Source organism: Megalops cyprinoides, chromosome 3 (assembly GCF_013368585.1).
Source record: "Megalops cyprinoides isolate fMegCyp1 chromosome 3, fMegCyp1.pri, whole genome shotgun sequence".
Classification (NCBI taxonomy): Eukaryota; Metazoa; Chordata; class Actinopteri; order Elopiformes; family Megalopidae; genus Megalops; species Megalops cyprinoides.
The window spans coordinates 22450951-22566351 of record NC_050585.1 but is presented as its reverse complement, the minus strand read 5'-3'; the positions used below and the strand labels follow the sequence as shown (position 1 = coordinate 22566351).

At 45.6% G+C, this 115401-nt stretch overlaps 7 protein-coding genes, 1 long non-coding RNA gene and 14 other non-coding genes across 22 annotated transcripts in view; 11 read left to right on the top strand and 11 right to left on the bottom strand.

Annotated features, from left to right (window-relative positions):
- Positions 1-10868, top strand: part of LOC118774704 (lysine-specific demethylase 6B-like) — a 42107-nt gene extending 31239 nt beyond the window's left edge. Inside the window, exons 5-25 of the mRNA XM_036524144.1 lie at positions 1-76; positions 294-389; positions 495-708; positions 807-881; positions 1041-1208; positions 1503-1694; positions 1930-2271; positions 2828-4511; positions 4593-5433; positions 5579-5705; positions 5880-5985; positions 6269-6474; positions 6563-6672; positions 6888-6956; positions 7221-7369; positions 7647-7761; positions 8141-8328; positions 8637-8778; positions 8901-9027; positions 9452-9622; positions 10085-10868. The exon at positions 1-76 is cut by the window's left edge and continues 48 nt beyond it. Coding sequence (XP_036380037.1) covers positions 1-76; positions 294-389; positions 495-708; positions 807-881; positions 1041-1208; positions 1503-1694; positions 1930-2271; positions 2828-4511; positions 4593-5433; positions 5579-5705; positions 5880-5985; positions 6269-6474; positions 6563-6672; positions 6888-6956; positions 7221-7369; positions 7647-7761; positions 8141-8328; positions 8637-8778; positions 8901-9027; positions 9452-9622; positions 10085-10108 — 5222 coding nt within the window. The 3' untranslated portion in view covers positions 10109-10868. The remainder of the gene's footprint in view (positions 77-293; positions 390-494; positions 709-806; positions 882-1040; positions 1209-1502; positions 1695-1929; positions 2272-2827; positions 4512-4592; positions 5434-5578; positions 5706-5879; positions 5986-6268; positions 6475-6562; positions 6673-6887; positions 6957-7220; positions 7370-7646; positions 7762-8140; positions 8329-8636; positions 8779-8900; positions 9028-9451; positions 9623-10084) is intronic.
- A 3460-nt stretch (positions 10869-14328) lies between these two features.
- On the top strand, positions 14329-17577 carry LOC118775619 (transmembrane protein 88-like). The gene is made up of 3 exons (XM_036525625.1): positions 14329-14749; positions 16391-16834; positions 17296-17577. The coding sequence occupies exons 2-3, from the start codon at positions 16397-16399 to the stop codon at positions 17575-17577; spliced, it is 720 nt and encodes a 239-aa protein (XP_036381518.1). The 5' UTR covers positions 14329-14749; positions 16391-16396.
- A 934-nt stretch (positions 17578-18511) lies between these two features.
- Positions 18512-21027, top strand: LOC118774419 (probable tubulin polyglutamylase TTLL9). Its single transcript, XM_036523765.1, has 2 exons — positions 18512-18526; positions 19732-21027. Exons 1-2 carry the CDS (start codon positions 18512-18514, stop codon positions 21025-21027), a joined length of 1311 nt encoding a protein of 436 aa, XP_036379658.1.
- Positions 21028-25246: 4219 nt separating this feature from the next.
- On the top strand, positions 25247-25328 carry trnas-gcu. The gene has a single exon. It is a non-coding gene; the product is annotated as a tRNA-Ser (tRNA).
- Positions 25329-28048: 2720 nt separating this feature from the next.
- Positions 28049-30348, bottom strand: LOC118774418 (free fatty acid receptor 3-like). Its single transcript, XM_036523764.1, has 2 exons — positions 29656-30348; positions 28049-28060 (listed from the first exon to the last, which is right to left on the bottom strand). The coding sequence occupies exons 1-2, from the start codon at positions 30346-30348 to the stop codon at positions 28049-28051; spliced, it is 705 nt and encodes a 234-aa protein (XP_036379657.1).
- Positions 30349-34016: 3668 nt separating this feature from the next.
- On the top strand, positions 34017-34098 carry trnas-gcu. The gene has a single exon. It is a non-coding gene; the product is annotated as a tRNA-Ser (tRNA).
- Positions 34099-37155: 3057 nt separating this feature from the next.
- trnas-gcu lies at positions 37156-37237 on the top strand. The gene has a single exon. It is a non-coding gene; the product is annotated as a tRNA-Ser (tRNA).
- Positions 37238-37836: 599 nt separating this feature from the next.
- Positions 37837-38022, bottom strand: LOC118775794. Its single transcript, XR_005004860.1, has one exon. It is a non-coding gene; the product is annotated as a U2 spliceosomal RNA (small nuclear RNA).
- Positions 38023-39188: 1166 nt separating this feature from the next.
- LOC118775792 lies at positions 39189-39379 on the bottom strand. Its single transcript, XR_005004858.1, has one exon. It is a non-coding gene; the product is annotated as a U2 spliceosomal RNA (small nuclear RNA).
- A 2787-nt stretch (positions 39380-42166) lies between these two features.
- Positions 42167-42248, top strand: trnas-gcu. Its single transcript has one exon. It is a non-coding gene; the product is annotated as a tRNA-Ser (tRNA).
- Positions 42249-45959: 3711 nt separating this feature from the next.
- On the top strand, positions 45960-46041 carry trnas-gcu. Its single transcript has one exon. It is a non-coding gene; the product is annotated as a tRNA-Ser (tRNA).
- Positions 46042-46628: 587 nt separating this feature from the next.
- On the bottom strand, positions 46629-46819 carry LOC118775793. The gene has a single exon (XR_005004859.1). It is a non-coding gene; the product is annotated as a U2 spliceosomal RNA (small nuclear RNA).
- Positions 46820-48647: 1828 nt separating this feature from the next.
- LOC118774417 (F-box only protein 24-like) lies at positions 48648-54368 on the bottom strand. The gene is made up of 11 exons (XM_036523763.1): positions 54294-54368; positions 54071-54154; positions 53344-53527; positions 52765-53018; positions 51889-52156; positions 51331-51489; positions 50744-50865; positions 50477-50608; positions 49957-50127; positions 49558-49866; positions 48648-48692 (listed from the first exon to the last, which is right to left on the bottom strand). Exons 1-11 carry the CDS (start codon positions 54366-54368, stop codon positions 48648-48650), a joined length of 1803 nt encoding a protein of 600 aa, XP_036379656.1.
- A 960-nt stretch (positions 54369-55328) lies between these two features.
- On the bottom strand, positions 55329-59301 carry LOC118775555. Its single transcript, XR_005004843.1, has 3 exons — positions 58804-59301; positions 56572-56655; positions 55329-56161 (listed from the first exon to the last, which is right to left on the bottom strand). It is a non-coding gene; the product is annotated as an uncharacterized LOC118775555 (long non-coding RNA).
- Positions 59302-63591: 4290 nt separating this feature from the next.
- LOC118775791 lies at positions 63592-63782 on the top strand. Its single transcript, XR_005004857.1, has one exon. It is a non-coding gene; the product is annotated as a U2 spliceosomal RNA (small nuclear RNA).
- A 587-nt stretch (positions 63783-64369) lies between these two features.
- Positions 64370-64451, bottom strand: trnas-gcu. The gene has a single exon. It is a non-coding gene; the product is annotated as a tRNA-Ser (tRNA).
- A 3979-nt stretch (positions 64452-68430) lies between these two features.
- Positions 68431-68512, bottom strand: trnas-gcu. The gene has a single exon. It is a non-coding gene; the product is annotated as a tRNA-Ser (tRNA).
- Positions 68513-71290: 2778 nt separating this feature from the next.
- Positions 71291-71481, top strand: LOC118775790. The gene has a single exon (XR_005004856.1). It is a non-coding gene; the product is annotated as a U2 spliceosomal RNA (small nuclear RNA).
- Positions 71482-72646: 1165 nt separating this feature from the next.
- Positions 72647-72832, top strand: LOC118775796. The gene has a single exon (XR_005004861.1). It is a non-coding gene; the product is annotated as a U2 spliceosomal RNA (small nuclear RNA).
- Positions 72833-73429: 597 nt separating this feature from the next.
- trnas-gcu lies at positions 73430-73511 on the bottom strand. The gene has a single exon. It is a non-coding gene; the product is annotated as a tRNA-Ser (tRNA).
- A 4248-nt stretch (positions 73512-77759) lies between these two features.
- pcolcea (procollagen C-endopeptidase enhancer a) lies at positions 77760-85688 on the bottom strand. Its single transcript, XM_036524417.1, has 9 exons — positions 85587-85688; positions 83345-83453; positions 82845-83103; positions 82345-82469; positions 81862-81998; positions 80294-80679; positions 79589-79669; positions 78582-78752; positions 77760-78391 (listed from the first exon to the last, which is right to left on the bottom strand). Exons 1-9 carry the CDS (start codon positions 85682-85684, stop codon positions 78261-78263), a joined length of 1497 nt encoding a protein of 498 aa, XP_036380310.1. The 5' UTR covers positions 85685-85688; the 3' UTR covers positions 77760-78260.
- Positions 85689-89694: 4006 nt separating this feature from the next.
- LOC118774242 (period circadian protein homolog 1-like) lies at positions 89695-110515 on the bottom strand. The gene is made up of 20 exons (XM_036523434.1): positions 110374-110515; positions 101742-102666; positions 101066-101319; positions 100781-100902; positions 100388-100589; positions 100030-100224; positions 99845-99923; positions 99620-99726; positions 99265-99418; positions 98890-99133; positions 98147-98255; positions 97887-98052; positions 97479-97597; positions 96522-96692; positions 94953-95255; positions 93591-94642; positions 93171-93357; positions 92601-92787; positions 91906-92056; positions 89695-91434 (listed from the first exon to the last, which is right to left on the bottom strand). Exons 2-20 carry the CDS (start codon positions 102122-102124, stop codon positions 91117-91119), a joined length of 4503 nt encoding a protein of 1500 aa, XP_036379327.1. The 5' UTR covers positions 102125-102666; positions 110374-110515; the 3' UTR covers positions 89695-91116.
- Positions 110516-115401: the final 4886 nt, after the last annotated feature.

Here is a 115401-nt window from a genome sequence, read left to right as displayed (position 1 = left end):
ACTCCGCCCCTTTGGACGTATTGAACCAAGGACCATGGGCTCCGATAGGGGGGCGTGCATGGGCCCCTCCTTCCTGGTGAGTTCACCAACACCCTTCTCCATCCCGATATAAACTCTATACTCCCCCAGCCCTCCTCCCCACATACACCCTCAACCCTGCAGCAGTTCCATGCTCTAATGACATAACAGACTGAGAACACAGTGACCAGTAACATTGCAGAGATCACACAGGCCAATGGCAGGTGCTGTTCTCTTCTATGGGGTAAGTCTGTGATTTCCATTCTGTCATCCAGGGGCTCTAGCACTGTCAATCAATCTCAGCTCCTCCCCCAGCGGCCTCCCAGCCACATGACTGGTCCACACCATCCCAGTAAACTGTATCATAATGGGTGAGTCTCTTATGCAAAGGGAGGTATTCACGCTCTCTAACCACAAATGAAATTGGGAAGGAGTGTTTACCTTTATGCAACTGAAGGTAAGCTTCTCTGCTCTAGGCTGCCAGCTCGGGGCGGGGACAAGCCTGACCCAGCAAAGGTGATTGGACAGGGGTTGCCGTGGGAGCAGAGGCAGCCCCGCCCTTGGGACCAGCAGGGGCCGCAGCCGAATGATGTCAAACGGTGCTACCAGAACGGCATGCGCCCCCATCAGGAGTACAACACAGGAGGAGGAGTGCATTCCGCTGCCCGAACCAACCCACCACAGAGAGGGGTAAGAGGGAAGGGGCGGGATGGGCTGCAGAAGGAGAGGTCTGCGTGCCATGTGTTCTCTAACTTCTGCGTCTTTCTCTCCCCCCCCCCACATGCCAGTACGGGAGTCCTCATCCATATCCCCGCCCCCATGGCCCACCCCCTAGGGGTGAGGTTTGGAATAACGATCAGCAGGTAAATGCTAAGGTGTGTTTTTTTCTGTGTGTATGTGTGTCATCCGTCCTCAGAGATGGCCTTTGACCATAGAAAGGGCAGGTGGTTTCATGGTTCATGGTTTCATTTCCTCCACACGGAGGTTGCTGTATTTGATTGAGAGTGCTTGTGCCCCCCCAGCAGCCCAGGGGATTCCCAGGGAAAATGGGGGGACCCTTGAAACGCCCAGTACCCCCCCTTGGAGAACAGTTCATCATCCAGCAGGCCCCTCCCCCACGCCATGCCCCGCCCCGCACCGATGACTGCCCAAACCCCAATAAGAGGAAGAGGAGCTGCAGCTCTGAGCAGGTCAGCTGTGACCTCTGACCCTGCTCCCTTTGCTGCATCTTCATCACACACACTCTTCATCACACACACTCATTGCAACTCAGGCCGCGTCCTGGTTTAGTGGAAGAGAACAAGTCCATACTTCACATTTTGCTTTGGTAAATGGGTAGGTAAATAACACAGGCAAATAACACAATGATTCAGATTTGTCTGAGCCTTGAAATCCAGGTCCTCCGGTTCTTATTGCTGGAGCTGCAGTGCCACCTGCTGGGCAGAATCAGTAGTCACCTCTTTTTCACCTCCTTCTCTCCCCAGGTCCATAACCCTGGCATGCAGCGATTCTTTCCTCTAGGACACCCCCTTCCTCCCCCCCACCCCCACTCCCACTATCCTCCCCCCACACCAGGATCATGGAACCCTCCATACAAAGGGGGGGTGTCCTGGATGCCACCTGACAGACAGAATACTCCCCCAGAGTTCCAGGTCGACACGCCTGTCCATCACAGAGTAATTAAAATATCATTGCATTGGTAACTGCACAGAATGACATTAACTAGATTGATTTCAGGTTAACAAGGTCTATTCTGTGATAGTAACTGTCAAACAGTTTATTGTTTGTAACTGTAGAGTTGTGACCATTTTGTGTGTGGAAATGAAATAGTATTATGATGATAACTGCTGATTTCATTATTACCGATATGTATTGATGACTCTCTGTCTATCTCTCCTTTTCTTTTAACAGCATGCCTACACTCACAGATCCCCCCTCTGTCCCCCCTCGCTGGTCTCCCCGCCCCCCCGGTCCTCTACAGTGTTCCCTCCAGGACGAAGCGGGCACACCTCCAGGCCCCCCCCTCCCCCGCCCCGCCTGCCCCACCCTTTCCAGCACAGCCGTGATGTCCGAAACGGGCCCTCTGCTCGAGGGCCCGACGGGGGCAGGACCAGGCCAGCCCCCTCACCAGCAAACCATACCGTGCCTTACAGCCAAACTCACCACCAGCCCCGCCCCGGGCGCTGCTCTCCCACTGTACCTCAGCACAGCCCCGCCCCTGAGGGCTGGAGATTACAGAGCAAGCACACCCAGGTGAGACCCAGCCCCGTACACCGAAGAGCGTGTGTGTGTATGTGTGTGTGTGAGCATGTGAGGTGTGAGAGAGTGTGCCTGTATGAGTGTATGTGTGTGAGTATGTGTATGTGAATGAGTGTGTGTGTGTGTGTGTGTGTGTGTGTGAGTGTGTGTGCTTGTGTGTCTGTGTAGTAAGTGTGAGTATTGTGTATGTGTGTGTGTATGCGTAGGTGTGTGTGAGCATGTGAGGTGTGAGTGAGTGTGCCTGTATGAGTGTATGTGTGTGAGTATGTGTATGTGAATGAGTGTGTGTGTGTGTGTGTGTGTGTGTGTGTGTGTGTGTGTGTGTGTGTGAGTGTGTGTGCTTGTGTGTCTGTGTAGTAAGTGTGAGTATTGTGTATGTGTGTGTGTATGCGTAGGTGTGTGTGTGAGCATGTGAGGTGTGAGAGAGTGTGTCTGTATGAGTGTATGTGTGTGAGTGTGTATGTATGTGAATGAGTGTGTGTGTGTACGTGTGTGTGTGTGGGTAATGACTGTGTGTGTGTTTGTACTGACTGTCTCCTTCTTTCTTCAGGATTCTGGTTGCTATGGGGCAGGGCTGAAATCTCAGGGTCTGAAGCAGCAGCACAGATTTGGGGAAGCCAGGGGCCCCGGGACCCCCCAACACACCAGCCACCCACCGCCCCCTTCCCGACCCATCAACCCCCCCACCTTGGAGCCCCTCCACCAGCTCAGTCCAGTCCATAGCAGTGAAGTCTCTCCCAGCATTCCGGCCCCAGCTCACTCCCTAGGCTGCTCAGACACTGCAACTGCCAAAAGCCACCAGCAGGGGGCGCAAACCCAGCCAGTCCCCCCTCCGCAATTCAAGCCCATCTTGGGGCGCTCTGACTCCATACCAAACTCCAGCTCCACCCCAGGGTCCAGAGTTCAAGGCTCAGGGGGAAATGTCATCACCAACAGGAGCTCCAAACCCCTCCCATCACAGTCTGCAGCCACAAGCTCCTTCCCCACGCCAATGTCCCCCCTGCCTTCCCCCATTCCGGCTTACCCCAGACTCCGCCCCCAGCAGAACATGGAGGAGGTGTTAGACAAGCTGGATGCTGAGCTACAGGGACACCTGCAGGCTAAGGACAGGAGACGGAGAGAAGAAGAGAATGGGGAGGAAGGAGAGAAGGAGGAAGAGAAGGAAGAGATGGGGAGGGGGGAGAGCAAAAATGAGGAGACGCCACAGCAGAAACGGCCCTGCCTTTCCTCTCTCTCCAGCTCTGCTGGCCCCCTCCTCTCAGCCGCGGACAGCTCCCAGCCACCCTCCCTCACCCCCCAGACGCCATTCAAACATGAGAGACAGAGGGAGAGGGGCAGGGCACCACACAGCACCTCCTCACAGAATACCTCAGGAGCCACACCCCCTCCCCAGAGGGAGCCCCCCAAACTCTCCCCGACTGGCTCCTCATTGGAGAAGAGCACTTCGTCTCCTGGCAGCGATGTCACCGCCCCCTCCACCGCCGTTTGCAACGGTGGCGAGTCATACCACGCCCCATTCGAGGAGGAGCCCCCCGAGCTGGCTGCCATGCTGTCAGCCGGTCTGGACTCCATTATGAAGATGCTGGATGTGTCCATAATGGAGGAGGGGGAGGGGCTGCCACATCCTCTCCACTCCCCCACAAGGGCACCAGAGCTCCTCCCTGCGGTCTCGCCTCCCAGGAGGGACGAGCCCCCCGCCAGCCCCCCCACGCTGAGCCGGCAGGGCTCCCCAGCACCTTTGGTTTGTGTGGCGGACGAGATGCCAAGCAGCCCCGCCCCAGCCCCGCCCCTTTTACCCTTTCTTATTGATCCCCAGGACGCCAAGCCAGGTGTGGCTGTTAAATCTCACCTGAGCGGCCCCGCCCAGCTACACGGCCGTTCCGACCTGCCCAAAACAGAGGAGGAGGAGGAGGAAGAGGAGGCAGAGCGAGGACTGTGTGACCACACCCCGCCTCCTCAGAGGCCACACCTCCAGCAGACAGGTGTGAGCAGTGTGTTTAAATCCCTGGCATCTGTCATGGAGCGTCAAAAATACACCTACCGGGGGGGCCCCTTCGGACGGCCCCCTCCCAGCACCCCCCAGGGGACCAAATACTCCTCTTCCCTCTCTCTCGGCCCAGAAATCTGCAAGCAGGATCAGACCACACCTCCTGTGTCTGGCCCCACCCATTCTCCCACCCACATCACCACAGAGCCACACCTGAAGCTATGCCCTCACACCTCTTCTCCCAGGGGTATCAAGAAAAAGAAGCTGGAAGAGGAAGAGGCAGGATCTCCCGTTCAGGGGGAGGGGGAGAAGGGCAGCAGTGTGACAGCCAGCTCAGGAGGAGAGAAAAAGCAGCACTCTTCCTCTCTCTCCTCCTCCTCCTCCCCTCTTCCCTCACGTCCGCTGAAAACAGACGCGGCTTCCCTGCAGAAGCTCCCCTCCATCTCTGTGGTGTCTCTGGCTGAACTGGGCCGCAGCTGCGAAGTCCTCCTGACGCGACACGCCATTCCCGCCGAAGCTGACTGCCGTGTGCGGGCAGAGGAGGTAGAGGGGCGGCAGGCAGAGAGGGAGAGGGAGAGGAGGAGGACGCAGAAGCAGGCTGGCAGCGGCAGCAGGGACGAAAGGAAGGACAGGGGAAAGAGAGAAGCACTGTCACTCTGCTCTTCCTCCTCCACCTCCTCCTCCTCTTCCTCCCGCCCCGGCAGCAGCACGCACGCTAAGGAGAAGAACCCCCACAAGGAGCAGAGGAGCCGGCAGGTGCTGGGGAACCTGGACCTCCAGGGAATCAGAGAGAAGGCACGTGCGGGGGACACAGATGGCTGCGCACCACCCCGGGAGAACAGGGCAAGGGAGGAGGGGAGCGTGCACCCCGCGGGCGACGCGGAGGGAGGGGAGCAGGACGCCCGACCCATCAGCAAACTGGGCACCGCCACCACGGCGACCCCGGCCCCACCAAGTGCACCCAGCAGGCCCCCCGCCCTGGGCGCGGCCGACTTCCTGAAGCTGAAGGCCCTGTCGGACGGCCCCCCCAAGGAGCTGAAGATCCGGCTGATCAAGGTGGAGAGCAGCAACCGGGAGACCTTCATCGCCTCCGAGGTAGAGGAGAGGAGGATCCCGCTGGGTGAGATCAGCATCAAGAACACGGCTGCCGAGGTGATCCGAGCCTGCAGGTGAGCTAGGGCGAGGGAGGGGGTGGAGTCAGGGTGAGGAAGAGCAGAGACCTGTAGATGCTGCTCAGTGTGTGTGTGCAGCTGTTAACAAGGCTCGTTGTGCTGGGGAAACATAGATGTGATTCTTTCTCTCTGACTGTTACAGGGGGGCGAGGGTGCAGGGGAAGTTTCGGGAGTCTTACCTGCTTCCTGCGTTTTCCGTCAAACCCATCCTGACCACAGAGCTGCCCATCCCGCGAGAGAAGCTGAACCCGCCTACGCCCAGCATCTACGTAAGTCCCGCTCCAACTGTCTCCCTGTCCCACCCTCACCCCTGTCAATCAATCACACGCCCCCTGTTGTGCATTAAAGAAATATGACTGTGCTCCCGCTGTGCTGACTGTGTTGACTTTGTGTTGACTTTGTGTTGTTCTTTCTGTGCTGTGTTCTCTGTTTGTTCCCTGCAGCTGGAGAGTAAAAGAGACGCCTTCTCACCTGTGCTGCTGCAGTTCTGCACAAACCCCAAGAACGCGGTCACTGTCATAAGGGGCCTGGCAGGATCTCTGCGCCTCAGTGAGTCTTCTGCACTCTGCCACGCCCACCTGCTCATCCCACACCCACATACTCAACACACTGTTCTGTGTTGTGTTCTGTGTTTCATATTGAAGTGTGCACTAAGTCCCTGATCACATGTCCTCTCTCTCAGACCTAGGCCTGTTCTCCACTAAGTCCCTGATCACGTGACCTCTCTCTCAGATCTAGGCCTGTTCTCCACTAAGTACCTGATCACGTGACCTCTCTCTCAGACCTAGGCCTGTTCTCCACTAAGTCCCTGATCACGTGACCTCTCTCTCAGACCTAGGCCTGTTCTCCACTAAGTCTCTGGTGGAGGCCAACGGGGAGCACGCGGTGGAGGTGCGCACGCAGGTGCAGCAGCCGGCTGATGAGAACTGGGACCCGAGTGGCTCCGCCCAGACCTGGCCGTGCGAGAGCAGCCGCTCCCACACCACCATCGCCAAGTATGCCCAGTACCAGGCCTCCAGCTTCCAGGAGAGCCTGCAGGTAGGTCCTGCCCACAGCTCCAACCAAACGTACACCCAAACCTGCTCCCTCACTGCGCCCTGAACTCTGCGTGTGTCTGCGCCTACAGGAGGAAAAGGACAGCGATGATGAGGACGATGATGAAGAAGAGCGAGCACGGCCCCCCGAGACCGCAGCCACTACCGTCTCCTCCAACTCCACCCCCACCAGCACTCCCAGGTAGGGTCACATCATGCCCCACCTCTTGTCCTGCCCTGAGCATCTCATTAGCCTGTACAGATCTGCACACACATCTGGAAATCTCTCCTCTTACGCAGCTTCTCTCCCCACTGCTCACATGTGAATAAAAACTGTATCTGTATGCGTAGGCAAGGTATTGAATGCAAGCCTCTGCCGTGTACTAAAAACACCTGAAAGACCCTTTTCTCTCCCAGCTCGGAGCAGAAACAGATTGGGAAGATCATCAAGTTCGGGACCAACATTGACCTCTCTGACCCCAAAAGGTGAGACAGAGCAGTGCTCTGATTGGCTGAGAAAAGTGATAATGACAGACAGCTCTGTCCCCCTGTGCCAAGCTCTTCTCTTCTAGACCTTTAAAGACAGCATAGTTGTTTTACTGTGCAGGTTCTGATACCTGCTGGCCACTCTTGGCATTGCATTTGTGTGCCATCCCACCAGAGGAGGAGGCATCTGTTCTGAGCACTGTGTAGACCTGCGTGTTTACCCCTGAAAAGGTGGGTGAAGGTGTGAGTGGTCGCCCCCTGCAGGTGGAAGCCACAGCTGCAGGAGCTGCTGAAGCTGCCTGCCTTCATGCGCGTGTCGTCCAGCGGAAATATGCTGAGTCACGTGGGCCACACCATCCTGGGCATGAACACTGTGCAGCTCTACATGAAGGTCCCAGGCAGCCGAACGCCAGGTGTGTGTATGTGTGAGTGTGTGTGTGCGTGCCTGTTTGTGTGTATGTGCGTGTGTGTGCGTGTGTGTGCTTGCATGCATGTGTGCACATGCATGTGTGTGCGCGTACGTGTGTGTGTGTGCTTGCATGTATGTTTGTGCTTGTGTGGGGGGGGCCGGGGTGCGCAACTCTGTGTGTGTGACTCTCTGTGTTAGTTGACTGCATGCATGACTCTCTGTGTTAGCTGGCTTTGTTTGACTCCCTGAGCTTAACTGTCCATGTTGCCTCTGTGCCACAGGTCACCAGGAGAACAATAACTTCTGTTCTGTGAACATCAACATCGGTCCCGGAGACTGCGAGTGGTTTGCCGTGCATGAGAACTACTGGGAGGCCATCAGCAACTTCTGTGAGAGGTGAGCCAATGGCGTCTCAATGTGGCAGCTGGCTGTGCTTACAGCCTTTAACTGGGTTTAGTGACACGTCGTGTATTTGTAACAGAAAATAAATTTATTGTTTATGCTGAATAATTTAGTAATTGCAGAAATACATAGCATTTCTTCTCCTTTGCCTGCCCCCACACAAGTGTGAGCGTGTAGAGTACAGAAAGATTCAGTGCTAAATGTCACAGGATGGCAAACTGAGGCAGAGATGGGCAGGGAATCACACGGCCGGGAGGATGGGGATTTGAATCTCCACAGGGGATCAGGTACCAGCTACCAGCCTCATTGCCTCAGTAAATATCAAGCTGTCTGAAAAGCTAATGATAAAATGTGTGGTGTGTCTCTGCCTCAGGCACGGGGTGGACTACCTCACAGGCTCCTGGTGGCCGGTTCTGGAGGATCTATACCGGTCCAACATCCCTGTGTACCGCTTCCTCCAGCGGCCGGGGGACCTGGTGTGGATCAATGCTGGCACAGTGCACTGGGTCCAGGCTGTGGGCTGGTGCAACAACATCGCCTGGAACGTGGGGCCACTCAACTGTGAGTCACACCGGGGCCAGCAGGGGGCGCTGCAGCAGCAAAATGGCAGCCAGCTCCACAGCTGCAAATTGAAGCATGCTGAACAGTTTAGACAGCAAGATTGTCTTGATGTATAAAGAGAGGCTTTTCAATGTGTGAGGATGATTACATTTGCTTCATAGTACAGCAAATCAAACAATGCTGAGTGGAGTCTGTGGTTTCCCCTGCAGTGCAGTTAATCAAACTCTGATGGATGGATTGGATTCTGGTTTCCCTGCGGTGCAGTTAATCAAGCACTGATTGATAGATGAATTTCGGTTTCCCCACAGCCTATCAGTACCAGCTGGCTCTGGAGCGCTTTGAGTGGAACGAGGTCAAGAAGGTCAAGTCCATCGTCCCTATGATCCACGTGTCCTGGAACGTGGCTCGCACCATCAAGATCAGCGACCCCGACACATACAAGATGATCAAGTGAGTGAGTGCATGTGTGTGTAGAGCGTGAGTGGGTTTTAATGCTGAAAAGCTAACTATTCTCTCTCTCTCTCTCTCTCTCTCTTCCTCTTCCTCTCTGTATTTGTTCTGCTCTCTCTTAGGCACTGTCTCCTGCAGTCCATCAAACATATACAGGTTTTGAGGGACCAGCTCGTGGCAGCCGGGAAGAAGATCTCTTACCAAAGCCGTGTGAAGGACGAGCCGGCCTACTACTGCAACGAGTGTGATGTGAGTGCAGTTCCCCACTCGTTTAAGATCCTCTCATTCGCCCCTTTAAGACCTTCTCACTCGCCTCTTTAAGACCCTTTCGGTCGCCCCTTTAAGGCCCTCTCACTCTCCCCTTTAAGACTCTCTCATTTGCCCCTGTAAGACACTCTAACTCGCCCCTTTAAGATCCTCTCCTTCCCCCATTTATGACACTCTCACTCTCCCTTTTAAGACCTTCCCTGGCTGTTTCAAGGCCCTCCTCTGGCTCCCAACAGGTGCCTGTGCTGTTAAGGTGTCACTCTGAGGGGAAATGGACGAGCGTGGTCTCTGTTCTAAGTTGGCGTGGCCTCTGTCCTCAGCAGGCACGGTCTCTGTTCTAAGTGGGTGTGGTCTACATTCTCAGCAGGCACAGTGTCTGTTCTAAGTGGGTGGGGTCTGATTGCAGGTAGAGGTGTTCAACCTGCTGTTCGTGACAAGTGAGAACGGCAGCAGGAAGACATACGTGGTACACTGCGAGGACTGCGCACGTCTGCGCAGCCGAAACCTGTCTGGCGTGGTGGTACTTGAGCAGTACCGCATGGAGGAGCTGATGCACATCTACGACACCTTCACCCTGGTATTACACACAACCCCCGACACCTTCACCCTGATAACACACACACACCTACGACACCTTCACCCTGGTAATACACACAACCCCCGACACCTTCACCCTGATAACACACACACACCTACGACACCTTCACCCTGGTAATACACACAACCCCCGACACCTTCACCCTGATAACACACACACCTACGACACCTTCACCCTGGTAATACACACGCATGTACTACACACACCTACGACACCTTCACCATGAAAACACACACACCTATGACACCTTCACCCTGGTAACACACACACAGATACACTCTCGTGCACACGTGATGCAGGTATTAATACATCAGGCAGAATATTGTGTTTAGGTGTGTTTGTTCCTCTGCTGTAAATGAGCAATTTCCTCTGAATTTATAGAATAATACTCACCTTTGACATCCCTGTGCATCCCCACCCCCTTTTCTGTCTGTCTTGTAGGCTCCGCCCCCCAGCTCACGGTGAGAAGCCTCCCCCTCCCCCTCGCCTCCCGGCCGTAACCAAAGCGCCGGCACGCTGGCTCGACACATCCTTCCTGTCCACTGTTTTGTAATACTACTGCTTATACTTGCTGAGCAGCCAATCAAAACTGTTTACTCAAAATTGTTTACAATACAATACCATATCAGCCAATTAAACGCCAATTTACTGTTGTCTTCCTTCTCTACCAGCTACATATTAGCTGACTGAGGAACTTGTCCACAGGAATAGAATGACTAGAATGGATTTACTGTTTTAAAGCGCTGATCAACTGTATGCAAGAGCTGTACTGGACAACATGAAAACAGCCTTTACTGAAATTCAGAAGGCTAAAGACTGTTTTTATAGCTTGACTGAGATGGAAGCTGCTGTAATTTATAATATCAGGATGCCATATTAGGGACGTTTCCATCCAAACCAAATATAACTTGTGACCAAGTAATCAAGTAGAATCTAGTAATTCTAGCCTATGGACCAAGGTCATAGTACGTTGTTATGGTAACGGCATGGGAATTACACCATTGGCTGAGAGGGTTGGTTTTGGTGGCGTGTTTTTTGTTTTTCTTTGCTGGAGAAAAAACTGAAATTTGTAAATGCTGTTTGTATTTTTCATGAGGTGCTGTTTTTATTTATTTTATTGTAATTTTTGTGAATATAAACAGCCTAAATGTATACCACATTGGCCTTGAAACGTATTAATGAAAATACTAATTATAGGGGTGCGGATGTTTTTTTTCTAGAGCATTATGTGTAAGAAAAACTTGAGAACATACGGGTTTTCAGAAGACTGCATTGGTTTCCTTCATATTCCAGAATCTTGTGTTGTAGTCGTTCTCTTCCAGAACACAGGATCATTTTTCACTTGAAAGCAACATTTTGTTTTTGTAGTATACTCTGTTGGGAATCATTTTGGGTGTGTTCACTTTTGTCATATTATTATTATTATTATTAGTGAAATTGACATTTTACCTCTCATTTTTGCTCATGGATATGTTCCTCTTTTTCTGTTTTTAAGTTGTAAATTGCATATTTATATACAGTATATATATTATTTTTTTCTTCATTTGTTTTTGGATGTTGATGGTTGTTTTTTTATTGGGGATAACAGAAATGTTGAAGGTTTTTCTATAGTATTATTCAGTGTCATATCAGAAGGAAAGATACAAGAGTGTTTTATTGGTGCTGATCTCCCCTCACCGTCTGATTATATATAAATCATTTATAGGTATAAATATCTGACTTTACCCTGCTGGGTGGTGCTTAGAACAGAGCCAGTGTACCTGAATGACTAGAATCCTGTCTTTGTACTGTATCACATAGAGGAAAACACAGGAAATTGTGGGTTTGTTTCAGTCTTTTGCCAAAATACTGAAATTGTGACATTTATGATTATTGGTATTATCATTATGAATACTTTAATATGTTTTAAGTGATGGGGCTAATTTTTTCTCTTTCCTTTTTAAAAGTCAAAAATTCTATTTTGCTTTAGGTTAAATTCTTTTCTCCTCTTGATTTCTGTTTAGATAATTCACTTGGAAAACCTGAGCCAGACATGTCTTAAACACTTTGTGACTTTGTGTGACATTATTATGACTATTACTCATAATAATAAATTTTGATAAGTTTAGAATTTCCATTTTTGGAGGCGTCATTCTCATACACACTGTGTATGTGCATGAGTGTGTGTGTATGTGTGAGTGAGTGAGTGAGTGAGTGAGTGAGTGAGTGAGTGAGTGAGTGAGTGAGTGAGTGAGTGAGTGAGTGAGTGAGTGAGTGAGTGAGTGAGTGAGTGATATTGCTGGCATGCCAGTTTTTTGTATATGTATGTTCTTTTCTGACTTTAAATCATGTCAGTATTTGACTCCAGTGTTTTAGTCTCTTTATCAGTCCAGCACATTCCGTGGTTTTATCTGTGATTTGTGGGGTTGGAGGATGAGAACGCAGAGAAAGAGCAGTCCAGCAGAGGCTGGCCAGGCTGACAGGATATCCTGGTTCCAAGGACAGGAAGAGGGGCGCTCAGCTCAGTTTCAATCTCAGAGGAGCTGAGGAAGCCAGCGCTAAGCTAACATCTGTAGTGACAGCTGACAGTATCATTTTCCTGCTGCTCAGAAATGTCCTCCTCTAACACTGAGAGTAACTGGCTGCAGGAGTGTCTCCGATTCCCTGCCTGGCCTCCTCTGCTCACTATTGGTACACCTGCACTGTAAGACCCCAGGCCAAAGATGACAAAATGGCAGGTATGTCATTAATTCGCCTATGCTGTAAGATCATGTTCTTCATGTTATATATTCACAATATTTTAAATGGCATTTGGGAGGGGGGATACTTATGCAGTATTTTTCATAATTTATTAATAATGTCATGTCATAAAACCTCAGTTTTTCCTGGAATTGTTGCCACATGTTGCAAGGGTCAATGTCCCTCCATCTTCCCTTTCCCTCACTCCATCTCTCCACCCCTCCCCCCGAGCTTCTGTCCTCTGTTCTCCCTCCCCACCCCCACCCCAAAATATTCTCCCTCTCCCCTGCAATGGGGTGGAACATGACGATGCTCAGAGGAGGCTTAGGTGACAGAAGACAGCCCTTCCCTCAAACGGAGGGAAAACATCTGAAGAAGGTGGTGATTAACACATGGCCTCCCTTTGAGCTTAAAACCTGGTCCTTCCCTTATCACCTCCTCCCCAGCCCCCCCTCCTCTCCAGCTCTCCTTCCCTGCTGTCCTGCTTTTCTTCAGCGAAGGCCCAGCTCACGTTCGCGTTCCTCCTCCCTCCCCCTCCCTCCCTCTCGCAGTCATCCCCCCGTCAGATGTCTCTGTCTGCCCACTCATTATCCACCTTAAACATTCTGTACGCCCTCTGTGATCCCAGCCACTTCCTCCCACAGCAGTCCAGATGATATACCGTGGCCTACCATCATATCTGTGCATATTCATCACTAGAATGTACGCTTCAGCAGTGAGCGCGTACCTGCCTGTGCCAGTTACTCTTAAGGAACGTACAGAGCTCAGAAAAGCCAGTAAAGTTTCATAATAAAAAACATACACTCTGTGTGTTATCATTCAGCCTCTTTGAGTACTGATTGCATCCTCAGAGATGGAGAGAAAGAGCCCCACCTCACCTCCCGTTCCCACTTTTCATTCTCAGCCACAGGACAGGGGTCAAAGATTACACAGAACCGGTGTGCTGACTGGGTGCCCTTCCAGACTGTAACACAGTCCTCTCTCTCACTCATCACACACTGCTCTCTCTGCCTCTCCTCAGGGACGTAGCTTTCCACATACTCACATATCCTGTCATCTTCTATCTGATGCAAACATCTGAACACTAACACTAATGTACCATTACAGTAAATATCCAGCTGTATAAATGGATAACATTGTAAAGAACTGTAGCCTATGTAAGTCGCTTTGGATAAAAGCGTCTGCTAAATGAATAAATGTAAATGTAAAATTATCGCACCAAGCAGGACTCTGAGATTATAAAAGGAAAAGTCTACCCATAAAATGTGTTTATTACCAAATTTCTCAGTCCTTCCGATATCTCACTGTGTAAGAATCCTGACAAATCCACCACCAGGGTTTGAGCTGCAGATTTGATCTAAAGGAACAACCAGGAGAAGATTAACATTGAACATAACTGAGGCAATTACAGTAACTTAAAAATGACTCTATTGTATTTGGTCAGAGACATGCTATAAAAACACAGTGGTTTAAATCACTCTCATTATCGCAGCCGAAACCCTGGCAGTCCCTTGCGCCCAGAGGGAAGGGTCATGACAATATGACATTCCACAGATTTCCCACATCACGCTCCCCGTCTCAGATCGGAGCCCTCGTTCGGCTCCGCAGGTTTCCCACACCTCTCTCCCTGTCACCGGTCTCAGCCCCCACTTGTTTTCACATTTTTTTTAAAAGGCACTGAAGGACATTGTGAGAGGAGGGGTGGAAGGGGCGGGGACAGCAGGGGGCCCACAAATTCAGGATTCTCTTCCTGCCTCCACCCTACCTCTGCTTAAATAAACACTCTACCCCCTGCTCACACACACACACATACACCAACCCAGAAGAGAGAGAAGGGGAGAGAAAAGGGAGGAGGAAGCACAGAGGAGCTGGACATTGTGGAGGAAGGAAGGAGAGAGATAGAGAGAGAGAGAGAGGTAGGGTGAGAGAGAGGGAGCTAGGGTGAGAGAGAGGGAAAAAGAGAGAGAAGGAGGGAGAGGTAGGGGAGAGGGAGAAAGGGAGAGAGAGAGACTGAGTCACTGCCTCATCCCAGACCACAGTGCAGAGGAGCAGAACACAGCCCACTTACTCCTGGGCAATCACTCCTGAGCACCAAAACTTTCCAAAGTTCTGCACCAGGAAGAAGCAAATTGCAAAAGCACCTCGAAAAATCAAAGTGGATGAAAACGTCTGGAGAATTAAAAACATCACAAGGATCTGAGCTTTCGCTGCCCCTCGTCAGAGTGAGCTCACGTTGCCCTCAGGGTTCCTGAAAGGAGGCAGCGGAGCGCAGCCGATCACCTCGCCGGGCAAACGGAGACGCGGGAGAGTGAGCTGGGGCTGGAGGAGGAAGAGGCGCAAGATCAAGAAAGAGGGAGAGTGAGACAAAGCACAGCCTCTCCACACCACGTGAGTTAAACACCTCTGCCTCTTCGTATGGGACTTGTACACCTGCAACACGTGCTCTGTCATCTTTAACTCCTTACTTTAGCACATTTAACAAACACATTTTTACCAGAACTCCTGGCATAGTCAGGCCAAGGCTGAGATTTGCAGGATATTGTTGCATTTTTGCTCATTTTCCCACAGACACCAGAAAAACATGCATGTTTCATAGAATTAGACACAATATGACTCATGCGTTGTGATAAATATTATTCAAACAACCATCACGTGCTCTAAGTCTGTCAGTTTGGTAAGGGTGCTTGTCGGGTTTATTGTTAATATAAGGGAAACCTCAGAATTCTTTGATGCAATTTTCTGAACATTTCCGTACAGAAACAGTGCACCCTAGACACGTGCATTTGATTGCTACAATTTGTTCAGTGGGAGGAGGAGAAGGAAGCAGATCTGCAAAGTTACTTGGCACCATTTGGACCCTCCAGTACACAGCATAGCAAAGTGGGCGGGGTCTCATGTTTTGGGATTTGTGATGTCAGAAGTAGGTCTCCTCTGCCCCTGCACCAGTTGATCATGTGATATCACAAATGGTTTTCCCTTTGCCCCTGTGGCAGTTGGTTGAGTGATGTCATAAGTGCCAGAGCTCCCTCCTAATAATCCTCAGCATAAAACATCCTAGCTGCTTAGCATTACAGTTGCAGGTTAACTCTGTTGGCTAGTGGTTAGTGATTTGTGCCAGTGAGAGGATGTATATTATAATCCCAGCTGTAGCACTGAAATGTAATCCATAAATTTAACGAATTAGCGCAGTTCTACAAATGAGTCCAATCCATGTCAGCTGCACTATATCATGTCATCTAAATCACCTCCACCTTTTGTGCCTTAGAGTGTTTCATTCCAACGGTAGCTCAGTTCGGCAACAGAGGGTAGCAGTCCTTTTGGGGTCTGGGGAAGGTGCACAAGACGTGGTGCTGATCTTGGGGTACTATGTTCCCTATGGGGCACTGTCACCACAGGAAGAAAAAGGTTGCGGGTCAGAGAGCTGTCATTTCCTGCGGCTCACTTCCTCCCCATTGTTCTGTCTGTCTGTCAGTCAGGCCAGGGTGGGGGGGGGCATTTCCTGGCTCTCGAAGTTGTTTGTCTGATACAATGTGACTTAAAATAGTTATTTTACACCACACACTTTCTCTGTTTATACAGACAGTGCTCCACTCTGTCTATATTTTTAACACTCTCCAAAGTAATATGACAGGTACATCTGTTTCAACTAGACTACATACTGAGATGTACGTGAGAAAAAATAGAATACATTATAAAACGTTTTCCACAATCTGTGCATTAAATTGCATGTATGAAAGTGTGTAATGCATAAATATACATAAAAGTATACTTAAGCTTCACTACAGTATAATCAAATTCTAATATTCATACATTCATGTCTTCAACTTTTTGCCATTAAAAGTGACTACTGATGCATATATGACAGAGCCAACAAAATGCGAACCATGGGTTTAACTGAAATGGGCAGTTATCCCTGGATTAATATGTGGATCTCCACATATTATTTTTCACATTGGACAGGGCATGAAGTAAAGGGCATGAAGGGCATCATAAAGAAATCTTTACTGAGAACACTTCATCCCCCTCCAGTGTAGGATGAGCAGCAGGGGCGGGACCCTGGAAAGGGGAGGGACCTTGGAAAGGGTTGTGGCCATTGAAAGGAGCGGAACCATGGAAAGGGATGTGTCTCAGATCCAGCCCTTAGACCTGGAGGAGAACGAGGCGGCCCGCCACACCCCGAGTCACACCCCAAGCCACACCCAGCTCCAGCACACCAACTCGGTAAGCTCCACGGCCCCAGGGACCCCGGCGGGGGGGCAGGGCGTGGTGGTGCCACCCCCGTACTCTGCAGCGGCCGGCGTGCCTGCCCCAGAGCTGCGGGGGACGCTGGACTGCTGGGCCTGCTCAGTGCTGGTCACCACACAGAACATATTCATCGCCGCCGTCAACCTGGCCCTGGCGGGCGCAGTCTTCGGCCTCATCCTCACCCCTGCTATCGTCATGGTGGTGTTCGGCTTCCTGTGCCACTCTACGGTAAGCAGGGGCACGCAACTGTGTGTGTGTGTGTGTGTGAGAGAGAGAAAGAGAAAGAGACAGAGACACTGTGAGTGAGTGTGTGTGTGTGTGTGTGTGTGTGTGTGAGAGAGAAAGAGAGAGACATTGAGTATGTGTGTTTGAGTGTGTATGAGAAAGAGAAAGAGAGAGAGAGAGAGAACGGCTGTCTGTGTGATTCACTCAGGCATTCCTGCACCGTATCTGTTTTGTGTCCATCCACCTACACAACATCCCCCAAGACATATATCACACCCACTCCCCCGACCTACCCTACTCTCATCACACACACACACACACACACACACACACACCCACTGACACCCACACACAGAGTCAGGAATGCAGGAATGTTAGTATACTGCTCTCCCCTCCCAAACCTCAGCTGAGAGTGTACCACCGCACAGCAAAACATTGAACTGCGACTACCCGCCCCTCCCCAGGTGCGCCCCCAAGGGACGGCGGAGCTGTGCTCGGACCTGCTGGGAGACGCGGGGTGCGTGGCCCTGCTGGTGGTGGGGTTCCTGCTGGTGGCCCCCCTGCTGGTGCTGGCACTGGCCGCCTACTGCCGCCTCGCCCGGCACCTGCAGCTCAGCCTGTGCTTCATTCCCTACAGCCGCGCCGTCTACAAGAACCTACCCGCCTCACAGCACCAAGGGCTCACAGGCTGCTGCAGCCAGCAGGGGGCAGCAGAAAGCAGGGGAAAGGGCAGCGTTTGGGTGTGAGAGTACGTGTGGGTGTTGAGGTGTTGGGGGGTGGTTATGGAGGAGTTTCTCGGCTGGTTCTGCTTCTGAGTGGAATCCCTGGAATGAGAGATGTGATGCAACTATCTCACAGAAACACACAACATGCTGCAATTTTATATCCCTTTATTATCAATATGTGCATTGATATACTTCTGCCAGTTTTGTATATGTTTTGTGTCTTTTAATAAAAATGTTAAAAATTTATGCTTAGTGCCCATGTCATTAGTCTTTCATGGGGGGTAATCACAGCCATGGGAAAGGCTTTATCCACATTTTTGTCAATTTGTCAAGATAAAAATAAAATCTTTGGCTACATTATTATACATGCATTAGCATATATTTCCCTCATTTCCAGAGACAGATATTAAATTAAGTTGTTCAAGTTTACAAAGAATTTTAGAATTTTTGTAGGAATGGAGTGTGACTATTTTGGTTCTCCGCAATGTACAAGCTGTGTCAGTGTTCTCAGTCAATGCGGAGTTTTCAGTAGAATTTTTAGTAGACACAAGAGGGCGATATTGTACTACTTCCCACCCAGGATCGTCTGTTGAACCTAGTAGATAAAGACATGTCTAACTTTACAGATACACAGAACACATTGGCACTGTAAATGCTTCCTCGTGTCTAAATGCAGAAACGCAGTAGAACTTAGAACATAGACGCCACTACTTACGTCTCCTATCTGGGCTACGCAGCTCACTGTAGAACAGTCGTTCCCTTGACATCATAGGAGAATGGAAACGTGACAATCGGTAAAAGCACTTATTATTCCCGTTTGCACTTCACAGAAAAGTCTGGTGACACCTGCGGTCTTACTCACTGCAAAATCTACGGTGTATACGTGACACCATATCATACCGTACCGCATATCATAGGAATTTAAGAAGCAAGGGGCTGGAGCTAATATAAGAAGATGTCAAAATATAAGGTAACGTTCAAGTAATGACATCTTAAATCACACTTTAAGATCCTGTTCGTGCTGTCAAGTATCGCATGCGTTTCAATGTCATTTTTTATATCGCGCTGCAGAAAAAATATCTAACACAGACTTGAGATTGGTTACTACGAAAGCGTATTAGGACCACAGTGAGATTTTTTTCTTGTAAGCATGTCCAGATTAAAGTCGGAATATATCGAGAAAAGTCTATTCAGCAAAAAGTCGAAGGGGTGAAAGGTTCTAAGTGATTAGATGCAACACCTGCAGTCGTCTCCACATTCATAGCCAAGGCAGGGACTGTGCATTCACCTTCGGAGAGTGAAAAATATGAGTTTACATGAGCTTGGCCTGTGGTTAACTTAAATAATTTCAATTAATAGAATATCTTAGCGTTAATACAACTAACTAGTTACAATGTGTTGGGCTCCTTGACATTGGTGGTGCATTCAGGAGCGCAAACAAGTCAGCTAGCTATCCACCTTAACGATGCGTCCTCCAGAATTCGATTTTGACGTCGAATATTGATTCGTCTTTCTTTCTCGAAATATTTAGACTTTAATCTCGAGGTGAATACCGAAACATTTCCCCAAAAAATGGTTTCAAAAGTGTAATGTATACAAAAGCTATTTACATAATTTCGTTTTATGAAAAGAAATTATGTGGGGTACATAAATCTTGTATTTAAGGACAGAACGGAGTCCTGCCATTGCTGTAAAGAGCGATCTTAAGTGTTTTGTATTCACTTTTGTTTAGGTTACCTAACTCTAAATGTTTATTTTTATTTATTAAGTTGTAATTAGACATTTTATTTAAAAAGACAAAAAGGTTTACAAAATCAATACAAGGGTAAATTATCATTAAGGATATCAATCCACAGTTTCAGTGTACAAACGAGCTTAGCTACTTCGTGAATTTTGTATGAAATTGCTTTTATTTTAAAGAAATACCTTATAATGTTTCTCATTCAGTGATCCACATAAATACCAAAGCACTACCAGCCAGTGCTTTTGTTTATGTCATAAATTCTTTCTCTCACTACATTATTTTTTACTGTGCCAGATAACTAGCTACATTCAGTATTGTTCAGATAGCCAGTTATCTATTCTGACCTCATAGCCATCTGAAGTCAGCAAGCTATATTTTACACAGCTGGGAGAGCGAGGTGATTTACCTTAAGCAACTGACCATTTTAACAGATTCTAGGATACAAGGGCCCCTACGGCAATCAGAGGAAGCGAGAAGCGGAGGGGAGGAGCTATGTGAGGTACAAGTGCGGCCCCATGAAGACCATCCAGGACGTGCTGAAGCAGAGGCCTGGCTGGCTGGAGGTGAAGGAGGAGGAGTGGGACTTCCACTGGTGCGAAGTGAGCTGGATGCGGGACAACTACGGCCACTCGTCCCTGGAGGACCATGTGCGGATATGCCACTTTGGCAACCACTACGAGCTGACCCGCAAGAACCTCATGGTGAAGAACCTCAAGAGGTACCGCAAGCTCTTGGAGCGGGAGCTGGGCCCGCAGGAGGCCACCAGGTGCGACTTCTTCCCCTGCACCTTCGACCTGCCGTGCGAGTACCACCTGTTCGTGGAGGAGTACAAGCGCAACCCGGGGAGCACCTGGATCATGAAGCCGGCGGCACGCTCGCAGGGGAAGGGGATCTTCCTGTTCCGCAAGCTCAAGGACATCATGGACTGGAAGCGGAGCAGGAGCCGCGCCGAGGATCCCCGCGACGAGGCGCAGGTGGAGAGCTACGTGGTGCAGCACTACATCGAGAACCCCTACCTGATCAACGGGAGGAAGTTCGACCTGCGGGTGTACGTGCTGGTCACATCCTACGCGCCGCTGAGGGCGTGGCTGTACCGCGACGGCTTCGCTCGCTTCTCCAGCACGCGCTTCTCCCTCAGCAGCATCGGCGACCAGTACGTGCACCTCACCAACGTGGCGGTGCAGCGGACGGCGCCCGACTACGACCGCGAGAGGGGCTGCAAGTGGCAGATGCAGCAGCTGCGGCGCTACCTAACGGCACGGCACGGCGAGCCGGCGGTGGACGTGCTCTTCCAGGAGGTCGACAACATCTTCATCCGCAGCCTGCTGAGCGTGCACAAGGTCATCATCAACGACAAGCGCTGCTTCGAGCTCTACGGCTACGACATCATCCTGGACGCTGAGCTGAAGCCATGGCTGATCGAGGTGAACGCCTCGCCCTCCCTCACCGCCACCAGCCAGGAGGACTACGAGCTGAAGTACCGGCTGCTGGAGGACACCCTGCACGTGGTGGACATGGAGGGCCGGCTGACGGGGCGTGAGAAGCAGGTTGGGGGCTTCGATCTCATGTGGAACGACGGCCCCGTCTGGCTGGAGGGCGTCGACTCGGAGACACTGGGCAGCTCCCTCTGCACAGCCAAGGCCAACACCCACCTGGGCTGCTTCAACAACAGGAAGAACCAACTCCGACAGCTCCTCAAGCCCTTCTCAGGTCAGAGGGCAACATGAGGTCACGGCTGGTCCAGGAAGCCAGAGACAGCCAAGTCTGGGTAAGGGCAGGGTCGTTCCTACCTCTGAGGACCCAGAGGTCATGACCTCTGTTTTTTTTCTTCTCTGTGGAATAAATCTGACTTTGATTTTACGCTCTCTTTTGGTTTGTTTGCACTGTTCAAAAAAATACTACAAAGAATGAAAACTTTCCCACATAAAATTCTAAAGCAGTCACTGTGTGTGTAATTAAAACACAAAGGGAGCAAATATATAGCCAGAGCTTTTACACCAGGTCCAATGTCGTCTTTTTCAGAACTGAGGGTCTAGTATTCAGCAGCTATACCTACTGGGTTCAGAACATGCAGTTATTCACATTATTAGTTTACTTTATGCTTCAGCACACTATGTACAAAACATAAATGTCACACTAAAACAGACAGAAATTATTTATTGGGAGAGTTCCTTGAGAGCTAGAGAAGGGGAGTGGGAAAGAGTGAATCTTTGGCTCTACAGGAATAGGGCACTAGACTTCTCAAGAATACATAATCAAAGATAAGACATCACTTATTAAGGCAGTAACCAGAATACTATTGATGATCTGCAGTAAAAGTATAGATTTTTTTGCCTCTTAGGCCAAAATGCCAATATGCACTCATTTGCATTATTCAAGTAGCCTGAGCTACTAGCCAACATGAAGTCTGTGAAGGAGAATGTTCGCCTGTTCCCCAAAGTTGTACTGTTTGTGTGAATTGTCAAAATGTTAAATGTTTAAGGGCCCTCTCTGTCTCCTATCCCGCTCAAATCCAACAGCAGGTAGATATTTTTTTCATCTGTGTCATTCCAAATAGGTTAATTGTTAATTGTTTAATTGTTATTGTCTTTGTCTGTCAACCATTGGTCAGCCATTGGTTAATGAACCACACTTGCCCAATCAGAGGCTTGTTGAATACAGATGTGTGCTTGCTGCTAGGAGCACACTTTTTCTGCAGCTCTGGCTAGTTCTTTTGTTTGTAAATTCTAAAATAAGTAATTGTGTTTTGTAAGTTTGCTCCTTTTTGCTCATTTTTTGTGAGAAGTGATGGGTTGGCCAGCTTCTTTCCAGGGTCCAGTCCAAATCCAGCTCTCAGTGCACTTAAAAGTAAGGTAATAGATCAGCCATTCAATTTATATGAACAATACTGTGGGTCTATAATGCATTAATAGTATTGTTAGGATATTAAAATGATGTTCCAGACTTAAAATTGATGGGTTGAAATGACTGAGGTTTACAAATCAGGACAGTCTAGCTATTCTATCTATTCTGTCTATTGTTTCCCTGACTCAGGTAACTGTTTCTGGTTGGTTGCAGATTCCACATGGCATATCGTTGCACTGTAATTGGATGGTGACCACTGTGTCGCCTGACCAATGGGATGCTGAGAAGACTGTGTCCTACAGAGGCCTGGATGAACTGTGCCCAGCAAGCATTTCAATCAGTCAACAATGTGACTCACCATCCGAATATGCCAGCTGGCTTGATGAAGATACTTCAAACGTGCAATACTTGCCAGCTATCCCAACAGTCCACACCTGGTTTTCAGCTAAATTAAACATTTTCAAATGTATAACTTGTTATGCCTGCTAGCTGGCTAGCCAGCACAAACTCAAGCCTCAAGTCAAGCCCATATCATTACACAAATGTTGGAGTCCCCCTAGCATGACAGTGCTAGTCAGCAGGTTGCCCAGTTCCCACTGCTGGGACCCTTTTTCTGCTTAAGGCCATCTGTTGGTAGCCTTCATCTGAACGTGGTGAGGTCATCCAGCCTCAGGCTTCCTCTCTGCCCTGCAGCCATACCTCACACAAGGAGCCTGCAACAGGACTGCACAGCAGCATGCGATGAGGGTGATGCTTAAAGTGAAGAGTGGGAAATCCTATGGAGTTATTCCTTATACATGTGATAAGTGTTAAGAAAGACAAACTAACTTATTGTTGCGATTGCCACATGCACACGATAAAGCTGTTGTAATTCGACTGAAAGATAGCACGAGAGACCCTGTTCACAGTCATGTAACTAATGAACTCCAGTGTTTGGAAGGTGGCCCTCTCCAGCCATCTTCACAGAACTTACATCTTCAGGCTGTTTTTCCCTTTTAAAACCCATCTGTGTGCAGCTCTTGTTTTCCTTCTGTGGTTGCATGTTCACTCTGTCAATGCAGTTTGTCTTTTTTTTTTTACAAATTACAGATTAAAGTCACAGTTGGGAATAAGGCCAACTTCTGTCCAAAGACTTCAGTCGCCTTAAGTTCCCTGAAGCCGCGTGGATGGCTGTCATCTTTGTGCCATCTTTTTTAATAAAAGCTAAACCGAATAAACCACCACGGTGGCTGCAGTGACTGTAGAGCCCAGAGGACCAAACTGGCCTGTGAGGAGCTCCTAGGGGTTGGTGAGTCAGTAAATTCACTTTGGCTGTCTTGGATTGGGAAGAGTGCTTCATTCTACTTTCTGGGTTTTTTCCCCCGACACACTAACATCACACAATTAGGTTATGCTAGCAGTTTTGTGTGTTGTGTAATTACGCCTGGCATAGTGGGTTGTGCAAGATTAAGGATTGTTATTGTGTTGTCCGCTCTTGATATGCCTATGTCTGTCCTGTTTGTACATGTGTTCTAGCCAACTCTTTCAAAAAAAAATTGCTGAGTTTGCACTTGTATTTTATTCATTCCTGTGGAGTTTAATTTAGGTTTTAACAGTTCATTGGAAACACTGACAAATGGGTGCATGAACTGACAGATCCCACCTATTGCAGCAATGGACAGTGTAACTGCAGATCTAAACCCTGAGTCAATGTAGGGTAGGATTAGGTGAGGATTAGGATTATGAAGGACCTGTTGTGTCCTTTTAGAAATCTTATATAATTTAAATTATAATTAAATTATATAATATAATTATATAATATAAATATAATTGTATGTAATATATATATAATGTTATTGTTCAGGGAATTAATAATTCAGGGAAGTTTTTTCACTTTGGGGGGGGGGGGGGTGGAGATGTCTTAGGATGGGGTCACAACAGATCACACACACTCACATACACTTTTTGTTTTGTTTATTTGATTTGGAACTTGCTGCTGACATTACACAACAAAATGCATTTTAACATAAGCACTTCATGTCACATGTACACTATGCTCAAATCTAAATTGACAGCCCAGTTTGAGGTTTCACCCAGGTTTTACCCCCATAACCCTCATTCCACTCCAGCAGAAGTGAAAACAAGAGAAGCCCATGTCTGGATCTGAAGGAAAGCATCAGGGCAGCAGGGAGAGGGACCTGCTCTCAGGATGGGACAACTGTGATTGTCAGGCAACCCATGAGCATGCACTGGATCCTGCCAAGCACAGTGATTGTACTGCACTCTCCTTATCCATTTATATCCATCGTTTAATAAAAGCAAAAACAATGTTCATGCCCTATCTTTTTTTTAACATTAAAAAGTAAAACACGAATTAATAGCTTTTCAAAGAAAAATCATATTGAACATTATTCCAGAGAGTTCAAGTCTGACTGCTGGTGCTGTGGCGTGAAGGTGGGGCATCTCTGCGCTCTCTGAAGATGAGCCAACTGCTGGGCTGTCTGAAGCTGGGCCACGCCTGTGCTATACAGAGCAACACTGGGCCACATCATCTGTTTCCACTCGCACGTGTCACTTTCACATTAAATGGCAATACACAGTAAAGACCAAAATCTGTTTACAGTCTTAACAATTCACATAATGGTCTTTTTTTTAAGCACTGTGGTACCCAAAATTCTTCTCATCTCTCTTCACTCTTCTTAGAATTCATTCGTAATTTGTGTTGTACTCTGCCTCACTTGTAAGTTGTTCTGGAGAAAGGCATCTGCCAAAATAATAAATGTAAATGTAACAACTTGTTCCACTGTGCACACAATGTTGGCTTTGACAGTTTCACCCTTGCCTCCCACAATCCCGCTTTAAATAAAGAAAATGGGGAAACAGGATAAAAATATTGTCCTTCCCTTCAAATTCTTTAACGTTTCACCGGTCAAAACCCTGTCACATGTTAATGTACCTAAAATATTATAAACAATCTCCAAATGTGCTCTCAGTCTTCCATAGAAAGGGCATTCCTAAAAAGCATGTTTTAGGCCACCAGGCATGTGTGCAAAACAGGAGCTGTTGAAACCAAAGTCACACAAATAGAATGAAAAAACAGTGTGCCCCCTTCATCTTTAAAATGACGAGGTGGCCGAGTGGTTAAGGTGATGGACTGCTAATCCATTGTGCTCTGCACGCGTGGGTTTGAATCCCATCCTCGTCGACAAGACCTGCAATTTTAATTTCTCCCAAGAAGGGTTCAGTCAAAAGCAAGTGTACTGTAATCGGAAAGATCTGTCAACAACAAATACGGGGCAGCAGTGTGCCATAGTGGTAAGGAGTAGGGCTTGTAGCCAAAAGGTTGCCGGTTTCATTCTCCACAGGGGCACCTCTGCTGTACCCTTGGGCAAGGTACCTAACCCACAATTTCCTCCATAAATATCCAACTATATAAATGAATAGCATGTAAAATTACAATGAATGTAAGTCGATCTGGATAAGAATGTCTGCTAAATAACAATAGTGTGATGTAATACACTGATACAACCCCCCCCCCGATATAAACTTAAAAGTTAGAAATGATACTTTCCTCCAAAGGGAAACAAGACACTAAGGATGGAAGATCTGCTTAAACGACCAATACCTTTCCATAAACTATTAAACTCCTTTTCTTCCACAGACCAGTTTTGCTGTTCATTTCCCCAGTCCCTTCCCAATTCAACCTCCCATCATAAACTGTGCCAAACTTTATCCCCAGAATATCAACTGGCTGTTGGCTGAAGTCAAACCAAATAAACTCCGCAGTTTCTGTTCACTCTCTCCTAGTTTTGGAAATGTCGAATTTTGCCAGTTGCCAAAGAAAACCTTTCAACCGTTCTGATGAAGGGCCCAGTACAAACTGTTGCTATTAGTTAAGAAAAGGGAGGTGTCATCCACATGTTGAGACCATTATGAAACTAAGCCACTGCTGCCAGGGATCCCTACTCTCCTGATGCTGCTGTCTCTCCTAATGATCTCTGCCATAGTTCAACATACAATACTGTCTCACAAAATTCCCCAGAAACCCATTTATTTTAATTTGGTCAAACCTGGTCAAAAAAGGTAAGCACTGCAGGTCTCCAAAAGGCTTTTACTCTAGTTTCAAAATCCTTACTCAATTTAGCTTGTAAATTTATACATACATACCGAGAATTATCCCCTCTTCAGTTATTCCATCTGATTTTCTGTAATAGCACAAAGTCACTTTCACTTAACTTACTGTTCTTATTATTGCTTCTTTTTATTCCTTCTGATTGTCTTCAAATAACTCCTCGTAGGCTTTTCATCTCCGCTTACAAAATGTGGCCAATATTTTCACCTAGTATTGGATTGTGTTGGTTGTACTTTTTGTGTCAGTTCCTTAAATATTTTTTTGAGGTATTTACAATTTAACATAAAATGTTTCCCATTGACTAACATGGATAGAATGCTCAGAATCTGAATATTCTGTCAGATGCAGCTGACATCACAGTAGGCATGCTACTGAAAGCGTGACTGTCATACAACTCGTGCTTTCACCTCAGTCTCACACTCTCACGCTCCGTTATGAAACTTCAGATCTGGTTAATAAATCTTTTGTTAAAAATAGAAATGAATTAGCAAGCAAGATAACTGGCTTAAAACAGACCTTGCTCTCAGCTGAGAACTGTCTCATTGTGGAATTGTACACATCCTGTCCCCGTACTGTCGCTGTACTTACTGTATGCACTTTTGTAAGTCGCTTTGGATAAAAGCGTCTGCTAAATAAATAAATGTAAATGTAAATGTAAAATTGTTTTTTTTTTCTAGCTAGCTACGGCATTACCATCTTTGCTAGCTACCTATCTAGAATTACTTCACTAGCAAGCAGGCATTTTAGCTGGCTGAGGTGTAAACTGGTTTTACATAGCTAGCTAGTGACTTAGCTAATGAGATTAAAAAAAGAGAATTTGCTGGCTGGCTAACAAGATAATGATGTAGGTAGACGGCAAGTTGTCTAATTACGTAGCATGATAGTTTGCTAGCTAACAACCTGACTAGCTGGCTGGCTGGCTGGTTGGCTCAAATCGAAAATCTCACTCCAGCCTGGTGGCCAAAGTTGGCAACCCTGGTAACTGCTTGCTACTTCTTATTCTATCCAATTTTCTGTACATAACTCCTCTCATAGCTTTTCAGCTACACCTACGAAACATGGCCAATACCTTCAGCTAGCATGGGATTGCATTGTTTGTGCTTTTTGTGTCAATAGCAAAGAAAACATTGAGATGTTTACAATTTTACATTAAAAAAATTCACATTGACTAATATGGACAGAACTTTCAGAATCTGAACATTCTAACACTTGCAGTTGACGTCACAGTGGGCCCGTTACAGTGGCCGTAGATATAGATATAGAATGTCTCTTGGGCAAAGCTACAATCATGCTTTCAAGCCAGCTTAAAGATTGTCCAACTTTGCTGAGTTTTATTTCATTTTCTGTAGTTTTTGTATACATTATCACTCAGCTCTTGATCATTATAAACAGTCACATACTGCAGGCATAACCAGAATAGGTCTAGGGCCTCAGCATTTAAAAGAAAAAAAATGGAAAACATAAGACATCATGTTGTCGCTTGACCATTATCGCAGGTACAAGTGTCTTTGTACCTGTGATAATGGTCAAGTGACAAAACACAAATCTTACATGGAATATTTATTCACTTTTGAATATATTCTTACTCATACATGTGACAGTATTTGATTTTCATAAACTGATAAAAATATTCATACTAAAACTTGTTTTGTACAATATATGTTATATATACAGTGGTGTGATGCACACAAAACCAACAAAGTATGGTCACAATTTTGTTGAAGGGTATTGTTTTATTCGTGGACAAAGCCGTTATTTGTCAGAAGTTCCATAAGGAAACTTTTTTGCATGCATTACCTTTTGTTCTGGTTGGTGCCACAAGAGGGGGGACATAGAAAGGGACCCTTACAGGACCTCAGTTACGTCCTCTTCAGCAGAGAGGAAGAATATGCCTATTTATATCTTCACATGTATTCTTCAGTGTATTCTCACCATTATTATTTTATCATGTACAGATGGCCACCTGAGTTTCAGGAGGTTTTACAACATATTTTCTGACCAAAATTGGTTGTGCTAAATTCTAGCCAAGTTATGCTGTCTAGCTGTTATGTTGGGCTTAGCCTGTACAGTAGCCAGTAGGGCTGGTGGCTATGTTACAGCTGTTGTCTGAACTTTGTAAAGTTGTTGTTTTAAGAAGGTTTATTGCTTTTTACTTTATCACATGACAATTGATTCCCTAATGCTATTTTATTTTCATGAAACGGAATATAACATTAGCGTACCTGTTATTCTCTGTTGTTGGGCTTTTGGAATGCTGTTGCATGTTAGGCAGTAGTGCATGGCCTGTTGTCTTTCCACAATCTGACAGGGAAGTGCAGTGCAATAGTGTGTTTTTGTATTTTTTTTTTTTGGATCCAATAGTGAACTCAGTGTGTAGAACATGGGACACATTTGAATGTAATATAACCTGCAAATTACACATTTGAATATGAAGAGATTTGATCTAAAAAGAAAAATATGAAGACTTTTTATTTCTGACAATAAAGCAAAAGGAGGAACACAACCCTCAAGCCTGTACCCTCTGCCATTTTATTCTCTGTATTTAACAGGCAATTATTATCTGTCGATCCCAGCAGCAACCCGTTATGGTGGCCGCCATATTTATTCATACCCTTGACTAAATGGGAACCTAAAGTACACTGCAAAAGAAAAAAAATCACACATTGTCCAAAAAACTTTTATTCCAGAAAACAAGGATTATATTTATTCATGCCTTTAAGTAAACTTTAAAGCAAAATCAAACAAAATAAATCGCCAACATTTTCCCCTCTTGAAATTCAGTCGCATTCTTCTGGAACTACACTATACAGAGGCCAAAAGCTTCCTGCTTTCCTGTGATGTAGGAATGATGAAGGAATGTAACACAGAGAAGATTCATCGATAGCATGCATTATCCTTAAGGTCAGAGAGCTCTCTGAAAACCATTTATTAGTAGTCATTCACTCACATTGTTAGAGCTATGTGGGCTTTTAGACTAGTACTTTGTACAGCAGCACTTGCCCACTGATGTATGTAAACATTTTGTCATAGATGTTTACAAACATGTTGGTAAAATTCATCTTAATGAAAGCAATTATTAACATCAAAGAGTAACAGCAGACCATGTCAATTAAACCCTAAGTAAATTCAAATATAAGAGCACTATACCAGATATGTACATCTCCCTGCTGTATATACCTGTTGTAGACACTGTTACATTTTCTGTTTGAATGGTGGCAGTCTGTCTTTATTTCCGGTGACTGATCAGTTTCTGACAGCAGGGTAGGGCCTTCAGAATGCCATTACCATCCGTCTTTGTGAAGATATAGAGCAGGGAGTCCATTAGTGGGCTGATGTACAAAAATGCTTGTCCTATATCACTCAAGAGAGAGTATCGAACAACAACAAGTTTAAGTGGTACCGAGGCAATAAAAAAAATGAATATGGTGGGAAAGAACAGCACAGCATAATTGCTCAGAACAAGAAACAGCATGCCCAGAATCCTCCTTTTCTCCGCGACAGGCACTGAGGTGGAGTGGGAGAGAGCTCTCCATGTGACCACCAGGAAAAACATAAGAAGTGGGAATGGCAGGGAAAAGACGATCACGATTGCCAGACCTCCATATGGCACAGAAATATAGCAGATGATCACTATGAAAGGAGAAACCCAGGCAGCCAGAGAGACCAGGACTGAGCGTCTGACAGTACGGCGATATCGGTACCACAGAGGATGGACGATCAGAAGGTATCTCTCCAGAGCGATGCACACCATGAACACAACACTTGCTAAGATACCAAGCAACAATATTAGCTTTAAAATTATAAGTATAATAAGTGTAATGTAACTTTCTCCGTCAAGGAAGCATTCAATCAAGTCACCTAGTCTTCCAAGGAGCTGGAGGATGTCTGAAATGAAGAGATTTATGACGTAAACAGGGGTAACCTGGTCAGTTTTAACCAGATGACAGAGGGATAAAATAGCCCAGCAGATAACAGGCAGCTCAATGCAGAAAGTTATCCATCCGAACACCACCAGGTAAATGTTGGAAGCGACTGTGGAGTTGGTGATGGCTGTGGAGTTGCTAAAATAGTTTGTTAAATTGAAGTCATCCATGGTGTCCTGGTCAGATGCTGGGTTTGACTTGTAATGTTTCGCATCCCTTGAGTTCCACAGCGGCCACTGTAAAATGACAAAGAATGGAAAAATAATTTTGTCACCTCTTACATTTTAACATGTAAAATGTGTGTATCAATACATTGCAATGTATTTGGTAAGGTATAGTCTCACATAATTTGGGAACAGTGTCCTCCAGACCGGTAGAAAGTATGTTCCCTTTTCTTCCAAATGAGCCCTTCCATTTTTGGAAGATTTTAGAAAACTGTTGTGTCTTGTCTATTTTATTACAGCTGCATGTGAAGACTCCAAGCTGATGTTAAGTACATCCTGCTGGTTTTATAATGTTGCCATAATATGACGGCTGCTGCTCCTGATTGCTGTGAGAGTGTATTTGCTGGGGAATTTCATTTTATATTTGGGAAAGATGTCTTCATGGCAGATTTTTTTTTTATGAAAATTACGTCAAATTCCTAGCATAATTCCAAATATTTTTTGTGCATGGTTCTTTTTAAATTGTATAAAATAAAGCCATGATGCACAAGCCATACACAAGCATGTTTACTCCATGTCACTGATCACTTTCAAAAAAAAAAAAAACCAGCCTGGGAGGTCACCAGAACAAGAGAACACTTACAGAATACTGTACAAACATCCACACAAATTTGATGACTCAAAATAGGATGAGTCACTCAAAAAGACACACAACATTGTGTTTACAGTAAGTTACACCCATAGTTTTAACTGTGATTTACAGGAGTGTACAGTAATAGAGATATATTGTACTGTAGTGTTATTTAGCTCCCACCCCAGCTGTAATCCAAACCCATTTACACAGGTCAGCTCTATACTTACCTGGAGCAAATGTTAGGGCAGACCTCCTCTTCAGAGCGAGTCTCTCTGCAGTTTGGAGACCAGTATTTTCATGTCAGGAATCATCTTAATATTTTACCTAGGCAAACCTAGGCATACCTGTTTGATTTACATTAACTGCCCCTGGGCAAAGGATATAAAAGCGGTGTGTGCAACCTGTGGAGGGAGATTTGGATTGTTAGATATTACTTGCAGGTATTTGGTAACAACCTCATCTCTTTGGGAAACATTATCTCTTTTAGTGTCATGCACACAAAGGTTTTTGTGATATACCTTTCTGGCTTTCGAGTTGTCAAGAAGCCCAATTTCCCTGTAAAGACCATGTTTCTCCTCATTCTTATTTTATGTGCTCATTAACACTTGTGAAATCTATGCTTTGTAAGCAGAAATGAACTTACGCAAACGTCTACGAGAGAAAGATGTTTTTCTACAGAGAACAGACTCTCCCAGACAGAGATCCCAAGGCCTATCAAAGACTCGTTTCCCCCGTCAGAATCAGATCCCCCAGAGGGTTAAGGTTAGGTTTTGGTGACCTCTTTACAGGCAGAGGAAAGGAGGACATAACTGATGTGTGCAAGCATGCAAACCAGCACCCCGACCTGCTGAAGTCTGGAAGTAAGCAAATCCGGTGCAGCACCAGCCCAAAATAAAATAAAAAGCCTTCCTGCCCTAGACCTACAAAACCCAAGTCTGACTTTACTTCTATAATCAGGGTGACAGTGGACTTGTTTTGCTTCTTATAACTACATATACACATTCTCACATGTGTTAACAGCATTAGTTGGGTCAGGCCGGATGTAATACTTTGTTACATACATCACCATGCAAGTAGAGGAAGCACTAATACAGCTCAGGAGAAAAAAGCAATTCAGTTACTTAACACCCCACATGACACTTGCACACCTGCGATCATGTTTTATTATATTTGCAGAAGATACAAGTCAGCTGTATTGCTGTGGTTATGAAAATCAGGAACTATATCTCACAGCTTCTCCAGCAGCAGTTTCTGTGTGACCGGTCTGACAGGGAAAGAGCAGGGTGCACAGGGGCTAGGGGTACAGGTGGGGGTGGGAGCACAGGAACACCTGCCATCAGTCATGGAGAGATGAGACGGAATCCTGGGTGGGACACCAGGACTGCATCCCAAAAGTGTTAAATTGAATCCTTTCCACAGCTACGACATCCTGAAATTCTCTAACTAATTACCATCTCAAGGGCGACGTCCACCTCTGTAGATATACGAAGGAAGCGAAGCATGTTCTTGTTGCTCTCCTCCAGCAGAGGATGCATTTGTGTCCTTATATGGAAGAGTTTTCACAGGATCTGTGAAGTAGCTGCTACACACGCGTCATATTCCACACATTTTTGTTACACAGTCATTAAATACAGTCACATACATAAGCAGTCACTACAGAAATACAAATATATACAGACCACAGAAGCAGCCAGAATACAATGACAATAGCTGGCAAACCCCAGAAGCCCTTAACTCAACTTTATACAGAAAGGGTGAGGAAGAAGGCGAGGAGTATCCTGGCACATAGCTCCCATCCTCTCTTCAGCCAGTTTGAGCCTTTGAAATCCGGGAGGCGCTACAGAGTCCCTCTGGCAAATAAAAATGTATTTAAGAAGTCTTTCGTCCCAAGTGCCATCAATATTCTTAACTCTACAAGTGACTGATAAGATTCAAGCCACAGACACTGACCAGAACTGTTTTTATTTATTTATTTATTTTTTAATGTGTAATGTGACCTTGTCTATCTGTTTGTTTTATTAATTGCCTGTCTGTTTCTTATGTTGCTGTTCTTGTGTTTTGGTGAGCCGAAGACAAATTTCCACCCTGGTGGACAATAAAGATATATTCTATTCTATTCAAATCACAATAGAATAGACAAATCAATTACGATTAAAAATTAAATTTTGACAACGACTGCATGCATCTTAAGAATAGTTCATAAAGAGGTGATTTAATATTTCAAATCTTCCTTAAGAACTGTATAAATTAGGTTGTAATACAAAATGTCATTGTGTGGTTGAAAATATTTGCTACTAAAATAGTAAAAATGAACCCTTTCCATACATTCCGTGTGAAAAACACATTGGCCCTAAAGAGGGAAGAAATTACTGCTTAAATGTCATAGGACTCATCTTTAAAGTAACAGCAGGGCCCTCTCCATTTCCATTCAACTGAACCAAACGCTGATCTGCACTGACTCACAGAATAAAGAGAGTCTGTTCCTCGAAGAAACAGCTTTTACTTCTCAGTCTTTTAGCTAAGATCAAGAGCCGTATCTGTTCTGGCTCCCGCTGCGTCCTCTCCATGCATCGACCTGGTATCACTCCTCCTCTGGGCCCTGGGTGCAGAGGAACTTCCCTGTCAAAACAGCATGCTTTTATCATAGATTCAGGCATACGACCAGGAACTGTTAAATGTTTTCATTGTCCACCCGTGTATTCCACTGAATGGGAAACCTGAAGACACCCTGTAGCTCTGATGCTTTTAAGCGTCTGGGGAGATGAGGTTTCTTCTCCTTTATTCACCCAGCTAAGTTACTTGAGCCAGGTCTCGCTTTCAATTACTAACTAACCAAGAGGGTGACAAAAACAGCAGAGACAAAGCAGACGATATGGAGATTAAGGCGGTCAGAGGGAAACTGCACACACACACACACGTCTGCCTACAGACCAGTGACCTTGTGCATAGGAGCAGGGGGCGAAATAAAATGAGTCAATTTCAGTCTCTGTAAGACGGAATTCTAGGCGCTGCAAACTGAAATGGGTTCATGAGTAAAAGTGACGAGGTGGCCGAGAGGTTAAGGCGATGGACTGCTAATCCATTGTGCTCTGCACACGTGGGTTCGAATCCCATCCTCGTCGGTAGGGCCTGTAATTTTCTCACTTGTAAGTCGCTTTGGATAAAAGCATTTGCCAAACGAATAAATGTAAATGTAAAATGTAGGCCGTAGGCCTTCTTTTTCCCGGCACGGGGCTTTCCTGCGGTGACGGCGGAGGCGTAGGACGGCTTCCAGCAGGACCTCATCAAGTGTTCCGTGGAGCCGCAGAGGCTGCAGGGACGCAGCTCTTTGCAGTCCTTGGCCATGTGGCTCTCGCCGCGGCAGTTTCTGCATCTTTCTCCTTTGCAGGAAGGCGCTTTGTGGCCATGCTCGCTGCATTTGCGGCAGTACGGGGGCTGGTTCGGGTAGAACAGATACCCGCGGTCCGCACCGATGGAGAAGGCGGCCGGGGGGTGGGAGTAGCCGTCGTATCCGCTCCTGTCCTCCTTCAGCCCCATCCTGTACTGGCGTTTACCAGTCCAGGAGCCGTACTCGTCGTTGATATCCCTGTGGCTGGGGTGGACCTTCCCGAAGCGCCCTAGAAAAGTTCTGACTTTGTCCAGGGGCAGAAAGGGGTTACAGGTGAAAACGGTGACAGTTCGGAGGTTGCGGTGCCACAGGGAGGTGAGAGAGAAGGGCCGCAGGGCCGCCGAGGCAGCACCTCTCCACCACCTCTCCGTAGCGCCTTTCCTCCTTCATGCTCAGGTCAAAGAATTTACCTTTTGCGTCCCTGTGGATGCATTGGACGTCCTGGATGGTCAGGTTGAGGAGTTTGATCACCACGTCTCTGGCGAAAGCCGATCTCTGCATCGCTGGGGAGTCCTCCTTCCAGGTGAAGCGTGGCATGTTTAACTTCCCTCCAGGTCCGGCGGCGGTTGGAGCTTCGACGGCGGGAGAAGAGGCAGCAGCGGCGGCGTAGGATGAGACAGCAGAGGCGGCAGTAGAGGCGGCAGCGGCGGGAACTCCAGGGGTGGCCATGTTCTCTCTCAGATGAGACCTGAAAAACAGCACACACAAAGCAAGCGTGAAAAAGTCCTGGGATCGCGAATCAAGGCAAGCTGTAGCAACTGATAAGAGCAGATACTACACTTGATCTTGTATGTGTGTACGTGTAAATGACTGAAATCTAAAACTGTATGACATCTGTAATTAAACTATCATTTATTCCCACAGAAAATCTTTTTATTCATAATAAAAACATTTTTATTCATAATTATTGGTGAATTATCGTACACATTTTGATCTTATTACTTATCTGACGACATATAGCCTGGCCTAAAGTAGGCCTATAGCCTGCCAGTCCAGTAGCCGAGCTCATCGTACAGGTCCTTGTGTCCGGGAAGGACCTTGCCGTAGCGGCCGAGGAAGGTCCTGAAGGTGTCGACGTGCAGATGGGAGTTGTACATCTGCACTGTGACGATCCTCTGGTTCTGGCGCCACAGGGAGGTGACCTTCAGGCCGCGCGGAGCAGGAGAGGTTGCCTCGGCGGCGCACTTGGCCACCACCTGCCTGTAGTGCCGCTCCTCCTTGAGGGTGATGTTGAAGAATTTCCCCCAGGCGTCACGGTGGATGCAGTGGACCCCTGGGGTCCCAGGCCGAGGAGCTGGATGACGACGGAGCGGGTGAAGGGGGTCCTCTGGGTGGCCGGGGAGTCCTCGTTCCAGCCGAAGCAGATGGTGTTCTTGTCCCCGCCGGTGGTTCTAGCAGAGGTGGAGGAGGAAGCCGGGGCGGAGGAAGCAGGAGCAGCAGAGGCGGGGGCAGTGGCAGTGGCAGAGACGGCGGCCATCTTGGAGACTGCTAAAAAATTTCTGTAAGACAAAAAAAGAGAAAACGGGTCAAGAGCAGAGGGAATCGCAAAGCAAAACAAGCTGCAGCAAACTGATGAGAACAGACACTACACTTGATCTATACTTTCTAACGTTATATCACCGTTTCCTCAAAGATAACGTTAGCTAGAATTTTTCCAATTTGGGAGTCAGAAGAACTGGGTTATGGTTATGTTGCAACTTATGTGAATCTGCACTGAAAAATAAAAATGTTCCACAAGTGCAAACGTACACATGAAATGACAGTGACAGTGGCGATAAAGCTGTTTTCCGGGATAACAGACGTACCTGTGTTCTTCTCGGAATCCCCGAAGCAATCACACCCAAGGAGATCCAGCCAAACACTGGAAGAACAATGAAAAATATGGAAATATGTCATAACCTGACAGCAGGGCCCTCTCCATTTCCACTCAGCTGAGCCAAACGCTGATCTGCACTGACTCACAGAATAAAGGAAGAGTGTCTGTTCCTCGAAGGAACAGCTTTTACTTCTCAGTCTTTTAGCTAAGATCAAGAGCCGTATCTGTTCTGGCACCCGCTGCGTCCTCTCCATGCATCGACCTGGTATCACTCCTCCTCTGGGCCCTGGGTGCAGAGGAACTTCCCAATGAGGGGTTTCAAAGCCCACGTGCTGTGTGGTGTGAGTGATTTACACATTCTGGCTGCATATATCAAAGCTAAGCCCACGGTCCCCGACTCTCTGCTGCCACTCACCTCACACTGCTCTCCAGGGCCTGAAAACCCCTCCCTGCTCCAGGCGCTGCTCCCTGCAAAGAACAAACATGGAAACATTCAATGATCTTCCACCAGGAGTGGCCGTGCTGGCCCAGCATAGCAGCCACAGGCTACTGGTGTCCCTGTCAAAGAAGCACGCTTTTATCATACAGATTCAGGCATACATCCAGGAACTGTTAAATGTTTTCATTGTCCACCCGTGTATTCCACTGAGTGGGAAACCTGAAGACACCCTGTAGCTCTGATGCTTTTAAGCTTCTGGGGAGATGAGGTTTCTTCTCCTTTATTCACCCAGCTAAGTTACTTGAGCCAGGTCTCGCTTTCAATTACTAACTAACCAAGAGGGTGACAAAAACAGCAGAGACAAAGCAGACGATATGGAGATTAAGGCGGTCAGAGGGAAACTACACACACGCGTCTGCCTACAGACCGGTGACCTTGTGCATAGGAGCAGGGGGCGAAATAAAATGAGTCAATTTCAGTCTCTGTAAGACGGAATTCTAGGTGCTGCAAACTGAAATGGGTTGATAAATAAAAGTGACGAGGTGGCCGAGTGGTTAAGGCGATGGACTGCTAATCCATTGTGCTCTGCACGCGTGGGTTCGAATCCCATCCTCGTCGATAGGGCCTGCAATTTTCTCACTTGCAAGCCACTTTTGATAAAAGCGCCTGACAAATGAATAAATATAAAAGGTATAACTACCTTTTAGTGCAGGTGTGAGAAAGAAAATATCACTCTGGTGTATTTTACAAAGGAACACTAGTCACACATCTCACTGTGTCAAGATGGGCAACGTTCAGATTCAACAGCACTCCCTAGAGGGGGAGGGGGGGGGTCATTCTATAACCATCACCATCATAAGGAAGAAAATCCTATCCAGGGCTGGTGCTGGTATTCCAGGCTCCCTCTAGTGGTGTTAATCACAACAGACACATAGGATAAAGAAATACATTGCACTAACACATCCAAAACATGAGAGGAGTATTAGATCGTTTACACTACACTACCCTGTACGTCACTAAAACTAAAAAAAAAATGGTAGAAGCAAACGGAAGTTTTCTGTAAGTGAAGCACATCAAAAAACTGCAGTCTCTTTTATACAAACGATGCGTCACAGAAGAAACGAAATACTGTAAACCTAGGTAGCGCCGATCATACCTTCAGCACACACGTGGATAAACACATTCTCTACTTTTTTAACCACGACATTTCCCCGGGTGGGGAGTGCACCGTTCCTGGAGGTACTGCAATACCAGGTCGATGCGTGGAGTGGACGGAGCAAGCCCCTATTCCATCTCCCTGTTCCAAAAATCAATTTAATATATTGTCCCCAGATAGGGGACGTATCAGATATTAAACTGATAACAGATTTTTTTTATATTTAGTTCATTGGGAATAAAGCAAAATATAAAAACACAGTTCAATCATCAGCATTTTACAATTATCAACAGTGGACCCCAAAAGCCTCTGACACAATGCGATAAGAAGTGGCACTGGCCAGTCAGTAGCCTATAAATAGACTCCAACCTCCAGGGCTTTCCCCCATCCATGCTCCTTTTCACACCCCAGAGAGTGGACCAAGACATTCCCGGTTTGCCTTGACAGGCAGAAATCTTTCTTCAGGTCCCCCTCTCCAATGTAGAGGCGAACAACAGGGGTGTTGGGATTTAACCCCAAATGCTGCCCTCTAATCGCAGCCTGTAAGAGGGCCAAAACATTGTTAACTACGTAAATGTAATTTATTTATCTAGATCCATGTATTTGTGTGTGTGTGTGTGTGTATATATATACATATATAATGTATATATTTGTGTAAATAGTTATTGTATTTATTGTATTATAAATATATACATATAAACTTAACCATATATTTGAATATGTTTGTATATAATATACTCATAATGTATGTAGTCACTTATAATTGACTTATGATGTGTAAATGACTGAAATCTAAAACTGTGCGACATCTGTAATTAAACTATCAATTGTTCCCACAGAAAATCTTTTTATTCATAATAAAAACATTTTTATTAATAATTATTCGTGAATTACCGTACACATTTTGACCTTATTACTTATCTGACGACATATAGCCTGGTATAACACCATAAAAAAGTTAAGCTTGCAAGCTAGCAGCGTAGTCTGGCCTACTTACATTGTATTCATACTCAAATATCACGGCCAAACTGTTTTTTTTTTTTATGCAGCCATTCTCCTCTTCCGTGACACATTATGTACCCATACCACCGAAGGGTAAGACATTGAAAAAAGAAAAAACCTGAAAATACTTCAACTCGTCAATACTTTTCACTCGTGATAATGCAAGTGGCGTCTAACTGGAAAATACCACGAGGAAATCTAAATCTGGACGTTTCTAAACTCGCAATGATTTCACGCGACAATATAACATACTACAAATGCAATCATTAATGGTCGCATACTGGGTACTGCACTCAAAAACAGCTTGCAATACACAGTAAATACTTGGGTAATATGAAGTACACAACATACAGTGAGCGGTTTCAAAAACAGCCATTTTCTACTTTTTTTAACCACGACATTTCCCCGGGTGGGGAGTGCACCGTTCCTGGAGGTACTGCAATACCAGGTCGATGCGTGGAGTGGACGGAGCAAGCCCCTATTCCATCTCCCTGTTCCAAAAATCAATTTAATATATGGTCCCCAGATAGGGGACGTATCAGATATTAAACTGATAAGAACAGATACTACACTTGATCTTAGCCAAAAGGCCGAGAAGCGATGCTGAGCCACCGCTTGAGTCGGGGGCGCAGATCTCGGCCATACAACGTACGGGGACGGGGACGATACATACGGGGTCTAATTCGTAACGACATCCGAAATGTACACACGGTAGAGCCCTCATTACATGTTAGTAGTGCACATTTCAACATCGATTGGTAACTTTTAATCACGTTTTAATTTCGATAACTATCCCACAATGCATCGGCATGCACACAAGAAACCATGTCCACCAATCGCTCCAGTTCACATTTGACACAGCTGACTGGGCTGACGCAGGTGTCTACGGCATCAGAGAAGATACACACAGCACGGTTTGACAAAACGCGTGTCGAGCTGATCGTTCACTGCCCTCAACTGAACACATGACAAACATTCTGACGGATACAATTCTGTAGTGACACTGGAACACATATATAGGTAGGTATCGAATTTTGTATCTACTACAGGCATTCTGGGAGTCAAATCAGTAAGACAGCTAGTTCTGCCTTATAACTGACGGGTCACTCAAGATGATACCGGGGGCTGCAGTAACCAGGAACTCATTCCTCAACACTACCGACAATACACGTATGCACCATTTGCCAGCGTAGCTTACATTTAGCCTGAGTGCCCTAACACAGTTCATACAATTTCTAAAGAATGTTGTAACAAGCACACCAACAGAGTCATTTTGTTGCGTTAGAATAGGGCTACTGCTCGTGTGAGGGGACGCACTCCTGGCATCATAATACAAAAAGCCTATGCGTTAAAATCGAGTTGATAACAAATATCCGAATGCGACATAGCTACACTTGCTCACTTGCTACAACCACGGAAACTAGTTCTCTCTCAAGTATGCGCAAAAGCAGACAAGGAAGCGTATTAGGTCCCTGCACTCGACATGCACAGCTTCACGCCACACAGAAATACAGTGAATCGTCGTGTCACTGTTCCTTAATGTGAATCGCTTTACATAGAAGCGTTTACCCGAATTTATCAACCTATGGCGCCTACAGCTGCACGGTCCAAACTTGTTGTATGGTGATAGTTTTAAGTTGAATGTGCTTTGATGGCACTTAATCCAATTGTATAACCAACAATTGTGCTTAATCCACTTTTTAAACTTGGTGAGGCTGATGTTACACAAACCAGTTTACTTGTATGGCATGCTCTTAGAGCGACGTCCAGCACAATAGAACATAAGTGTATCCAAGTCAAATAAGCAAGTGTCAGCCCAATTTACACTGCTTGGATGAGCCCGGCTGAATTGTAATGCGATCTAACTTTCACGTAGACCTGTTACTACATTAGTTATTGGGTCCAACACCTCGCTGAACTGTTGATATTCGCAAATAACGTTGTTAAAACAAATGCAGAGAATTTAAAATCACAATTTAACTGACGAAGAATGAAACTAACACCTTGAGTTGTGTGCAACCTACTTCGTGTCTAACCGCCTAAACGGCCCTTCAGTTACCCAAGGCGGGAGGTGGAAGTTAGGACGCTGCCTTATCTTAGTCCAATCCATCCCGTCCAGCAGAAAACGCCAGCTTCATAAAACTCGTATTAAAATATATAACGTTAGTGTAGATGGCATTAAGTCTGGCGCGGCGATCCCAGCCACCTCAATGCCTCTGTGAGCGGCATCATTTCGGCTACAACACTCCAGTTAGCTATACTACCTAGGTAGCCCCTCGGAAAACGTAGATTTGCATCTTGAGCCAAGATACGCATTCTCCGCCCGCGATTCTAATTTTAATTTTTATACGTTTTTAAGATTTGACACCTGCTTACGACCTAGCGACAACTTTCAAAGTGCAAGTCATATAAATAATGCTAAAAGTGTTTACTAAATATAGGCCGACGCCTCCAAATAAAAGTGCGTGTAGGCCACAGTCTCAGTTTCTCTGAAACGCCCGTAGCCAACGCTAGCGGGTTAGCTATCCACGCCTGACTCAGAGCTTGCTAGTCTAAACTACTTGAAAATCCAAGCTCACTGTTCGGTACCAACGAACCATACACCTTACGTACAAACAGCACATTACAGTCCACCAAGATATTGTAAAAATAGTTTGTACTTACGTTTTTCTGAAAAGAAACACCGTCGATTCCATACTGAAAAATCTCCGCTGGCGATCAGTCTCCTGACAACCGTGCGCCTGCCATATATATATATATATATATATATATATATATATATATATATATATATATATATATATATATATATATATATATATATATATATATATATATATGCCCTCCCAAGTCAGGTGACAAATACCTGGATCTTCCTAACACATTCAGGATTTTCGCAATGAGCTTTTGCCAGCTTTTTGCTATCTGTTTTTCTTTGCTCTTAAAAATCTCACTGCTGCTAAAACACATGTCAAAGAAGCACGCTTTTATCATACAGATTCAGGCATACAACCAGGAACTGTTAAATGTTTTCATTGTCCACCCATGTATTCCACTGAGTGGGAAACCTGAAGACACCCTGTAGCTCTGATGCTTTTAAGCGTCTGGGGAGATGAGGTTTCTTCTCCTTTATTCACCCAGCTAAGTTACTTGAGCCAGGTCTCCCTTTCAATTACTAACTAACCAAGAGGGTGACAAAAACAGCAGAGACAAAGCAGACGATATGGAGATTAAGGTGGTCAGAGGGAAAATACACACACACACGCGTCTGCCTACAGACCGGTGACCTTGTGCATAGGAGCAGGGGGCGAAATAAAATGAGTCAAATTCAGTCTCTGTAAGACGGAATTCTAGGCGCTGCAAACTGAAATGGGTTTACGAGTAAAAGTGACGAGGTGGCCGAGTGGTTAAGGCGATGGACTGCTAATCCATTGTGCTCTGCACGCGTGGGTTCGAATCCCATCCTCGTCGATAGGACCTGCAATTTTCTCATACCATACCACCAGACCATACTCTATAGAAGAGAGGTGGCTGAATCTGCCTCTATGTTAAATCAAGGTTGGTCTACTGATGTCACAGTGTTAATGAAGTCATGCTGCCCAGACTTGGAAACGTTGTTCATAAACCGCAAATTCTTGTATTCACTACGAGAGTTTGCTTCCTTAATACTGGTCAGTGTTTACATTCCATGTCAAGCCTGTATGAGTGACGCACAACAGCTCTTGGTCGACCAGATAATCATTGTAGAGCAAAAACACCCAGACACCGTGCATCTTGTTTTGGAGGATTTTAACAGAGCAAACCTCAGTCAAGAACTGCCGAGATACAGACAACACATTAAGAGTCCCACCAGGGACAGCAACACACTAGACCACTGTCACACCATGTTAAAGGAAGCCTGTCACTCTGTCCTGCACAAAGTTCCAGGACTCACTGCCTGGTTCATCTTATCCTGACATACAGGCAGAAACTAAAATTTGCTAAACCTGTGGTGAACACGGTGAAAAATGGACCAGCGAGGCTAAGCACCCTCTACAGGCCTACTTTGACTGCACTGACTGTAGCGTCTTTGAACTAGCAGCCACTGATCTGGATGAGCTTACTGATAATGTGACATCATGTCAGTGTCTGTCAGGACATCCCCACAAGGGCTCATATCACATACAACAAAGACAAACCGTGGCTCACCGCCAAACTCGGACAGCTTCGTCGGTCGAAGGAGGATGCCTACAGCAGCGAGGACAGGACCACGTATAACCAGGCAAAGAACACATTGACAAAAGAAAATCAGGGCAGCCAAAAGAGACTACTCCGAAAAAACAGGTTGTTTTCATTCAACTACGCAGCGTTACTGTACAAAGGCCTTAAGGACTTCACCAACTAAAGACATTCACCCCCACACCATGGAGAATTGTCAGCTGTCTGAAGACCTAAATGTGTTCTGCGGCCAGTCTGAAAAGACAATAGCTACACCCCTTGCTCGCTCCAACTCACACATGGCACTAACAACTATGCCCCCCCCCCCCCCAACCCCCACCTGGACCAATTCTCACCCTGCACTTACAACAATACCCCCCACCCTCCATGCCCCCCAGCCTACACTCAGGATTTGTGAAGAAGACATTTGCAGACTCTTGCAGAGACAAAAGATCAAGAAAGCACCAGGCCCAGACAGAGTCTCCCTCTCCTGTCTCAAGGTCTGCGCTGATCTACTCGTCCCTGGCTTCACTGAGATCTTCAAAAGCCTGCATTCAGGCACACTTTAACTCATGTTCATTGTGCAATAGCTGCTCATATATACCTCATTCATTCTATAAATATTGCATGTATGTCCTGCAATACTGTTGTTTGATGCGTGTTGCTGACAGATTTGATGCTGTACACAAACATTACAAAAGATACTGGAACAGAGTCATATCCCTTCTATGTGTAGAAGCATGCTTGGTAAATAAATTCTGATTTTGATAAGCAGTCGCTACATAAATACAAATATATATCGTTCATATAAGCAGCCAGAGTACAATGACAAATTAAAATACGAATCAATTACATCTTGACAACAATTGCACGCATCTTATGAATAGTTCATGAACAACAGATATAATATTTTAAATTTTCTTTAAGAGCTGTGTGAATTAGCTTTGGATTAGAAATGTCATTGTATGGCTGAAAATATCTGCTACCAAAATAGTCAAATTAGCCCATTCCATACACTCCATTGAAAGAGCCATGAGGACTCATCTCTGAAGTAACAGGATCTACCCCAATGAGTCCTCTGTGGAGTCTCAACTCAACATCGATCACTCCAGTGAAATGGCGAACAAATGAATGTGGTTGTGTACACACTGAACCGCCCACCTAAGAGTGACCTTGTCTCCTCTGCCCCCGTTCACAATCATGCATTTAACCCTTTCACACATAAGCTCTAAAATATTTTTAACTACCCCCCCCCCCCCCCCCCCCCCTGCAGTGACTTCTTTCAGCTCATGCACACCTGCTCTTCTAGAATTTGGTCATGACGTCATAATAAACAGACCTTCTGCCCAGTGCTAGCAGCTCAGTTAGTTGTACAAGTTAGCAAGGCATGGAGGTTGTTAATATCTGAGCTAATATCCTTTAGTAAAACTGGTTTAGTACATATAGAACTGCAGCAGACGTATACCCAAAAATGGTATTCTGTACGTGCAGACATGATAGCCTGTTGTCTTCCTTGGTAGGCAAAACAGCAGCAAATGTGGGCATGCTTTGTGGTACTCAGAAATACAAGCACATAAATGTGAACTCTCTTATTTTGAAATTAAATTTTAAGAATAAATACTATGATATAATTTCCCAGGATAAATATTCGCATACTTTAATTTTTGAGATGAATTAACTCGCTTTATCCGTGGACGCATCAGTGCAATCGCACTGCTCAGCTGACTCAGCAAGCACGACATGGAAAAAACAGAAGACCATGGTATCTGATGCACTGAATATTTTAATCACACCCAGAAACACAGGATTTCAGTATTTAAATAACTCACGCATTAAGCTTCTCATAGTTCTCACCGCTGCATTTGCTATATTTTCTAACGTTATATCACCGTTAGCTAGAATTTTTCCAATTTGGGAGTCAGAAGAACTGGGTTATGGTTATGTTGCAACTTATGTGAATCTGCACTGAAAAATAAAAATGTTCCACAAGTGCAAACGTACACATGAAATGACAGTGACGATAAAGCTGTTTTCCGGGATAACAGACGTACCTGTGTTCTTCTCGGAATCCCCGAATATGTCATAACCTGACAGCAGGGCCCTCTCCATTTCCACTCAGCTGAGCCAAACGCTGATCTGCACTGACTCACAGAATAAAGGAAGAGTGTCTGTTCCTCGAAGGAACAGCTTTTACTTCTCAGTCTTTTAGCTAAGATCAAGAGCCGTATCTGTTCTGGCTCCCGCTGCGTCCTCTCCATGCATCGACCTGGTATCACTCCTCCTCTGGGCCCTGGGTGCAGAGGAACTTCCCAATGAGGGGTTTCAAAGCCCACGTGCTGTGTGGTGTGAGTGATTTACACATTCTGGCTGCATATATCAAAGCTAAGCCCACGGTCCCCGACTCTCTGCTGCCACTCACCTCACACTGCTCTCCAGGGCCTGAAAACCCCTCCCTGCTCCAGGCGCTGCTCCCTGCAAAGAACAAACATGGAAACATTCAATGATCTTCCACCAGGAGTGGCCGTGCTGGCCCAGCATAGCAGCCACAGGCTACTGGTGTCCCTGTCAAAGAAGCACGCTTTTATCATACAGATTCAGGCATACAACCAGGAACTGTTAAATGTTTTCATTGTCCACCCGTGTATTCCACTGAATGGGAAACCTGAAGACACACTGTAGCTCTGATGCTTTTAAGCGTCTGGGGAGATGAGGTTTCTTCTCCTTTATTCACCCAGCTAAGTTACTTGAGCCAGGTCTCCCTTTCAATTACTAACTAACCAAGAGGGTGACAAAAACAGCAGAGACAAAGCAGACGATATGGAGATTAAGGCGGTCAGAGGGAAACTACACACACACACACGCGTCTGCCTACAGACCGGTGACCTTGTGCATAGGAGCAGGGGGCGAAATAAAATGAGTCAATTTCAGTCTCTGTAAGACGGAATTCTAGGTGCTGCAAACTGAAATGGGTTTATGAGTAAAAGTGACGAGGTGGCCGAGTGGTTAAGGCGATGGACTGCTAATCCATTGTGCTCTGCACGCGTGGGTTCGAATCCCATCCTCGTCGATAGGACCGGCAATTTTCTCACTTGCAAGCCACTTTTGATAAAAGCACCTGACAAATGAATAAATATAAAAGGTATAACTACCTTTTAATGCAGGTGTGAGAAAGAAAATATCACTCTGGTGTATTTTACAAAGGAATACCAGTCACACATCTCACTGTGTCAAGACAGGCAACGTTCAGATTCAACAGCACTCCCTGGAGGGGGGTCATTCTATAACCATCACCATCATAAGGATGAAAATCCTATCCAGGGCTGGTGCTGGTATTCCAGGCTCCCTCTAGTGGTGTTAATCACAACAGACACATGGGATAAAGAAATACATTGCACTAACACATCCAAAACATGAGAGGAGTATTAGATCGTTTACACTACACTACCCTGTATGTCACTAAAACTAAAAAAATGGTAGAAGCAAACGGAAGTTTTCTGTAAGTGAAGCACATCAAAAAACTGCAGTCTCTTTTATACAAACGATGCGTCACAGAAGAAACGAAATACTGTAAACCTAGGTAGCGCCGATCATACCTTCAGCACACACGTGGATACACACATTCTCTACTTTTTTAACCACGGCATTTCCCCGGGTGGGGAGTGCACCGTTCCTGGAGATACTACAATACCAGGTCGATGCGTGGAGTGGACGGAGCAAGCCCCTATTCCATCTCCCTGTTCCAAAAATCAATTTAATATATGGTCCCCAGATAGGGGACGTATCAGATATTAAACTGATAAGAACAGATACTACACTTGATCTTAGCCAAAAGGCCGAGAAGCGATGCTGAGCCACCGCTTGAGTCGGGGGCGCCGATCTCGGCCATACAACGTACGGGGACGGGGACGATACATACGGGGTCTAATTCGTAACGACATCCGAAATGTACACACGGTAGAGCCCTCATTACATGTTAGTAGTGCACATTTCAACATCGATTGGTAACTTTTAATCACGTTTTAATTTCGATAACTATCCCACAATGCATCGGCATGCACACAAGAAACCATGTCCACCAATCGCTCCAGTTCACATTTGACACATCTGACTGGGCTGACGCAGGTGTCTACGGCATCAGAGAAGGTACAGACCGCACGGATTAAGAAACGCGTGTCGAGGTGACGGTGCGGCTATATTTTCCACTACCCTTTACTAAGTACAAAACTGAAACATTCTGACCGACACATTTCTGAAAACTGATATAGGAACACCATGTACAGCTTTACTCAACGCACGAATGCAGTGGACCGTCGTGTCACTATTCCTTAAAGTGAACCGCTTCAAAGTGAGGCACGAACTCGCATTTACAAACCTGTGGCGTTTACGGTTGCACGGTCTAACCTTAAAGCAATCAAGGTCCAGTGACATTTACATGCACTTCATGTAGGCTATGTTATTACATTACACATTGGGTCCAACACCTCGATGAACTGTCGATATTCGCAAACGACATAAAAAAAAATGCAGTGAGGGCGCCCTCTGCGCTTTAATCATATTTAATTGACGAAAAATGAAACCATGGCCCTTAAGGTACACACGGCGGGAGGTGAAAGTTAAGAAGCGAGAAAACGCCACCTTCACAAAACTCTTCTTCAAAGAGATAACGCTAGTGTAAATGGCATTATGTCTGGCGCGGCAAGATCAGCTCTATTAACACCTCTGAGTGGCGTCGTCCCGGCTCCAGCTTTCCCTCCAGAAAAAAAGAAAAAAACAGCCCGCCAACCGACATTTTGTCGAGAAGGACTAGCTGCAGTTAAACCCAATTCACATTCCAAATTATTTCTTGTTTTTATTTACACAGGGGTAATGAGTCACACTATACGTTGAAAACGTAATATAACTATCAGCATTAAACACTACACTGGCCCCTCGGAAACCGTCGATCTGTAGGCCTATTTTGCTTACAGCCAAGTTACACATTTTTCACCTGCCATTGTATTTTTTTTATTACTTAAACCTTTTTTAAATTTCATTGCATGCTTACAAACCGAGGACAAGTCGAAAACTGTAAGTCATACAAATAATGGTAAACGTGTTTACTAAATGTGGGCCGACGCCTCCAAATCCAAACTATTCTAGGCCTCAGTCGCAGTTTCTTTGAACCGCTCGTAGCCAGCGTTAGCGGGTTAGCTATGCACGCCCCACTCCGAGTTTCCTAGTCTAAACTAGCCTAGAACGTCCAAGCTCATTGTTAGACGCCAACGAACTATAAACGCTATGTACACACAGCACATTATTGACCACCTTGTTATACAGATATAAATAGTTCGTACTTACGGTTTTCCGCAAATAAACACCTTCGTTCCCATACAGCAAAATCACCACTGGCGATCAGTCTCCTGGCAAACCATGCGCCGGACAAAAATATGCCCTCCGAAATCAGGTGACAAATACCTATCTTCCTAACAGGTCCAGGATTTGTGCAATGAGCTTTTGCCAGTGTCGCTTCAGTGTCCGAAAAGTCAACTTGTTTTATTTCGTTTTTAACTATCTGTTTTTGTCTGCTCTTAACGTGTAGGCTACGTAGCGAAATTTCACTCCCGCTGAAACACGAGTGAACAGTTTTTTTTCTATAGGCTACCTTATCACTCAGCTCTTGATCATTGTAAACGGTCACTTCTTACAGGCGTAAGCCTTGGCCTTGGACGCCGCCCATACCTGGGGGGGAGGGGAATACATCTCATCGTTTACTTTTAAACACTAAGGTCCATTCGGCACAATGGTATTGGAATATTAGGAGTGGGAATATCTCAGTTAAATAGTCTAAACTGACCGCTTAATCCAATTCTACAGCGTTTTAATTTTTTAAAAAATGGATAGACATCAGTCTCGATGGACTGTGTATGCCTGCGATAACGGTCAAATGTCAAGACCCTCAGTGACTTTTTAATGATCCAATATACCGTAAAACTTCCAATAATAGCCGAGTCTCCAATAAACGCAGGTCTCTAATCGCTGGTATGCGCGACCTTTCAGTGAAATAACAGCCTGCCTCAGAGAAAATTATGTTTATTTTTCATGACTATAAGACGAAAGAGCAGTGGCTTAAAATGCTTAGTCCTATTTATTTTCTGTGGCTAAAAAACGAAATATCACAAACAAATACATTTTTTACGGTAGGCTAAATGAGGTTGTTTTAGTGAATTCAATTTGCCTTATGCGTGTTCATCTGTTATTATTGATAGTTTTTAATTCATACTTGTGTCGTCTCTAACTGAGAGGAATTTGGCCTTGAATTATGTTCTCTAAGTCCGTGTATGCCACCCTGGCTGGTCAAATGCCAAATGCAGTAAAATAAATCCAGTGGCTCCACCAACCATACACACACGCACTGTAAGCATAACAGCATTTTGCTGGAGCATCATATCTTTATTTACCAAAACAGTGAAAAACCAATGAGGTCACTTGGGTCAGTAGAGTGATTAAACAATCTTTAGAAGTGTCTGTGTGTTAGACAGCTAGTGCTCCTGAATGATTTTCAACAGGAACAGAACATTTGTTCTGATGAATTTTCAGTTTGGACTGAGGTAGAGGAAGGGCCCTGTTCCATCATGGTCAGAGCTTCCTCTAAGAATTCTTTGTGGGAGGGGCTAAGAGTCATGTGTCTCTGCACAGCCTCCCTTAGCTTTGCTAGCTGTTCTGGAAGGCCACACTCCCTGATCTGAGAGAGGCACCTCCGCAGCCCCTCCCTCTCAGCCTCCTCTTCTGCTCTTTCTCTCCTCCCCTCGGCTGGCTGGGGGCTGCAGAACAGGGGGAGCTCCTCGATGTCATGGCAACAGAGCAGGTAGATGTAGTATTTGGAGGAGCAGAGGGCACGGGTGCTCCGCGGAGCCTGGCAAGGTTAAGGACGAGTTTAGGAGGTGTCAGGAGAGATGCAGGCCCAGCGGTATGAGACAGAAGCCAAGCTGAGGGGGTCACGCACCTTCACACTAAGCCTCACGAACACGGGGCTCCCCTGGGACCAGCCTGGCAGTCGGCCCCCTCGGCCACACCCACAGCCCTGCACCTCCTTCTCCCCCGTCTCTCCCTGCAGCAGGGCCAGCGAATGGTTCAGTCCACACCACACATCCACCGGAGTAAGGGACAGCACAACCTGCAGGGGGGAGAACCACAAGACACTGTATAGTCATTGTACGACCCCGCTGTGTGTATGAATGTATATGTATGCGTATACACGTGTGTTATGCATTAAGTGGGGTGTGTATGTTATATATTGCACGTATGCTGAGTGATAATGTATGTGTAAAGTGTACCTAGCGGTGTGTGTAATGTGGATAAGGTTTACAAAGCAGTGTGTGTATGTGTGTGTGTGTGTGTTAGGCGTATGTATCAGTGTTTGTGTAAGGTGTACACAATGGTGTGTGAGATGTATAAAGTGTACAGAGTGGTGTGATACATGTGTAAGGTGTGTACAGTGGCACATGTGTGTGAGGTGTGTGTACTTGGGTGGGCTCTCTGCGGTCTATCTTGTCCCCAGTCCCCAGCTGCCCATGATTGTTGCTGCCCTGCATGAAGACATGCCCACTTTCATCCAACAGACAGAGGTGGCTGAGGCCCAAAGAGCACTTCACAACCTGAATGAGAGAGTGAGAGAGAGAGAGATTGGAGAGAGGAAGAGAGTGAAGTGGAGATAGCCATGTTACACTTGTTTTTTTTAAGTGATATGAAGTGTTGTTTAAAAATTATCAAGTGAGAAGAGGATGGGGTACCTTGTGAGGCAGGGGGATAGGTGTAGGAGTGTGGCCACTGTGAGTGTTGAACCCTTGGAGAGTTCCAAAGAGCTGGCGATGCACTCCTGGAGAGTGTGTTTCCACATACACTGAGCTGTTAACTGTGAGAGACACACACACAGAGTCTGTTAAATCAGAGAGAGAACATACACATATACCAAGCTGTTAACTGTGAGAGAACACACACACACCGAGTTGTTATCTGTGAGAGAACACACACAAACACATAAACTGAGCTGTTGCCTGTGAGGAAGTACACACACTCTTACACACATACTCACACCAATGCATGCATACATATAGACACACACAGAAACACACACATAAATAAAGTTATTACAGAGAGAGGATATGCTATTATGCACACACACACATAAACACATACACACACACACTTGTTTCTCACACATGCACACATACACGCAAACACACAAAACACCAAGCTAACCTGTGAGAAAGAACACACTGTTACACACACTCTCCACTGCCCAACTGAAGCTGAAGTGCTGATCTCAGATACTGTTTAAATTAAAATGCCCTCTGCCAGCTCCACCTCCTTGCATTACCTGTGACATAGAGGACACTGCTGTAGCTGGTATGGATCTGCTTGACTGGCAATTCAGGCAGCAAATTGCTGATCTCCTTGAGGGTCAGCTGGACTGTGAAGGAGCGGGGTCTGTCCAGCTGGGTTTCATTCAGAGGGACGGTGTAGACCTTCCCAGAGTCTGAGAGAGAGGCAGAGCAGTAACCCAAAGGACAACAGATTGAACTGCTGCAACACCAGTAAAATACCTTGAGTAAATAATTTGTCCATTACTTCTTCTTCTTCCTTTTCTTCTGTTTTATCTCAAAGTACAGAAATCTTTCTTGCGCTTACTACTGCTAAAGCTTTTGTATTATATATTTCAATATGTCAATATTCCGTGGCAATAATATTTTGGGAATGACACTGAAATGGGAGCAAGACAGACAGCAGAGGGGAGAGAGGAAGGGACAGAAACAGGGAACGCTAGAGAAAGAGAGAGAAAGTAGGAGGGGGAATTTTTTCCAGACAGCACAATGTCTGACAGGCTTCAACATTGACCAGCCAGAGAGGTGCGTGCCACCTTGCCTGTCCCACTGACCGGTGAGCAGCAGCAGCGTCCTGTTGACCTCTGGCCCCATGAGTCGGAGCTGTGTGAAGGTCAGCGAGGGGTGAAAGGTCATGTGAAATACTCTCTCTCCACTGTACTGATGATAGATCTCCACACAGTCGCAACGTTTCCGGGTCACGCCATTCTCAAGGGGTCCCTGCCAGCTGGGGGGGGCACCCTCCATGACCGCTGGTGGCCGAGTAACCAGGACGTACACGTACTGGCGATGGGACACGTCACTGCGAGGGTCCACTGTAAACTGGGAATGAGGGGAAGATGGGGAGCTTTCAGCCAACAGTTATTTAAATCAAAAGCTTGACACACTAGCTAATCAGGAAATTCCAAACCTGAATCTGTCTCTGTATGCAAGCTTACAGCGGACTAACAGGGGACAATGCTGCCTGTGATTGGCTGGCTTTTTATTTAAATCTAAATTTAAATTTAACTTGTATATGCTTGCCTATCTGCAGTTCTGCTATCTTGTCAAGGAATCTTAAACAAGTTAGGATATGTAGCCATCTTTCCTATGTTGGTGCTTCAGCAATAAGAAATAAAATCTGTGCAAAACAAGAACACCAAAGTGTACATTTTCCAGCACAAAATCTGCCTGCAGTATTCCTGGAATGATTCAGTGATCTATCTCACTCTGGGCAACTCTAAATTTATGTGTGTGTGTGGGGGGGGGGGGGGGGGGGGGGACAAAAATACTATATTTGTCTGTCATCACGACCATGGAGACTGATCATACACAGCCTGTACACCCCAGCCAGACTGTAGCATCTTACAAAAGCTGGGTTCCCTAGGGAGTTAAGAGCCTGGCCCTCTGCCTTACTGTGGTGATTGAACTGACCCCATGCCCCTGCTTACATCTTTGACATTGTGGCACAGCACAGAGTGGCGACTGGCTTCACTCCAGACCAGCTGACCGCTGGAGGACAGCGTCACAGAGTCGTACAGCATGAAGACAGTGCCCTGATCATCCCACAGGAAGTGGTTATCGCACGTGGGCAGGATCTGCTTGAAGCCCAGAGCCTGGGGAGGGGTGATGGCACGTGACACGCAGGGCGCCCCCCGACCAATGCCACTGCCACCCAGCGTCTGCAGGTACAGGGCCTGGCTGTCTGGGGGGGGGGGGGGGGGGGGCACACATGACACACAACATTCAAAATGTTACCACAGAATCAGGGAATACTCTACATGCTCACCCAAACAGCCTGTTCCACACAGACACACAAACCAGTGGGGGTTTGGTGAACAAAGTCTTACATGAATTCCATACTACATTTTTAAAGGCACATAACAGAGTTCATAAAACCACAGCGTTTCATTATTTTCAGGCTGCTGTTTTTGCCATTGAATTGAGAAAAAACACGAGTGATTTTTTTTTAAATGATGAAGATTAGGAAACAAATTAACAAGGCCACAAGCATTGTAACTTCCTCCTACATTTCAATATAGCGGTCCTCTTCCAGTTGGTGGGCGATTTGGTAGAACGGCGCGGACCGATTGCCTGGCGACGGCACAGCGTCCTCCAGAGGGAGGGGCTCAGGCTCAAGTGATGGAAGGCGTGGCAGGTCGCGCCGAAAGCGATGATGTCACCGACAGACACCCTGGACAAAATGTCCTCCAGCTGGTGGAAAATTTTTGGTTTTTTAGGAGCCAATACATTTTAGGTAATGCATAAATCGTCTATTTATACAACCATTACTTACCGCATTATTATTATTTGTAAATTGGGTTCATACGAAAAAGCAACATATGTAAAAAAAAAAATACACAGCCATATTAATTAAGGTCATTTGAATGTATATTTATTTATAGCTAGGTATGATGTATTGTTTGAAAATAGATCCTTTTTACCTGCCGAGGCATATGTATACTGTATATACATGAGACTACGTAAAAAATGCACACTTCGCAAAACTTTAGAAGACTTAAAAAAATAGGTTTGTTGACCGCGGCCAAAAATGATGAGGCCGCATGAGGGGGGGGGGGTGGTCAGTTCTTGGCATTAAACTTTAATACATAGCTACTTTACAGGACGCTATTTTTTAATTGAATGCCTGAATTAAACTGGGCAGAGGTACAAATTATTTGCATTGCAATTGCAATTAATGAACTCCGCATCATCCAAAAAAAGCTGAAACATGTCAGGGCCGGCTGCATGCCTCACCATCTCTGGCGGCAGGGATTCGATTGATGTCCGCGCCGCTGCATCCTTATTGGCCGTAGATGTCGCGGTCCTTCTCTTCTTAGACTAAGGAAAGAAAGCACACGACCCCCTTATAACCCCTCTTCAGATTCACGCGATTCTGCTGAGACATGCCTCAGAATGCCACCCAGAGAAGCCTTCGCGACACCTGTTCACACAGATACCTGTGCCACTCAAGACTTACAGTAGATGAACCTGCAGTCTTATGACGCGGGTCTGGGGGACGTTTCCTCGTCTCCTTTTCAGGACTGTCATCCATGAATCAATTTATAACTTATCAGCTCATACGAGAAATTTATATGAGATATAAATGCGCTTGGTGCCTAATTCAAACAGATGGAATGTATGTGGCATTGCGGAGTGTGTATTTGTCTTAGGAGAATTGTCAGAACTTTAGTACAAATTTCCCTTTTTGCTCCAACGAGATTGCTCTATGACATATCGCTGCCATATTGTGATGTGCGCTGATCAAAGATTCCAGAACTTTTATGTTACACATATATGACTGTCAGTTAGTGATGAGAAAATTGGACCATTGTTGTTCATGAAATGTTGTTCATGAGCACATCATTTTTAATTCCATGGATTACTTTTGAACACAGGGATATAATGGTGCCTGGCTTTCATGGTGCATAACATAGAAATCCCCCTTACCATGTTTACCCATGTTTTCTCATGGTGTATGTGCAAACTACATCAGTGTATCTATAATATGCACTAGTTTCTCATTAAACTACACCACTGTATGCTATATGTAATAACCACCAATGTTACAATGACATATGACCTGTAATCACTATTCAGACATAGAAAATGGTGTGTGATTATATTCATGGAACCGTACAGCATCTGTGTAGCCGGGACTATTTTGGGATCAACTTTATGAGGAGGTCTGAAAAGACTTTCTCTCCTTCAGGGGTAGTGTGAACTGAGGGCTGAAATGTGCCAGGCTTTAATGAGGGGTGGATGAGGATGGAGCATCTCCAGGTTTTAATGACTTAACTGGTGTGAGTACAGAGCTGCACAGCTTTTTTAGGGGCAGGGAAGCGCTTCTCTTATGAAAAGCATGACCAGTTATTTAGTCTCCCTTTGTCAGCCCTTGAGCACAGCACAGACTCAGGTTTTGTTTACATGCCTGGATGAACAGTAAAAATGTGAACACAAAGTGTCTTTCTGAAAGGTAGCATGGTTACTGAGGCAGAACAGATGGAGACAGAGAGACTTCACACAGTAGCTTTTATTTTTACGCTCAGTAGACAAACCTGTAAAGTGCCAAGTTGTAATTCAGTAACATTTTGTCCTTGTGGTACATGCTGTACACAAAATAACTATGCAAGTACCAGAGACTGAAAACACTGTCTCAGTGTCACACTTTTGTGCTTAATTAGTAATTAGCAGGTGCAAGTTAGTACCCAGGAGCTGTCATCAGATACAGAGTGCTCTAGGCCTGGGAGGAAATATTAAAATGTAACTCAGAAATGCCAATCCCTGGTCTAGAAGTAATCTGCACTGAAGAATTCTATATCTACAATTCACTGTAATGATTGTTATATTAATAATATTAATTATATGTATATTAAAACCAGATGAAGAAAATTGCACTCAGACATAAACACAGACAGTACAAAGTTGGTAAATAACAAAAAACTTGGATTCAGAGAGGAGGAGAAATGCACTTGATGGTGTAAATATAACTCATTTTACCACTATCACCTCTGCATACACAGATATTCCGATGCCCCCAGAACACGTTAATGCTTACTTCATAGCACAGTCCAGTGAAGAGTTTGAACTGTTAAAAATCAACACAGTAGAAATGCTTCAGCTTGTTCACTGCAGAAGTCTTTGGTTCCACAGACTCTGGGGCAGGGCTGATTGTGGGGAGTCAATAGGTTGCATCAATGACATTGCAGTCCATCTGGTGTCGAAGGGTGATGCATGCCTTTTGGGAGAAGTAGACCTGCTGGGCAGGCCTGGCACTGGCCCTACCTTCAGCCACGATACACCTGTCTGCTACACAGCTGTGGTGCACTGCCACGTCCCTGGAGGGCCCTGGATGGGGATGGGGAGGATATGGGCAGGTGTAAGGGAATAGACACAATCCATTAACATCCACAGTAAGAGAACACACAGCATGTTACGACATGCCTTGTTCTAATGAACCCTCTGGGGCTTCCTGCCATCATTCCACCCCAGCCTTTATGACATCACTGTTGTTAAGAAGGTTCAGCCTTTATGACATCCTGGTCATTATGAAGGTCCAGCCTTGATGGCATCATGGTCATTATGAAAGCCAGCCTTTATGACATCACTGCTGCTATGATATTTTAAGAGGTTTCTATATGACTAAGGTCTTAGACGGTTTCTAAACTAATTGTTCTCCACCCAAAGAACGGTTTCTCTAGCATGAAGGCTACCACACAGTCTCAATTAACAATCCCCACAGTGTGCAGCAATCCTACCTGCTGTAAGGTGGCGATGTCTGTTGCCTCGGTCCTTAGCACTGCGTGGCCAGGGGAAACACTGGAGCACCTTCACACCCATGGCTGCAAGGGAAGGCAGAGGAGACTGTTTGTGCTTTTAGAACCTAAAGTATCTGTATTACATCACACAAGCCTCAATGTCAAGCCCACTTCAGCTAAATGTAATTAAGTAAAATCTTCCACCCCACTGTTTCAAAAAGCAGCACAGTGGTTCTATTTGCAGGGAGGCCAAGAGATCATAGACCACACAGTTCATTTTGTGCAGGCTTTGGAAGAGGATTCACTGGATGGAAAACTACAAGTGAACTAAATAAAGAGCTTCTAGGCATGGGTCCAGAGCAAGCACTGTCTTTGCAGGCCATTGCACCCACGAGTGGCAGAATGCACCATTTATCTGATATATCACCATTTAATCCTTAATAATTTATCATTTCAACAGCATCATAAGTGAATATTTTCTGTTTAATCCTTGAAAAAAATGATTGCTTTAATCCTCTCGCTCATCCTATTTGAGTCTTTCCTGTTCAGCGCCCCGCTGGCCGCCTCCACTCTAATCACCTTTCCTCTCTTCCAAGCTCAAAGACCCCACTGTGGCTCAGTCAGCAAGGTGCTTGGTTTGAGTGCACCCTGTGCCCCACAGTTTGGCTCTGAAACTTGCCACCTTATGTGCCAACAATGACCAGGAGCCCTCACTGACAGAACAGATCAGCTTTGTTCAGCCAGAGATAGGGGAGAGTAAGTACACTAGGGTCCAAAATTATGGGCATTTTGTGGTTAAGTGTGGATGTGTCCATGTAGCTATTAGTTTTATCACTCGAACCTAATTTATGGTGTGGCGAAAACAGTTACATGTTTTGGCAACTATTAACATTTTCAAAACATCTCTTTAGGTGGTTGGCACACGATTGCCTGATGACTACCCTTAATTCCAACATTTTAATAATATGTATGACATTAATTCTGCCAAACAAACTGTCAATTCCATGACATTAACTTAATTTTAAAAGGTACCTGCATACTTATTGAGTGCAGACAAAGTGAACAAAAATGACCATCACTTCAATTAGGCCTGATTGAACGTTGCCCTGCCCCCTAACTGAACACTCATACTGAAGCCTATATAAACCTAACAAGGTTGGAACATGGTCACAGAAGATGAAGCTGAAATTGACATTGACACAAATATGACATTCCCAATGTCTGATGGAATATGCAGCAAAAATATTGTGGGTTTTCAGGAAAAAAAAGTGAGTGTCCCAATAATTTTGGACTTCAGTGTAGGCCAGGGTTTCCTCATCTGGCTGCTCTTGGCACCCTGTGATTTGACCTCAGTGGGGTAGCACCGATCCTCCAATCAGATCCTCCACACTTCAACATAGTGCACTGTGGAACTTGTGTTGTGAAAACTAGCCAAGTGTGTACGTATGTTGGGAGACTCCATTAGCCTTGCCCTGTGTGAGTACAGAGGTCGTTGTGGTCAGTAATTGTGAAGTAGTGCAAGTGATGCTCATTAAAAACAGTTTGATTACAAAGGGTCACCCTTGGAAATATAGGTGCAGCTGTGTGATGAGATTAATCACTATGAATGTTAAAATCACAAAATGTTGGTGAGATACAGAGATGACGACTTTTCAGGCAATCTCTTGAAAAACTTGGGTGCCATTGTTTTTGGGTGAATGAAACACCAGAGCCCAAAGCTGTGGAACGGGGTGAAGTGATTTTATGTAGACGCCATTCAAATGACAACGGGGTGCAGACATCATTTTCAGCGAACGACACCAGAAAAGCATGCATGTATTGTTTTCAGTAGATTTAAAGAGGCAAAGTCTTCTACAATATCTGGGAACAGATTTATCCTACGGAGCCTGGTAATGTGTAGGGCAACGTACGTGAGAGAGAAGGGTATTGAACATGGGGACAGTAGAGTAAAGTAGTAAACTTGACAGAGCTCAGAGTGATTCAACAACAAAGTCCTAGGTCATCATAGGACTGTCTTTTTACTATTCAAATATTGTGCAACTAGTTTCTAATGACAGGTGAGCAAGTCCGATAAAAATGTATCAACAGCTAGACGGCCCTATACAATAATAGTAATAGTTTTTAAAATCAGGACCGCCTCGCACACAATTCAGCGCTAACAGTGCTAAATGCTCATCCTAAACTCATTCTACTCCACAGTCAGTGACACAGGCAAAAGAGCTGAGAACTCACCTACTCGATGCCTTTCAACGCTGTCACTACACGCCGGCAGCGGAGGCGATTCCACGACTTGCAGGACGGGAGCAAGCGTGGTGATGCTGGCAGCAAACGGTGGGCACCAGAGTGAGTCAGAGGCTGTCGGTCAATCTGCTAGTAAGGCATGGTACACGGACGCAGCAGGGAGCATGATCACCGTCACGGGAAGGGCTGGATAGTCAACACACCTAATCAGCAACCAGGTGTACTACTCGAGCGGGTGAAATTGTCACTGTCACTGTCCTTGGATGAAGAGATGGTAGAGAAGGTAGCTAACTGGCATCCAGGAGTAGCCGGCAATCGGGGTGCACGTGAATATACCCTGCCTTTGGAACAGGCAGGTACTGCGACAGCAGCAGATCGAATATTCCTGTAGAAGTGGCAGCGTTTACACACGCGCCACTGTACTCTCACACGGACTGATCCCTGTTTCCCACTGTTCAGAAACTAGCAAGCAGGTGCTACTCACATGCAGAGTCCCAGCAGAGACCCCGCTTCCGGCCATCTGGAGCCGGGAGGATAAACATGTCCTGCTGTGGTTTTATTCATCACTACGATCCTCCTCCTGATATGACGTCACGTTTACGTAATATCGTTTTTCATTGTTTTTTCAGTGTTTCATTGCGCAGTTTATTTATTCATTAACAAACAGTCTGAACACTGCGACCGCGTGCGGAGTTAGTGCACGTGTGAAACTATTTGGCTATGGTTTGTTACGGTTAAGCAGTGCATGCAAACTTGAGAATTTATTTAGAAGCGTGTTGGACCAGATTTTTGAAAGAATGTCCTAGCAGTCAGTGTTACAAGCACTACGCTCGAATCACTGTTGTCATTTTGAGTATGAATTTACCCAAGATTTGTGTGGAAATATTGACTTTTTTTCCTTTTCAACTATTCTTTTGTGCTTTTGGATGTGTGCATTGGGTCATTGTCCTGCTGAAAACTGGCCTCTACCTCAGTCCAGACTGAAAATTAATCAGAACAAATGTTCTGTTCCTGTTGGAAAGCATTCAGTAGCACCAGCTGTCTAACACAGACACTTCTAAAGATTGTTTAATCACTCTACTGACCCGAGTGACCTCATTGGTTTTTCACTGTTTTGGTAAATAAAGATATGATGCTCCAGCAAAATGCTGTTATGCTTACAGTGTGTGTGTGTGCGCGCGCGCGTGTGTGTATGGTTGGTGGAGCCACTGGAATTATTTTACTGCATTTGGCATTTGACCAGCCAGGGTGGCATACACAGAATTAGAGAACACAATTCAGAGAACTGGGCTGCATTTGTAGGCCAAATTCCTCTCAGTATGCAACACTGAAAAATAATGGTATACAGTTATAGCATCGATGATTGACACAGACCGTCTACATATTTATAATTAGAGACGGCACTCTACACTAGCTTAGCACTTAACTTTGTTTCTTACTGACCTCTTATAATACTTCGCGATAACTACTCCTAGCATAGTCATGCATTTATTTGGAAGTCCTTGAGATGACTTCTTCAATTCCATAAGAATTCAGGAGCAAATATGGATTATAAAAGTGAATTTCATCATTTTCAATTTTGCAATGAAATTTTGCATAAGAAGCCAATTAATAGAGTCCATAAGGAAGATTTAAAATGTCAAAATGTACTTTATTTGTATCACAATTTGACATTATACTCTGGCTGCCTATGTGGTCTATTAAAAAAATCTCTATTAAAGTCTAATTAGTCAAAATCTCAGGTTGTGGAAATCGTTTGTGTGAAAAGGGGTTGGGGGGCTAAATACTTTTTCAAGGCAATGTATGTTTTTAAGTATTTATGTTAAATCCATGTGTTAAAGGCATGAACAACTATGACCCCTGTTTTCTGGAATAGAATTAATCAGAATTTGCTCTGTGAAATGCTATTAAAATTAACTGATAATATTTAAAAATTAAAAGTATGAATTAAAAACTATCAATAATCAATATGTAACCTTTTCTTCTTGTGTGATAGTCCGCTGCACATACAACATACCGTAAAACTTCCAATAAAAGCCGAGGAGTTTATTTCCTTTACTTACTTAACTTTACCGGCGTTTATTGGAGACTCGGCGATGATAAGAGACCTGCGTTTATTACACCTAAAGCCCTCAGGCTTCTGCAAGTTATTGGTAGCTGAACTGACCAGGAAAATTCACCATGTTTTTGTTCCCCCCAAGTAGCGTACTCATGAAATATACAGCGCTCTTTGGTAGCAACTCAAACGGGGATCACTAATAAAGTAAGTTAAACATTGTCATTGCATGTGGGAGAGCACAGTCTGTAAGAACAGCAGTAGCACTGTGAATTTAGGCTACCATGATCCGAAAAACAGCTTGTTTTGTTCGTTTATGTTTAATCTAATTCGTGAACAGATGAACACGCATAAGGCAAATTGAATTCACTAAAACAACCTCATTTAGCCTACCGTAAAAAATGTATTTGTTTGTGATATTTCGTTTTTTAGCCACAGAAAATAAATAGGACTAAGCATTTTAAGCCACTGCTCTTTCGTCTTATAGTCATGAAAAATAAACATAATTTTCTCTGAGGCAGGCTGTTATTTCACTGAAAGGTCGCGCATACCAGCGATTAGAGACCTGCGTTTATTGGAGACTCGGCTATTATTGGAAGTTTTACGGTATATTGGATCATTAAAAAGTCACTGAGGGTCTTGACATTTGACCGTTATCGCAGGCATACACAGTCCATCGAGACTGATGTCTATCCATTTTTTTAAAAAATTAAAACGCTGTAGAATTGGATTAAGCGGTCAGTTTAGACTATTTAACTGAGATATTCCCACTCCTAATATTCCAATACCATTGTGCCGAATGGACCTTAGTGTTTAAAAGTAAACGATGAGATGTATTCCCCTCCCCCCCAGGTATGGGCGGCGTCCAAGGCCAAGGCTTACGCCTGTAAGAAGTGACCGTTTACAATGATCAAGAGCTGAGTGATAAGGTAGCCTATAGAAAAAAAACTGTTCACTCGTGTTTCAGCGGGAGTGAAATTTCGCTACGTAGCCTACACGTTAAGAGCAGACAAAAACAGATAGTTAAAAACGAAATAAAACAAGTTGACTTTTCGGACACTGAAGCGACACTGGCAAAAGCTCATTGCACAAATCCTGGACCTGTTAGGAAGATAGGTATTTGTCACCTGATTTCGGAGGGCATATTTTTGTCCGGCGCATGGTTTGCCAGGAGACTGATCGCCAGTGGTGATTTTGCTGTATGGGAACGAAGGTGTTTATTTGCGGAAAACCGTAAGTACGAACTATTTATATCTGTATAACAAGGTGGTCAATAATGTGCTGTGTGTACATAGCGTTTATAGTTCGTTGGCGTCTAACAATGAGCTTGGACGTTCTAGGCTAGTTTAGACTAGGAAACTCGGAGTGGGGCGTGCATAGCTAACCCGCTAACGTTGGCTACGAGCGGTTCAAAGAAACTGCGACTGAGGCCTAGAATAGTTTGGATTTGGAGGCGTCGGCCCACATTTAGTAAACACGTTTACCATTATTTGTATGACTTACAGTTTTCGACTTGTCCTCGGTTTGTAAGCATGCAATGAAATTTAAAAAAGGTTTAAGTAATAAAAAAAATACAATGGCAGGTGAAAAATGTGTAACTTGGCTGTAAGCAAAATAGGCCTACAGATCGACGGTTTCCGAGGGGCCAGTGTAGTGTTTAATGCTGATAGTTATATTACGTTTTCAACGTATAGTGTGACTCATTACCCCTGTGTAAATAAAAACAAGAAATAATTTGGAATGTGAATTGGGTTTAACTGCAGCTAGTCCTTCTCGACAAAATGTCGGTTGGCGGGCTGTTTTTTTTTTTTTCTGGAGGGAAAGCTGGAGCCGGGACGACGCCACTCAGAGGTGTTAATAGAGCTGATCTTGCCGCGCCAGACATAATGCCATTTACACTAGCGTTATCTCTTTGAAGAAGAGTTTTGTGAAGGTGGCGTTTTCTCGCTTCTTAACTTTCACCTCCCGCCGTGTGTACCTTAAGGGCCATGGTTTCATTTTTCGTCAATTAAATATGATTAAAGCGCAGAGGGCGCCCTCACTGCATTTTTTTTTATGTCGTTTGCGAATATCGACAGTTCATCGAGGTGTTGGACCCAATGTGTAATGTAATAACATAGCCTACATGAAGTGCATGTAAATGTCACTGGACCTTGATTGCTTTAAGGTTAGACCGTGCAACCGTAAACGCCACAGGTTTGTAAATGCGAGTTCGTGCCTCACTTTGAAGCGGTTCACTTTAAGGAATAGTGACACGACGGTCCACTGCATTCGTGCGTTGAGTAAAGCTGTACATGGTGTTCCTATATCAGTTTTCAGAAATGTGTCGGTCAGAATGTTTCAGTTTTGTACTTAGTAAAGGGTAGTGGAAAATATAGCCGCACCGTCACCTCGACACGCGTTTCTTAATCCGTGCGGTCTGTACCTTCTCTGATGCCGTAGACACCTGCGTCAGCCCAGTCAGATGTGTCAAATGTGAACTGGAGCGATTGGTGGACATGGTTTCTTGTGTGCATGCCGATGCATTGTGGGATAGTTATCGAAATTAAAACGTGATTAAAAGTTACCAATCGATGTTGAAATGTGCACTACTAACATGTAATGAGGGCTCTACCGTGTGTACATTTCGGATGTCGTTACGAATTAGACCCCGTATGTATCGTCCCCGTCCCCGTACGTTGTATGGCCGAGATCGGCGCCCCCGACTCAAGCGGTGGCTCAGCATCGCTTCTCGGCCTTTTGGCTAAGATCAAGTGTAGTATCTGTTCTTATCAGTTTAATATCTGATACGTCCCCTATCTGGGGACCATATATTAAATTGATTTTTGGAACAGGGAGATGGAATAGGGGCTTGCTCCGTCCACTCCACGCATCGACCTGGTATTGCAGTACCTCCAGGAACGGTGCACTCCCCACCTGGGGAAATGTCGTGGTTAAAAAAGTAGAGAATGTGTTTATCCACGTGTGTGCTGAAGGTATGATCGGCGCTACCTAGGTTTACAGTATTTCGTTTCTTCTGTGACGCATCGTTTGTATAAAAGAGACTGCAGTTTTTTGATGTGCTTCACTTACAGAAAACTTCCGTTTGCTTCTACCATTTTTTTAGTTTTAGTGACATACAGGGTAGTGTAGTGTAAACGATCTAATACTCCTCTCATGTTTTGGATGTGTTAGTGCAATGTATTTCTTTATCCCATGTGTCTGTTGTGATTAACACCACTAGAGGGAGCCTGGAATACCAGCACCAGCCCTGGATAGGATTTTCTTCCTTATGATGGTGATGGTTATAGAATGACCCCCCTCCAGGGAGTGCTGTTGAATCTGAACGTTGCCTGTCTTGACACAGTGAGATGTGTGACTGGTATTCCTTTGTAAAATACACCAGAGTGATATTTTCTTTCTCACACCTGCATTAAAAGGTAGTTATACCTTTTATATTTATTCATTTGTCAGGTGCTTTTATCAAAAGTGGCTTGCAAGTGAGAAAATTGCCGGTCCTATCGACGAGGATGGGATTCGAACCCACGCGTGCAGAGCACAATGGATTAGCAGTCCATCGCCTTAACCACTCGGCCACCTCGTCACTTTTACTCTTGAACCCATTTCAGTTTGCAGCACCTAGAATTCTGTCTTACAGAGACTGAAATTGACTCATTTTATTTCGCCCCCTGCTCCTATGCACAAGGTCACCGGTCTGTAGGCAGACGCGTGTGTGTGTGTAGTTTCCCTCTGACCGCCTTAATCTCCATATCGTCTGCTTTGTCTCTGCTGTTTTTGTCACCCTCTTGGTTAGTTAGTAATTGAAAGGGAGACCTGGCTCAAGTAACTTAGCTGGGTGAATAAAGGGGAAGAAACCTCATCTCCCCAGACGCTTAAAAGCATCAGAGCTACAGTGTGTCTTCAGGTTTCCCATTCAGTGGAATACACGGGTGGACAATGAAAACATTTAACAGTTCCTGGTTGTATGCCTGAATCTGTATGATAAAAGCGTGCTTCTTTGACAGGGACACCAGTAGCCTGTGGCTGCTATGCTGGGCCAGCACGGCCACTCCTGGTGGAAGATCATTGAATGTTTCCATGTTTGTTCTTTGCAGGGAGCAGCGCCTGGAGCAGGGAGGGGTTTTCAGGCCCTGGAGAGCAGTGTGAGGTGAGTGGCAGCAGAGAGTCGGGGACCGTGGGCTTAGCTTTGATATATGCAGCCAGAATGTGTAAATCACTCACACCACACAGCACGTGGGCTTTGAAACCCCTCATTGGGAAGTTCCTCTGCACCCAGGGCCCAGAGGAGGAGTGATACCAGGTCGATGCATGGAGAGGACGCAGCGGGAGCCAGAACAGATACGGCTCTTGATCTTAGCTAAAAGACTGAGAAGTAAAAGCTGTTCCTTCGAGGAACAGACACTCTTCCTTTATTCTGTGAGTCAGTGCAGATCAGCGTTTGGCTCAGCTGAGTGGAAATGGAGAGGGCCCTGCTGTCAGGTTATGACATATTTCCATATTTTTCATTGTTCTTCCAGTGTTTGGCTGGATCTCCTTGGGTGTGATTGCATCGGGGATTCCGAGAAGAACACAGGTACGTCTGTTATCCCGGAAAACAGCTTTATCGCCACTGTCACTGTCATTTCATGTGTACGTTTGCACTTGTGGAACATTTTTATTTTTCAGTGCAGATTCACATAAGTTGCAACATAACCATAACCCAGTTCTTCTGACTCCCAAATTGGAAAAATTCTAGCTAACGGTGATATAACGTTAGAAAATATAGCAAATGCAGCGGTGAGAACTATGAGAAGCTTAATGCGTGAGTTATTTAAATACTGAAATCCTGTGTTTCTGGGTGTGATTAAAATATTCAGTGCATCAGATACATTTACATTTATTCACTTGGCAGACGCTTTTATCCAAAGCGACTTACATAGGTTACCGTTCTTTACAATGTTTACAACCATTTATACAGCTGGATACTGAGGCAATTGTGGGTTAAGTACCTTGCCCAAGGGTACAGCAGCAGTGCCCCAGTGGGAATCGAACTGGCAACCTTTCGGTTACGAGTCTTGCTCTTTAACCACTATGCTACACTGCCGCCCCAGTCTTCTGTTTTTTCCATGTCGTGCTTGCTGAGTCAGCTGAGCAGTGCGATTGCACTGATGCGTCCACGGATAAAGCGAGTTAATTCATCTCAAAAATTAAAGTATGCGAATATTTATCCTGGGAAATTATATCATAGTATTTATTCTTAAAATTTAATTTCAAAATAAGAGAGTTCACATTTATGTGCTTGTATTTCTGAGTACCACAAAGCATGCCCACATTTGCTGCTGTTTTGCCTACCAAGGAAGACAACAGGCTATCATGTCTGCACGTACAGAATACCATTTTTGGGTATACGTCTGCTGCAGTTCTATATGTACTAAACCAGTTTTACTAAAGGATATTAGCTCAGATATTAACAACCTCCATGCCTTGCTAACTTGTACAACTAACTGAGCTGCTAGCACTGGGCAGAAGGTCTGTTTATTATGACGTCATGACCAAATTCTAGAAGAGCAGGTGTGCATGAGCTGAAAGAAGTCACTGCTGGGGGGGGGGGGGTAGTTGAAAATATTTTAGAGCTTATGTGTGAAAGGGTTAAATGCATGATTGTGAACGGGGGCAGAGGAGACAAGGTCACTCTTAGGTGGGCGGTTCAGTGTGTACACAACCACATTCATTTGTTCGCCATTTCACTGGAGTGATCGATGTTGAGTTGAGACTCCACAGAGGACTCATTGGGGTAGATCCTGTTACTTCAGAGATGAGTCCTCATGGCTCTTTCAATGGAGTGTATGGAATGGGCTAATTTGACTATTTTGGTAGCAGATATTTTCAGCCATACAATGACATTTCTAATCCAAAGCTAATTCACACAGCTCTTAAAGAAAATTTAAAATATTATATCTGTTGTTCATGAACTATTCATAAGATGCGTGCAATTGTTGTCAAGATGTAATTGATTCGTATTTTAATTTGTCATTGTACTCTGGCTGCTTATATGAACGATATATATTTGTATTTATGTAGCGACTGCTTATCAAAATCAGAATTTATTTACCAAGCATGCTTCTACACATAGAAGGGATATGACTCTGTTCCAGTATCTTTTGTAATGTTTGTGTACAGCATCAAATCTGTCAGCAACACGCATCAAACAACAGTATTGCAGGACATACATGCAATATTTATAGAATGAATGAGGTATATATGAGCAGCTATTGCACAATGAACATGAGTTAAAGTGTGCCTGAATGCAGGCTTTTGAAGATCTCAGTGAAGCCAGGGACGAGTAGATCAGCGCAGACCTTGAGACAGGAGAGGGAGACTCTGTCTGGGCCTGGTGCTTTCTTGATCTTTTGTCTCTGCAAGAGTCTGCAAATGTCTTCTTCACAAATCCTGAGTGTAGGCTGGGGGGCATGGAGGGTGGGGGGTATTGTTGTAAGTGCAGGGTGAGAATTGGTCCAGGTGGGGGTTGGGGGGGGGGGGGCATAGTTGTTAGTGCCATGTGTGAGTTGGAGCGAGCAAGGGGTGTAGCTATTGTCTTTTCAGACTGGCCGCAGAACACATTTAGGTCTTCAGACAGCTGACAATTCTCCATGGTGTGGGGGTGAATGTCTTTAGTTGGTGAAGTCCTTAAGGCCTTTGTACAGTAACGCTGCGTAGTTGAATGAAAACAACCTGTTTTTCGGAGTAGTCTCTTTTGGCTGCCCTGATTTTCTTTTGTCAATGTGTTCTTTGCCTGGTTATACGTGGTCCTGTCCTCGCTGCTGTAGGCATCCTCCTTCGACCGACGAAGCTGTCCGAGTTTGGCGGTGAGCCACGGTTTGTCTTTGTTGTATGTGATATGAGCCCTTGTGGGGATGTCCTGACAGACACTGACATGATGTCACATTATCAGTAAGCTCATCCAGATCAGTGGCTGCTAGTTCAAAGACGCTACAGTCAGTGCAGTCAAAGTAGGCCTGTAGAGGGTGCTTAGCCTCGCTGGTCCATTTTTCACCGTGTTCACCACAGGTTTAGCAAATTTTAGTTTCTGCCTGTATGTCAGGATAAGATGAACCAGGCAGTGAGTCCTGGAACTTTGTGCAGGACAGAGTGACAGGCTTCCTTTAACATGGTGTGACAGTGGTCTAGTGTGTTGCTGTCCCTGGTGGGACTCTTAATGTGTTGTCTGTATCTCGGCAGTTCTTGACTGAGGTTTGCTCTGTTAAAATCCTCCAAAACAAGATGCACGGTGTCTGGGTGTTTTTGCTCTACAATGATTATCTGGTCGACCAAGAGCTGTTGTGCGTCACTCATACAGGCTTGACATGGAATGTAAACACTGACCAGTATTAAGGAAGCAAACTCTCGTAGTGAATACAAGAATTTGCGGTTTATGAACAACGTTTCCAAGTCTGGGCAGCATGACTTCATTAACACTGTGACATCAGTAGACCAACCTTGATTTAACATAGAGGCAGATTCAGCCACCTCTCTTCTATAGAGTATGGTCTGGTGGTATGGTATGAGAAAATTGCAGGTCCTATCGACGAGGATGGGATTCGAACCCACGCGTGCAGAGCACAATGGATTAGCAGTCCATCGCCTTAACCACTCGGCCACCTCGTCACTTTTACTCATAAACCCATTTCAGTTTGCAGCGCCTAGAATTCCGTCTTACAGAGACTGAATTTGACTCATTTTATTTCGCCCCCTGCTCCTATGCACAAGGTCACCGGTCTGTAGGCAGACGCGTGTGTGTGTGTAGTTTCCCTCTGACCGCCTTAATCTCCATATCGTCTGCTTTGTCTCTGCTGTTTTTGTCACCCTCTTGGTTAGTTAGTAATTGAAAGGGAGACCTGGCTCAAGTAACTTAGCTGGGTGAATAAAGGAGAAGAAACCTCATCTCCCCAGACGCTTAAAAGCATCAGAGCTACAGGGTGTCTTCAGGTTTCCCACTCAGTGGAATACATGGGTGGACAATGAAAACATTTAACAGTTCCTGGTTGTATGCCTGAATCTGTATGATAAAAGCGTGCTTCTTTGACATGTGTTTTAGCAGCAGTGAGATTTTTAAGATTAAAGAAAAACAGATAGCAAAAAGCTGGCAAAAGCTCATTGCGAAAATCCTGAATGTGTTAGGAAGATCCAGGTATTTGTCACCTGACTTGGGAGGGCATATATATATATATATATATATATATATATATATATATATATATATATATATATATATATATATATATATATATGGCAGGCGCACGGTTGTCAGGAGACTGATCGCCAGCGGAGATTTTTCAGTATGGAATCGACGGTGTTTCTTTTCAGAAAAACGTAAGTACAAACTATTTTTACAATATCTTGGTGGACTGTAATGTGCTGTTTGTACGTAAGGTGTATGGTTCGTTGGTACCGAACAGTGAGCTTGGATTTTCAAGTAGTTTAGACTAGCAAGCTCTGAGTCAGGCGTGGATAGCTAACCCGCTAGCGTTGGCTACGGGCGTTTCAGAGAAACTGAGACTGTGGCCTACACGCACTTTTATTTGGAGGCGTCGGCCTATATTTAGTAAACACTTTTAGCATTATTTATATGACTTGCACTTTGAAAGTTGTCGCTAGGTCGTAAGCAGGTGTCAAATCTTAAAAACGTATAAAAATTAAAATTAGAATCGCGGGCGGAGAATGCGTATCTTGGCTCAAGATGCAAATCTACGTTTTCCGAGGGGCTGCCTAGGTAGTATAGCTAACTGGAGTGTTGTAGCCGAAATGATGCCGCTCACAGAGGCATTGAGGTGGCTGGGATCGCCGCGCCAGACTTAATGCCATCTACACTAACGTTATATATTTTAATACGAGTTTTATGAAGCTGGCGTTTTCTGCTGGACGGGATGGATTGGACTAAGATAAGGCAGCGTCCTAACTTCCACCTCCCGCCTTGGGTAACTGAAGGGCCGTTTAGGCGGTTAGACACGAAGTAGGTTGCACACAACTCAAGGTGTTAGTTTCATTCTTCGTCAGTTAAATTGTGATTTTAAATTCTCTGCATTTGTTTTAACAACGTTATTTGCGAATATCAACAGTTCAGCGAGGTGTTGGACCCAATAACTAATGTAGTAACAGGTCTACGTGAAAGTTAGATCGCATTACAATTCAGCCGGGCTCATCCAAGCAGTGTAAATTGGGCTGACACTTGCTTATTTGACTTGGATACACTTATGTTCTATTGTGCTGGACGTCGCTCTAAGAGCATGCCATACAAGTAAACTGGTTTGTGTAACATCAGCCTCACCAAGTTTAAAAAAGTGGATTAAGCACAATTGTTGGTTATACAATTGGATTAAGTGCCATCAAAGCACATTCAACTTAAAACTATCACCATACAACAAGTTTGGACCGTGCAGCTGTAGGCGCCATAGGTTGATAAATTCGGGTAAACGCTTCTATGTAAAGCGATTCACATTAAGGAACAGTGACACGACGATTCACTGTATTTCTGTGTGGCGTGAAGCTGTGCATGTCGAGTGCAGGGACCTAATACGCTTCCTTGTCTGCTTTTGCGCATACTTGAGAGAGAACTAGTTTCCGTGGTTGTAGCAAGTGAGCAAGTGTAGCTATGTCGCATTCGGATATTTGTTATCAACTCGATTTTAACGCATAGGCTTTTTGTATTATGATGCCAGGAGTGCGTCCCCTCACACGAGCAGTAGCCCTATTCTAACGCAACAAAATGACTCTGTTGGTGTGCTTGTTACAACATTCTTTAGAAATTGTATGAACTGTGTTAGGGCACTCAGGCTAAATGTAAGCTACGCTGGCAAATGGTGCATACGTGTATTGTCGGTAGTGTTGAGGAATGAGTTCCTGGTTACTGCAGCCCCCGGTATCATCTTGAGTGACCCGTCAGTTATAAGGCAGAACTAGCTGTCTTACTGATTTGACTCCCAGAATGCCTGTAGTAGATACAAAATTCGATACCTATATATTAATACCTATATATGTGTTCCAGTGTCACTACAGAATTGTATCCGTCAGAATGTTTGTCATGTGTTCAGTTGAGGGCAGTGAACGATCAGCTCGACACGCGTTTTGTCAAACCGTGCTGTGTGTATCTTCTCTGATGCCGTAGACACCTGCGTCAGCCCAGTCAGCTGTGTCAAATGTGAACTGGAGCGATTGGTGGACATGGTTTCTTGTGTGCATGCCGATGCATTGTGGGATAGTTATCGAAATTAAAACGTGATTAAAAGTTACCAATCGATGTTGAAATGTGCACTACTAACATGTAATGAGGGCTCTACCGTGTGTACATTTCGGATGTCGTTACGAATTAGACCCCGTATGTATCGTCCCCGTCCCCGTACGTTGTATGGCTGAGATCGGCGCCCCCGACTCAAGCGGTGGCTCAGCATCGCTTCTCGGCCTTTTGGCTAAGATCAAGTGTAGTATCTGTTCTTATCAGTTTAATATCTGATACGTCCCCTATCTGGGGACCATATATTAAATTGATTTTTGGAACAGGGAGATGGAATAGGGGCTTGCTCCGTCCACTCCACGCATCGACCTGGTATTGCAGTACCTCCAGGAACGGTGCACTCCCCACCCGGGGAAATGTCGTGGTTAAAAAAGTAGAAAATGGCTGTTTTTGAAACCGCTCACCGTATATTGTGTACTTCATATTACACAAGTATTTACTGTGTATTGCAAGCTGTTTTTGAGTGCAGTACCCAGTATGCGACCATTAATGATTGCATTTGTAGTATGTTATATTGTCGCGTGAAATCATTGCGAGTTTAGAAACGTCCAGATTTAGATTTCCTCGTGGTATTTTCCAGTTAGACGCCACTTGCATTATCACGAGTGAAAAGTATTGACGAGTTGAAGTATTTTCAGGTTTTTTCTTTTTTCAATGTCTTACCCTTCGGTGGTATGGGTACATAATGTGTGGAAGAGGAGAATGGCTGCATAAAAAAAAAAACAGTTTGGCCGTGATATTTGAGTATGAATACAATGTAAGTAGGCCAGACTACGCTGCTAGCTTGCAAGCTTAACTTTTTTATGGTGTTATACCAGGCTATATGTCGTCAGATAAGTAATAAGGTCAAAATGTGTACGGTAATTCACGAATAATTATTAATAAAAATGTTTTTATTATGAATAAAAAGATTTTCTGTGGGAACAATTGATAGTTTAATTACAGATGTCGCACAGTTTTAGATTTCAGTCATTTACACATCATAAGTCAATTATAAGTGACTACATACGTTATGAGTATATTATATACAAACATATTCAAATATATGGTTAAGTTTAATTATATGTATATATTTATAATACAATAAATACAATAGCTATTTACACAAATATATACATTATATATATGTATATATATATACACACACACACACAAATACATGGATCTAGATAAATAAATTACATTTACGTAGTTAACAATGTTTTGGCCCTCTTACAGGCTGCGATTAGAGGGCAGCATTTGGGGTTAAATCCCAACACCCCTGTTGTTCGCCTCTACATTGGAGAGGGGGACCTGAAGAAAGATTTCTGCCTGTCAAGGCAAACCGGGAATGTCTTGGTCCACTCTCTGGGGTGTGAAAAGGAGCATGGATGGGGGAAAGCCCTGGAGGTTGGAGTCTATTTATAGGCTACTGACTGGCCAGTGCCACTTGTTATCGCATTGTGTCAGAGGCTTTTGGGGTCCACTGTTGATAATTGTAAAATGCTGATGATTGAACTGTGTTTTTATATTTTGCTTTATTCCCAATAAATTAAATATAAAAAAAATCTGTTCTTAGTTTAATATCTGATACGTCCCCTATCTGGGGACAATATATTAAATTGATTTTTGGAACAGGGGGATGGAATAGGGGCTTGCTCCGTCCACTCCACGCATCGACATGGTATTGCAGTACCTCCAGGAACGGTGCACTCCCCACCCGGGGAAATGCCGTGGTTAAAAAAGTAGAGAATGTGTTTATCCACGTGTGTGCTGAAGGTATGATCGGCGCTACCTAGGTTTACAGTATTTCGTTTCTTCTGTGACGCATCGTTTGTATAAAAGAGACTGCAGTTTTTTGATGTGCTTCACTTACAGAAAACTTCCGTTTGCTTCTACCATTTTTTTTTTAGTTTTAGTGACATACAGGGTAGTGTAGTGTAAACGATCTAATACTCCTCTCATGTTTTGGATGTGTTAGTGCAATGTATTTCTTTATCCCATGTGTCTGTTGTGATTAACACCACTAGAGGGAGCCTGGAATACCAGCACCAGCCCTGGATAGGATTTTCTTCCTTATGATGGTGATGGTTATAGAATGACCCCCCCTCCCCCTCCAGGGAGTGCTGTTGAATCTGAACGTTGCCCATCTTGACACAGTGAGATGTGTGACTGGTATTCCTTTGTAAAATACACCAGAGTGATATTTTCTTTCTCACACCTGCACTAAAAGGTACTTATACCTTTTATATTTATTCATTTATCAGGTGCTTTTATCAAAAGTGGCTTGCAAGTGAGAAAATTGCAGGCCCTATCGACGAGGATGGGATTCGAACCCACGCGTGCAGAGCACAATGGATTAGCAGTCCATCGCCTTAACCACTCGGCCACCTCGTCACTTTTACTCGTCAACCCATTTCAGTTTGCAGCACCTAGAATTCTGTCTTACAGAGACTGAAATTGACTCATTTTATTTCGCCCCCTGCTCCTATGCACAAGGTCACCGGTCTGTAGGCAGACGCGTGTGTGTGTGCAGTTTCCCTCTGACCACCTTAATCTCCATATCGTCTGCTTTGTCTCTGCTGTTTTTGTCACCCTCTTGGTTAGTTAGTAATTGAAAGGGAGACCTGGCTCAAGTAACTTAGCTGGGTGAATAAAGGAGAAGAAACCTCATCTCCCCAGAAGCTTAAAAGCATCAGAGCTACAGTGTGTCTTCAGGTTTCCCATTCAGTGGAATACATGGGTGGACAATGAAAACATTTAACAGTTCCTGGTTGTATGCCTGAATCTGTATGATAAAAGCGTGCTTCTTTGACAGGGACACCAGTAGCCTGTGGCTGTTATGCTGGGCCAGCACGGCCACTCCTGGTGGAAGATCATTGAATGTTTCCATGTTTGTTCTTTGCAGGGAGCAGCGCCTGGAGCAGGGAGGGGTTTTCAGGACCTGGAGAGCAGTGTGAGGTGAGTGGCAGCAGAGAGTCGGGGACCGTGGGCTTAGCTTTGATATATGCAGCCAGAATGTGTAAATCACTCACACCACACAGCACGTGGGCTTTGAAACCCCTCATTGGGAAGTTCCTCTGCACCCAGGGCCCAGAGGAGGAGTGATACCAGGTCGATGCATGGAGAGGACGCAGCGGGAGCCAGAACAGATACGGCTCTTGATCTTAGCTAAAAGACTGAGAAGTAAAAACTGTTCCTTCGAGGAACAGACACTCTTCCTTTATTCTGTGAGTCAGTGCAGATCAGCGTTTGGTTCGTGGAGGGGGCCATATCGTCAGGTTATGAAATACGTCCATATTTCTGATTGTTCTTCCAGTATTTGTAAAACTCCGATTTCCTCTCGTTGGATCCAGGACAGGACGCTGGACCTCTTTTGGTGTGATTGCTTCAGGGATTCCGAGAAGAACACAGGTACGCATGTTATCCAGGAAAACGGCTTAATCGCCACTGTCACCACTCATGTGTAAAGATGGTTGGAGAGGGCCAGTCTCCAAACATGGGGTTCCTATGCGATTTTGAAAGGGGGCCGAGGAGACATGGTCACTCTTAGGTAGACACTTCAGTGTGTATACAACTGGACCCATTTGTTCAGTTTCACTGCAGCGATTTAGTCTTGCCTCCGTAGAGGACGCCAGGGGCGGATCCTGTTACTTTAAAGATGAGTCCTATGACATTTAAGCAGTAATTTCTTCCCTCTTTAGGGCCAATGTGTTTTTCACATGGAATGTATGGAAAGGGTTAATTTTTACTATTTTAGTAGCAAATATTTTCAACCACACTGTAAAGGAATGGACGAGAGGGCGCCACTGAGGGCTCCTGGGTCAGGCCAAAAACTCAGAGTGCGAGTGAATAAGATGGACAAAAAGTAATTTTTATTTTTGGTTTAATGTTAAAACTAATCAGTAGGAGTCCATATTCAAAGTTCAAATAACACAAAAATAGTTTTAAGTAGAAAAAGAAAGAAAAAGGCAAACAAAAAAATAGTAATCTCTGAACGCAAATAACTACAAAACAAAGTACAAAATCTGCTAGGTCTCTCTTGAAAAGGCAGAGACCAATATTACAGCAGCAGTACTCACGGTCTAACATCCGACACTAGACTCCCTCCATGAGACTAGACAGACAGACATATCCCAGGTGACCAGCACCATTCACATAAAGGGGGGGGAACATAAAACAATCAATCAACACAAACAACAACATGACAAATCCTGATGCAGCATCATAACACCCTACAACATTTAAACAGCAGATTTTAGCCAAAGTACAATTCAACAAAATGACACATGAGGATTAAAACGGAGGCGGCTTGATCAGGGCCGTCTCTGTCACCCCTCATGGCCACAAGCAGGGTAAACTGGGCCAATCGTGGCCAGAACGAAATAAACACTACGCTGTTTCCCCACGGCACTCCTTTGCCACCGGAGCGACACTTGCCAACACTGAGGAGCAGCATTCAACACGGTATGACTATGCTACGTTGTTCTTTTTTTTTTTTTTTTAATGCACTCAAGTTTGCGCGCCTACTTAAGCACAATAAAAATGTTTTAAAGCATAATCACAAGATTGTCTAGCGTTTTCATTCACCGTTATAAAACGTAGATTTCGTGGGCGACAACATTAAGTCCGTCAATAGCGGCATCGCATTGACTTAAGCTTGATGGCTCTTATCGGCATCTGTCAGCGTGTGTGTGTTTGCGAGTGTCGCGGAGTTCACATAAAGGCAACTCGTGCCCAAGGAAGGCAGTGGACATGTGCGGTCTCTCCATGACCGTCACACACACAATGACATTTTGTATTAAAAGCTAATTCATACAGTTCTTAAGGAACTTTAAAATATTACACCACCTCTTTACGACCTATGTTTAAGATGCATGCAGTTGTCAAAATTGATTTGTAATTGTAATTGATTTGTATTGTGATTTGTCATTGTATTCTGGCTGCTTCTGTGGTCTGTATATATTTGTATTTCTGTAGTGACTGCTTATGTATGTGACTGTATTTAATGACTGTAACAAAAATGTGTGGAATATGACGCGTGTGTAGCAGCTACTTCACAGATCCTGTGAAAACTCTTCCATATAAGGACACAAATGCATCCTCTGCTGGAGGAGAGCAACAAGAACATGCTTCGCTTCCTTCGTATATCTACAGAGGTGGACGTCGCCCCTGAGATGGTAATTAGTTAGAGAATTTCAGGATGTCGTAGCTGTGGAAAGGATTCAATTTAACACTTTTGGGATGCAGTCCTGGTGTCCCACCCAGGATTCTCTCCATGACTGATGGCAGGTGTTCCTGTGCTCCTTCTGCAAATATAATAAAAAGTTCTTGTGGGGTGTAGAATAATCGATGTGAGACATAAGATGCTGTACGAGAGGAATTTTGGACAGTGACGTGACAAAAGCTTTTGAGACGTTGCAGTATGGAAACAACATCTTCTCTGTGGAAAACCCCTCTTTGGGGAATCTCCTTTGTACTATGTGCAGATCAGTGCTTGGTTCAGCTGAGTGGAGATGGAGAGGGCCCTGCTGTTGTGGAGGGGTATGAGTGTAAGTGAACCATTTCAAAGTGTTCATCTCTAAGTTGTGTCCTGCAGGGTAGGGGTTGAACTAGGAGAAAAGTCTTTGGGCTGACACTTTCTCCTGGGATTCTCTGATCATGAGATGCTCTGTACACAATAAAAATAGTGAACATAATAATTACATAGTGCACTTTTCATACAAAGGAACATGCATCCCAATGTGGTTCACATGGGTAGGAAATGTTGCATTTAAAAAGTAAGGGTAAAATGAATACACAGTCAAGTGGATAGTAATACAGTAATACAATAACAAAAATCGGGAAAGTCAAAAATACAGAAAAGCATCTTACAGAAGTGAATTCACCTGCAATTTACATCAATGTAGAGGCACTAATTCTATAATGGATTCTCTATTTTCTTTCGGCTTTGTTCAGGGTTGTTAAAGTACTTGGAATTTGGCATCTAATTCAAGTACTGGAACACCTAGAAAATTATACAATATCGAAATCAAGTCTTTAAAAAGTAGTTACAAATATCGCTCAATTTGAGTACATTTTGCAATCATTGCGTCTGCATGAGTTTTCTCACGTGTGGTGGAAAAAACCCAATGTCGAGTGAACTTGAGAGTGCATGTGGTATGGTGAGGTCAGTTAGCACTACAGACCCCTGTTATGGCATCTGTTCAAAAAAATTTTTATGAGGTTATTGATTATAAAAAGTAGTGCTTTAAAATTTGCTTGAAAGTCTGCATGAAGCATGTTTTTGGGCAGTGGTACTTAATAAAAATGACATGTAAGTACCACTTGTTTCATTGTTGTTGTTAATAGAACTTGTAGCTATGAATTACTCTGAGTCATGCATGTAGCACTGCAGAACACCACGTTATAACCACAGACCACTGTGTTCTGACCGTAAAACACTGCAGCTTCCCTGAAGAACAGGTACACAATTACTGCCCCTCAGTAGGATGTTTATTTCAAATGTGGCAAATTTATGTCTGCTGGAAATGGCTTTGCTGATGCAGTCAGTAGATGTGTGTCACATTCCATGAAACATTCCTGTGAATATCAGACCACACACTGAATGAGTAAATGTCACATTTGGTTCTGTGTTATAAACCCTTTAATTAGACATCATCATAAATTACAATCAAATATAAGGTGTGACATCTGCTTGTATATAAAACAAAAACTTAAAATATAATTTCAATACATGGAGCTTAAACTGAAATGTCTATGGTTTTGTGTCTGGTTCATGGACATCTTGATGCCAGTCAGTCTTCAGTGAAGCCTCAAAATACTGGTGAAGTTAAGATGAATGTTATTGAACATGTCTCATTCTGGCTTCAGCTTAATGAAAGTCTGAAACAAAGGCTGACTGGTAAGTAGCATACTTTTGGCCTTTTTTGCTGGGCAGTCGTGAGATAATTGACATGTAATGTTACAAAGGCTTTAAAGGGGATTCATGTTCTTACAGAAATCACATTTGACTTGATGTTTCTGAAATGTTTTTATAACGATTCCTTCTGCATGCCTGTTATGTGCGGTCACCGTTGCTGTGGCGGGATGGAAGGAGGCATGACTTTGTTTCCTGATGTGTGATTGGTAGATGGAGCTGTGAGGTCAGCACGGGCGAGTGGTGAGATTGTTGAGCAATTTCTGTTGTGTTGCCTTGTACAGAAGGGTGAAGCTGCTTGGAACCAGAACGCCACGCCCCTCGTCATCCACCTGGCCCATCAGGATGTAGTTTGACCCTAAGGAAGGGAGAACGTGTTTGCCGTAATTCACACTGCCACAAGTTTGTGGATTTTAACAAATACCAAAAAAAAAAATGTAAAATCACTCAAACAGAGTGTGTGGTTTGTGTAGATGTAATTGTAAGTGTGTGTGCACACTTACAATTACATCTGGGGTGTGTAGGTGTGAGTGAGTGTGGGACAGTACCTCTTCGCAGGAGGGGACATTTCTTGCACGTGGACACCACCTTGATGGACATGGCCTCGCCCGCCTGGGTGATTGTTAGTCGCCCAGCTTTGTAGGCCTTGATTAGCGAAATGTTCACGTTCACACTGCCTCTCAGTCCTGGGGTTACCATGGTCACTGTTCCCGTGATCACTGCGAGAGAGAGAGGGAGACAGTGACTTACTCACTCACAGCTTCACCCTGCACAAACAGCCATTTAAAACAACCATCATCACCGGCCTCTATGCTGCATCCTATCCAGCATCCACATTCCTTTTTTAGGTTCTGTTAAAAAGGAATGAGCTTTGTTTGGAGTGAATTCAGGTTTCTGCTTGCATATTGAGCAAACTGCTGCCTCATGGCATCCATGTTAGCCCCTGTTCTCTCCCACTGCAAGTACTACCACAGCCACTAGATGTCCTCATTGAGCCACTTTGACAGCCTCTGAATGGGATGGAATAATCAATGTGAGGTGTTGCTATTGAATCCAGGATTTCTACACAATGATTTATTTGTTTACCAGATGCCCTTATCCAGAGATTTATATGCTGGAATTAAGCAGTTTTAGATGTTAAGACAGTCAGCCTGGTGCAGTAAAGGATCACCAGTGTAGGCACGACATGGGTATTTTCAGAGAATGACAGATACACTCACAAATTGGGAGACACGGCACTTGATACACTCACAGACTAAGAGAGACAGTACTGATACACACACATAGTTGGTGACACAGCACTGATACACTCACAGAGAGCTCAGTTATACTGGAAATCATCTTATTCCTGGGGGGGAGTTACATGATAACCAGCTGGACATCAGTGTATTGTTTGCTCCTCCTTATTCCCTGAAAAAACCCACAAATGGAGTGATTGGAGGAAGGAGAGAGAGGTGGTACAGTAGAGAGGGATGGAGGGAAGGAGGGGGAGGGGTGTGTTTGACAGTTCAAATGTGTGTGTGTGTGTGTGTGTGTGAGAGAGAGAGAGACTCACCAAATTCACTGGCACAGAAGCTGGTCTGAATGGTCCCACCCCTCCTACATGCCTGGGCGCACACTGGGTTCTGGGGCGCGGCTACAGTGCAAAGAGCACAGCATCAGCACACAACACACACACACACACACACACAACATCAACACATAACACAGTCACACACACACAACATCAGCACATAATATAGTCTCTCACACACACAGACACACACACACATACTGATGCACACATGTAGCATCAGCACATAACACAGTCATGCACATGGTGGTACACAACATCAGCACGCTATCAGTATGGCAGTCACATACACAATCCAGACACCACAATCTGGATGGCACAACACCAGACAAAAAGCACAAACATGTCTGACTGAAGCATAGACAGTCTCAGCCCATAAAGTCACACCGGATGTTCCCCTGGGATCAAGTGTTGTCTGATTCATTTCAGCCTGTAAGGCCACTGAATTAGTTCAGGTTCACATGTGGATTGGAGCAATGTGAGAGAGTGAGTCTCCATAAACCTACCATATCTAATTGGCAGGCTGACAGGAGTGACCAGTCAGCATCCTTGCAGTAACATCCAACCAGTATGCTCACTGTATCTCCATCTCCCAATCAGCACACTCACAGTAACACACAGTCAGTGAGCTCTCAGTAATGTCACAATCTATATGTTCACAGTAGCAGCCAGGCGGTGCCTACTCACTCCTCCTGTTAGGCAGGGGTTTCTTCACCACGGTTCTGTTCTGCCCGGGCCTCCTTACTCCTGGCGTCAGAGTTCTGTCTGGCTTGGCCGGTCTGAGTCTGGGTGGGGAGGGGGGCTCGGGGGCTGCCAGGGTGGGTTGGACTTCCTGTTTTGGAGCTACGGTTGGTTTTGGGGTGGTGGGGGTGGGTTGAGCTGGTCTGGGGGGCTTAACGTCTGGTCTAGGGGGTGCAGATTCCACACGGGGGCCTGAGCCAGTGTTGTCCCCCATGGTTGGTTCCTTAGACCCGCGGGGAATGCTGGTGTAGCTTGCCATGAAGCCATCAAAGGTCACGCTGAGGTCAGACACAAACTGGACCAACAGCTCGTTTCCATTGGACACTATGGCTCTGGGGGGTGGAGTCAGAAGGAATGTGGGGGGAGGGGGGTAAAGAGGAGGGGAAGGATCAGAATGGAGAAAGAGAGAGAAACAAGAGCGAGTTTAAAGAACAGATGTGTAATTCTATAGGCAGAGTTCCTTCATGGAGCATCTCCATCTGCAGTGCTGGGGTGGGAGAAAACTGCCAGGTAAAACTGAAATATTTCAGAGAAAGCGAATGCGCCACATCCCGTTTTTCCAGGTGCTGGATGGAAAAAAAGCAGCAAAGAGCCAAAAGTCTCTGCACTGTTTGCTCCCAAAACCGATTTAGTTTGACAGTGCCCTCAGGAGAGCCTTCCATCCAAAGTGGGCCTTTTTCAGGACCTCTGGTGTCTGAACTCAGTGCGGCCTGGCTGAACTCAGAGACCAGTGCTTTCATTGCTCCCACGTTTCCTTTCCAGCAGGTGCTCTTACAGCTTTATTTACATTCCATTCGTCCCTTCGCACTGCTGGAATTCTGAAGCTCTGTGGGAAGTTCTGCACCTGAAGGTGCAGCCGCAGCTGTCCGCCACTGTAGCCTGCATTTTAGCGTTATGCCACCATGCGAGAGAACGTTAACCGAGGAGTGAAGAGCAGATGCAGGGTTTCAGGGAGAGTCCTAATGCTGCCAGGACCAAGAGAACAGAAAGTTATTTGGAGCTGCGAGGGAGAAGACTGCACAGGTGGAAGATTACTTCCTAACAAAGTGAGGGGGAAGAGGTGATAGAGGAGCAGACTTTCGAAACCAGAGGTCTCTTGTGGCAATGAATTTATCATGGGTGCAATACTAGAATCACGCTGCTCCTATCATCTCAGGAGAGGGTCCATGGGCTAGACAACAGGGTTACTAGTGGATTCCTACAGGGGAAGGATATCGGTGGCCTGGCCAAGCAAGAGCAGTTATTCCTAACTGCTATCATGCAGAAAGAGGAACCGTTGTATAGTGACCATGGGAGCAGTGCATTGAAGTCAACACTCACTTCAATGGAATGTGACTGTTTAGAACATCTGGGAAAATGACCCGCTGGCGTGAACTGCATGTTGAGAATGGGGGCCGAGGAGTAGTGGACAGATAGCGAAGCAAGTGGGAGGAGTCTGACAGACAGTGGAAAGCAGGAGGGGGAAATTTGGCAGAGGTGTACACAGCGCTGCCGGAAGGTTCCGTGTGACTCACTCAGGCGAGGTGTCCCCGCAGTACTTCCCGATCCGCCGAGAGTCATCCTTCTCGCCGCCATTGAAGAACGCCACGTAGTCAAAGCGGCAGTAACTGTCGGGCTCCAGGTCAAACTTGTCAAACTTGACCTCGATTACCTGGAAGGTAGGCGCACACCACTAGCTCAGCAAGCTGGCGACACACCTGCTGTCTCAGAATAACACACTAATCTACCCAGTGTAAACCCACAGGGTTTTGGTCCTGTCTTTCTCAGATGTGTACTTGTGGTCATATGACAGTATTTACTGATACAGTGATATGATGTATATATGTATGTGTAAGATCATGTGTCTTCTCAAGCCTATGGTGTCATTTGAAATACATTTTAAAAAATACCTAAAATAGCATGAATGTTGTGTGCCAGGTGGTCAGAACTATAGGTTTTGGGGTAGGGAAAAACAGATGGAGGAAGGAAGCATGCAGCAAGGAATTGTGGGATACAACCATGTTTGGCTCAACCGTGATGTGCCAGGAGCAGGTAATGCCTGCTGGGTAGTCCTTGTCTGGCCAGTTGGGGGTCTTCAGTGAGCCTTGTGACTTTGTTAACCTTCCTCCACAAAACTGGTGCTCTGGAGGTGGTGGGAGAGACGGTAGGGTTGGAAGGATGTATGGATAGGTCTGGTTTTACAGAGGCAAAGTTGTCTCTAAATGAAATATTGTTTCTACTGGTCAGATGTCCACTCAGTGAAGCTGTCCTATACAGTGGACCATGACCGTGAGAAAAATTTTTGGTGTAAAATGTTTTCCTCTTTATATCCTCCTCACAGTGTATACTGCCAGCCACAGTCTGTTTTACAGCAGAACCAAAAGTCTTCAATCATAATTAAACTCAAATGTTGTTTTTATACTTCCAGAAAGTCCAGAGACCTCAGTGGTCATTAAAATTCCCAAGGAGAGAGAGACAGAGGGAGAAGAGGGACAGAGAGGGGATGGGGCTTGCTTACCATCCACATGGGGCTTGCCCCCATTGAAGTTGGCCAGGAAACCCCGCCCCCCTGTGCTAGAATCTGACACCATCTCCACCATCATGGTGTTGCTGGTGGACATGAGGGCACCGGGCCGGAAGGTCCCGCAGAACCGGCCCAGCTTCTGCACCATGTAGGAGTGCCCGTTATACACGTCCACATAGTCATAGCGACAGAGTGGGTCAGCCTCCAGGTCAAAGATCCGGAAGGACAGCATGACAACGTTGCCCTCAGGTACCTGGGGGGACAGGGAGGTTAGGTGCTGTCCGTGTATTCAAACTGCTGACAGCTGTTCATCTCTGTATATCAGTAGCTTTACTGTAACAGCTTTCTGTGAGTTTTGGTGCAGTATACGTTAAAGAGCCAAAATGGTATGCAGTAATGTATGTGTGAAGTTATTTACTGCCAAAAAGTTGGGGTTCATTTACAGTATATCAAAGTATTCAGGGTCATGTCTGAGCTAAGTGTGGGCTCCTTACCGTGATGTACCAGGTGCATTTGCTGTTTGGTTTATAAAAGCTGGGGAACCCCTCACTTCCCAGAAGCCCAGACTCTCCATCCAGGTTACCCCCACAGTGGAACACAGGCCTGGAAGTGGGGGAGAGCAGAGAGGGAAGGATATTTAAACATGACTGAGGAGAAGTGAGACATTTTATTCACACAGACTCGTACAGTGCCTGGCTTTTTTAAATCCTCTGTGCTCTTACACTGATGGGATCCAACACAATGTTCTTCCACACACGCCTATACAGACGCACATGCCTACACACACACAGTGCACACTATAATGGCACCAAAATCACACAAATCAAAAGATGATAGATTACATGGGGAGGTAAATGCATGTTTTCAAAACACATAGGGATCGAATTTATGTGCAACCACACGCAATTAAACACACACACAAACTCACAGATATGCTGGAGAGTCTCTGAGTCACATCCTGTAAGATTAGCACTCCCCAGGGCCCCCTCACCCAGCCCCTCAGGGGCAGTTATCGAGGGGTGGGGGGGTGGGGGTACAGACAGGATGGAGGCCAGGGACAGCTGGGGGGGGTCTGTGACATCACAGACTGGAGCTCTATCAGGACCCCACCCCGCGGCAGACAACCCTTTCTCTACTTACCTCCCCCTCATTTGGAAATGTCTTTAGTGTGTGGAATTGCTTCAGTCACACACACAGCCCCCCTCCTTGTCCTTTTTGTGTCTGTTTAAATGCTTTCTGTGGGGCTTTTTATCTCCATCCAAAAAAAGGCACAGACCTTGCCTTTATACAGCGGAAATCTCCCAGACAAAAATACTGCCAACATATTTTCATGAATATATATTTATGTGAATAAACCAGGCATGGAGACAGGCTCTACAGGCCAGGTTAGATGCGTTTCTGAGTCTGTTCTACCAGTGTCTTTCCGCATTGCTCCTGCCCTGTGACCATATTCTTGCCTGGTCCTGTCTGCCCTGTGACCGTGTTCTTGCCCGGTCCTGTCTGCCCTGTGACCGTGTTCTAGCCTCGTCCTGTCTGCCCTGTGACCGTGTTCTAGCCTGGTCCTGTCTGCCCTGTGACCGTGTTCTTGCCTGGTCCTACCTGCCTTGTGACCGTGCTCCTGAAAGCAGCAATTTACAATTTACATCCTGGGTTAGCAGCTTCAACATTCTCTTCCAGGATTGTGTGTGTTTATATGTATAAATTACACATAAACACACGCAATCCTGGAAGAGGATGTTGGTGTCTGTAGGCTTTGCTGTAGCGAGTTATTTAACCACCTGATTTACCTAATCGCTGTGTTGAGCTCCAGTGATTCAGCCCCCTTCAGCAGCTCAGGACATATTACCAGGGCACCTCCTTTGGGGGTTGTGTGCAATAGCTGTGGTGTAAGTTATGTGCATTGGAAAAGGAGTGGAGTAGCACTAGTGTAAACGGTATACACAGAGAGTGCACTAGTCAGCACAGGTCTGTACAGAGTTCATAATGGAAAAGTGGGTGTCATTGCTGACCTGGTTTTATGCTTTTCTCATCCTTGTAAACAATTCTGCTTTTTTCTCCCTGTTGTTTTTCCCGAAGAGCTCTCAACCACTTCCATTTTTACTCAGAGGAGAGAAAAAAAAAACTTTCCACAGCTCCAGCCTGGAAACAATCGAGGCAAAACCAACTGCTCAATTTGCTAAAAATCCCAGAACCCCCCCCCCCCCCCCCCCCCCCCCCAAACACACACACACGATTCTGAAAGATAAAATGTACAGCAGTCGCAGCACCCTGAAATGCCTGGCAGACACAGAGGAGCCCCGTTCTCCGAATTCACACACAAACATCTGTGAGTTATACCACATTCTCTATGATCCAGCCAGGACCCCAAACCAGAAAAACAGAGGTGAAGAATAAAGGAGATGGAGAGAGAGAGATGGGGGGAGCGTATGAGTGGGAGTACAGGAATGAAGGAGTTGGGGAGAGGGGAAATGAAACAAAATAGTATGAAAATGTGCACTTTAAAGCTCACTGACTGGCGATGCAGAACCATCTGAGCGTTTGTGTCAGATACAGTACAAACGCTGAGAGGTGCTGAACAAAGACACAAAGTGCAGACACATACAGGTGACCACAGTTTCGCACACATTCACTGCATACCTACTCCCATGTAAGCACAGAATTAACTTACAGTGAAGGAGCACATCTTCACAGGTCAGGTGTAGATGCAGACACACACATACACACACTCCAGCTCACCTTGTAAAGTTGGTTCTCTGGTTAGTTTGCCCCTGCACCCATCCCAGCAAGAGAAGCAGAGAAAGAACTAGAGTCCACACAGACAACCTGCACTCCATCCTGAACCAGAGACAGAGTGAGAGAAGGAGAGAGGGAGGAGGGAGACAGCAGAGAGGCGGAGAGAGAGGGAGAAAGGGATGCAGGAGAGAGGGCGAGCAGGGGGAGAGAGGATTGGGGGAAGGGACTGTCTAATTATTACCAGATGCCACTTCTATATTAACTTTGGCCAGCAACGAGAGATGCAGGCAGAGGGACAGAGAGAGGGAAGAAGAGAGAAGTGTGTCAGTGTGTTCCTGTTTACAGTGTGTCTGGGAGTGCTTTTGTTGTATCTGTGTCAGTGCGCTACGTGTCTCAGATGGAGTGCCAGTGGCAGCAGACTGTAACGGCCACCTCTCTGGGCGGCTGGCGGCGCGTATGGGGTTCAGCCCAGCGTCTCAGATGCTGCAAGCTCTGCCTCCCGTCCAGAGGCTTCCACTGCAGTGGCGATTGATCGGCTCTCGGAAGAGAGACTGACACAGCGAGCTAGGTTTTGCAGGAGACCGAGTTGTGCTATTGCTGCTGTTAAACACACTCTCTTTTTGTGTAATCCCTTCCTATTGCATAATCTCTCAAATATCCAGTGCTTGGAGAAGAGAGATTAACATTGTTTTTTAATTGACTCCTGTGAGTGGTTGTATGTGTGAGTGTGTGTGTTTGTGAGCAGTTGTGTGTGTTTGTGTATGGGTGAGTGTGTGTTTGTGTTTGGAACAAGTTTTTTTTTCTTACATTACATTGCTAACCATTTTCAAATATTTTTGAAGTAGTATCTAAGTTTTAATCTTACTGTTACACTAAAATAAAAGTTGGAATAAACTTCAAGAGCTTAGATGTTTCAGTGAGCTACCCCACGAACAACCCATTTGCTCAACATCATCATCTTCATCATCATCATCATTATCATTTGTGTCTAGATGATTGCTGTTCTTCTCACTTTCCTGGTCAGTTTATTTTTATATGACTTTTCTCCACCTGCTTTCTTGTTTTTATGATTTTTATCATGCCATTTCTTCTGCAGAAGTGTACAAGTTAACCCACTAATTTGGGAGGGGGGAGTCTGAGCCTTCAGGAAGCAAGGAGTCAGATGGGGTCACTAATGTGCCAGAGAACGAAATGGCTCTGAGCACATATACTGTGTGTGTGTGTGTGTGTGTGTGAGAGAGGGTGTGTATGTGAGTGTATGCATGTGCGTATGAGTTCATAAAGGGTGGCAGAGCATAGTAGTTAAGGAGCAGGACTTGTAAACGAAAGGTTGCCTGTTTGATTACGGCTGGGGCACTGCTGCTGTACCCTTGGGCAAGGTACTTAACCCACAATTGGCTCAGTAGATATCCAGCTGTATAAATGGGTAACATTGAAGAAAAAAGACTGTAACTGATCCAAGTCGTTCTGGACAAGAGCATCTGCTAAATGCCAAGAATGTAATGTATATTTGTGAATACATATGAATGAATGAATATGTGTGTGTGTGTGAGTGCATGTGCATGTACATGTGCATGTGTGTGGGGCAGGGAATGTTCCTAAATGAAAACCACAGTGAGACTCGTGGGGGGGGGTTGCGGCAACACCAGCAACTGTGGCTTCTCTTTTTGGTCATTCATGCACTCTCTCTCCTTTTCATTAAAATCTTCTTTCCCTCCCTCACCCAGTCAGCGTTTTTCTATCCAACACTTTTGTTCAAAAAATGTCCTAAATTCTTTCTTGCACTGTGGGTGGGGGGGGGGGGGGGGGGGGGGGGGCGGCAGGGGGTGGCAGGGGGCAGGGAGGGTTGTTTAACTAAGGATCAGGTTTGCTAAATTTCCACCATAAATACTTCATCCTGTTTAATATCTTTCTCTGCGCTGGCTGTCTGAAGTCCCCATCCCCCCCTTCGCTGATTCTGCCTCCAGGAATGCGCGTCTTGACAGATTGTTCTGGAAAAAGCCCTGACATGAAACTTGGGGGGAAACTGGGACCACTTCAGCCTTGTTTTTCAGTCACAAGGACAATCCCCCCCCCCAATCCAAAACCATCACATTCCTGCACTCGCTGTCTTTTTGCCCTTTATCTCAACTTTATCCAGACTGCAGGAAGTGTTGAGAGGAGAGAGGGGGAAAGACAGAAAGAGAGATGGCAATAATGACAGTATGAGCTGAAAGACTCTAAGTAACAGCTCTACTAGCGGCAGTGTGCATTTTAATGTTCAGAGCACTTGAATGTCTTGCTTATTCATCTGCACACGCTCAGTCAGCTGGTGAGAGGGTCGAGCCCTGGAGTTCCAGGGGGTTGTGGTTTTGAGTCCCCCTCAGTTTAAACCTTTGAGCAGTATCCTTTTCTTCTGTGTCCCACTCCAAAGCTACAGCGCTGTTGACAGATCAGAAAATGCATAGAATGCTGCAGGTCACACCAAATACACATTGGTCAAGCTCGGACACGCGCCAGAAAAATTCGACTGTCTGCATCACTGGCACAGAGCTGGTCCACTACGCACTGTGCGGAATGGTGCGTCTCCACAGAAACCTTGGGCAGATCGCTCAGGAAGGGAAAGCTTGTCTTTAGCATGATGGGATCTGTCTGAGCATCCAGTCATTTGGGTTTCAGCGGCTCCTCCTTTTATGAGCCGTATATAATCCTTTATATAACCCTTCCCCTGGTCCCCTGTCGCCTGAGCCATAGGGTCAAGCTGCAACACAAAACCGTCAAGTATGGATTACACATGCCTCACCCCCTCCCCCCAAGTATGGGGGGGGGGCACACCCCAAACTGTGTGGAAGCTGTTTGTAAATGTGAAATGCAGTGGTTTAGCAGAAGTGTGTGTATATAAATGTGAAATACAGAGGTTTAGGGGAAATGTTTGTATCAAAGCTTCAACCTTTCAGGTTTTTCACCTGGAAATTTTAAGGTACACAGGATTTTCCTTCTTTCTTAATCCCCCATTTTAAATGGCTGTGGGGGGTGGGGGTGGGGTGGGATATACTGAAAGCTGGTTGAGATATGTTACTATAGTCCTAATGGTCTGGCCTCCTAAAAAGGCAGGTTCATTTTCACTTGGTTTTGACGGTGATTTGTAGATGCATTTACTGCCATGCCAATAAGAAAAGACTAAGATTATAAAGAAATTTGGATTTGAAAGGACAAGTTATGAGTTCCGTATCAGATTCCAGCATGAGAGGTTCCTGAAGATTTCAGAAAATATTGGGTTTTTCTCAACATTTAATTGAGAAAAGCTGCAACAAAAATGGAATTGACAATGAAATGGGCAACTTTCTCAACTTAAAAATGGTCATTTGCAATGTGACGTAATGATCAAATGCGCAGGTAAGGCCCTTAAACATGCAATCAGACAATTCACAAAAACTCTGAAAAAATGCACCTGGCACCTGAGAGTACAGCAGGACCGTCTGGGATTCTTCCTTCAGCCATAATGCTAAAAGGGCCTGTAGCTCAAGATCAGACACCCCCTTGTGGTATGTTCTGAAACTACACTGAAGATTTCCTCACAGGATTCGGGGGTATGTCAGATTCTGCTTTCGCCTGACCTGCACTGTGGACATGGTGCCCTGAACAGAGGGATGAAATATTTTGGTCATATTTCCTTGTTCCCGAATGGCTCCTCCTCAGCCTCATTGTACGTCTGTAGTGGAAAAGGGGTATGGAGCTACATAATCTGTTTTGGTAATACCTTCTGTACGATCTGTGTGACCAGTGGGAATGTCTGAGCTTAACACCGACTACTTACTACCTTGTGAATTCCAACCATCAGGCACATCGGTGTGGCCGCCCCATTTTCCTATTGGCACAATGTGATGCGAAGGTTCCCCCTCTCTGATCTGCAGCACTGAACCATTTACTTTGTCATGTCGATGTGAACTTAAAGGAAACCATACTTGCATGGGTATCTCCTGTTCATATTACCCTGTAGCAAGCATTCAAAAACCATGACATTTACAATATGTTGAATTCATGCAAATAAACAAACATTCATGTAAGTGCATTTCATCATTTTAATATCACTTAAGAAAGAAGTCACAAAACTGGAGAGATGTGTCACGGAGCCTGCTGCTGCAAGGGGATCCATCTGCCAACAGAGGGGGACATCACAGCCAGAGTCTCCTCCTCCAGCACTGTCCGGGTGCCATGGAAATAAAGCCACAGGTGCCCACCTCCAAGATGAGGCTTTGGGTTTCCATGGTAGCGCCCACCTCTAGCCAGCCACGAGCAACAGGAGGCCTCTGTCCTGCTTTTCATCTTATTGGCCAATAGGCAAATCCCTAGGCCCACTTTCCATAGTGTCCTTGCACAGCTCAGCCAACAAATCACCCCACCCCCTCAGTCTTTCAAGGGTCCAATCTCTTCATCAACCCGGACCAATCAGCAACAATCTGGCTCCAAAAATGTCGTTACCATGGGAACGCCTGTTTCCACTCCTGTGAAAGTCGGGAGTTTGTTTTGTCTGCTAATTTTTTTTTTTTGTCACGATCTGTGGCCAAATATTAAACACATCACAACACATACAAATACTGAGCAGACAGCCTATGAAAAACAATGTACAAAAAATAAATGTACTGTATCAAAAAACAAACAAAAACACAAAATTTGGTCTGAAGTTTGGACTGATCCAAGTGACATTTACAAATTATACATTTTTTTAACAAACTACTTTACAAAGTTTTTCAGCACACAACATACGTGATCCCATCTCAATAACTGAAAAATATCTGTAACAAAGTTTTCTGCATGAACTGTTGAATATGTCATTTGTAGTGTAGCATACACCCCCATTCCAGGTAAATGATGCAGCCCTGAAATGCAGGGTTCTTCCTGCAATGGGATGGGGGAAGGCCTTAGGGTGGGGGGTGTGTGTGTGTGTGTATGCAAAATTACATTCTTTGTCCTTCTGTAGATAGGATCATTCATTACAAACACATTATCTTTGCATTAAATACAACATGTAAGGGGAAGGTAGCAATTACAAACTTCTGGGTTTGTGCCATCAGAATATACTAACATCTAAGAAAACGTTTTCAACCGCTTCTTAAAAAATACACCTTTCTTCCCCTCAATATCTATCCACCCAGTTTCAAAAGAACTGCAGTTTTTTGTCTTGGTTGCCGTTTCTCCTCTCTGATTTTATGTTAAAAGAAGAGGAACGCATTTTGAAGCACTGCAGAGTCCTTGACACTGTATATCTGCGTCATAACACAGCATGTCACACTGGAACACAGACTATATCATTCACAGATAACCTGTCACACTGAGTGTGTCATTCACAGATAACCTGTCACACTGACTGGCTTCCCTCTGATTGCTGTCCTGGGGGGTTGTGGGCTTCACTTGAGACCATTTTAAATAAGCCCTTCCCCCCCTCACATACGCCTTCCCACCTGTGCCCACTGTGTGCGGGGTTGTGTGTGTGTGTGTGTGCGCATGTGTATATGAGTCAGATGTGGTTGAAACACAAAACCGTAACTCCACTTCAGTGAGCCATTACAGACAGGCCAGTGCCTTTCTCCTCTACTGTCTGTGAGGTCACTTCCTGCTCCTCCGTTGTCATTTCCTGGTCATTTGAGTGGGTGGTTCCAGCAGCAGCTCCTTCCCTCTGATCTTCCTCCTCTTTCTCCTCCTCCTCCATGGCAGTTTCGGGTGGAGCCAGAGCGGTGGAGCTGTCGGGTGTCTTCTGCTGCACACCCTCCTCGGGCGGCTGGAGCACAGCGCTCAGCTCCATGTCGTGGAGCTCCACGTCAAACGGGGCAGTCTCCGGCACCGAGGGGGGTGAGCCACACTCCACGCAGGCCTGGGACGCACACAGGAAGAGGGGGAGGTCAGCAAGGGCACACTTCCTGTTCCTCACAATCAGTGGTGAAGAACCTCTGCCTTTAATATTAAACACCCTTATTTTTGTTTCTTAATATTTTCATTCAGCTGAAGTGATGCATTTTTGTATTCAGCATATTTTTGCTGTGTAAACCTGCTATACTAATGGCTGCTGGGCCTGTGTGTAATATTACAGGCATCTTTGCTATTGTGGCTACTGTCCATTCTGTGGTCACCTCTGTGGGAGGTGCCCTTGTGCAGGACAGCTCACAGTGATGTGTAGCATGACAGAAGCATTAACAGCCAAAAGGAGAGCTGATTTAAATATGGCAGATTCTTCTCATTTTCACAAGTCGGTGTATACCCAAGTAACCAGGCAACAGTGATGTGAAATGTGTCATGAGTAGTACGCCGAGCTGTGTCCAGGCTGGGCCTCGGTTCTGATGCTCACCGTGATGTCGATGGCCTGGGGCAGGCGGCCGGTGCGGATCCAGGGATGCACTTTGCTCAGCTCCCTCTTCTGTGGCTCAGTGAAGCGCGGCTGGTGCTTCTGCATGGCCCGCAGAGCCGCCCGATCCCCCCGCAGCACCTCCTCCTGGTCCCTGTCACACACACACACACACACTTTCAGCTCATCACTATCACCAGCCCCAGCGTATCATCCTGACATTTCAGTTCCTGGTTCATTTCATTTCAGTTCTCTCTCATTCCACAGCCTGGTTTTAACAGCTGGGGCTAAGCACATCATGCACTACTTAAGTGTGAAGTCAGTTACTCATCTGTAAAGTCAGCTACTCAGCTGTCAGGGCACACCAGCAGTGTCCTATCTAGTATTTGGGCCAATTAAGTTTTGCCCTGCACTTTTACATCAAGGCACCAAACACTTCCCTACACTCTTACCCTGATCTCTGACCAGTACCCGTTTCATTCCTGGTATTATCAGTGAACAGACATTGTTTAGGAAAGGTGCTTAACCTTAACTGCATTTGCAAGTTAATTGATTCTTCACTGTTATTCTTATATGGGAAACAGCCAACTGTATGAATGGGTTTTGTCCTGGAAAAGTATGATGATTTAGCAAATGAACAGTAATAGAAGAGGAGAGCTCAGGTGGGGCCGTTGGTGGTCATGGCAATAGGTGCTCACCTGACAGGCAGCTGGTAGGTCATCATCACCTTCTCGTCGGTGTTGGCCATGAGCAGCCAGATGGGGTCCTGCAGGACATACTTCATGAACTGCTCCTCACCAGCTCCCCCTGCGGGCTGCTTCCGGGTGTGGTCATTCTCAGAGGAGTCGATACTGCCAAAGTACTTGCTGGTATTGCTGCTGCTTCCTGAGGTCCAAGATCAAAGAGAAGATGTGTGTGAGAGACTGGACAAAGCTGAGGATTTGTTTCCCGTTTAAAGGAGCATTCAGTTTTGAAGGTGTTTTGAATTACTCTCAGAAAGACTCAAATTATGAGGAAACTACCCACTATTGATAGAATTGTCCAATTGCCTATTCTCAGAATAGTCCTACTTTCAACCTAAAGATTTTTTTGAAAGTTTCACTCCAAATAATGTCATAACTTTGATTAAGACCTGAGTAAACCAGTCCAGACCAAAAAAAATTCATCTAGCATCTTCACCCTGTTTGCCTGTCTCGTTGTGAGACAACCTGCTGCGAGAAACGGTCACATTTTGGAACAGGCAATGTGGAGGGCGATCTGATACTCACTGGTGCCACTTCCTGATGTGCTGCATCCATTCGAACCGGTGCCTGAGGACCCCGACCTGGAGCCTGAGGACCCCGAGCCTGAGGCGGCCGAGCCTGTGCCTGATTGGGAGTCCTCTTGGAGCAGCAGGTCCAGGAGGTCACTGGAGGTGGACATGGCATCCTGATTGGATGACTCATTTGCTTCGGCCTGGAGGGTGCAAAGAGGGAGGAGAGAAAGGAAGAGGCAGAGGTATGTGAATTGGACTGACACACTAATTTGACTGGAGTCATAAAGTTTAATGGAAAAGACTAAAATATCAAAGTAATAAGAATTAATATCATCATTCTCTCATTTAGTATTTTTTTAATCATCCTCATGAGAATAACTGAAAATTCGTAACAGTGTATCCTGTGCCTCTGGCATTAATGAAATTCACTCACGTTCTCATTCTCTTTTGAGTCTGCAGCTGTGCTGTTTCGGGTGGCTGAGGGCTGCCCTCCAGCCCCGCCTCCCTGCTTCCCTGTCCAGTCTGGTGACACTTCCCCAACTGGGGGAGGGGTCTGCTGGGGAGCGGTCAGAGCTGACGGGACCTCAAGTCGGTTGCTAGGCGACTCTTCCAGCTGAAGTAAGTTGAGGGGAGAGGAGCATCGGGACTGGAAGAGGGGCGAGTCCACACCCTCTCTTTCAGGGGGAGGAGGGCTACCGGAGTGGGGGGTGCTGGAGCGTGATGGGGGCCGTTGTGTCGGGGTGGCGGTGGAGGGCAATAGGGGGTTAGTGGGTACGGGTGCAGGACTGAGGAAGGGAAACGCAGGGTTTGGATTATAAAACTGCTGTGAAATAGCAGGATTCAGCTGAGTCATGGCAGGGTTTAGCTGAGTCATGACGGGGTTTAGCTGAGTCATGGCGGGGTTTAGCTGAGTCATGGCGGGGTTTAGCTGAGTCATGGCGGGGTTGAGCTGAGTCATGGCCGGGTTAAGTTGAGTCATGGCCGGGTTAAGTTGAGTCATGGCGGGGTGGGGTTGGGGAAACATATAATTGGGAAGAACGAAAGCCATCATCGGGGGCACCAGCGGAGGGGGGAGCTGCGGTGTCTGAAGGGGGTATCGAGGGGGGGACTGCTGGTTGGGAGAGAAGCCCGTGTCAGGACCAGTGTGTGCCAGGTGTGGGGCTAGAGGGGGATAGAGGGGGTAGAGGGGCAGGACCCCCGGGTGGTACGGCACGGAGGGGAGGCTGGCCTGTGACCCTACAGAGGGGGGCCAGGAGGAGGAGGACGTCTGGGGGCCCAGGGGAAGGTGGTGGGCGGCAGGGAAAGGGGGGGCCGCGCGCCTCTCTGCACTGGCCTCTAGGCCAACAGCAGAGCCAGAGAGAGTGCCCCCCCGCCTCATAGGAAGACCCTGGATCGAACCCTCTTGGTGCTTCAGTCTCTTCCCACCCCTGCCCCGTCTGCGCCCACTGCTGCCTGCTGCAGGATAATCCCGGGAACTGCGCACTCCTGAAGAGAGGGGGGAGGGGGCAGAAGTGTTAGCTAACAGTCAGAAAACAGGCCACCACAGTACATTTTTCCTCCATCAGCGCCCCTCCTTCATTACATTCTTGTCATTTAGCAAACACCTTTATCCAGAGTGACTTACTTACAGCTGGATATTTACTGAGGCAATTGTGGGTTAAGTACCTTGCCCAAGGGTACAACATCAGTGCCCCAGCGGGGAATCGAACCAGCAACCGTTTGGTTACCAGTCGTGCTCCTACCCACTATACCACACCGCCGCCCCCCCCCAGTCTCCACCCCCCTCTTCGTGTACCTTTGGCGAAGGGCGTGGCGGTGTGGCGGCGCTGTGCGGCGTGCGCGTGCAGGGCGGAGCTGGGGTCGAACACGCGCAGCTGGCTCAGGTCCTGGAAGCGGCCCAGGAAGGCCTGCTCCTCCTGCTGGGTGTGGGCCAGCAGCACCTCCTTCGTCAGCCCCACGCGCCCCACGCCGGCCCTCCGCCCGTCTCGCTCGGGGGCCGCAGGGCTGGGCGGGGCCGGCGCTGGCAGGGCCACCACGGTGGGCGGCGGGGTGAGAGGGGCAGGGGTTGCCGTTGGGGTTGTCTCCTCCATCACGATGTCTGGTGGAGAAATAAGAGAGAAGGAGGATTTGAGACTTTTCAGAAAGAAATGCATTTTTAGCTTGTGGTGGTGGTGGTGGTGGTGCAAATTATAACGATATTGGCTATGATTATACGTCATGCACTATCATCAATATTTTTGTGATTATTGTCATTATAGCGTCTCAGGTTATGATTTGGATAATTGCAGCATACTGTTGAGTGCTAGTGGTTAATGCTTTGGGAACATGTGCCAAAAGCATGTTAAGATAATAAAGATTTATTTTAGAAAAAAAAAATATATATTTTTTTTTTTGAAAATTCAGCAATTTTAATTAAATTCAGTTTAAATGACAGAAATTATTGCAGAAGAGGGGGAGACAGGGATAGAGAGAGAGACCGTGGGAACGAGGTAAAGTAGTTCCTGACTTTTGTGACAGACTCAAGTGTGAAACTGGAGAGTTGTCCATCAGGTCTTGGAGAGGAGGCGGCTGTAAACACTATTGATTCACTCTCCCTGTGAGCACTGGGTCTACAGACAGGACACCAGGCAAACAGACAGACTGCATTTCCACTGACCTGCCATACCAATACATCAGATATACCTGAAGTCTTTTCATTGATCCGCCTTAGGTGTAGGTTAGATAAACTTGAGGTGTTTCCACTGATCCGTCTTAGTTGCAGGTTAGATATACCTGAGGCGTTGTCACTCCACCTCATCTGTAGGTCAGATATACCTGAGGTATTTCCACTGAGCCACCTTAGCTGTAGGTCAGATATACCTGAGGCCAGCTGAAGGTGTGTCCACAGCAAATTGACCCAAGCCGGTGTAATGCTGGCCGACCCCACATATGACAGGTTGGCCCTGAGCCCCGGCGAGTTGAGCAGAAGTATATGCGTTTATCCTGTGTAGAATACCATAGTCAGAAAGTGTCTTTAACAATGTTTACTCCTATCAGGGCAACACTGTCTCCTCATATCGATTGCTCACCACAGAAGAGAAATATTTCACCTCTCCTTCTCTATATTGCATCATTAGCCACAGTTGTTTGTCCTGGTCGCTCCACCCAGAGGAAGGAGAGCAAACGCACTCATGTGCAGTGTCTTTGCCCTCGGACAGGTTTAGGGGCCATAAGTACAGTTACTGCTCTGTGTAAGCAGCACTTCAGTGTCGGTGAGATTCCAGCAGTTGACGCCATTTTGGCTCTGGTTAGTGTGCATGGAAGCGGTAGGTCGGCGGAAAGCAGGTATGACAGACAGGCTCGGAGAGAGGGGCAGTGTGTATACCTGACTCCGGGGGCTTCTTGTCCCCGACGTGGACAATGGTGCTGCTGAAGCTACACTGCGAGGTGACGGACGCCACGCTCTCTGCCTTCGAGTGCAGAGCCAGGGGGGTCAGGGGGTGTGCCGGGCCCTGGGGGCTGCCTTTCGGCTCTGCTTCAGCGCCCAGAGTCACTGCTGTGTCCACCAGACACACACGCACACACACATTCAAACACGTGGACATACACGCACATACACAAACGCACACAAGCACACCAATCCACAGCCATACACACAGACAGACATTTCGGTTAGTTGAAGCTCTCAGTCAAACACATTCTTTCGCATTCATCTGCATTTGGTTTCTTTGCAAGCTGTTTTATCCATTATACAAGGCTCACCAGTGGACACGTAAGTATGTCTTAACTGAACTCGACAGCGCCTCCTGTGGCATAGACATGAATATGAGGGGAGTGCTTCTGTGAATGGATTATCATGGTTACAGTGGTCTGTGCTGGAGTATTTGGCACTGATCCAACTGATCCAACTTTTCTGAGATGCTGTAGTGGTTCTCTCTTCTCAGTGAATTCATTGGCATTTTCCACACTTTGTTTGGTCCAATGCATGTTGTTGTGACAAAAAGGAATTGGCTACAGGCAGGCAGCTCTGTCCAAATAAGGCAGTCTAGACCAAATCGAACTAACCCTAACTTTAATCATAATCCAACCTTAACAATCGTAACACCAAACCCAACCCTAACTATACTCCCAAACCCAAGCCTAACAATAACCTCAAATCCAACCCTAACCTCAACCACTAAGCATAACTGAAACTCAACCCCAAACATAACCCCAAACCCAAAAACATCCAACCCCATACACATATCACAGTGGACTGTAATACCAGCAATATGGCCCCAGGGGCAGTATAACTGACAGTGCTGTATAAGGGGACATTATGAGCGGTGGGTGCAGCCTGTACCTTTGGGGGTCCCGGGCACTTCCTTTTGCTTGTCGTCATCAGAGGTGGACGACGTAGTGCACGAAGACGACCCACACTTCCTCTTCACCGTGTTTGGAACGTTGCAGCTCTCCAGGTAGCTGAAGGAAACAGGATATGACAACATCAGTGTTTGTGGTCAGGGCTGGCTGAGCTTGTATAGTCTATCATACGTAACTCCACTCCAAATACTGATTCATTGATTCCTCTGGGCTTTCCTGGACTAGTTTCATAGTTAACTCCTGTATGATTTTTCTAGCATTACACTAATTGCAATCAGATGAGAATTTACCTGGTAAACACACAGCTCTGCTTCTGTCACCTGTAAAGGTACATAGCTGTATTTGTACTGTAAGTCCAGGAGACACGTGTTAAGGGAGATGGTCTCACCGTATGATGCTGTCCAGGCAGTTGATCTGCTGGTAGGAGTAGGCGGGGGCTGCTTCCTTCCTCACTGGGTGAGGGGGGGTCACAGCTTTCAGCGGCGCCGCATCCTCCTTCAGCCCCCCTCTAGCCAGATTCATCGCCTCCGAACACTGAACTGTCTTCTGCACGGCTGTGGGGACAGGGGTGAGTGTGTGAGCGCACATGTACGGCTGTGTACGCACGTGTGGGCGTGTATGTGTATTTGCCTGGGGGAATGTGCTCACCTGTGCTGGACTGTTTTCGGGGTGGGGGTCTGTTGCGGGAATCGATGAAGACCTGCTGACCATTGGTTTTCACCATGTGGACATCCTTACAGATCTGCTGGAAGGTCATCTGTGAGGGGGACACAGAGAGAGAGAGCTTACAGACCAACACATCCCATCACCATGGTAACTGTACCATGTATCATGCCATCATTCTGTAATTACAACACGTGTGTGTGTACGTGAGAATTCAAGCATTTTTTAGCACAACTAATTAGCACATGACTTCTTCATGTCTCTTGTAGAAGACCCAAAGCCCTGGGGTTTTTATCAATACGAGCTAAAATGAAAAATCACTTCAGTCCCTTGAGTTTACATACACTGTAGAAACAAGATGTGGAAAACATCTGAACTGTTACAGCATTGATCAAACGCACCACAACAATCAGATGAAAGGTATCAAATTCCTTTGAAAAGATGAACATGTAAAAAGAAGGCAAGCATGTGCTCATAACCAGCTAAAAACTTCACACAATGGTCCTTCTCTCTAAAACTGGCCGTTTCTATCGTACGCTAAACACACAGGAGACCGCCTACTGTCTCTCCCCCACAGCAAGTGTCTGATTGGTCTCTGTATACCCTGACATGAGACCTCCCTGGCTAAACTCTGGTTACAGTTACTCTGGTTACAACTGGTTACAGTGTGGGTGTGTCCTCAGGCATGGCTGTGTGGCCCCGGATGTGGGCGTGGCCCAGTGACTCACAGGCTTGTGCAGCGGGGCGGGCTCGTCAGCGGTGGCGCCCGTGCTGTCACTGGACGAGGCGGCACTGGGGTGCGGTTCGTGGGACCCGTTGCTGCCCAGGCTGCAGTAGCCCTGTGAGCTGCCCGAGTGCACCGGCTGCACCAGGAGCCGGTGGATCTGCTCGCTCAGCTGGTGGATCTCCGGCACCATCACGCGCCCCTCCACGCCCCGCGGAGGGGTGAACACGTCCTCGTTCAGAGGGCTCCTGAGGGGGCGGGGATACAGCGTCAATGGGGGGCGCGGGGGAGACAGGCAGATATAGAGACACAGACCACGGGACAGAGAAGCAGACACACCGACAGGACCCACAGGACAGACTCGGTGACAGGTGCTTACGTGCGGACTTTGTGCCGGCCCACGATGAAGGCCACTTTGCGGCTCCAGGGGTTGACGAAGGAGGACCAGCTGGTGTCGATGGTCAGGTACTCTCCACTCCGGGCACACATACGCAGGGGGGAGTGCTCGAAGGGCTGGCCAGCAAACTGCAGGACTGAGGGGTGGGAGAAAAGGAGACTGACCAATCAAACGACAGGAAGACAAAGGGAGAGGGGGACCTTAACACTATCTATCAAACAGGCAGTAAAAAGTTACACTACAAGGTTCTATTAATGTTCATGTCAGTAAAGGTGATCTGAATTGCAGTAAAAGAGATGCAGAAAGTGTAAGAGGGAGCGATGACGATAGGACTCACTCTTCTTGTGGATGGCCACCATGATAGGCCTGTCATCAGGATGCAGGTAAAGCAGCACAGGTGTCCCCACCAGGTCCTGAGGGAGGTAACCCAGCAGCGGCACCGCCCTGAAACGCACACACTGCGTCACACACACTGCGTTGCACACACTGCGTTGCACACACTGTGTCACACATAGACACACACACACATGTTTGCATGTCCCAGTGAGGGATAGTCACTGACCGCTCATCCAGCTCCTGGAACAGGCAGTTGGGGGTGTGGCTGGTTGTGAAGATCCTCTTGTCTGCAGGTATGCGAGGAGCTGAGAGAGGCAGAGGGAGGAGGAGGTCAGTACAGGAGTCCGTTTCACACAGGGAAACACACGGGGGGTGAGTGCGGGAGGTGCGCTGGGGGGCGCTGGGGCGTACCCTCGTATCCAGAGTGCACTCTCTCGGCGATGAGCAGGCAGCAGGGCTGGGGGTCGGACACGTCCGAGTCGCGCAGCGTCAGCTGGTAGGGCGTCAGGCGGAAGGGGTAGTAGCGAACCCCCCCCTCGTACTCGCGCCCCCCGCCGATCCGGCAGAACATGGGCTTCTCCTGAGTGCAGTCCACCGGGGAGGCGGCTGGGGGGGGGGACAGAGGGTGTTAATGACTGGACGCACATTTCACACTAACTAAAGCAAGCTCTGCAGCAGGACCAGGTCCAGACACATGTGACAGTTGCCTGTGAGGTGTGTGAGCTGCTGGGCTGTGTAAATGCCTAAGAAGCACAAGGACGCCTCTTACCCGCGCCGGTGCAAGCGGACCACAGAGGCAGGCGGCAGGGTGCTGTGTTGCTGTAGAAGGTGCTGACGTCCTGGGGGGCCAGCAGCTCAGAGAACAGCGCCCCCTGGAGGCGCTCCGGCTTGCAGCGCAGCAAGCAGGAGGCCTGTGGTGAGATGTACACCACCCTCCCTGAGATGAAGGAGATAGCCACGGAGAAGGTGTCCTGGAGGGAGGGAGAGGGACTGATGAATACACACAGCGTTCTGCTTCCAAAGTACCAACAGCAATCCATTAAAGTATGGTTTTTTGAGCCCTCTCTGTCTCCTTCTAAATGAAAGAGCCTGTTCACCAAAATGCAGAGGGAGAGGGCTGTGTTTTTGAGGGTGTGTTTGGAGGTGAGAGAGGGATGCTCACTGTGTTTTTGAGGGTGTATTCGGAGGTGATGTTGTCCAGCTCCTCGATGGTGAAGGTGGAGAGATCCAGACTGCAACCGTGAGTCTCCTCCACACTCCACTGGTGATAGTACTCCTGATTGGCTGTGAGATGCAGACACAGAGTTACTTACAAACATGCACATTTATTCACACCACACACACGCTTACTCACACGCCACACACAGTTACTTACACACCGCACACACGCTTACTCACAGGCCACACACGGTTGCTTACACACACCCACGCACACGGTGCCACTCACCTCGCACTTGTTTGACGCATTTGAGCGCGTACTTGAGCGCGTCCAGGGTGCTGGAGCCTCCCTTCCCCTTCCTCTCTGTGGGGACCCGGATCTTGAGCTCCTTCAGGGCCTGTAGCAGCTCCTTCTGGGTCTGCAGGCGCGCCGACTGCTCGCTGCTGCAGCCGCTGGTGGAGGGGTGGTCCTGCTCCGAGCTGGCGCTCAGCAGGCTGTACGCCACCGAGCTGCTGGGGGGCGACGGGCTTTGCGAGTTGGAGCTGGGGGGGGGGGAGGGGGGGGTCAGCGTTAGATATGTCATTCCTATCTCATTCCTCCCAGCATCACTTTTCATTATCCGAACCCCTTTCCCCCTGTCACCTGCGCTTACGTGACATCTCACCTGTCCGGGAGTTGGTCTGCCTTTCTGGCTGACTGCCCTCTGTCTGCCCTCACAGTTTTTGACAATCCATGCATTCACTACTCTCTTTTGAATTTCTCCTTCCTGCTCCCTGCTCTTCCCTTCTCCTCCTCCTTCCCTCTGCCTTTTCCTATTGTCTCCCTCTCTTCCTTCACTCTCCTTCATATAATAATAGCACGCCATTCTGCCTCCCTCAATTCCCGGATGTACAGTATTACCAAAGCCAAGCATAAACGTACACACTAATCTAGTTAAACACTGTCTCCCACCTCCCTCTCTCACCTCTTGTTGCTCTCCGTCGTCTCCAGGAGCATGGCGGAGTCCTTCCCGTTGTGGCTGGAGGAGAACTGGGAGCTGCATGTGGACTGCCTCCCTCTGGAGGCTTCCCGTCCCATGCGGCCCTCACTCTCCCTCTCTCCAGAGTCGTTTCCACTGGAGTGGGCGTCCATGTCGTCCAAGCTGGCGCCCTGAGGGGCCCTGGTGGAGCCGCGGGTCTTGGACACGCCCCCTGGGGCAGTCCCTCTCTCGCAGTTGGTGTCAGAGGAGGACCCCCCACTGAGGCCTGGAGAGCTGGCACCTCGCCTTGCCTCCTCCTCTTCCTCAGTCCTGCCCACCCCGCCCCCTGTGTCATTGCTGGGAGCGGAGTCTGAATTATCATCACTCATAATAAAGTGGGACGATTTTTCTTAAAGTTGATTTTTTTTAAATCTCTTTAGAGATGGTGATTTCTCTTCCCTGCCCCTAGGTGGGGCTGTTGTGATTGCTGGAGTGAATCATGGCTGGGTTAAATAAAAGAAAGAATGAAAGCATTTGGGTTTTCCTTACAACACTACCAACAGCCAAAAAAAGGTTTTGAGTTCAATCTTTTAAAGGTGTTGTCTTTGAAGCGCAGTAATTCTTATGCTGGAGAATCTGTGAAGCGTTGAACTCCACAGAATCTGACCATCTGGGATTGTCACCATGTGACTGGGAGTCCAGCGCAGATATAAGATAAACAAATCGTTAATTTTCAAAATCCTCCAAGAGGCCAGAAACACACCGGCTCTGCTTTATTATTGGCTGCGGTCCTCAGTCTTGGCATCCACAGCCAGCCAGATGGAGCAACTGCTCAAGTGTGATTGATCCAGAAGCTGGAAACAGGAGAAAATGTGCAAAAAATTCTCTTCTTGTTTTCGGTTTGCAGCTTGATCTCTTGATCAGAATCCACCTGGAGAGGAAGAAGACAACATATTTTTGTCAATAAGGATTATGATTATGCATTGCTTGTTAAAAGTGAATTGAAACATAAAGGAGACAGCGGTCTGTGATTCATAGTGTCCCTCTGTCTGGGGTTTGTGATGCCTTGTTTCTTTGGCTCTTTGCTCAAGGGAAACACAATCTCCAGGGAAAAAATATAATTTGAAAAAAATTTGAGTCCACTTTGTTCAGTACAATGCCTTAAAAAATAAATACAAATATAAAAATAGCAAATTTCAACAGCAGTCCTAAAAACATGGCAGGGCCAGTGACAGATGAGAACATTTTGCTGTCATTAGTGAATGACTGAGACTGGCAGGAACTGTTCTAAACACGTCATTCTAAATCACCACGTGTTTCTGCCGTGGCAGCACGCTCTCCTCTCGGACCCACTGTAGCAACCTAATTCAAAATCAGACTGTGGAAAGAGCTGGCTGGTTCTGCGGACGGTGAAGGGGCTGGTACCCCAGTATGAGTACCACAGAGGGACACAAACCTATGCTGCTTTTAACAGACACACAGCAATGCCCCATGCAACAGCGTTTGTTACATTTATGGAAGGAGCTACAGTGGCATCTCCTCATGCGGGCAGTGCCACTGGCCACTAGCTTATTCTCGTTAGCTAATGAGATGACAAATATAACAAGGATCGCAGCTCCCTACAGACGGTCACTCTTAGTCAAAGGCAATGATATTCCTGTTGTTGCCAAAAATACAGGCGCAAACAAATACAGACGTTCCAACAAAGAAAGGTGCTCTGAGGTGATTAACGTTATATCATGGACATGGACACGATTTGTCCAGTAAAATAAAACGGAATGGAAAAACAGAAAGAGAAAGAGAGACAGACAGACAGAGGAAGAGAGAGAGCTGTGTCTGGATGCACTGATCCACACTTCCACGGGCTCTCACTCCCACCCACACCAGCTGCTCAGAAAACCAGTCTGGCCTGTCACAGATCGGCCCGGTTTGCCTCCCTCGAAACAATCAGTCCTTAATATGCCAAAGGCAGACTGAAGTGGTTAATACTAATAAGAAGAAATATCTAAGACGTCAGCAATGTTTATCCCCGATTCATTTATTTATGGTGAGATGACCTAGCACGAAAGTGGCTTGTCTGGTTTTTTATTCATGAACACAATAAGTGCAGTTGGCACAGATAACAGCTGCAGCTCTGGACACATACTCCGGTGGAGTATGTCTGTGCTGGGCTGCGGTGACGGAGCTCTGTTGCTCTGCGTGCGTCTGTGTGCTGGGGAGCTGTGCTTTGTGTCAAAGGGCACGATGAGGACCCAAACCAGACATTTTCTGCAAATACACAAATTGGTGAGTCACTGCCAACACTGGGGGGCTGCCCACACCCCCTGTCCCCCTCCCAGCAGGGGGGCCCATCAGTTACATCCCCCGTTGCCTACGTGTGACTCATGCTGGGCCAATCCCCCACCTCCCACTCTAGTAAAGCGACAGGTGACAGTCTGAGGTCTTCCACTGTCCCTCTGCTTCTGTCCCTCCATCCGCCATCACTGATTCAGCTTCAGCCAGTGCGGTTATGTCACCTTTACCTGCGGCAGCCAGGACAGAAATAACGCCCACAGCGCTGAGCATCGACCAAAGAAAAGCCCCACCATTCAAAGGCTTCACTGCTCTCTGACTGTCACACACATATATGCGCGCACACACGTGCGTACATACCACCTTGCACACAAACGCAAACACATGCAGACGGGTAGTCACAAACACCAAATACATAAATATATATACATTCAAACACACACGCGCATACAAGCACACACACACACACACACACACACATCTGCTTCACCATTATCATTCCTGTTTCCCTTTCCTATTGTGCTGCCAAATTCATCAGAAAGTGTATATATATATATATATATATACAGTTGACTCTTCAAATTCATCATGGTGATAAGAGTATGGTCAGTTCTCCAGATATGTGTTTGGCTTGACTCCTGTTTTCTCTGTGCTAACAAAATTCTCTTCTGATGATTAAGAACTAAAATGACCAATCGGATTGAAATTTGACTTATACGTTTACTGCTATGCACCAGGTTAAAGCTCTTATCTGAAACATTTGAGTGGCACAGTCCATCCACGGCTGGATAATCAAAATAACAGACCTTGATCTTACAGCAGAATAATTTCAGTTGACATTAAACGGACTCCACCAACATGTAGGTTATGCAGTATTTTAACACAGACAGAAAATCTTTAGCTCTTGGAATGACAGTTTTAATGTTCAGAACTTTGATAATATTTTTATCGATAAAAAGAGTAACAACTATGTGCGAACTAATGTTATACACTGCTAGAGGAGGCGGCGTCAGACATCAAACATGTTTATATTCAGCCATCACGTCTGTAGTCTGAATACAAACAATACGCACATTGTCATTGAGAGAGACTATAATCGTTAATCATAAAATGCCTACCGCTATTGGCAAAAGGGTTGCACAGCTGCAAGAGAAGACTGACGCTCCATCCATTTGGACACCGTTCAGGCTCCTCAGCGGGAGGAGTGACACACGCGCACACGCGCAACGCCGCGCCTTACAGCGAGGCACACACTCCGCTTCAATCCAAGTTCAAAGACGCGCCTGCGGCCCCCCCCCCCCATTCGCCCGCAAATCGTAAATTCATTACATAATCCTTGAGGCCCCAGCGCGGAACCCGATAGGCCAGACCGCTCTCCGAGCGACCTCCCCTCAGCCGCAGCGCCACATGTTTTCTGCGAGCCCAGTCACGACACTGATTGGTCCAATCTGTTGACCAATGAGGAGACGCAGAAGGCTTTTTCTTTTTTTTCCTCCTCGTGTCGCTGCTCCTGCATGGTCCAGGCGACTGTCTTCTGGAACGAGCCCTGCTCAGAGATTTTGGATTGGCGCATACCTAACCATAACGGTTACGGTCAGTATTTTTATGACCTGTAATCTGCAGCACGAGTGACGAATAGGAAACTTCACTGCCTGTAGCGCTGATTAACAAGGCAGGAACCGGGTCTTTTAATTAACAGTTTTACATGAACAATGTTAAGCTTGCGTTGCATTCACGGGGGTAGGCAGTGTGACAAATCTATGACCGAACTCTGAGCTCACAAACGCATCAGAATGTAATCTGTTTGTCCCATCTCCAAACTTACACGCCCTCCTTGTTTCTTAAATCTGATTACATTCGCCTTTTGAGACGTACTAAAGCTGACGAGATGTAATGACGGCCTTCACTGTACAGAATCCATTGTCCTTTTTCGGCTAAGTAAACACATGACATCACACTACCGAAGGCGGCCGGGGCAAGAACCTACTTACAACAGGGCGATGAGATTAAGAAAACAAAATATTTCTTTTTTTGTATAAGATTACGATGTCCATGCCGGTATTTTTACCGTTGAAAAAAGGACGTTTCTTTGAACGTATAAATCTATAACAAAGATTGCAATACACAAATCTCTCCAACAGCTGTCCCCGTCTATCACTTCCTTATAAATACAGTCGAAGGCGAAAAATAAAGTGACAACAAGTATAACAACGAAATAAACCAAATAATACGAATAAAAGTATAAGAATTTTACTCATACTGCGAGTACAAAAGTACCAATAATATTAATTCTGATCTTTTCATCAAGTTACTTTCTACCTAACTGAACCGCAAGATACAGCATGTTGCTATCAGTACATGGGTTCTTTTCCCAGAGGAGACACCGTTGCCTTGACGCTCTGCTCATATTTTGTGCTGGGTATAGCACACTCGCCAGCTTTACTCACCGTGTTCAGCTGCGCTAATGTCACAAAATCAGCACATTTAACTACTCTAGCCCATCCCTCTTGCTCAGTCCGTAAATATTAACGCTAACTTTCCCTTGACCACTAGACTCTTGAAAACTACAACGGCTTCGGCACCACCTCTTGGAAATAACCTGCTACTACAGACAATTATGGAGCGAGAAGATTCGTCACATCAACATTTGCAGGTAGATTTCATAGACACATTCACTTATACAAGAGTGTAAGCACTGGATGGATTAAATGAAATCCTAAATGATTTTAAATGATTAAATATACTTTCTAAACTAAGGAGAGCCCAGCTGACAAAAGGTTAAACAAAGATTTGCAAATAGACTGAAAGTCCTCAGTGGTTATGCACTGCTTTTAACCGAGGACCTTTTTTTTCTGACTCTGAATAACATCTTGCCTGTTAACTTCAACCAGAGGCAGTTACTGGGTTTCTTCCTGCTGTATAACTGAAGTGATGATTAGGACCTTGTCAAACATGCAGCCTGGCAAATTTTCACCACTGTCTGAGGTGTTAATTACATTCTGATGGAAAACTGATGTGCACACCAGGACAACCTTGATTCCGTCAACCCCCCCCATGGGAGGGGCCATCACGGAATCAGTGGCTCACAATGAAGGGCAAAGACTAGTCTACACAAACCATGTGACAAACAAAAGCTCCGCCCCTTAAGAGGATCATGAAACCTCACTCCCATCTCTCTGGCATGTGCCTGTCCTTTCTGATGGCCAGTCACCTCTGCCCTCATAAACATCAGTCATTTGATTGAATTTTTTAAGGAAAAGGATGAAAGTTGCTTGTCACAAATTGAAAGTTTCTTCATCTACAATTCAAGGCCTTCAAGAGGATCAGAGGTAAGTAAAAATAAAATTATTCATTATATAGTCACATTCTACAGGTAAAGTTTCATATCAGACAGAAAAACACAGAAAATCACAGACAGGGCTGCCATCCACATGCAGTGATTCAAACAGACGTCAGGGCAACTGGACATTAAGCAGTCTGCACGTTGTAAATATATTAGAGCTGTCACAATTAGTTGGACCAATTAATCAACAGCTTAATGTTTTGATGCTAACTGATTGTGTTTAAGCTACACATTTCTAAACCAGAGAGCTTGTTTGTATAATGTCGGCCTATGACTCACAAGAGGTGGGTGGACTGTTATCAAACCCCCAGAAGGCCAATTTCAGCCACCCCCTCAGTGAAGTGACAAGTGACAATCTGAAGTCTTCTATTTTCTCCTGTCTCTCCATCCACTGGTACTTGAACTGACATTCAATAATGGAAGCCAGAAGCTAGATAGCTAGCTAAGGCTAGCTAGCTATCTGACATTATAGTGTGCTGTTCTCAATTAGGAAACTTGTCATAACTCATTAGCAACCTTTTGGAAAATTATGACTGAGGAGATAGCTACAAAGGTTTGAAATGCACAATCACACTGCAATAGTATATCTGCATAACTAGTTAGCTACATCAATGTAGTAATACATGTGTCTTCTCTTCTCACAGACACCACAGAATAAGGATCACTGGGTCTGGGTCAATGGTTTTATTTACAGTATTTACAATAAGATTCAGCAACCACCTGATCAGTAAAATTCAAAGAACTGTGCAAACTGCTAAACAGAAATTAATTTACCAAATGAACACAAACCTCTAAACCAGGACTCTCAAAAGAAAAAAACAGCAGATGAATGACAAACAAATGCACAAATATTGCAGAATAAGGAATGTTACACCAACTAACGAGCATTTTACAACTATAAACCTTCTGCTTTCTACAACTATAAACCTCAACAATGTATTCTAAACAAAGGGGGTCTGTTTTCTGGAATGTTCAAACAGCCCAGCTCAGAAAATTATCATACTAATCACAACCTTTACCTAACAGAAAAAAAATTAATTAACCATTTTTTGATCAACTAACAGCTCTGCTATATAAACTTGATGGACTCCAGAAAACCTTGTCTGAAACACACAGAGGTATCGAAACTTGCTACAGATGAGGTCACTGTTCCTTCCTCCAAACCAATTCAGTTCCATTACAGTTGAAAGTTTCCACTGCGACTGCCTCTTTCTATGCAAAAAAATACAACTCCCAGCATGCATCAGGTCAAAGGGGAAAACTTCCACTTCAATATGCAAGGGTTTTTTCTATGGTTTTTCATACATTCAGGAGCATATCCATTTAATAGATCAAACATGGTTTTATCATGTTTTGTTTCCTCTACTACAATCACTCCAGGTTATGATTTTTCTATTACCATAGCACTGCTGTTCTTCTCCTCAGGCTATATGCTCTGTAACTGCTACATCATTTGTCAGGAGTGCTGTCTGCTTTCACTGACTGCTGTTATTTTAAAAGACTATGAATGTTAAATAAAGCTGGGTATATTTTGAGAAAACCTTCTGTCTGCAGTCAAATGTTCTTCAAACAATTGAAGGAAGGCATTGCTTTGATCAATGGCCTACTAACGCTAGAGACACATGTTTCTGTGGAATGTTAACAAAATTACAATGGAACAACCTGCTCCATTCAAGAATTTACTTTAGGAAACTAAGGTGTATGTCTGAAGGAGTTTTAAATCACATTTTAATATGTAAACGCCAATATGCCAGTAGCTTTCTTTGTTACTAAAAAGGTGACAGCAATCTGTATGAATAACTCTTTACTGTGAGACGGCTGAGTCAAAACCTGAAAGACAGCTTTGGCCAGGAGACATTTTCTGCACAGTCAGATTGGCAGAATGACGCAGGCTTCATACTTATCATGAAATGGATCAACATAATACACGATTAACAGGACATTCTGAATGATGCCCGAGGACTTACATCTTTGCTGAGCAGACTGCGCAAGACCGTCACATAAACTACTGTGGGGATAACTGATCGGTTACTACAGGTATATTTTGATACATTGTGCTAATTACAGATGTACAACAGAATATGATAAAGATCAGACAAACTGCATCTGAACTTCTGATTCGCCGTGCGCCTGTGCCAATGTGTTTCCGCACGTGCAGAGGCACTCATTACAATGACTTAGTCCGGTCATACGCTCCCAGCGAGCTAATAAACACCTCTCTCAGCTCTCGCGCACACCAAACAGTCCGTGCACATCAAGTTTCGTAATAACTCGGCGCCGTTGGGTTTTTCAGACAAAGGACAAGTTGTGGTCTTGGACGTGTAGTTTTGTGGGCGTCTCTTCATTTGTGTTGATTTGTAGCCAATAACTGCCCTGTCAGTTTGCGACTACCAAAATATCTTTTATTTCTTGCAAGCTAATGGTAACCCATCGCAATTAAATAAAATGAGTCATCAACTGGACAACGACACCGGGGGATTTGGCAGGTGGCATTCAGTACTTTAGCTTTTTAAACTGACACATAAAATATCATATTATACACATATCGTTAACACACACATACACGACACATACCCCCCTCAAAAATTGCTAATGTTGTGTATAACCATGCAGCTAACCAAGTAAAGTCACAAGCTACAAACAGTCTTACCGTCTGGTATTTGTCAGAACCGCGTAGCTGCTGTATACGTATGTCAGGAGGACCAGCTAAACGAATAAACCTGAGAAACCAGAATCCACAAGCATGCCGATTCCCCAGTAGCTCATATGAGTTTGCTTGAACATGGAGCGAACCCATTATGTCATAACGATTCATTGTAAGGAAAGCATCAGGATGTTTCACTTCGTCTTATTCCAACGCCGTGACATTTTTATAAGATCCACTAAAATAACAGGTGCTATGTTTATTCATTCGATTTAAACCTGGTTAACGTTACATGTAACAATGTTCGTAAGCTTGATAACCGGTGTTGAGCGTTAAGACAGGAACCATCACTCCCTTACCTTTATTGTTGAGATAAATTTTCATCGGTTTTCCTCCAAGTACTGTAGTTTCCAAGTGTTTCAAGTGCAACGTTCACATAGGCAGTGAAGGTGTTATCATAGAAACAGAACCACAGTGTCTTGAGCGTCCTTATGGTTTCACCGTCTTCCTACAATGTGATTCTGCAGTCCACAACGTATTTTCCATTGCTTGTTACACGCAGCGCTCCACGTGCCTGTGTGCGTCGGTTTTGCCTTATAGTGCAACCATTGGTTGCTTTGCAGCTCTGACCCCGCCCGGCCCCACCCGGTCCGCCTAGCAATTCCATCACTGGCTGAAGAGGGCGGTGCTCGCTGCACGGGTCTGGGCTGTCACGTTGTTGCATGCATGCTTCAGTAGGTACTAAGACCTGTAAGGAACAGCGAGACCTACTTTTACTTGGGCGGTGGGTCATATTTGCGCCGCAATGTCTATATTAGCAGCGCACGCTGATGATTCAGTTTTGATGTATGTATTGAAAACGGCATTTCTCCGCAGAAAAAGTGTCAGTTTGCTTTTCAATGGCTATCCTTGCTGGTATTGTTATTTTTATTATGCTACTATGATTAATGTTATACAAAGTTAGATGCTTACACATTATATATAGCACTTTTATATAATGGTTTATTGTCTCTACCAGCTGGATTGTACCATGTTTGGGCAACTTAATGCAACTTCATGCAGCACACTTCTAATATTGTGACTCTTTGTATGGCTTTCCCTTGTGTTTTACTCTGCCTCACTTGTAAGTGGCTTTGGATATAACCGTCTGCCAAATGAGTAAATGTAAATGTCATGTAATGTTTTACATAGAAATTTCTCAGAAATCAGCCACGAATACTTTATAGGGTCTTTCTGTAAGATTCATTAATCTTGTGACATCCAGCCTCTACCGCAAAGCGTTCTGCGTTTGTGCATGCCGACACTCCAGTGCAATGCATTTCATAAGGCGCTGCTTCTTGGGCATTTACAACAATAACACGAAGGCTTCCCGTCGCATGCACAATTCCACGTGCAGCTGCGGGAATCAACTGGGTGACGTTCTGGTTTATCCCTGCCCACCTGCAACTGTCACGCGGCTACCGGAGTGGTCAGGTCGCGCAGGCGCAGTTGTAGGGGTGTAGCCAATAAATCTGCGGTCTTGCTTTGCTGCCGCGTGTGTCAGGTCTGACGCGAGGCTTTAGGAATGAAGCAGACTAGACACAACTGGCTGGTGAATGTGGGACTCTGTATACTTCCGTTTCAGATTCTGAATTGCTGGCACATTGTGCGTCATTAGGTACGGAGGCTCGAGCTGCCAAAGTAGTTTTTTTTTTTTTTTACAGATTTTTAAAAACAATTCGACTACCATATCAGGAAGGATTCCTGATGTAGTTAATGCGGAATTATTCACGAGGATGACCTGCCATGCACATGAGCAGAACCAGCTCGTTTCCAGGACAGCATGTCAGCATTGCAGCCAATCAGGCCGCGCTGAAACGTTGAGTTTGACGGCCCGTTAAAACAGCTTTCTGAATAAATACGAACACAATCAGGTTTATTAGCCACGCAAAAAGTGGAAAACATTTGTAAGATTAAATAAGATGGGATACGATGACAAAAGTATACCTATGTTAAAATGGTTTGTGCTTCAGTAAGAAAACACCTAAGACAGATGTCTAACCAGCAGGACAGGGAGCCAGAGATTCAGATGGGTGCCTTAAATAACACTAGGCTGTCAAGCAAGACACAGCTCCTGAACAGGAAAAAAGAACAACATGTGTCCAAAAACCACCCACATTCTTTGAAGCAATGAATAAAAACTCATTTTGGGATTTAAGGGAAAAGTAAACAGCCTAAGAGATCATGGAACATTGGCAATTAAACTTGGAAATATTCAGGGATAGTTTTTTTTTAATCTCTAGAAACAAAAATTAAATATAATCACCACCCATCTGACTTGCCCCTTACCCTGCTAGAGCTTTAAGTGAAACTGCAGGGGACAATCAGGTCGAGGGCTTGATGGCTTCAGCGCAAGCTTCCTGAACCATAGCAGGTCTAACCTGCAGTGGACCCTGCTCAAACCTCTCCATCCTCTCCTTGAAGTTGAGTGCGTCCCTGACATCAGGAACCAAGATCTCATTATACCAATATGTGAAAGTAAAGCCAAATTTGACTCCAGCAGCTACTGTGGCATTTGTGTCTGCAGTAATTCTCTAAAGGTCTGCAGTATTGTGCGGATGTGCGAATGTGCGAATATTGGCCTTTCTTACTGAAAACAAAGTTGTTACTTCTTACCAGCTTAGCATACCACTGAATACATTTGTTCACTACGCACACTAAAGAGCAAACAGGTCCACCAAAACACACACGGAAATATATTCACCGGCTTTGTTGATTTTAAAATGACATTTGATTCATGGCACATTAGGGGGTTAATTGTATGACTTCATTTAATCAGTGTACACTGAAAGCAAAATAACACAGTTCTTCACTCAGGATTGGAGAGAGACATGGTTGCAGACTAATACCAATGCTCTTCAAAATCTATCAGTGGACTACAGTGAACTAGATCTGCATCCCTGGGACTCATTCTGCATGGCAAAGAAATTAAATTCCTTCTCTGTGCAGAGGACTCTCACTCAGAGTGGTGCCTGCAGCAGACACTGTCACTGCTAGAGTGGTACTGTCTTTCGTGGGCACTGGCAGCAAATATGGACCTGATCGGATTGATGGCTTGAAAGGCCAGATCACCAGAAAGGCCAGATCATTGGAAACCAGGTTCTGCTTCTGTCTAGAAGGTACCCCTCTGGAACAGATACCAAGTTATAAAGTCTTAATTTCCAACCACGAAACATGGCACATAATTCAGATTGAAATCTTCCATGTGGGATGCTGTAAAACATATTGTTATGAACACCCCAAAATGATTCCAGCAGAGCTGAGCTGAGCCCCCTGTCTTCACTGCAAAGCACTGAACCCCCATTACCCCCATTGAAAATGAAATTATATATATATATTTTTTGGCTACTTTGAAGAATCAAAAATAGAAGATTGATGCTGAGGTTTTGTTTCTGCAGCACTGAATTTTCTGTCTGGAACCAGCTATTGCATCACAATATGTAATTATTAATTGAAAACGGAATGCAGCATAGGTACAAAAGCCCTTCCAGCAGTTTGTCCTCTCACAGCACAGAATATTCCAAAGAAAACAGTTTTTGGACAGTTACATGGCATTAAAATTTTCAAGATCTTTTTTTAAAAGATTTAAAAAAAATATTTAAAGTCAAATTATCAATATTACTAACAGTGTCTTTCTTGTTTTAAAAACAAAAGTGCAGTTGGTATTCTAATTATGAATGATGCCATGCTTTAATAGACCTACTATCTCTGATCACATGCAAGGACATTAATTGGAACAGGGCTACAACAACCTACATTTTTCACGTAGTAGTCCCGTAACAAAGTGACCTGCTAAGCTGTGACTGAATGAACCATCCATTTTTAGAGACACATTTGCTTATTAGGGTCATCTTTTCAGCGTGCAGCTAAAACACAGCCCTCTTTATAGAACGACCATAGGCAGAAATCATATGGCTGATAAGCTATTGCTGACTTTTAAGGTTGTGCCAGCCTACACAGTATTTCAGAAATTTGTATGGCGTGCCCGCCCCGATTCCGCATAAGCCAAATTGAAAAGTGCGTCAGGTTGTCACACGAGAGAAAACGTGCTCCATAGGTTGTAATTCCAACGCATACCACCAGATGGCAGTCATAATCAAGGCACCATAGTCCTTATCTGCAGACATGGCTACTCTGATTTAAATGATCTATTAGTGTGACACTCTTCCGCAATCCTTAACGTGGCCATTTTCAGTTCTTTGGAACGTCATAATTAAAGACTCCGTTCAGATTGTCTGTCAATAAACCATAGTTACAAGTGAAAATCTGTTGAATACAGGCCACTGAAAATATGTTTTAAAAACTGAACTTGGGAAGTAAAAAAAAATAGGACAGTTCAAAAAGGGAAAATAATGTTTCAAGGGGTAAATGTTTTCAAGTTGTAAATAGGTACATTTGAGCAAAAATTTGAACAAGAAATTGACCCCTCAAAGTGTGAATACCATTTTTTTATTCCCGTTTATATCGATGAGGACAAACCCAGTGTACAATGTGCCGCTCGGCTTGGTGCAAAATCACAAAGTTTGAACAAAACCGGAGGACGTTTCACTTAAGAACATGCTTCTATTGTCACTGAAGAGGATAACACCGTGAAGCGGAGACCAGAATCACACCTAACATTGGTGAGGAGGACAGATATGAGTGACAGATCAGTCCACAGGAAGAATTTTCACATTTTTATAAATGTGGTTCATCTAACTCTCAGATGACTTCACATTCAGGGGTTCCTCTAATTTATATATTTGAGGTTTTTTTTGTTCCAGATCTTGAAAATGTTGCTTCTAACCTATGAGACTGTGTGCAGGATTCAATCAACGTTTGTCAACACTGACTAACTCAAAGATGCAATTTTTGCTTTTTCCAGAAAAAACCCTGAAAAACAATTATTTCATTAATTTTGGCAGTTGTTGGACTGGCCAAAATGAGTTAGTACAGAATAATAATAACACTCATATTTAATTGTGAGACAAAGTTATGGACAAATGTTGACTGAATCCAGCCAGGGTCAGAGAGGTTATTCGGAAAGGTGGGCAGGATAGATTCATGCCTTTCTGTGTGGTTTGACACATATTTTGTCTTCTTTCTAAAATGAATACAGGAGAGCCCAGACATGGAACAGCAGTATAAGAGCAACAGCTTTGAGCCTGTGGCCCTCACTCTCCACCCATCACACCAAGCCTTCCAATCAGCTCGCTGAGCTTAAGACTGAGCTCCCCAGGAAACCAATCATCCTCTAGCTCTAGAGACTGACCTCACCAGTCTGTAGCACATTACTGAATGCTACTACAGAGGAAGGAAGGTACCCACATGGGAACCACCTGTAAGTCACCTGGTGGTTCTTTTTTCTA

Excerpts from the sequence above, each read along its gene's own strand:
- pcolcea (XM_036524417.1), bottom strand. The coding sequence starts at position 85,684 with ATGGAGTGCAGGTTGTCTGTGTGGACTCTAGTTCTTTCTCTGCTTCTC. Across the intron at positions 83,104-83,344 it reads AATGCACCTGGTACATCACG|GTACCTGAGGGCAACGTTGT; the intron begins GTAAGGAGCCCA and ends CTGTCCCCCCAG. Across the intron at positions 82,470-82,844 it reads GGGCAAGCCCCATGTGGATG|AGCACCAGTTTTGTGGAGGA; the intron begins GTAAGCAAGCCC and ends CACCACCTCCAG.
- LOC118775619 (XM_036525625.1), top strand. The coding sequence starts at position 16,397 with ATGAGCAGCAGGGGCGGGACCCTGGAAAGGGGAGGGACCTTGGAAAGG. Across the intron at positions 16,835-17,295 it reads GCTTCCTGTGCCACTCTACG|GTGCGCCCCCAAGGGACGGC; the intron begins GTAAGCAGGGGC and ends GCCCCTCCCCAG.
- LOC118774417 (XM_036523763.1), bottom strand. The coding sequence starts at position 54,368 with ATGGATGACAGTCCTGAAAAGGAGACGAGGAAACGTCCCCCAGACCCG. Across the intron at positions 51,490-51,888 it reads GACGCTGCTGCTGCTCACCG|ACTCTGGGAAGGTCTACACC; the intron begins GTCAGTGGGACA and ends CCTCTCTCTCAG. Across the intron at positions 50,128-50,476 it reads ACCGCAGAGAGCCCACCCAA|GTTGTGCTGTCCCTTACTCC; the intron begins GTACACACACCT and ends TCCCCCCTGCAG.
- LOC118774418 (XM_036523764.1), bottom strand. The coding sequence starts at position 30,348 with ATGGATGACTTCAATTTAACAAACTATTTTAGCAACTCCACAGCCATC.
- LOC118774242 (XM_036523434.1), bottom strand. The coding sequence starts at position 102,124 with ATGAGTGATGATAATTCAGACTCCGCTCCCAGCAATGACACAGGGGGC. Across the intron at positions 92,057-92,600 it reads ACCTACCAGCTGCCTGTCAG|GGACCAGGAGGAGGTGCTGC; the intron begins GTGAGCACCTAT and ends TGTGTGTGACAG. Across the intron at positions 91,435-91,905 it reads CCCAGGCCATCGACATCACG|GCCTGCGTGGAGTGTGGCTC; the intron begins GTGAGCATCAGA and ends TGTGCGTCCCAG.